Source organism: Silene latifolia, chromosome 3, assembly GCF_048544455.1.
Source record: "Silene latifolia isolate original U9 population chromosome 3, ASM4854445v1, whole genome shotgun sequence".
NCBI classification, from domain to species: Eukaryota; Viridiplantae; Streptophyta; class Magnoliopsida; order Caryophyllales; family Caryophyllaceae; genus Silene; species Silene latifolia.
The window spans coordinates 25,107,598-25,251,776 of NC_133528.1; the positions used below are offsets into that span (position 1 = coordinate 25,107,598).

Sequence of the window (144,179 nt, forward strand, 5' to 3'; positions counted from 1 at the left end):
ATTTGCGATGCCCAGATCTCGGTTCCCCTTCTTTTGATTTTGAGTTCCACGTCCTCAACCACCCTATCCCCAATTTTGAGTTCCACTTTCACTGCATTCAATAATGATGCTCAAAAACTTCTTGAAATCAAAGCTGCTGACCAGTTTGCAAAGAATTCATAAGTTTTACGCTAAATTGCTCCTTGCAAAGTGTAGGCTTATAACTAAACTGCAATGATTTCATAATTATGAATGTGACTAACCATGTGCAGAAAGCCTAATTAATTAATAGTTGTCGCTTAGTAACAAATTGAGTTTCCTAATACCATTTTCCTACTTTGTATAGTGCTATTAATTTAACCTTTTAATATATGCAAGCTTATCCTAAGTACAACATTTCAGGAGAAGGAGGTCTATCTAAGGGACATTGAATCCAAATTAATTCAGGTCAATGTATGTGTGTATCTAGATATTTCATTTTTATATGTTGAAATTTTTTTTACCTAGAGTGGAAAAAAATGTATCTACTTTGTTATAAAATTGTACTTAGGATAAATCTATGTCAGATACACTTTTTTGTACCCTAGGTACATTTTTAAAGAATGTATATACACCTTTTTCTACCCTAGATATATTTCTTTGCTGAATTTTAGATACACTTTTAAATAATATAGATACACCTTTTTCCATCTTACATACACTCTTTATCACAAATTTCAAACGTGAATGCGAAAAAAATCGGTTTTTAACCAAGTTCCAAATTTCAATTCCATTTTTACTTCCTACCTATTTCTTTACACGCAGCAACACAGAGCCATTCATCCCCACCCACTTTATCTCCTCCTCAAATATGCCAATAATGTCACTATTTTATTTATTGAAACATGCTATATTATCCCTTTGGCCCAACGAATGATATTGGCACTCAAATTCAGGTATTGACCTCTGTCGAAATTTCGTGCGTCTCTCGGCGTTTTGTTGTAGTTTGTGTTTGGGCGAATCCCAACTTAGTTCCTTGAGTACCATGTCCTTTCTCCTCTGAAATCGTCGATGTTCCTGATGGAACGCCAATCATTAAACTTTGTTACATGTCGGAAGCGTTAGAAGTGGTGGAGGGGCGGCGGTCGTGCGACTTGTGGTGGGGTCTGAGTAAGCATGATATTGTCGGCATCCTCTAGCGTTGCTGGTCACGGTGCTTGCACGGGTGAGTTAGGTGGTGTGTGACAACTCTGTCGTTGGTAGTGGTGCAGTGATGAGTTCGTCGGAGGGGATTAAATGGGGTTTTCCAGGGACAGTCGTGATGTCGTCGGCGTCCTTCGAGGTGATCGGTGACATTGTCGGTGGTTTTTTGGGGTAGATGGTGATGTTGCCGGCGTCAGTCATGGTGGTGCTAGCGACAACTAGCTGTGGTCAATGGTCATGGTGGTAGGCAGTTTTAGTCGTGAGAGTGAAGATGGGATATGTGGGGATAATTGTGGATGAAGTTGCATCAGAACATGAAAAGGAAACACGGGGCTTGATGGATATAAGCGATTGGTTTAATTCATTATTTAATATCAGCGGTAGATTTCTTTTTAATCCCATGGTTACTATTCGTTCTCACCGTTCTCACCGAGTGTTCGTTCTCACCGGATCCTAAATCTATATATATATATATATATATATATATATATATATATATAGAGAGAGAGAGAGAGAGAGAGAGAAGGGTTCTTATAAGGTCTTCATACCTTATAAGGCCCTAAGTCTTTATAAGAGATTGAAGGGATGAGATGAGGAGAGAGGGCGTGTTTTTCAGAGCAAAAAAAAAAAAGAAAATGTTGATTGTGTGAGAGAGGGACCACTTCCACTGTTTATGTACTGCCACCATATCAAATCCCGCGAACATTATGAATAAACAAAGCCTCCTATATCATTTTGCATGCTTCCCTCCTCTTTTCACCATTCAAAACCTCTCAACAAGCAAAAACCCATAAAAATCCCCAGAAAAACGATCCTAAATCCTGTAAAATACAATATAAATCATCAAAAAAATAAGAGAAATATCAGCGCTAATGGAAAACTATGTCAGTGATCGTCAGATAAAAAAATTGTTATAAGATAAAGTACGTTATTGTTCATCCGTTAAAAAAATTGTCATTCTTCATCGAGAGAAACAAGCGAGGAAATGACATTCGGTGTTTGTGAAGTGGATCATATGCAGATTGAAGTTGCCGTCGAAGGTGAGTTGTTTACTTTCTTATTTGTGTCTAGGTTATTATTGTTAATACTGTTGTACTTTCATGGTGTTCATCAAGATTGTTCTTTCATTTTGGTAGCTTGTTGTTGATGGCAAAAAATGATCGAAATTGAAAAGCTTGATCAAGTAGGAATTATAACTCGGTCGTTTTTGAAAAACTCTGACCCAAATATGTATAACTTCAATAATACAGTATTATAACTCCAGACGTTTGTAGTAAAACTCTTTGAATATTTCCTGCAGCTTCAGGTAACAGGGTAATTGAAAACCTAAATTGTGCGTAAAAATCTTACTAAAGAACCAATTTTGATATAGTTATTCATGTTATAGCTGAAGTTATAAATTCATTAAGTGAAGATGGGTGTACATGATATGCCTGGAGTTATACATGATGTAGCTAGAGTTATACATCGTGTGACTAGAGTTATGCAGACTGTTTATAGAGTTTTACATTATATGCTAAGAGTTTTACATTGTATAGCTAGAGTTATACATCGTATGACTAGAGTTATACGTTTTGTACCTAGAGTTATACATCGTATATGACTACAGTTATACAGACTGTGCCTAGATTATACATCAAATGCACAGAGTTATACATGCTGTCTCTAGAGTTGTACATTGTATTATTAGAGTTATTCAGACTGTGTATGGAGTTGTACATTGTATGATAAGAGATACATTGTATAGCTAGAGTTATACATTGTATGACTAGAGTTATACATTGTATGATAAGAGTTATACATTGTATAGCTAGAGTTATACATTGTATGACTAGAGTTATACATTGTATGACTAGAGTTATATGTTGTGTACGTAGAGTTATACGGTGATTGTGCCTAGATTATACATTAAATGCACGAGAGTTATACATCTTTGTCTCTAGAGTTGTACATTGTATGATTAGAGTTATACATCTTTGTCTCTAGAGTTGTACATTGTATGATTAGAGTTATACATTAAAAGCATAGAGTTATACATCTTTGTTTCTAGAGTTATACTGATTTGTGTCTAGAGTTTTACATTGTGTGTTCTTTGCTTGTATTTTTCTCCGTCATGGTTTTTTTCGTAATTAATAGTCGCTTAGTTTTTTGAGTTTATTACCAAAACAAATTAAATAAAATAAAACAAATAAAATAAAACAAATTACCAAAACATTTAACATAGATGAACTTAATTAATAGATATATAGATACATAAACCTAATGCATTGCTAAAAAACAGTTCTTAGATGTTCATATAGGGATGCAGTCTCTTCTATGATATTCATCCTCTCCTCCTTTGCTATTTGGAGGTTTCGTTCATGAGATGCAATATCTTCTAACATTTGCAGATATCTGCTGCTACGACAAGCCATTTTCTTTGGCGTCCTTGAGTGCGATCCGAGCATCCTTAAGGAATTCCCTGTACTTCCTCTCGATTTCCCTCAAGCGGCTTATGAAACTTTTGTTGTACTCGGTCATAATGCATGTTAAACGAATGGTATCATTCATTCTTGAAGGAAGATTGGAGTTTATTAGGTTTTAAGAATTTAGGTTTTTGAGTTTAGGGTGGAGATAGGGATATAATGGACTGGTTATTGAGGCAGTGGAATGAATTTATAATTAGTAATGTGTCCTTTGAGTGGTTTTTTAATTAATATGTTTGGTGGTTGATGCTTAAATTAATGCGAATTTTGTTTAGGAAGTTGTGCCATATCCCTGCTTCAAATCTTATAACCCTTCGCATTCCAGATATTGTGCCGTTTAATTAAATGTATACTCTTAGAATGTAAAGTATGCATAGAGTTATGCATTATATACCTAGAGTTATACATTATATGGACAGAGTTATACATTGTGTAGAATGAGTTATACATAAAAAGGACTAGAGTTATACATCAGATGCCAAGAGTTATACATTGTATGTCTAGAGTTATACAGATTGTGACTAGAGTTTTACATCTTTTGACTACAATTATAAATACTGTGACTAGAGTTATACATCAGATGCCAAGGGTTATACATTGTATGTCTAGAGTTATACAGATTGTGACTAGAGTTTTACATCTTTTGACTACAATTATAAATACTGTGACTAGAGTTATACATTAAATGACTAGAGTTATACATTGGATGACTAGGGTTATACGTTATCGCCTAAAGTTTTACATTCGTGCCCGAGTTCTACAAAGTGTGACTAGAATTATAAATACTGTGACTAGAGTTATACATCAGATGCCAAGAGTTATACATTGTATGTCTAGAGTTATACAGATTGTGACTAGAGTTATACATTGACTGACTAGAGTTATACATTATCTGCCTAAAGTTTTACATTCTGTGCCCAGAGTTCTACAGTGTGACTAGAATTATAAATACTGTGACTAGAGTTATACATCAGATGCCAGAGTTATACATTGTATGTCTAGAGTTATACAAATTGTGACTAGAGTTTTACATCTTTTGACTAGAATTATAAATACTGTGACTAGAGTTATACATTAAATGACTAGAGTTATACATTGAATGACTAGGGTTATACAGAGTTTGACTAGAGTTGTACATTGTATGACTAGAGTTTTACATTGAATGACTAGGGTTATACAGAGTTTGTCTAGAGTTATACATTGAATGGTAAGAGTTATACATTATATACCCAAAGTTATACACTCTGTGCCCAGAGTTATACAGTCTGTGCATAGAGTTATACAGTATATGCGTAGAGTTATGTATTTCTTAATCATTTCATGGATGTTTGATTCGCTCGGTGGTCGTAGGGGCGGAAGTGAGTATTGTAAGCATTTGGCAGCGGAGTTTACACCTTGTGTAGGGCAACAATTTTTTGAAATCGACGAGGCAGTGACATTCTATAAAGTTTATGCATTGGCGTCCGGGTTTGATGTTCGGAAGTACTCGACGAAAAAATGGCGCGACGGTGAAGTAAAGACAAAGTTCTTTGGTTTGCAACAGAGAGGGATTCACATATGTCCCAAAAGGAGAGGCGGTAATTAAAAAAAAAAAAAGAGACCGGGGTTAGGGAAGAAGAAATGCAATGGGGAAAAAGAACTGCAAACCAGAAGAAATATACAGTCAAGAGGGTAGGGTGTAAAGCACATGTCAGGCTATTTATGAAGAATGGAGTACTAGTAATTGACCGATTCCACATGGGGCATAATCACGAGCTTGTATCGAGTGAGGATCGTCAGTTTCAAAAGATGTCGCGGAACATAGAAGATTTTCACAAGTACTTGATAATGTACAACTCAAGGGTTAGTTTACTATTAAACAAACATCCACTAATTGAATGGCAAACTTCTAAAGTTATTCACCGAGATGATAGAGTTATGTAACCTAAGAGTTAAAAATAATAAGTAGGTGCACAATAAATCAACGGAGTTATGCATATGTTTGATGGAGTTATAAGAATAGCTGAAAGGGTTATAGTTGAGGAAATCTTGGTTATTAATAAGCACTGATAAGGATTTGTTGTCCCCTGCAGTTGAGGATAGGAGCAACTAGGACGTACAACATGTGTAAGGAGTTCGTAAACGGGTTCGAGAACATTGGTGCATCCTTAACTGATTTTAAGAACTTCCACAGAGATGTGAAGTGCTTCATCCATAAACGGGACGGTCAATTGTTCATTGACCGGTTCAAGAATATGGCACGAGAATAGGCGGGGGTTTTATTTTGATTATGAAGTTGACAAGGATAATGACCTTCGGTGCGCAATATGGGGCGACAAAACCGCTAGGAGGAACTACTCCGTATTTGGAGATGCGGTGTCGCACGACCCAACATACTCAACAAACAAATACGATATGATTTTCACGCCATTCACTGGCATAGATCACCATAAGCGATCAGTAACATTCTGTGGGGCGTTGATTGCCCATGAAGACCATGAATACTTCCAGTGGGTTTTCAACAGGTTTTTGAATGCTATGGGAGGAAAGGAACCCAAGTACATTATCACAGATCAGGATCCGGGCATTATTAAGGCCGTACCCCTTGCCTTCAAGACTGCACGTCACCGATTTTGCATGTGGCATATAATGAACAAGGTGCCATCAAAGGTCGGGGTGACAAGGGAGGATTATAAGGAGTTCGTTCAGAAATTGAACAACATTATATGGGACGACAACATAGAAGCAGACGACTTTGACGCTAGGATGGCAGAAATAATGGACGCGCATGGTCTTGTGAACAATGAGTGGTTTACAGAGGCGTTCGATAAAAGGAGACAATGGGTGATGGCACATTGCAGGGACTTGAACATGGGTGGTGTAATGAGAACAACCCAGAGATCGAGAGAGCGATAATAGTTTTTAAGAAGTTCGAGCAGAAGTCAGGTACGTTAGTGGAGTTTTGGATGCGTTTTGAAAGCGCTATGGACCATCAGCGGCATACGCAGAAGAGACTTGACCATGAAAACCGACACTCAACACCGGCACCGGGCACGCATTTACCCATGGAGGAATATGCGGCAAATGTTTATACCCGTGAGGTTTTCAAGGAATTCCAACTAGAGGTCATTTGCTCAATCGATACATGTAAGACCAAGGGGCTATCTTTGAAGTAGATGGGGTTGAAGTGACTAGTAAAGGATTCAATCGACGAGAAAAGTTTCAACGTAGAGTACAACCAGGTAACAACATTTTGGCATCAACTTTATGTGGTAGTTGACTAAAGTTGGTAGATATTGCGCCAAAGTTACATTGTCTGAAGATAGAAGTTATACAATTGTTCAGTGAACTAAAGTTTTACGAATGTATAATTTTTCCGATAATATGCATAACTCTACTTCGAGAATGTATAACTCTTGTTGCCATATGTTTAATGTTGTTGCCATTAGGAGTTATTCAATTTTTCATGATGTTGTCATTTGCGGTATGACTCACGGTTATATATTGAATAACTTTAGCTTTGAGAATGTATAACTCTACTTCGAATAACATTAGAAATTCAATTTTTAATGAAATGACTATTTGTAGTATAACTCGATTAGGGTTTGAATAATCTGTAGCTTTGATTGTATAACTCTTGTTGCCATATGTATAACTCTACGTGATAATGTTTAAATGTTATTATATGTATAAGACTACGACGGCATGATTTAATTGGATTACGGGGACACGAGACTACACAAAGGTGCGGTGTATGATGTTTGAAAGAATGGGATTTCGTGCCGACATATAGTATGGATTTTTGTCGGCTAACGGCATGAAGACAATTCCGGTTGATTACGTTTCTACAAGATGGAGAAAGGATGCATTGCAATTCAGATTATCAGAATGTGATGGTGAACAAATGGAAACAAATAGTAGCGCTGATGCAAAAGAAGTTGCGATGGTGAAGTTGTGGTCGGAAGTTCATGCAACCATTGGTTTACTTCGTGGCACGAGTGAGACTGAAGTTGTGAACTTAAGCTCGTTAATTAGAGAGTTCAAGGAGAAACTTTTACCGTACAAGAAGGATTTAACAAAGCAGCAGGAATTTGAGCGAATCCTTGGTTGCCCCGCCTTGATGACGAGGTAACAATACTTCCACCAAAACAATCGAAAAACAAAGGCGGCGGTAAAAGAATGGTGTCAGCTAAGGCTAAAGCCATTGCCTTGGCTTCTAAGCCAAAGCGCATGTGTAATAATTTTAAACAAATGGCACACCACGATAAACGGAATCGCCCTAACCCATTTCTACGAGCATCCACCGTCTTCACAAAGCATCGAAAAGAGTAGAAGAAGAAGAAGAAGAAGAAGAAGAAGAAGAAGAAGAAGAAAAGAAGAAGAAGAAGAAGAAGACGAAGACGACGAAGAAGAAGAATAGAGAAACTTAACATCTTTGTAGTAGTAGGCGGAGAAAAAGACCCCGTCTCAACAAATTATTTACAATCTTTTTTTCTTTAAAAGGTAAAAATCGGTGAGACGGAAGGGTCGTTAATAGCTAGCTTTTGTCTATTTTGAAGGGGGTTGCACCTTCCGGTTTGTATAACTTCAGTAATATGGTCTGTGAAGTTTCAAGCTAATGTTGTATAACTCTTTTACATTATTTTGACGACTTCTGTTCATGGCAACATATCCGATATTGAAAAGTGGCTTTAAGAATGAATTATAATTTCAGTGGCTTTAAGTACAACTCTTACCCATATATGGATAAATGTACTTCACAGAGTGTATAACTCTTGTTCACATTTTGTATAACTGTTGTTATTTTTTGTAAAACTCATAACTGTCTAATAACAATTGCCTTTTACATAACTGCAGTCATATGTTGTATAACTACGGTTTGAGTTTGTATAATCTGTTGATGTTTTTTCTATAACTCTTAGCTGTCTGATAAATTTTGCCTTTTTTTCACAACTGCAGTCATGTGATGTATAAGTCCTGTACATAATTTATATAACTTTACTTCACAGAGTGTATAACTCTAATACTTATTTGCGAAACTTGGATTTTAATTATCAACGACCAAGATGATATAGTAACAATCTATGCCAAAAAGTTGTCTAAGTTGTCAAGGAGTTTCATGACAACATACTAGAGTTGCAAAAAAAGAGGATACATAATCAAAAGGAAATAAATTCTATCTTTTAGCAGGTTTTTTTTCTCCTCTCCGCGCCGCTTTCCGTCGGCTTCTAATTGCTTGGCGATCGTAATTTATCGCCGATGAAACCATTGACCTTGTCAGAACTCCTTCCCGATGATGTTCATGTCGCTAGGAGAAGCGTCGCCGCCAACTGGATCACCAAATAGCGACGGTTCACCTTCCTATCGAGATCAACGTGATCAAACCTTTCCCCCTCGTACATTAACATGTGCATCATGGCGAACAAGCGGACTCGGTGTCATTTATAGTTTGATGATGCCAGGCAAACGGGATACGACGGGCGGAACGCCGGTATGTCTTTCCCTCCGTTCTTCTCTTTGACCCTCGACTCCACGTAGTCGCTCATGAGGCTCGCTTTGCGAGAGGCAAGAACGTCAAAAAGTGAGATTGTAAAAGCGGTGACCCCACTTTTTAGTTGTTGAACATAATTACAATTTAATTCTACTTACAACAATGTGACCAGCTTTGCATATCTCCGATTGCCGCGGACTTGAATAGTACTTACAGTCCAGAAGATCAATCGTCCTAGAATTAAAGTTGATACACACACATGCATAATGGGCTTCAATCTTAATGGGTACGAAGATTAAATCAGCCTTGAAGCTGAAATCTGTCCCACAGTCGGTTCGGAATACGTCCCACGTATTGTACAACCTATCGGTGTCCGGTGTTTGTTGGACAGGGTCTCGCACAAGGTTCAAGATTATTTCCTGTTCAAGTAGCAGTATATGTGTGAGGATACCAGTGGAGTTATAGGGGTTGTGCATTGGAGTTGCACAGTAACTCTTATAGCATAATGAAGAATGCCTGAGTTCATACTGGTTGTTAATAACTCCTCAAAACAAAATGTTTAACTCCAGGGCAGGAATGTATAACTTTAGACTTAATTTCCACTGTGAAAGTTTTAAAGAGGGTATGTGCAACTCTTATAACATATTAAAGGGATTGATTAGGACCATACCATATGACGGATACCGAAGAAAGACGAACGAAAAAGCCCGCAATCCTCTGCCTCCAATCGATTAAGCAACAAGGACCAACACTCAATCACTTTTTCATCCATTGGCGTCTCGGGGAGCATAGACAACATTTTCAACCTATTAATTGTTCCGTGCCGGCCATAACTCACAAGTGGTTCACTTGTAGTTTGACAACAGGAGTTAATCGGCTATAACGTATACTAAATGGGAAGGTAATCGCTATTAAAATGACCGCATAACTTTTGGTGAAACGTATAATCTGCAGTTTAGGAATGTGTAACCCCATTAACGATATTTATAACTTCAGTGATGAAACATATAACTCCATGTATCACTCTAGGTATAACTCCAGGCCTCTAATGTATAACTCCAAAGTATATATTGTACAACTCGACCATATCTTTAAAACTCTACTCAAAATACGGTAGAATTCCAAAGTATGGAAATGTGTCTATATTAATAAAACTTAATATGATAAAAAAATAGGATTTTAGATGACTTACTCATTTGGAAATTTGTAGTCATCAAGAAAAACGTAGTCAGCCACTTGTTTGCGATACACCGGGATGTCCCTAGTTAATGCCTTGTTCATCTTCATCATCTTGGCGACCACGGTAAGGTCGGCGTCTAGTTCGCCGACATATTTGGTGCAACCAAGGCCGTCACCCTTACCCCGGGAGCGGCTATTAACAGCTGAGAGGGCCCGACTGGACGGCGTCCGGCCCAGGGCTACTTTGGAAGGTGGAGTCGGAAGGTTGAACCGACCTTAGAGCAAGGTCGTTTAGCGAACCATTCTCTCCGGCATTTCCAAAACCTCTCTTCCTTCCACTTGTGTTGCCGGCTGACCTCTGTTTATCACGCACCTCCTCCAATTCACGGTCTTTAAGCTCCTTAAAAGCTGATACCCTGGATAACACATCTTCCCTGTCCACGTTAATGTCACTGAGGACAAGGGTTGCAGCAATTTCCGCTCGCATGAGGTCATTGCTTCCCTCAGTCCCTAGGGTACAGTCGAATGGCTCTCCACGGTACAGCAACATATGAACCATGACGTACAGACCACAGTCATTGGCAGTATGTCCTGCTCCCTGCCAGTTGAATTTAATGTTGACAAAAGGGAACCCTTCAACTCTCTTGCCTTTGTCGAGCCCTTTGTAGGCCATATACTTTCCCATTGCATCGGCTTTGGCGGAAGTTAGGCAAGGCGTTTAAAAGCGGATTACCAATTAAGAAAACAAATGGAGATAATAATTAATCTAGTCACCAGTTTGATAGGACTTACAGTAATACGCGCAATCCCTCCGTACGGTAATTTCAGAAGATCGTCCTCGTAAGAACGATTATCAAGATACTCGATCTGCTCCGACAGGAAATTTATACAAATGCAAGAGTAATGATCTTCATCACCAGTGCTTACCGGGACGAAAACCTACACACATGCACCAAAAATCTAAGAGTTATAAAACATAATAAGCAGATTAGAGGCATACATATTGTGCGTAGTTGGAATTATACTTTCTATTGCTAGAGTTATACATTATATGAGTAGAGTTGTACAATCAATTTCTAGAGTTACACAGTATATTGTTGCGATTGTACATTATGTGCGATAAGCATTTGCACGGAGTTATACATTATATCGTATATGCTTACGATTGTACTTTATGTGCATAGAGTTATACATTCTATGGCAAGAGTTATACATTATATGTCCAGAGTTATGGAGTGAGGTTAGCCACTCATCGAAACTCTAAGCGTATCTTGTATAGCTCTACACAAAATAATGTATAACTTCAGTCCCCGCAACGAATAACTCTAGTCATTTACGAAAGCTAGAGTTATATAATGTATAACTCTTGCAATAGAATGTATAACTCTAGCCATAAAATATATAACTGTAAGCATATACAGTGTAGTGTATAATTCCAGGTATTACTCTAGGTATAACTCCAGGCCTAACTCCAAAGCATATATTGTACAACTCTAAGCATATACTGTTAAACTCTACGAAAATAATGTATCATTCCAGTATGTAAATGTCTCTATATTGATATCTGAGCTCACCATATCGGAGTCCAGTTGGAATGGACTAGGACACGACTCTTGCCACATGTCCCACGCGTAACAAAAGCCTTCAGAATGATCAACAACCAAGTTTTTCTTCCTACCTTGCCAAATTTCAATTGCTAGGGCCTATAAAAATGATAGACGGGGTTGGTGAAACTTATATCACAAGGTACGTACAAGTTGTCACAAAATAACTTGCGGAGTTCGAGCACACTTACGTGAGTGACTTAGGCCAAAGAAACAGCGCGAACTTGAAAAATTGCGGTGTTCGCGTGCGTAAAGTCGATTGATAGAGTAGCACGGACCGAATCGATGACATTTCCCAGAATCTATTTCCGGGCATCAACGACTGGAGATCAATACGCGTTATGCAGTTTGGTGTGGGATATGTGACCAATTGTTCCCTACAAAGGATTAGCAAAATTGAGACACGCAGCAAGGGAATGCATTCATGGCCTGTTTGTCTGTCGTATTGAAATATAGGTAAAACTTATCTTTTACTTACGATTTATTATGGTCGTGGAATTCATCAAATACATAATCCATTACATCCTTCCTCACCCGAACACCGTCCGAAACGTTCCTTGTTAAAACGCAACCACTTTGTGAGCATACGTCTTTGGTCGGGTTGGTGCCCGCAATCCCGAGAACAACCTAGGTTCTCGGTACAATGTCCATACACGGAAGGGGGGTCACCTGAATGCAGCAAGAAGGGATGGTGGATCATGTCACATCGCGGCACATAAATAGGGGGTGGATGTGGTGCAACCGGCTCAACCCTAGCACCAGCGATTTCAACTACCAAACCTTCTTTGGCAAAGACCGATCATTCGCTCCTCAACCCCGGCAAATGCCTCATTCACCTCTGCCGTGCTCATGAAAGTCAGGGGGATTTCATTTCCAGTACATTCAGTTGAAGGATTCCCCCGGGTGATCTCCGCACCCTCGACAACATCTACGTTTACTCCCCCATTGTTAGAATGTTGTTCAACATTCTCAATTACATCCTTTTTCAAAGTGGCCTGAATGAAAAATAACAAAATTAAACGCCAAACGTATAACTCTGGCCATAAAATGTATAATCGTAAGCATAAAATGTATAACTCGGCCATATAATGTATAAGCGTAAGCATATACACTATAATGTATAACTCATTTGTATAACTCTAGATATACCTCCAGCTATCTAATGTATAACTCTAAAGCATCTATTGTATAACTCTAGTCATATCTTTGTATAACCGTGGTCGATATCTTGGTTAAGAGTTGTACCAACCGGCTGCCGTTACGATTATACTACGATTCAAGGCCTCAACATAAGTTTCAACAAGGTTATACTATATCAACATAGAGTTATACACTACCAATAAACAAAAAAAAAAAAAAACATTGTATAAAAAGTATTTATCGCAAATTAAAAAAATTACCTCGCCACCAGGACCACTCCCGTACGCTGGAAGTCCACATGCAGCTTCCTTCATTTCAAAGAGAGAAAAAGACACTCCATCAATTCTTGTGTGTCCAAACCCAGTCTGGGACCGTAGATTTTTCCATCGCCTTTTTTCGACGGTTGATTGTCGACAATCTTTCAACATTTTCTTGCAATCCCTCCCCATGAACTTGCTCATGCACCTCATCACCTACCACGGGCGAGATTCGAGCATTCTCTCGACCGTCCGTCGCCTTGGCCTACAATGTCTGCTTTGCTCCTTCATGGTCGTGTCGACAATCTTCCACCATTTTCAGCATTTTCATTCAATCCGTCCCCATGAACGTGCTCATGCCCCTCATCACCTGTCCAGAGACAAGCCTCATCGTCCTTTGACGGTCCAAGAGTTTCGTCAATTTCCTCCTCGGTGTAACGCGCCTCCAACAACAGTTCTCTGACGGTTGGGGCGGGGTGCACACAACTTGATCCTCTAACCCTGGGCTATCGGTGACAACGGCTTAGAAACGATGTATCACCTCCCACTTCCTCCATAATCTTTGACCATGAAACTGCAATCGATTTCGTTGGCGTGTCGGCTTTGACGGACTCTAGACGCGGCTCAACACGGGGGTTACCACCCCTGCCACCCGCATCATTGGCGAGACTAGACAGAACTTCACTTATTTGACGCGTAGATGCATCAATTCCGTCAGATTTTTTGGGAGGCTCAGTAACTACCTCTCCAAATGCAGGAGCGTTACCCACAGAAACCTTCCTTTACGCCTTTCTCGAAAACTGCTTCAGCCGACGTACTTTTGAATCTTTTCACCCTCAAAGAATTCTTGAGAGGCCTGACTAGGATTTAGGCCCGTCGGATCACTAGTTCTGACTTTGATCCGTGCGGTTGCATGTGCGTACCATGAATAGAACACAATAGCGTTCCTTTGCATTTGTAGATAAAGCTCGTGGGTACCCTGAATCCAAGAAGTACACTAAGTTAGTTATATTATAATATATGGGTACGTTAGTGAAAAGAATCCATCTCGAGAAATATATAATAGTTTGCACTTACATCGTGACCCTAGCTTTCAATTCCTGGTCATCCTCGGCCTTTGATGGTAGTTCTATCTGAAGGAACTTCTTCTCTAACTTGGGCAGGGGAGAGAGAGGGTGGGGGCTGTTAGCAACGATTGTTTGGGTTCACGCGGGCGCCGAGGTCGCTCGTCCACACTCCTTCCATAAGAGGGGTCTTGAAGGCACCTTGGATCCCTGGTCTTAGACAAGGTTAAAGTACCCAATCCCCCTTGACCCACCTCAAATTTTACCCTCTCTACAAGCGCAGTTTCATCCCAATGTTTAATCAAAGGTAGATCATGTTCACAAGGCTTACCCTTGTAATCATATCGCTGAAAGTAGCTTATCATGAGGAACGGGATACACCCGTTCAACATTGTTACCCCGTTTTTACGATCTACCCCGCTTTCACCGTCATGTCCAAAATATAAGAGCACCGGTCAAAATGCGGGATGGCTTTAGGATCTTCTACGACCCTTAATGACTTCCAATCTATCCCGTTGTTTGGGGTGGGTGCGAGGAATGAAGACATACAGAACAAAACAAATAGGCGGCAAAATTGATCGTCCGCCTCCTCATACTCCATAAGTTGCTTGAAAACTTTCCCTAAGGGTATTGAACTATTCCCTTTGGCCACCCCGTACGCTTGCCGCCATTTATCCTTGACTCCTTATTCTCGGGATCGGTGGACCCCTTCTGCGAGCTCACAGGCACCAAAGGGAGAGGGTTGGGTCCGAAAGGTAACAAGAAACGATCATGCACGTCATGCTTACTCGATCATAAACTCCTTCTTCCGCGAAGCCCCGAACACATATGACCCGTCGAGAGAGAAGGACTCCAAGAACAGGCGAACGTGTGCAAGTGGGAAGTTGCTAATCTTGAGTTCCAAAAGGCCACCAAACCCAATTTTCTTAACAGCGGACACTTGATCCTCATTAAGCTTTTCAATGACAGCGACAAGTCTTTGAGGTCGACACGAAACCGTTACTTCATGCACCCTCTTTACCCTTGGCTTGGCCTCAACCATCTGGGGAAAAGCAAGGACAACACACAAAATTAGACATACTGTAGTTGCAATTAGAGATATTTGGAACAAAGAAATAGACATATTGTGAATTAAAGTAATACAATAGATAGTCAGAGTTATACAAAATATAAGAAAAGTTATACATTCTGATAATAGAGTTAATCGGGAAATATCAAGAGTTATACATTCTAACAAAGAAAAAGTTATTCAAAATGTAATCGAGTTATACAACAAATGACAACGATTATAAAAGGGTCAAACTTTGAACCGAGAATCGCTCCCTTCTCAAGAGTACTTGGTACAACATCCATCGTCAGGTGACAAACAAAAAAGGGATTGATTAACAAGATACAGTTTATACATATAATAACAAGTTATCTAATGTGTAACTCTAGGCATATATCTTGTATAACTCCGGGGAATAAAATGTACAACTCTAACCAAATATTGTATAACTCCAGTTATACATTATGACAGCAGGAGTTATTCAACATGTAATCAGAGTTATACAACAAATGATTGCGATAAAATGTATAACTCTAGCAATAGAAAGTATAACTCTGGTCATGTAATGTATAACTCTAGTCCTAGATGTATAACTCTAGCAATAGAAAGTATAACTCTGGTCATGTAATGTATAACTCTAGTCCTAGATGTATAGCGTAAGCATATACAAAGTATAATGAATAACTCCAGGAATAACTCCGGTATAAGTCCAGGCATCTAATGTATAACTCCAAAGTATAAATTGTATAACTCTAGCTTTATATTGTATATATCCAGGTATAAATTGTATAACTGTAGGCATATATTGTATAACTCTATGAATGGAAACTAACTAAAAGTATAGTCATACATATAACAATTAGAGTTTGACATTATGAAGAAGGAGTTGGTCACAGAATCAGAAGAGCTATACATCTAGAACCCAGAGTTATACATCTATGAACCAGAGTTATACATATTACGTACTAAAGTTATACATCTATTAACCAGTTTTTTACATTAATTACCCAGAGTTACAATGTATAAGCGTAAGCATATACTGATATAATGAATAACTCCAGGAATAACTCCAGGTATAAGTCCAGGCATCTAATGTATAACTCCAAAGTATAAATTGTATAACTCTAGCTATATATTGTATATATCCAGGTATAAATTGTATAACTGTAGGCATATATTGTATAACTCTATGAATGGAAACTAATTAAAAGTATAGTCATACATATAACAATTAGAGTTTGACATTATAAAGAAGGAGTTGGTCACGAGAATCGAAGAGCTATACATCTAGAACCCGAGTTATACATCTAGCAACAGAGTTATACATATTGTGTACTAAAGTTATACATCTATTAACCAGAGTTTTACATTAATTACCCAGTGTTATACATATTGAGTACATCTATTAACCAGTTTTTTACATTAATTACCCAGAGTTATACATCTATTAACCAGAGTTTTACATTAATTACCCAGAGTTATACATATTGAGTACTATAGTTATACATCTAGTAAGCAGAGTTAGACATCTAGTAACGTATAAATCAAAATCGAAACTTTTAACCTGGATATCAACTCCCGTGTCAATACTTTCTACAACATCCATCTGTAGATGACAAACAATTGGGATTAGAGTTATACAGATATTTAATTGAAGTTACAAATCATTCTATAAGAGTTATACCAACAACACGAGATTTTTACCTTCGATTGATTTCTTGGAAGATTTCTTGGCATTTTTCTTGGCAAAAACCATTGTTAATTATCAAATGACCTCGAATTTGATCTGCACAACCATAATTAACAATTGAACAAATAAACATCAACAAACCCATAATTGAAAATTGAAAAATCAAATGAACTCTTTTTATGATAGTTTAACAAAGGCAATAATTAACAAAAAAAACAAACTACAAATCACTGAATAAGGAATGGAGAAAATACCTTATAAAAAAATGGAGACAGGCGAGTTTGCACGCGAGTTGGTATTAATTTGTAGTGATAAAAATGGCGTTTGTTAGGATGGAGTTAATTGGTAGTGATGAAAATGGAGTTATCAGAATTGTGAAGAAAGAAAAGGAAGACGAAATGACAGGAAATAGAGGGAAAAATACCCGCAAGTTGTTTTGAATTGTCTAGAAAATGAGGAGGGAAATGATCATTGACTGATGGACAAACAGTGTTGCATGCATGGGTTAGTGGGTAAGAGGAGAGAGGTAAATCAAAAATATTAGTTTAATGGGGTTTAGTGGGGTTTGACTGCCAAATCGTGGCCATTGCTTTGCTTGATCCAACCGTCCACATTAGGACTTATGGACTTAATATATGTAAGGACCTTAGTTAATCTCTCTCTCTCTCTCTCTCTCTCTATATATATATATATATATATATATATATATATATATATATATATATATATATATCTTTGTTGTTCCGAAAACGTTGTTGAGTTAAGGCATGTGGGTAGTTAGAAAAGTCGGCATGACTCAATCGAGTGGGGGATACTCGATCGAGTAGGCACCGCTCGATCGAGTGGGTTTTTGGTAAAGTTGAACAGTCGCTGCTGTTTTGTGCAACTCAATCGAGTTGGAAGAGTTCTCAATCGAGTGGGGGCTACTCGATCGAGTACGTAAGTGACTCGATCGAGTGGGTTTTTGTGTACGTTCTGGTCAGGTTCTGGAGTTAAGGTACTCGATCGAGTAAGTGGGCAAGTCGATCGAGTGACCTCTACTCGATCAAGTGGGTGTTGTTACTCGATCGAGTAAGTGCTGTACAGGTCGTATATGCTTTGTCTCTCCTCTTTTAGCTCAAAGATATGCCGCCAAAGAGATCTGCTATGTACACTAAGGCACAAGAGATGAGTGTGGATGATATTGCCAAGATGCTTGAGCATCAAGAGGCGCTTACCGAGGCCTTAAGGAGATTCGGGAAAGACAAAGATGCCGGGGTAGACTTTGCCAAGATGAGCACTACGATATTACGCTTCAACCCAAAGGAATACATGAGTACTAGTGCGCCAATTTTGTTGGAGCTAGTGTCCTCCACAGTTAGTGTGATAACGTATATAAATCTCTTATAGGTTCACATGGTATACTTAGTATTTTATCATTTGATTAACGTTTATTAATAACGGTTGGCTTGCTAGAAGTTTGACGTTATTATCATACTGATGGCGTTGATCAACTGGTCCCTAAAAGTCACACCTAAAGGATGTGTTTGAGAGATATGATTATATGTAAATATAATCACATTGATGCCTTATATGACTAAACGGTTAGTCCATGTATTTTACTAAAAGGTAGTCGATGTGATGATGAGACGGTTATTTAATAAAATTAAATAATATTAGCTGAGACGAATTAATTGTTAATTCGTAAATTGAATATAAACTGTTATATTTAATTAATGTATATAATGTTAGCTTAAACGAATTAAGATGTTAATTCGTAATTAAACGTAAACGGTTATATTTAATAAGCAAATTATAAATATGCGATATTTATAGTTAATGTATATATTATACGAAATTGTCATAATAAATGATGACAGACCGGTATTAATAAATCGACTACAAACTGTTGTGTTTGGACTTAATAATACGGGACGACAAAAATGACAATTGATAAAGAATACCCATTTTATACATTTTGATAATAACCAAAAATAAGAAGATTTTCTCCTTATTTTTGGTGGTTGGTCAAACCGAAAAAGGAGAAAAAGAGGAAGAAAAATATCTTCCCCTAATTCACTCCATTTGGACGGTTTAAGAGGGTGAGGAGAGGATTATTTTTTCTCACTTCCTTTTTAACCTAATTCTCTCATCACAAAAAAAACCCTAAAAACCATTAACAATTAGGGATCTCATTCTAGCAAAAAGAGAGGCATTTCTCAAAGCATTTTGGGTGCAACAATTAGGAGAATATCGATCTCGATATTTGTTCTTAGGCCAAATTGCTAGGACCAAAGGTTGATTCTAATCTCTACTCTTTTTGTTTATGCAATTTCGTTTATGACTAGCAATTTTATAATTATAATTTCGTTATAATCCGAATTTCTTGATGAAGTATACCGATATTTCTAACAAGTGGTATCAGAGCTCACGGCGACCTAACTGTAGGAAAGCCGAAGTTTAAGAAGTCAGGAAACGGTAAGAGTGGGCCTGGTGAGACTAGTGGCTCACTAGGCAAGGCAAAGAGCAAGGACGGTAACGTTGAGTGCCACCATTGTCACAAGACTGGGCATTGGAGGAGGAACTGTCCCGTGTACCGTGAGGACATAAAAGCAGGCCGCGTCACTCCTGTTGGTATGTCATCTTATATCCATATGATTGAGATTAACCATGCAAGTTTCGGAACTTGGGTACTTGATACTGGTTGTGGTTCTCATCTGTGTAATCATTTGCAGGGCCTAAAAAACATCACACCCCTCGCAAAGGGTGATGTGGACCTGCGAGTCGGGAATGGAGCACGAGTTGCTGCAGTCTCAATGGGAACATACGTAATCCAACTCCCTAGTGGTTTTGAGTTATATTTATATAACGGTTACTATGTACCCAGTTTATCTAAGAATATTATTTCTGTTTCCGTACTTGATAAAGACGGTTTTTCATTTTTTTATAAAGGACAATAGCTGTATTTTCTCTTTTAATGAAATGGTTTATGGCAAAGCAGTTTCAATGAATGGAATTTATATCTTAGATCAAACCACAGATATATTACATGTGAATAATAAGAAATTAAAGGTTGGTGACAAAGATCAAACTTATCTATGACATTGTCGAATGGGACACATAAATGAAAAACGTGTAAAGAAACTCATTGAAAGTGGAACTATCTCCACATTTGATTTCTCATCATTTGGCACGTGTGAATCATGTCTTATCGGCAAAATGACTAGAATTTCCTTCAAAGGTGTTGGAATGCGCGCTAATGACCTATTAGGACTCATACATACTGATGTATGTGGACCTATGTCAATCACCACAAGAGACGGCTATAGATATTTTATCACTTTCACGAACGATTTGAGTAGATACGGATATGTCTACTTAATGAAGCATAAAAGTGAGTCTTTTGAAAAATTCAAGGAATACCAGAAAAGGTTGAGAACCAACTGGGTAGAAAGGTTAAAGCACTCCGTTCAGATCGGGGTGGCGAATATCTTTCAAATGAGTTTGATCAACACCTTAAAGACTGTGGAATAGTTTTACAGTTAACTCCACCTGGAACACGTCAATTAAATGGTGTGTCTGAACGGAGAAATCGAACACTACTTGATATGGTTCGATCCATGATGAGTCACACGGTAGTACCTGATTCATTATGGGGTTTTGCTCTTTTGTCAGTTGCTCTTATACTTAACCGAAGTCCGTCTAAAGCTGTCGACAAGACTCCATATGAAATGTGGAAGGGAACGGTCCCTAACTTGTCCTTTATTCGGGTTTGGGGCTGCGAGGCTTATGTCAAGTAGAGACACGAGGATAAGCTCAGCCCGCGATCGATCAAGACATACTTTATTGGTTATCCAAAAGGAATGTTTGGTCATTACTTCTATTCGCCTACCGAACATCGAGTTTTTGTTGCGGCTAGTGCAAAGTTCTTAGAGAAAGAATTTCTCGAGAACAAGTCAAGTAATAGAACCTTCGAGCTGTCGGAGATTCAAGAACCAACAACCGAGGAACAGATGGATGAAGTTGTTCCTTCAACTAATGATACGGTTAACATTCCTGAGGAACCTAGGAGGTCGGGTAGAGTCTCTAATCCTCCAGACAGATACATTGGTATGGTCGAGGAAAATGACGTTTTACTCCTAGAGAGTAATGAACCCGCTACCTATAAAGGTGCCATGACCTGTTCTGACTCTAAGCTATGGCTTGAAGCCATGCAATCCGAGATGGACTCCATATATGAGAATGACGTATGGGATCTTGTTGATTTACCTAACAAGGTAAGACCTCTTCAGTGCAAATGGCTTTAAAAAATAAAGCATTCTGTAGACGGGCAACCAGATACCTATAAAGCACGACTAGTGGCAAAAGGTTTCACTCAAGTGCACGGATTGCATTATGATGAAATTTTTGCACCCGTAGTTATGCTGCGTTCCATTCGGATAATCTTAGCGATTGCCGCTTTTCATGACTATGAAATTTGGCAGATGGATGTGAAAACCGCCTTCTTAAACGGTTATTTGGAGGAGGAGTTGTACATGGTACAACCCGAAGGTTTCATAGATCCTGAAAATCTTAAGAAAGTGTGCAAGTTTAAACGTTCCATTTATGGACTTAAGCAAGCTTCTCGGAGTTGGAATCATCGTTTCGACCAGGTGATAAAAGAGTATGGTTTCACTCGATTGGTCGAGAAACCATGCTTATATATCAAGTCGAGTGGGAGCAAGATTGTTTTCTTGATATTGTATGTCGATGACATACTCTTGATTGGGAATGACATTCCTCTCTTATCTTCGGTAAAAGGATGGTTGAAGAACCATTTCCAGATGAAAGATCTGGGTGAGGCACAACGCATATTGGGAATCCGTATCTATCGAGATAGATCACGACGGATGTTAATCACTGAGTCAGGAGTCTTATTTAGATAAGATTCTTGAAAGGTTCAGCATGACCAACTCCAAGAAGGGGAACCTTCCAATGACGTCTGGGATGCATTTGAGCAAGTCTCAGTCACCCAAGACACCTGAAGGGGTTGAACGCTTGAGTCGTGTTCCTTATGCATCAGCCATAGGATCAATCATGTATGCCATGATATGCACACGTCCAGACGTGGCATATGCATTGAGTATGACGAGTCGGTACCAAGGCAATCCAGGTGAAACGCACTGGATGGCTGTTAAAAACATCCTTAAGTACCTACGGAGGACTAAGGATTGGGTATTGACTTATGGAGGAGAGATTAAGCTATGTGCAATCGGTTACGCAGATGCTAGCTTCCAAACAGATCGAGATGATTCGAAATCTCAGTCTGGATTCGTCTTTACTCTTAATGGTGCTGCGGTCAGCTGGAAGAGTTCCAAACAGGAAGTTGTAGCAGATTCTACTACTGAATCCGAGTACTATGCCGCTTCACAAGCAGCAAAGGAAGCTATATGGACGCGTCAATTCTTACAAGGACTAACCATAGTTCCTAGTTCGAATGACCCAATCACCATCTATTGTGACAATAGAGGTGCCATCTTCCAGGCCAAGGAGCCTAAGTCTAGCAACAAGTCTGGACATGTACATCGGAAGGCTCACCTGATCCATGATTACGTGGAGCAAGAGGAGATAGTGATTAACAAGATTGCTTCGGATGACAACATCGCGAACCCTCTCACTAAACCATTGAAATATGATAAGCATGAAGGGCATGTTATTTCCATGGGAATTAAACGTGTTCCTGAGTTGTACTAGTTGCTTACGGATTCGATACATTTTCTTTTTCCATATGCTATTTATAACTTCATCGTATTATTTCATATTTTGTTTTTCATGTGGATTGTACGACAACATTGAACGCCACAAAGTGAACTAAATTACATTATATTTTTTTTGGTCCGTAATCGCCTACATGAGCTGATAACTCTTGCTATTATATTGTGAAGTTGATTGATGGTGGGTTCAACGAGCCATAAGTCAAACGGTTGGCTGATCGATCACAGATGCGAGTTATAACGATACCTCGTAGGACATTGTGACAACGTAATGGAGTCCTAAATGTTTAAAAACATTCGGTGCCAGGTCGTGGATTACACGTCCATAGTGTTCTTAGATTCGATTCTTTTGACTATCGACTGTCTCTTGAGATTAAGGCAGTTTTTGGGTGACTTTGGTTTCCTTCTCATGGCCGACCGTAACAGGAGGCTAAGCAGATTTTTACTGGGTCATTTCATACTGTGCTTATATCTGCAGGATTCGAATTGAAGAAAATATCCAACCTTTATCAGGTTTAGTCATTTCTCAGGGCCACTCGAGGAGTTGTAACTGAAATGCATGGCCATGCTCGAATGATGATTCGTTTATCAGTTAAGTTACTCTCTAGTCGGGAAAACCACTCTTGATATTGATCACTTGTAAGATACGACCTTTGTGAATACGGATTTTGCAAATTGTTTTACATTGAGTGGGAGAAATTTTAGGATATGAGAATCGGTTATCGCACATACACTTGTGAGGACAAGTGGGAGATTGTTGGAGCTAGTGTCCTCCACAGTTAGTGTGATAACGTATATAAATCTCTTATAGGTTCACAGGGTATACTTAGTATTTTATCAGTTGATTAACGTTTATTAATAACGGTTGGCTTGCTAGAAGTTTGACGTTATTATCATACTGATGGCGGTGATCAACTGGTCCCTAAAAGTCACACCTAAAGGATGTGTTTGAGAGATGTGATTATATGTAAATATAATCACATTGATGCCTTATATGACTAAACGGTTAGTCCATGTATTTGACTAAAAGGTTAGTCAATGTGATGATGAGACGGTTATTTAATAAAATTAAATAATATTAGCTGAGACGAATTAATTGTTAATTCGTAAATTGAATATAAACTGTTATATTTAATTAATGTATATAATGTTAGCTTAAACAAATTAAGATGTTAATTCGTAATTAAACGTAAACGGTTATATTTAATAAGCAAATTATAAATATGCGATATTTATAGTTAATGTATATATTATACGAAATTGTCATAATAAATGATGACAGACCGGTATTAATAAATCGACTACAAACTATTGTGTGTGGACTTATTAATACGGAACGACAAAAATGACAATTGATAAAGAATACACATTTTATACATTTTGATAACAACCAAAAATAAGAAGATTTTCTCCTTATTTTTGGTGGTTGGTCAAACCGAAAAAGGAGAAAAAGAGGAAGAAAAATATCTTCCCCTAATTCACTCCATTTGGACGGTTTAAGCGGGTGAGGAGAGGATTATTGTAATACCCGCCCTTTTAGAGATCCTTTGACCAGCGTTAACTGACCTGGGGAGCGGTAATAATCCTTAGAAGTGCGTGCCAAGTTACCTTTGGTTGTGAGTTGTGCGTGGTACTCGATAGAGTAGAGGCTACTCGATCGAGTAGCTTGGATACTCGATCAAGTAGGGTGGCACTCGATCGATTATGTGGACACTCGATCGAGTAACGGGTTTTAAGCGAGGGTTTATAATCTCGTTTTGTTAAATCCGCAAACCATTTCCGCCTTATTTCTTCAGATCCTTAGGTCGCTCCTTCCCTTCCCTTCACCATATAACCTCCATGGAAGCCTTTGAAGGTTCTTGTGCCTTAGGAGAGCGTAACTTGAGTCGGGTACCGATCTTTTGCCGGGTTTCTTCTTGTAGGTATGTCGTCATCATCATCCGTATCCTTGTCTTTGCAGTTAGGGTTTGCTTGGTAGTGATAGATGATTGTTTTATGGTTATAGGTGTTGCTTGATTGCCGGATGTTTCGTATGTTAGCATGGAGGGGTTGCAGTTGCTTAAAGGTAGGTTCGCCTACTCAGTTTCTGTAGATGGTCTAGTGAGTCGGTCGTTGTGGTTGTATTGTGGTTGTGTTTGTGTGGTAGTATGTGTATGGTGGTCAGTCGGTATATACAGTTTGTTGGTTGTGTTGTGTTGTGTTGCAGCTGTCTGTGATTGTTTGTCTCTGGTTCTCGAGATGCGTTCTCGGCTGAGTGGAGTCACTTGCGGGAGTGGCTTCACGCCCTAGTTTCGCCCTCCGTGGAACCTGCCACGGGAGGAGATGTGCACATTAATGGGACAGGGTTATCGCTCGGTATGATGAGCGAGGATTTGGTGGGTACGGCTGCGGTCCCCCACTGGCAGGGCTGGTCCAGTGGACAGTCGGTGACAGACATTGATTGGAGTGGGTGTGATTGCGTGTGTGACTGATTGTGTTGTGTTGTATTGATAGTTGTTGTTGGTATTGTCATGTCTTATCTCAGTACTGACCTTGTGTTGTTGTCTTGTTGTTTTATGTGTCTGCCGTGATCCCTTATGGTGAGCAGTCTGTCTTAGCAGGTGTTGATGTCGTTGATAGCAGGAGTCCGAGCAGGGATGAGTCTTCATGAGATTTGATAGTAATAGCGAGTAGCCATTGAGTTGTATCTTTTATATCGTCAGGTGGTTTTACATCACTTGTAATATAACATAATCGTTCTTTTATCGACATTTGATTATTACTGTCCTCGGGTAACCGAGATGGTAATGCCTTTATATGCTAAGGAAGGCCTAGTTAAGGCTCCTCTGGATATGGGGGTGTTACAAAGTGGTATCAGAGCGACGATTTTAGAACCTGTAACAAATGAACTTAATGAACGTAGCGAGTCTAATAAAATAAACCTGGTGTATGTGTGATGGGAGCCCCAGCTGATGCTAGAGTTTGGGTGAGTAGGCGCCCTCATTTCAAAATCTTGGCCCCATGGTACTTAAGCCAGTCACAGGGTATGGGAATGTGGAGTCCGTGTGTATGTATGTAATGTGTATGTTAATTATGTCGGAGATATTTGTGGTCGAGTCCGTGCTAACGCAAAAGTGGGTATAGTAGTTGCGTTTAGATTGTGTATAGTGAATATTTGACATGAATAGTGAGCTTGTACGATGATTATGAGAAACGTGACAAGAGTTTATTTAATAGAAATGCGTGAAAGTGCGGAGTGTATGCTATAGTATGAAAGGTGGACGTGTTGGTGTTTACTTTAAATTGTTAGCAATAGCGAACCTATATGAGTTTATAATTTCTACCGTAGCTATAATGATGATAGTTAAGGAGGTGTTGAGATATAGTACGAGAATTGGTAATTAATGATGCGTGTATACAATGCTCGATTATTGAAACTTTCCGCTTGCGTGGTGTTTAATTGTGTGGAATAATTTGCTTATATTGGAACTGGAACATGCTAAGCTTTAATTTACTATGTAGAATATACATTTGAACGACATATAAAAGAATGATTTATCGCTAATTGTATGTTTCATGTTGAGGTGAGCACGAATTTGCTAGTAATGTAGTAAGATGAGTTTAAGTGTGATATGGTAATGTAATAGTGTATATAAATGACTCGATAGCAGGTAAACCGAGTTGGGTGAATTTGTTATAGCGTAAAATGACATAAACCCTATTTGTTGAGACTGTATGATACGCTTGAGTAGTAATGGTAATACATGAGCAAGTGTAATAATTAGTGGCGAATTCCGAACTTAGTTTGGAATCGACACGCGATATTGTTTTTGCAGGAATCTTTGATTTATCTCGTATTTATGACCGAGTACTCAACCTTACTTGACCGAGTGCGAGTGCTTACTAGACCGAGTAGACCTCACTCGATCTAGTTAGGAAGCTTTCACGTCGGGATGTGGAAATTTTCTGCAGATACTCGACGAAACAGCACCTACTCGATCGAGTAGAGGGCACTCGATCGAGTAGGCTACAGTACAGAGCCTTTTACGGGTTTCTTAAAACCCTTATTTCCTCTTATTCTTCTCATCCTTTCTTCTTAATTCCGAACCCTAGCCATAAACCTCTCACAAAACTCTCCTCTCTTCTAGTGTTGGTGGTGATTAGTTGGGTTATTTGCTTGTTAATTTCGTTCTTTTACTTTCTTTATCTAATCAAGGTATGATTTTCTCCCTTATCCATATGTTTTGTTACATTGAATTTGTTAGAATGATAGTGTAATCTGAAATTTTCGATTCATATGGGCGAATTATTGCTTTAAATTGTTGTAATATGATTCACGTGCTTTCCTTTCATGAATGTTGGTGATTAATTGCTGTAAAATAGGCTAGAAATTGCCAATTTGGGGGCCGAAATTTTCTAGGGTTACAAAATCAAAAATTTTTTTTGATTGTTTTCTACATGTTGGATGATGAAATTGAGTACTACATGTTGTATATACCATGTTGAAAGTTGGATTTTAGTAATTTTCACTTTAAAACTTGCCTTAAAACTCCGTCTTAAAAGTGCCCCAAATTGAAATTCGTTTTCTATATTTGAAATTTGGTGTTGGATATGATGTTAAAGTAAGGGCTAAACTTCAATATGATAATGGTGATGTTAATTGATGGTGAATATGTCAAAATCATTGCAGCTGTAGAGACCGTCTGACAAGTCTAATTGAGTTGTTTTTTTCTAATATTGAAGGTTGATGATGATATGTTTAAAATTACCTTTCTATGAGCATGTATGGATATCTCACATGTTATTAAGTATGTATATAGAGTAGCATTTGAATCATGCTAGAATGTCAGAATTGGTGGAGTAAACCATGTTTATCATGCTAAGCTTTTCACAACTATAGAGATTGTCTGAGTTACTGAAATTATATATCAAATTGAGAACTTGTTGGTGAAAGTGTGTACCTAGCCGAGTCTTCAAAGTTCAATTGTGTGAATTATGTGCTTTACATGTTTATACAAGTTTGGTTTAAACCATATGCTGAAACAGATGCCGAGACTGAACATAGGGACCCGACAGAGCAAGAAGGGGAGGGCTTCACAGTCCGAGCCTGGGGAAGGTAGTGGACCCGTAGTACCCGCAGTACCGGAGTACCCTACGGTTGTGTTTGTGGACTTTAAACAAAAAGAGCGTTTTGTGGCGTTGCAAAAACGCAAAATGAGGCCTACCCGTTGTGTGGATACCACACTTCTGACTGATTTGGGAATAGAGACGGATGCCCGTCACATATTTGAGACTTTGGGATTTACGGGGTTGTACCAGATGAGGAAACATTCCTACCCTTTTATTACCTTGGAGTTTATGAGCTCGTTTAGTTACGACCCAGCTGCCCAAACCGTTGAGTTTCGTTTGATGAACACAAGTTTCTTGTTAACCATGGACCTTTTCGCGTCTCACCTTGGGTTGGCCAAGCCTCCCAAGGATTCCATCACTGACATTCCTGCTGAGTGCGGTGTCTGCCGCCTAATGCCTTGTCTTACCGGAAAGCCAGCTCCCACCTCAAGCAACATGCTGATTAATGATGTTCAGCATGTTACCTTGAGAATCTTTCTTCGTTCGCTTTCGAATGTCCTTTATGATAGACCGGATATCAGTAAACTGAACAACCATGAGGTGTTGCTTCTGATGTCTTACCTCAACCCGGAGCGGACCGAGAGGGTGGTCTTTAATGCTCCTGCCATAGTCTACTCTAGCCTTGCTTTGATGGCTACTACCACTTCCCGGTACTTGAGTTGTGGCGCTATCGCCACTCGGTTAGCTGAAAAGCTAACCACCTTTGAGGGTTCTTTCGAGTATGTTCCTCTGGCTACACCAGTGCCTACGATGGACCGAGACTACTACCTCGACCTGAAATGGTTGAGAACTTTAGCTGATGGCAGCCTAGCTTGGAGGGTGTGGGGCATGAGTTGGATGAAGATTCCGGCTTCTGAGCACCTCCCACCGACAGAGCCGTTAGACCCGGTGGTCATAGCTGTGGACTCCGATGAGGAGGAGGAGGGTGATGATGGACCTCGATAGTTGCGGACGTACCTCATTGATGGTACGATCCTCCAGGTGATGCCCGAGCCGAAGAAGGGAGAGAATGCAGCAGTAGTGGAGGAGAGACCCAGGTTAGGGAGAGGACCCCGTCGAGTGAGGGAGAGGACCGCTTAGACTAGATCACGGCCGGTAGCACCACCGCAGCAGCACCCTTTTCCGTGCTACCTCTACCTCGACACCCCGGAGACGCGTGCGAGCTACTTGGCGGAGAGAGTGTCATCTAATTTGACACTCCGGAATATGCATGAGATGGCGTACACTCAGGGGATAGGGACCGAGGGGCCACATCCAGTGTGGTGGAGTGGATTCGGGGACTATAGTGGGGTTTTCCACTCTTACGGGGTGGATCAGTCAGCTTGGGGGACACCTCAGTCCTTTGCTTTTGGCGGCTTGACCCCATGGTATGTGAGTCCTGGAGCTGGAGCGGGGGTTGATGCGGGTATTGGGTCATCGGGAGCGGGCACATCGGGAGGCGATGGTGGCGGAGATGAGGTGATGGAGGAGGAGCAGCAACAACAGCAACAGGAGTGACACTCCTATTCTTTACCTTTGTGTTTGGTTGATAGTAGTCGTCGTTAGATTATGGTAGTCGTTGGTTGTTAGAACTTTTATTTTAGATTTGTATGGTTGGCCATAAGGCCGGATTTACTAGCTTAACTTGATTGCAGGATTTTGGGAGTCGGGAAGTCATCCCGACTCATGTTATGTGATATTATGTATTTATATATGCGGGTTATGACAGGTTTTCCAAGATTTTGGCCTGTAGGTACTTGATAGAGTATCCCATACTCGGTCGAGTAGCTACAGGTGTGGCAGAAATGAAGCATTCTGATCTCAGGGCTCGAGTAGCCTAGACACTCGATCGAGTAGCGGGCACTCGATCGAGTACCACTACCTACTCGATCGAGTAGCACTGTTACAGGAACTTTTGAAAAATTAAAATCGTTTACTTGTTATATAATTACATGTTGGATGTTTAACATGGTTATTAATGAGTAGTAACATGTTTGGAACCGTTCATTTCATATGTTGGAGGTCGTGCTTAGTTTTAAGGGCGTGTTTGCAACGAATAGTGAAGTCGTAAATTATTCTTATTGCGTTCATTTTACATCCGTTTTGTCTATAAGTTGTATTTCACCGGATTCTATATATACAAATTCAAATGATATGCTTATGCCTGCTTGACGGTGACTAGTTATTCGAATATGGTTGCATATATCTTTATGGTTTACTGGTTGTACGAGTAATATGAGTAATGTCCATAATGAATAATATGGTTTAGATTTATGTCACGATGCAAGTAATAAGTAACATATGTAGTATTTTGGTGGTGAACTTCGGGGATGAAGTTCCTTTTAGAGGGGAAGAGTAATGTCGCAAAATAAAAAGGCTGAAGTTGTTGTTCGTTTATAATGTTTTGTTGTTTATTTACAAAGTTTTCTATTACTTTGGTCACATTGCTTGTATGAAGTTGTAATTGGTTACCTTAGTCGTTGAGTAATTCATGCGTCGAAGTGAAAGTTGATAGTATGTTTTAAAAGACGGTCATAAAGAGATAGTTGAGGTGCCATGTGTCATAATAGAATCGCGTTGTTGAGTAACATGGTGGTATAGTCATGCGGCATGTTGATATGAGATATGTTTCGTGTTGATGGTTGTTACTAGTAAATGAGGTAAACTCGTAATATGATGGGTAATCGTTGATTGTGCTGGTTCGTATTGCGAGGTTGGTGTTTTATATAGAGTGTTAGACAATGATGATGATGACATGGTGGATGGCATTTCCGGGGAGTAGTGGCCTGTGTCGAAAGGGTAGTGATGGCGTCGTGTTCCCGTGTCTTGGGCGTTGAGATAGGTGAGTTGAACTTCGGGGACAAAGTTCTTTTTAAGAGGGGAAGACTGTAATACCCGCCCTTTTAGAGACCCTTTGACCAGCGTTGACTGACCTTGGGAGCGGTAATAATCCTTAGAAGTGCGTGCCAAGTTACCTTAGGTTGTGAGTTGTGCGTGGTACTCGATAGAGTAGAGGCTACTCGATCGAGTAGCTTGGATACTCGATCGAGTAGGATGGCACTCGATCGAGTATGTGGGACACTCGATCGAGTAACGGTTTTTCAGCGAGGGTTTATAATCGCGATTTGTTAAATCCGCAAACCATTTCCGCCTCATTTCTTCAGACCCTTAGGTCGCCTCCTTCCCTTCCCTTCACCATATAACCTCCATGGAAGCCTTTGAAGGTTCTTGTGCCTTAGGAGAGCTTAACTTGAGTCGGGTAGCGGTCTTTTGCCGGGTTTCTTCTTGTAGGTATGTCGTCATCATCATCCGTATCCTTGTCTTTGCAGTTAGGGTTTGCTTGGTAGTGATAGATGATTGTGTTATGGTTATAGGTGTTGCTTGATTGCCGGATGTTTCGTATGTTGGCATGGAGTGGTTGCAGTTGCTTAAAGGTAGGTTCGCCTACTCAGTCTCTGTAGATGGTCTAGTGAGTCGGTCGTTGTGGTTGTATTGTGGTTGTGTTTGTGTGGCAGTATGTGTATGGTGGTCAGTCGGTATATACAGTTTGTTGGTTGTGTTGTGTTGCAGCTGTCTGGGATTGTTTGTCTCTAGTTCTCGAGATGCGTTCTCGGCTGAGTGGAGTCACTTGCGGGAGTGGCTTCACGCTTTAGTTTCACCCTCCGTGGAACCCGCCACGGGAGGGGATGTGCACATTAATGGGACAGGGTTATCATTCGGTATAATGAGCGGGGATTTGGTGGGTACGGCTGCGGTCCCCCACTGGCAGGGCTGGTCCAGTGGACAGTCGGTGACGGAGATTGATTGGAGTGGGTGTGATTGTGTGTGTGACTGATTGTGTTGTGTTGTATTGATAGTTGTTGTTGGTATTGTCATGTCTTATCTCAGTACTGACCTTGTGTGGTTGTCTTGTTGTTTTATGTGTCTGCCGTGATCCCTTATGGTGAGCAGTCTGTCTTAGCAGGTGTTGATGTCGTTGATAGCTGGAGTCCGGGCAGGGATGAGTCTTCACGAGATTTGATAGTAATAGCGAGTAGCCATTGAGTTGTATCTTTTATATCGTCAGTTGATTTTACATCACTTGTAATATAACATAATCGTTCTTTTATCGACATTTGATTATTACTGTCCTCGGGTAACCGAGATGGTAACACCTTTATATGCTAAGGAAGGCCTAGTTAAGGCTCCTCTGGATATGGGGGTGTTACAATTATTTTTTATTACTTCCTTTTTGACCTAATTCTCTCATCACAAAAAAAACCGTAAAAACCATTAACAATTAGGGATCTCATTCTAGCAAAAAGAGAGGCATTTCTCAAAGCATTTTGGGTGCAACAATTAGGAGAATATCGATCTCGATATTTGTTCTTAGGCCAAATTGCTAGGACCAAAGGTTGATTCTAATCTCTACTCTTTTTTTTTATGCAATTTCGTTTATGACTAGCAATTTCATAATTATAATTTCATTATAATCCGAATTTTTTGATGAAGTATACCGATATTTCCAACAAATTTTGCTCGACAGTTGGCATAGGGAGATGGAGAACACTTTGGGAGTGGTCCATTGTCCCGAGGACTTTAAAGTGGAACAAGCTGCGTTCTACTTCACAAATGCTGCTGGAGAGTGGTGGGACAAGGTAAGGGAGAGTGCCCTAAATCTCTATCTGAAGCAGGGTAAGTCAGCTATACCGTGGGTTGAGTTTAAGAGAGCTATGCGTAGAGAGTTTGTACCGGAGAATGTTCGTAATAAGCTGAGGGAGGAGTTTAATTCTTTCAAGATGACTTCGGATATGACTGTGGCTGAATATTACCACAAGTTCAACAAGAAATAGAGGTATGCAGAGGACATGGGGCTGAGTCAGGAGAACTTGACACTGCGGTTTGAGAAGGGGTTGACCTATTAGATAATGGAGAAGTTACCAGTTGGGGTCCTTACACATGTTAAGGAAGTTTATGAGAGGGCAGGGAGAGCTGAGAGATTGGTCGAGATGGCCAAAGAGAACAAGGAGAGAGGTCCTGAAAAGAGGAAAGTTAAGAGTGAGGGTGGTGGCCAGTCTAGTTATAAGAGGGGTAGTCATAACCAGGCGAGGGCTTACTCATCGGGATTAGGTTTTAGTGGTGGAGCTTCTTATGGACGTGGTCGTTGTGGTAGCAGTAGCAGCTGGAGTATCTCGTGTTTCAACTGTGGCGGTATGGGCCACAAGAGGCATGAGTGTACTAGTGCCGGGGGAAGAGGTTTTCAGAGGCCATCACAGAGGAGCTTCTCGCAGGGTCCGTCTCAAAGTTATGCTAACAACCAACCGGTTGGGTCATGGAATAATCAAGGAGGGCATGGTAACAACAACGGTGAATCCAACCGCAATGGCGGTAATGCTTATCAGAAACCAGCAGCTAACAACAATCAGGGGTCAGCTGCCAAGCCATCTACTTCAGCTAGTTCAATTCAAGGAGGTGGGCAAAAGACCAGTGGCAAGTTATTCATGATGGACAAGAAAGCTACTGAGGATGATGCACACGTGATCACTGGTACCTTTCTTGTTACTGATGTTTCGACCTTTGTTTTGTTTGATTCGGGGGGCGTCACACTCTTTTGTATCATCGGGTCATGTTAAGCTTTTGGGTTTGAGAGATTTTGAGTTTGTAAAAGATGAGGTTTTTATACCGTCAGGTGAGTCAGTGCCTTGTGGGAGGTTGTATAAGGGTGTATCTATGATAGTTGGGCAGGTTGATCTTCCAGTGGATTTGTTAGAATTTCCTATGGACGGTTTTGAGACGATAGTTGGTATGGATTGGTTGGGTAAGTACAAGGCTAGAATAGATTGTCACCAAAAGAAAGTCTCTTTGAGAGGTCCTAAGGGAGTTAGTGTGTCTTATCGTGGGTTTGTTGTCAAACCCAAAGTTAAAGTGATTGCAATAGTGACCTTGAAGTCTTATCTGAGGAAGGGGTGTCCTTGATTCCATGCCATGTGAAAGATCATAATATGGTTGGGTCGACATCTGATGGGTGGGAGAGTTCCCAGATGTTTTTCCGGAGGAGATACCAGGTTTGCCACCGAAGAGGGATATATATTTCAGTGTGGAGTTGAAACCAGGGACGAAACCAATCTCTAAGGCCCTGTACCGCATGGGTCCTAAAGAGTTAGCAGATCTGAAGAAGCAGTTGGATGATTTGATAGATAAGGGATACATTAGACCTAGTGTATAGTATTGAGGAGCACCAGTTCTGTTTGTGAAGAAGAAAGATGGGAGCTTGAGGTTGTGTATCGACTACAGGGAGCTGAACAGTGTTACAGTGAAGAACAAGTATCCTTTGCCAAGGATAGATGATCTGTCTGACCAGCTGAGTAGGGACATGGGTCTTTTCAAAGATTAATTTGAGATCAGGTTACCATCAGGTGAGGATTCGGGATGAAGACATAGCAAAGACAACTTTTCGATCGAGGTATGGTCACTATGAGTACGTGGTGATGCCGTTTGGGTTGTATAATGCATCGACAGTGTTTATGGATTTGATGAACCGGGTCTTCAGTCAGTTTTTGGATCAGTTTGTTGTGGTGTTCAATAGATGATATCTTAGTCTACTCCAAGACTAAGGAGGAGCATGAGGAGCACTTGAGGTTGGTGTTGCAAACTTTGCGCGACAATCAGTTATATGCAAAGTTGTCTAAGTATGAGTTCTGGCTCGAGGAAGTTGCCTTTCTGGGGCATATGATTTCTAAAGAGGGTGTATATGTGGATTCTACAAAGATAGAGGCAGTGTCTAAGTGGGAAGCACCGAAGAATGTGGCAGAGATCAGGAGTTTCTTGGGTTTGGCAGGGTACTATCGTCGGTTCGTGAAAGACTTTTCAAAGATCGCCAGACCTATGATTGCATTGATGAGGAAAGAGAACAAGTTTAGATGGGATGAAAGTTGTGAGGTGGCGTTCCAAACATTAAAGGACCATTTGACCACAACTCCAGTCTTAGCTCTACCTGAAGAGTGTGAGAACTTTGAGGTGTATACTGTTGGACCATATAGTTATATGAATTATTTTGATAATGACAAGTGTGCTATATAATATACATATATATATATATACTCTTTGCGTGTAATCGTTTGTTAGTCTTTGTTATATTTAATAAAGGTTACAATAATAGCAAACAATGTTATAGTATCCATGAAGTAATGTTATAGCTGCTTGAGCTATAACATTGAACATTCCTAAAGCATCATTGTGACTACTTCATTCACAAGTATGATGATCACTCAAGCAAAAGACATGATCAAGTCTATAAGAAGCTCAAGATGAAGAGCTTATGATCAAGATGAAGAGATGATCCTACTACTGAAGATCTCCAGGAAGATTAGCTAGTATAAGACATCATCTAATGACGGTATCTTTGGAAGTAATATTGGAAAGGTAAAGTTATTGCTATTTCACCTATAAATTTACTTACCAAGCTTAATGTTATAGTCATTTATGTTATAACATTAGGTTGCATTTTGAAGGCACGATTTTAAGGTTTTAAATCAATTTTCGAAAGATAAAATTATCTATATATTTTCGAAAATACATGTATGTATGATTGAGGAATGATACGGGTTAAGATTGAGTAATTTACATGTATCCTATTGGTTAGTAAAACAACTTATGAGTCGTCATGCTAGCTAAGGTTTGCTAAGTTGTTCAAACATAAACCCTAAATCCACACCCCTTATTTCGACTAGGGTTTTTGAGTGAGTTTGGCTTATGAGCCGTTTCTCTTAATCGACTATACTTTTTGTGCAAGTCTACTATATATACATATGTACTTTAATATTTTAAAACAACTTTTCGCATATTTAAATCTCTTTGCAAACAAATCGAGTTTAATTCTTAATCAAGTATTTTATTTGTTTTTGCATTCGAAAATCTTTATGAAAAGTCGTGCTTCGATTTGCTTATTACTCTATAAGATTACGTTACTAGATAATAGTAATTAAACATTGTTTCTTACTCGTTCAATTGTGTGAACACTTAGAAGAGCAATCAAGTGCTTTCTTATTAACGTAAGTTAGATAAAAGCGAGTATTTAACGATACTCATTTGAGTTAAAACTAGAGTTAGTTGTACGAGTGGGTTAGTAATTTTGTAATCCGTAGAAAGGTACTAAAATTGTTAATCAAGAATAGTGGATGTAGGTTTCGATTTGTGAAACTGAACCACTTCAAAACCATGTGTGTCACTCGTTCTTATTGTTCGTTTTCTTTACGTTTTAACTCCGTCTAGTTAATTAGTTAATGTTTAATCAATAAAATTTAATTAATTAATTATTAAGTCACACTCATACGGACATTCGAAAAATCGGGTTAAAGTTTTAGATACTCAATTCACCCCCCCCCCCTCTTGAGTATTTCGGATCGATAGACTCTTCAATTGGTATCAGAGCCTCGTGCTCTTGATCGCCTAACCGCAAAGAGGCTGATCCATCCATCTTTTTGGTTTTTAATTTTTATTTATTCCGCTGTCTTACACGTGTGAAATGGACTTCAAGTATCTTTAGTGTTCCGTCTTTGATGGGAAGAATTATGGACGTTGGAAGAACATGATGACACACTACATAAAAGGACATGATTGGGAGTGCTGGACAATCATTAAGAATGGACCAAACAAAATTCTGGTCGGATCTTCAGAAGGCACTACCTATGAGAAAAAAGAAGAGGACTATGTGGAGGCTGATTACAAGAAAGCTGAGAAAAACTCGTAAGTGATAAGCCTGTTGCAAAACGGCATGACATCGAATGAATTCGACCGTTTTTATTCTTGTACCTCGGCCAAGGAAATATGGGATGGTCTTGAATTAGCTTATGAAGGAACGACAATCGTTAAGAAATATCGTATTGACTTGCTGATTAAAAAATACGAGCTCTTTACAATGGAGCCAAACAAATCTCTTGATAGCATGTCTGCACGATTCTCTAGCATCATAAATGAATTGAAAAATCTTGGTAGGAAGTTTGAGTCTGAGGACATTGCCAGAAAAGTTCTTAGGAGTCTGACCAAAAAGTGGCGTCGTAAGGTAACGACAATGGAGGAATCAAGAGATCTTACTTCCTTTTCATATCAGGAACTTATTGGAGCTCTCATGGCTCACGAAATTGTTCTAGATAATGATGATGCTGAGCCAAGTAAGAATACGAGCATGGCTCTTCAAGCTTCAGAAAATGAAAAGATTGAATCCGACATTGAGGACGAGACGGTTCTGTTTGCCAAACGTTTCAAAAAGAGCTTATTTAGAAATAAGCAAACAAAGCCTTCCTATAATAATAAATCCTTCAATAAGAAAGCAACTGAGTCAAAAACGTCCTTCGTCAATAGATGATGCTTCAAGTGTGGAGAGTCCGGTCATATGATCAAGGACTGCCCCACATGGGAGAAAATTAAGGACAAGACTAAATGCGAAAAGACCAAAAATGTATTCAAACAAGTCATGTTAGCCTTGTGTTAGGGAGACCTCGACGCAGAAGATGACGAAGGATCTGAAGATGAAGAAGTTGCTAATCTATATCTAAGCAACGTCAGTCTTGACCTAATTTCAGACAGTGACGATGACAGCATCAGCTCAAAGTCAGAGTACTGTCTTCTAGGAGAATCTGACTCAGAAAATGAAGAAGAAGAGGTAAGTTTTCTTGAACTTAAAAAACAAGTTAAAAAGTTATCTAAGAATGCCTTAAGAGAATTTTTCGAGCAATCTCTTGATAAGTGTCACGATCAAGATCTGGAATTAAAAGAACGGAAATAACAAATTCTTGATATTGCTGAAGAGAATCAACTTCTTAAGGCTAAGGCTAAAAAGCTTAAATCTAAAGTTACAGCTAATATAGCCACAACTTCAGAATCGACAAATGCTGAGAAAAAGGTTCTTGAGTCTAAAGTTATAGCTAATGAAGCTATAACCTCAGAACTGAAACTCAACATTAAGCATTTTCAAGCCAAAGTTATAGCTAATGAAGCTATAACTTTAGAATTGAAGAAAGTCAAAGAGCTTCTTTAATCTGAAGCTACAGCTAGAGAAGCCGTTATTTCAGATCAAAAGAAGGAAATTGATTCTCTAAATCAGCAGTTGAAGGAAACTAAAACTCTATTATCCGATACTAAGAAATTACATTAGGAGATGGTATGAGTTCTTAATAAAAGATTTCAGGACTTTCGCGACAACTATAAAGAGAATAATTCCTCTAAAGATGTTGAATTGGATCATTCCAAATGTTTAAAAGAAATTCAATCTTTAAAGGATCTGCTCCTACATGCTAGAAAGGTTCATGATAAGTGGGAAAGAAGCACGAAAGTCCTAAATTTTCTAACTGAGCAATCAGACAACAACATGAAAATGGGCTTAGGACATGAGTGCTATGGTCGTAGAGACCACTTTAAATGCAAACCAACTCCTTCCGAACAAGACTTCCGAAAGAGAAAATATGTCAATTTACCTGAATACTTGATTTGCAATTATTGTTGTCATACGGGACATATTCAAGACAACTGTGTTAAACACTCGCAAGATTTACGCAAAGGCATTCAATTTTTTAAAGCGTCTAACACAGTAGTTGAAGAACTCGATGTTCCCACAGACGAACCTAACTTGAATGAAGAAAGAAATAATAACTTTTATTGGTTCTATGATATCAGTTTTGATTACAAGAAGAAAGGCAATGAACCTAGACAACCACAAAAGCCTAAAGAGTCTCATAAGACTAAGGCTCCCCCTAAGCAACCACGTGAAACACCTCGAGCTTACCCTAAGACTAGGACATCTCCAATTCAAGCCCAATCGTCTACCAAAATAAAAACTGTTAGACAAGTCTGGGTTAGAAAAGATCTAATCTTTAGGGTAACTAACACTAAAGGACCCAACCTTGCATGGGTACCTAAAAACTGTATCTAATTGTTTTGCAGGTTGTGGTGAAAGAAAATAGTCTATGGTACCTTGATAGCGGTTGTTCAAGGCATATGACCGGTGATATAAATCTATTTATTTCACTTGAGCCCTTTGATGGAGGTAAGGTTACTTTTGGAGATAACAAGAAAGGTAAGGTTGTCGATGTAGGAAAGGTTGGTGTTTCTACTTCTCATGCTATAAGTGATGTTTATCTTGTTAGAGGACTCAAGCATAATCTTCTTAGTATCTCTCACTTATGAGACAAGGGAAACAAAATTGTTTTTCATTCGAATACTTGTCGTATAATAATTGAAGGAACTAGTAACGTTATTCTTGAAGGTCACCGTAAAAGGAATGTCTATACGATTGATTTAAATGCAATTCCTACTAACTCGTTTACATGCATGAAAGATACCTTAGATGATCCGTGTTTGTGGCATAAGAAGTTTGCCCACATTAGCGCAACAATACTCAATAAACTAAAGAAATGGGATTTGGTTGAATGATTGCCATTAATCAAATTCGATCAAGAAACGCTATGTGACTCGTGTGCTCGATACAAATATGTGATATCGTCATTAAAACCAAAGAGAGTGGTAAGCACCAAGGAACCACTAGAACTAGTACATATGGATCTGTGTGGCCCAATGAAGGTAAGAAGTAGAGGCGGATCTAGGTATGTTTTTGTTCTAGTTGATGACTGCTCAAGGTATGTTTGACCTCTCTTTCTAAATTCAAAATATGAAACTTTCGATGAATTTGTAGTTCTAATGAAGCTTTCCCAAAATAAGTATAAATAAAAGTTAGTCTCTATTTGTACGGATCACGGCACCGAATTTGACAATCACACCTTTATAGAATATTGTAGGGAAAACGGTGTGGGACATAATTTTTCTGCACCACGTACCCCACAACAAAACGGTGTTGTTGAATGTATGAATAGAACACAAGAGGATATGGCACGCACTATGTTATTGTGTAGTGGTTTACCTCGTAATTTTTGGGCTGAAACTATTAGTATTGCTTGTTATGTTCATAATCGAGCTTTGATTAGACCTATTATTAAAAATACTCCATATGAACTTCTAAGAGGACAAAAACCTAATATATCTAATCTCCGTTGCTTCAGGAGCAAATGCTTCGTTCATAACAATGGCAAAAACCGTTTAAGCAAATTTGATCCTAGAAGTGACGAAGCTGTTTTCATTGGATACTCTAATCACAGTAAAACATACAAGGTTTTTAATAAAAGAACTTTATGCATCAGGGAAAGTGTTCATGTTATTTTTGATGAGAATAATACTTTTGACAACGCTGAACAGGATGAAGAGGAAGATATGAACAAACCTGATTTTCGTCTTTCTAAAGGTGATCCCAGAGTTGGATGAGGAAGATAAATAAATTGACGGCACAAATGATGAACTTGGAAACCCTACAAATGAAAAGGGAAAGAGAGCTGATGATATAGTTGATGATACTATAACTTCCTCTCAAGACAAGAACTTGGAAACTGAAGTTATACCTAATGAAGCTATAACTTCAAATCCAAACCAAGATATAGAATCCAGTGTTATACCCGGATCTACTATAACCTCGGGATTAAACTCAGGGGGAACACTTCTTGGTTCCCAATCATTTGAAGAAGGTGAGCCTAGTTCGAATGCCATTGAAGCGCCTTCAGTCTATAAGAAATGGAAATATAAAGACTCTCATCCCATGGAAAACATTCTAGGGAACTTACGGAGAGGTGTTCAGACTCATAGAGGGTTGAACAACTTTTGCTCTTTCTATTCCTTCCTCTCCAACATTGAACCTACAAATATCAAAGAAGCCATTGCTGAATCAGACTGGATTGTTGCCATACAAGAAGAATTGCAACAATTTAAATGGAACAAAGTTTGGCACTTGGTTCCTAGACCAAGAGATAGATCTGTCATTAGAACAAGATGGGTATTCATAAACAAACTAGACGATACAGGAGTTATAGTACGGAATAAAGCAAGATTGGTTGTGCAAGGGCATAATCAACAAGAAGGAATAGATTATGACGAGACCTTCGCTCCTGTCGCTTGTCTAGAGGCTATACGATTATTAATAGCCTTTACAGCTCGCAAAGGAATGTAACTATATCAAATGGACGTTAAGACTGCATTCCTTAACGGTTATTTGAACGAAGAAGTGTTTATAGAGCAACCTCCTGAATTCCTGGACATTAAGTTTCAAAACTTAGATAAAACTTTATATGGTTTGAAACAAGCTCCTAGGGCTTGGTACGATAGATTATCAAAATTTATGCTTGAAAGCAACTTCAAGAGAAGATCTGTTGACAAGACTTTGTTTCTAAAATCTGAAGATTCCGATCTATTAGTTGTGCAAATTTATGTTGATGATATTATTTTTGGTTCAACTAATGACAAAATGTGCAAGAACTTTTCAGATTTGATGACCTCAGAATTCGAAATGAGCATGATGGGAGAACTCAAATTTTTCCTTGGACTTCAAATTTAACAAATAAGTGAAGGAATTAAGATTCACCAACAAAAATACATCAAGGAACTAATCAGAAAATTCGGAATGAAAAATTCTCATTCTATGTCCACTCCCATGGTCACAGATAAGAAATTAACATTAGCCGAAGATGGTAAGTCTGTTGATGAAACAACTTACCGAGGTATGATTCGCTCACTCCTTTATTTAACTGCTAGCCGTCCAGATATTATGTTTAGTGTATGCGTATGTGCTCGATTTCAATCGTGCTCTAAAGAATCGCATATGATAACAGTTATGAGAATCTTGAGGTATTTAATTGGTACGTCGAAATTGTATCTGTGGTATCCTCTTGGATGTAATTTTGATCTCATAGGGTATTCAGATGCAGATTACGCAGGTTGCTCGCTTGATAGAAAAAGTAATTCAGGCATCGCAACTTTTGTTGGACCGTGTATTATAACGTGGGGGTCAAAGAAGCAAAATTCAATTGCCTTATCTACTGTTGAAGTCGAATATATTGCTGCCTCTTTGGTATGTTCTCAACTTTTATGGCTTAAGCAACAATTATGTGATTATGGTATAGATGTAGGATGTATTCCTATTTTATGTGATAATACGAGTGCTATAATTATTTCCAAAAACCCAGCACAACACTATCGTACTAAGCATATTGATATTCGACACCATTTTCTACGTGACCATGTTAATAAGGGGAATATAAAACTTGAATTTTGTAGCACAAAAAAACAATGGGCAGATATTTTGACAAAGGCCTTGGCTAGAGTACGTTTTGAGATTTTATGGTTAGAAATTGGTTTAATTGGTGGCAACTAAACTTGTCACAAATATTTACGATCTTTATGACTGAATAGAAATAGACGAGATTGTATGAATGTGTCCGTATTTTCTGCTGTAAGTATATTCTTGTTAAATATTATATTATGTTACGAGAATAGTCCGTCTGCTAGTCATATATTATGTGTATCTTTACAAACCAATTTTCTCATCACAATATTTCCTTATTATATCTTTTAGCCGAAAATTGCTACCCAAAGTATCCTCACAATCCTTGCAAATATTTACCAATGTGACTTACCTAAAGTCTATTACCAAATTCTTGCCATATCTCATAAAAGATTTACCCTAATCTAATCTTTCCTAACCTATATATATATTTACAAAAAAAGGAAAGAATCTTAAGAAAATCCGTAGCCGCCTATACACACTAACCTACTCTTACCATAACTCAATTTCTTCTACCACTTCATAAATACCCCACCTCCCTCACGTCTCCATCTCCTTCACAACTCTCAATATTTTCACTTTCTTAAAACTCTCCCACACTCAACCTCACCATCCATCATCATCATCATCATCATCATCATCATCATCATGTCTCCACCAACAACTCGCCTCAACTCACAATCAACTCGGTCTTCTACTAAAACCGGGTCATCCAAACCGCCATGCAATAAGCCCAATCACACCGCAACCACTTCCTCACCTCAACCAAACCCCAAACTCACTAATCCCGATCATAACCGGGTTGATACTAATCTCAAGGGAAAGTGTCATAAGCTTAACAAAGGTAAGAAGAAGGATATTGGTGTTGGATTCGGTTGAAAAGGCCGAAGTTGTGGTTAGCCGTGATGGTCATCAAAGAACCTTGTTTCGATAACATGTGCCAAATGCTACTATGACGGGTCTTGATAAAGTTCATCTTACCACGGAGGTAAGGACTTGCGTGAATCGTGTTTTGCGATATGGTATTCATGGAGGACGGTCTTATCCCGAAAAGTGGTATACAAAGATAGAAGCTTTGCAATTCTTGAAAGATTTCTTGACTTATCAAGAATGGACAAATATTTGTTCTATGACCGGTCCCGTTTATCCTATTGAGGTAATTCAATTCTATGCTTCAGTTTCGGTTAAGAAAAATGTGTTGCGTGCAATGGTTAATGAGTCTGAAGTCACTATTTCCCTTGACGATTTTCGCACTTTGTTTTCCGTCCCTGATGATGGGGTGGAAATTAACCCGAGTGCGGAATGGGGGGATGTGACGGAGGAACAAAAGCTTCAAATTAAGCGTTCTTTTGATGATGGTGCTACGGGGTTTAGTAATATGTTGGCGGGTATGTTTACACCCAAATTAAAATTCTTTTTAAATTATCTATGGAACACGGTTGTTCCGAGGAGAGGAGGCCGTGACAAGTTGTCGAGTTATGAGATGGTTTTGGTCTCTAAATGGCTTGAAGGTGTTAAGGTTAGTCTTCCCCGACTTTTTTTTCATCATATTATCCAAACAAGTATTTCCGTCACCGATGACAAATTTTACACTACTTTGGATTTGTGCTTTTGGTATGTGGATTTCTCGTATTTTACAACACAAGGGGGTTGTCGGTCCTACAAGCTATGGGGTCATGGTCAAAGACGAGATGTGTGATACACATCTCAAATTAATGAAAGTAGCCGCGGTTGGACCCGAATTAATCTTTTTGTCAAAAGGTAGTGTGGTGGAAAAGTCGTCGGATGTTGTGGTGGTCGTGGAACAAAAATTGGACTCGTTCATGATGAGTATTTGTGAAAAAATGGATGTTCAAAATAAGTTGATTGCGGAGTTGGTCGCGGGAATGGCAAAGGAGAAAGATGTGACTCCGGTCTATAATGTTACGGGTAATGCCGAAGTCCTAGCCTATTTACGTGGGTTAGAAGGACGTGTTGAGGCTATGGCTCGTGATGCGGATATAGCAGCTCGGGAATGTGTCCGTCAATCCGATTCATTGGCTATCTTGTCTAATCAAGGAGGGGCTATTTGGCGAGAAGGGAAGGCTATGCATGCGGAGATGGGACTTATTTTCGAGGCTACTAAGGCCTTGTCGTTGAAAGTGCTTAACTTTGAGGCGTGTCTCACAGCACAAGCCAAACGTGTGCGGTCTTGCTTCGATCGTCTCGACTCTCTTGAGTTTAGGACTCGTCCCGGTTATGTGAACTCCAATGTCGTGAAATGCGACTTTCCCTAAACCCGTCCTAATCCCATTCCTTGCTCTTTCCATTTGCTTTTGTTGGACTAATATTTTAATGTTTGTCTATTCGGCCCATTTTGGCACTTCATACTCTATTCGGCCCATTGGCATACTTTGTTTATTCGGCCCATAGGCTTTTACATTTCCGGTTTGTATTAGACATATTCTATTATGCTTTCTTATCGTAGATTTGCTTCTCGTTTTATAATATATGTTTGCATGTTTATTTCTTTCCTCGGTCTATATTATTCGAGTTGTTTTATGTCTTGTTCTCGTCTTTTCGATGATGTCAAGAGGGGGAAGAAATGACTGTGACTTAAGTATTTGCCTAAGCTTGCTCCTTGTCAGAACCTTTATTCTCTTAATGTCCTTAGATGCTATACCATATAAGTAGCTTGCTCTTGCGTTCGACTGACTATTTTATTTATAGTATTATGTTGAGGGGGAACTTGTACTTAGTCACAAATCATAAGAGACTTGTCATCATCAAAAAGGGGAATTTGTTAGACCATATAGTTGTATGAATTATTTTGATAATGACAAGTGTGCTATATAATATATAGTGGGTTAGTAATTCTGTAATCTGTAGAAAGGTACTAAAATTATTAATTGAGAATAGTGGATGTAGGTTTCGATTTGTGAAACTGAACCACTTCAAAACTACGTGTGTCACTCATTCTTAATGTTCGTTTTCTTTACGTTTTAACTCCATCTAGTTAATTAGTTAAAGTTTAATCAATAAACTTTAAGTAATTAATTATTAAGTCACGCTCATACGGACATTCGAAAAAGTGGGTTAAAGTTTTAGATACTCAATTCACCCCCCCTCTTGAGTATTTCGGATTGATAGACTCTTCATATACAGATGCTTTAAAGAACAGATTGGGTTGTGTGTTGGTGCAAAACGGGAAAGTCATTGCCTATGCTTCTAGGAAATTGAAGCCTTATGAGGAGAACTATCCGACACATGATCTAGAGTTGGGTGCAGTCGTGTTTTCTCTCAAGATTTGGAGGCACTATCTTAATGGGGCGACCTCTAAGGTGTTTTCAGATCACAAGAGTTTAAAGTACATCTTTACCCAAAAAGAGTTGAATATGAGACATAGGAGGTGGATGGAGCTTATAGGGGACTATGACATGGATATCATATACCATGAAGAGAAAACAAACATGGTTGTTGATGCGTTGAGCAGGAAGAGTGTGCATTCTCTATGCACAACTATGTCTTTAATGAGGTTGAGAGATGAGGTGGGTAAGATGGGGATACATGTGATATAAAAAGGGGATGCTAGAGGAGACTTGACAGTGGAGCCAGATCTTTATGATGATATTCGCAGGAAGCATGCTCTTGATTCTAAGATTCAAGAGTGGAGAGCTGGAGTAGAGAAAGGGACAGTGTCTCGGTTCTCTATTCATTCTGATGGGAATGTTCAGTTTGATGCGAGATGGTGTGTGCCTAGAGACGAGGAGTTGAAAAAGATAATCATGACAGAGGCTCATTACACACCGTATTCAATACATCCGGGTGGTGACAAGCTGTATAGAGATTTGAAGAAGACTTTCTGGTGGCCTGGGATGAAAAGGGAAACAACTGAGTTTGTGGCTAGGTCTTTGACATGTCAGAGGGTTAAGGGAGAGCAGCGAAGACCACAAGGTAAGATTCAGTCTCTTGAGGTACCTGAGTGGAAATGGGAGTCTATCTTCATGGATTTTATAGTGGGTTTACCGAGGAGCCAGGGGGGTAATAAACATGATATGGGTGATAGTTGACCGTTTGACTAAGTCGGCTCACTTTATTCTAATGAAAGATACATGGAGTAAGGTTCAGTTGGCTAATGGGTACAAGAAGCATGTAGTGAGGTTACATGGAGTCCCAAAGGACATTGTGTCAGATCGGGATGCGAGGTTTATTTCTCGGTTTTGGCAAGCGTTGCAGAAGATGATGGGAACTACCTTGAAGATGAGTACTGCGTTTCATCCAGCAACAGATGGACAGATGGAGAGAACTATCAAGACTTTGGAGGATATGTTGAGAGCTTGTGTGATGGAGTTTGGTGGTAGTTGAGAAGATAGGTTGGATTTAATCGAGTTTTCTTACAACAACAGCTACCATACGAGTATTGGGATGGCACCGTTTGAGGCTTTGTATGGGAGGAGATGCAGGAGTCCAATTTTCTGGGATGATAGAGCTGAGGAAGTGGTTTTAGGACCACAAATGGTACAGGAGATGATAGACCAAGTGAAAGTGATTTGGCAGAAGATGAAAGCGGCCCAGGATCGACAAAAGAGTTATGCGGACTTACATCGTCATGACATCGAGTTTCAGGTTGAGGATAAGGTTCTTTTGAAAGTGTCACCTATGCGTAGGGTTATGCGTTTGGTAAGAAAGGGAAGTTAAGCCAGAAGTTCATTGGACCATATGAGATTTTGGATCGTGTGAGAGAGGTTGCCTATCGGTTAGCTTTACCAACAGCTTTGGATCGTGTGCATAATGTGTTCCATGTGTCTCAGTTACAGAAGTATGTGAGTGATCCTTCTCATGTGTTAGAGATGGAGAACATCGAGTTGGATGAATCCTTGTCTTATCTTGAGGTGCCAAAACAGATTCTTGATCGCAAGGTTCGAAAAACTAGGTCCGGGGAAACGGTGTTACTCAAAGTTCTATGGTCTAATAACGAGGTTGAGGAGGCTACTAGGGAGGCGGAAGAGGCTATGAGGGAGCGGTATCCGTCTCTTTTTGATCAGGTATGTGTGGTTACGGGGACGTAACCGTGTTTATTTTAGGTGGGTGGGAGATGACCGCATAAGGTTTTGGTATGGTCTTGTGTTGGTTTTAGTACAGTTAGTGGTTGTTTTGAGTCGGTATGAGTTGTAATTGAGGTTTTGTTTCGAGTTTTGTTGCGTTGTTATGTCATGGTTGAGTTAGTATGTTTGTTTTTGAGTATGGGTTTGGACTTCGGAGACGAAGTTCGTTTTTAAGGAGGGAAGACTGTAATACTACGGTTTTCTGTACTGTTGGGTACTCTATCGTGTAATGCTTACTCTGTTGAGTAAGTGTGTTTCTGCGTGAAAAATAGTGTACTGCTGATGGGTACTCGATCGAGTAGAGGCCACTCGATCGAGTAACTGACGTACTCGATCGAGTAAGTTGGTTTTACAGGTTGTTTTTGACGGGTTTTGATAGAAACATGAGAATGATATAAAAACTTAATCCGTCAGTTCTTTTCACTTTTTACCCTACTTTAACTTTCATAAAGATTAAAACAAGTTACGTTTCTTCTCATCTCTCTCATTGCTATCAAATTCCAAGGCTTGTGTCGTCGGAATTCTGAGTTCTTTACGCCGTTGAGACCGTCGCGTTGTGGGTAAGATCCTAGTATAGTTTTTATGTTGTTTCATTGAGTTTATTTGAAACCCTAATTTGGTATTTTAGGGGTTTTGGGAGTATTGTGATTGTTAGATGGTAATTGTATGATTGTGTGATTGATATGAGGTGATTTCATAGAGGAACGTTTCTGATTCACTGATTGTGATGATATTGGTGATTGCTTTTCCAGGTAGGGTTTCCCTAATCAGTTATTGGTTATATTATATTAGATGGTTGGTTGATTGTTGATGGCTGTTTAATGTTGTTGATCTATATCGTATTGGAATTGGTAATTGGTAATTGTTGATGTATAGTTGGTTGGTTGTGTTTGTCTGTGGTTCGCGAGGTGCGCCCTCGGCTGAGTGGAGTCACTTACGGGAGTGGCTTCACACCCTTGATTCGCCCCTTGTGGAACCCACCACAAGAGAGGATGTGCACATTAAGGAACATGGGTTTGCGCTCGGTATTGATGAGCGGGGCTTAGGTGGGAACGGCTACGGTCTCCCACCGGCGGTGTGGATTACTGGTTGTGGCCGTAATCTGGCAGGACTAGACCTTCAGGCTAGTCAGGTGATTGGTGATGTGACGGTGTTGGATGATTGTATGTATTGTTGATATCGCTTTATCTTATATTGTGTAATCAGTAACTGATCCCGTTTAATTGTTTTAAAAACTGTGGTGATCCATTCGGGGATGGTGAGCAGGTATGAGATGGATGTGCGAGGGATAGCTGGGATTGAGTCACCACGTGTCACTTAGAGTCTTCCGCTGTGTTGTTGAACTTTATATTTCATTTAGTTGGTTTTGGTATTTGGAACAGTTGTATGTCATTTGACAGTTTTGGTTTTGGTTATGTATCGCACTAAACTTATTTAATAAAGTACGTTTTTTATGATCCTTTTGATATACATTGCCTCGGGTAACCGAGATGGTAGCACTTCCATGCATAGGTGGTCTTGGTAAGGCACATTGGTGTATGAGGGTGTTACAATAAGTTTCAAACATAGAATCATTGTTAGTTATCAAATAAAATAAACGATTTAACTAACGAATTATATCCTTTTAACTAATAATGCCAACTCATTCAATAGTGAAATCATATTTACTCAAATAAATAGACTCAAAATAAGTCAAAACGGATTTACTCAAATAAAATAAAGACACGGGGTGTTACACGATCACCCTCAACCACACATCAAACGACCCATCTTCGTCTCTTCACCTTTCCTGTCTGCACTTTGACCAACCAGAATGATGTCGGATCTTCGTCGTCAATCCAACTGTCCCCCTTACCGTAATCATCGCCCTCCAACCCTACCCACCCTTCACCCTCTGACATCACTAAACCTAATTCCCTATTGTCAACTCTAACCACTATTAGCCTACCCCGACCCACACTCACCACCTCTGTCGCCCTCAATACCCCCAACCCGTCCCAAAGCCCAAACCTTATATTATAATGCTAGGAGTAAATTTCTCCACCCTCTAGTCGTTATCATGTTGTTATACCGCTGATGGCCACCTTAGCTTGTTGATGTCGTCCATACCAACAACGTTCACCGACTTGCTAATGTTAGGGTGCAAACTCATTTCCAACATCGGTAGTGTAAAGGTGAAAGTTTATATTGTAGATATCTGGTATCTGTGAAATCCCAACAAACACTCGATGATTATCGGACTATAACATGTCTCGGAATCGTAATGTCTAGTCGACATCCAGTATGATGGCATGTCGGAAAGCTCAAAAACAGATTTCAAAAATGAAATTTTTTTCAAAACATTTAAAAAAATACCTAGAATGTTCTATGCACGGTGAAGGTGTGTGAATGACACTAATTAGAGTCAAAATCGACTTCGGGCCCAAAACTAACTCAAAATTCGAAACCTGACTCAATCCGAGTCAAGCATGCAAAAAAACCCACCCCAAATAACACCCAAATACCATATTACACGGTAGGATGGTAAACACACCACAAATCACAACCAACAAAACATTGGATATAACAAAAAAGAAAATCCAAATTCGTGAAAAGGACACACACTCGTGCCTAAAGAGGCCTAACATTAATCACCAAGAAAATTAAAACTGACCTACCGCCCCAACATTTCTCTATAAATACCCATCATTGTACGTCATTTTAGGGTAGGCGAGAGTCTGCCCCTTCTTTTCTCCCTTAACATTCTATACTCGACTTCTTTAAGTCAAAACAGACACATGTTTGGACCTGGATGGTCTACCGATCCAAAACATGAGCCTCACACATTGTTTGGTACCGTCATCGTGCATTAAAAACACTTGACCGACCTACGTACTTAACCAACTACACTCAATCAACAACTAAAAGCGACGCTCTTTCTTACAAACTTTGGTTTTCAAATCGAGCTTTCTGACTCACAAGAATACACTTTGTCGATTTCTCATTAGCAACCGAACATGTAAGTATGAGGGTGTAAACAACTCATTTGATTCATGTTTTTACTGTTTTTATGACATAAACAAACATGAACAATGAATAACATGATCTAACAATGGATTGAATGAGGCAAAACCGGACTTTTGGCATGTGACAGGGGCTTGTTCCTTCGCACGATGACCCGCCCCCAAGGGGCTCTTAGGTCTAGTCCATACGTGTTTTGTTTTCGTCCTTTCTTCAATCTTTTTCCTTTATTTCTTTTTCTTCCTTTTTACGATTTTTATCGTTTCTTCATATCTTTTTTACAACTAATTTTTAACCGTTTCCAAAAATCATCCTTGGTTAATTATACTATGACGGTTTATTCCGTGTTTCGATGAGATTAGTTACGTAATTACAAATTCATGATTATTTAAACACTCTTTTCTTTCTTCCTTCTTTTTCGTCTTTTTTTTTTTCACTTATTTACATTTGCAAACATTTTTGGTCACATCCATATTCATCCTTGGTTAACATATACCATGTCGGTTTAATCCGAGTATGATGATACCTGTCGACTAATTATAAAACGACGAACTTAACATACTTAGTTCATGCCAAACCTCTTATTTTTTTTTTTACTTTCCTCTTATCTTGGCCATATTACATATCATCCTTGGTTAATACAAACACCATATCGCTTTAATTCGAGTACGGTGACAAAACGACTAAGCACACACACTTTACACTTTTATTTATAAACTATTCATGTCAAGCTTGCAAATCCGAGTCCGACACTGAGTATTACTAACATAATGGTAATTACTCCGAGTCATGCAAACGATACTTGAAAACATTCAACACAAACACGATTTTATAACTTTTTCAACAACCAGGAGCAGCCTCTTGGATCGCAGCATGGCTCACGCCCCAAAAGGCTGCCTGCATTTTTCTCTTGAATACTGACCAGAGTAAGTTACATCGCACATAGGCTTGCGCCTCACTACGCTGCCTGATACTGCTATTTTATTGATTTTATCACTTGTCTAGGAGGTTTCCAATCACGGTTAAACCCGAATGCATCGTAGATTAGATTGATGAGTTAACACCCTTTTACACTTTCTTGTTTTACACCTTTTTTTCTCTCCAAATATATGGATCGTGTTAAGCACCATAACCTAAACTTGGTAGATGGATATTTAATTTTCGTTTTGCATGCAAATAAATCTTAAATCAAACTTTGACACCAATTTCTTGGTATTTGGATAAACAACCGACATAGTTAAATTCACATGTTAAGTTAAACTAATGGATGCACATTCATGCATTTAACTCATTTTATCAACTTTTGTAAACAACCACGATCGATTAGTAGAGGCCGTTAAAGCGGGCAAAATTGGGGGTTCGATTAAAGAGCTTTACAATACGTACCCTCACCTCTTACTCGAATTTATGGATAGTGGATAGTCGTATCCGTGGATAGCCATATTTGTGGCTAATCGAGAGTTATTCTAGACATAGAATGCTAAAAGGAGGCGAGTCCTTATCTTTATTATTTGTGTCAAGCACCGTTTCATGCTTTGTTTGATCAAGGTATAAAGTGGTTTCGAACGGTGTCCAAGCACTCCACAATTGCTTGGTGGCGACTCCGAACATTGCTCATTTCAGAGACCTTCATCGAAACGAAACCGACCGATCTAAAGCGATCTGATCGAAGCACCTACGCCCCCGAGTATGGCTTCAGATAGTCGTGTCGGCGTGCGGGTGGCGATGTCCACACATGTTTGTAAGTATCCACATAATATAATATTAAGAGGCCTTTTAGAAAGGAGCCCAAGAGTAAATCTGTAAGGACTTGACCCAAAGCGAACAATATCGTACTATTATGGACAATGGACACTAGAGCAACATAGGCCAAAAAGAAGGTATCGACACTTTCGCACAACAAGTGGTATAACAGCCTAAGGTCAACTTGGACTAGACACAAGAGGAAGCATTGAGTCGAGACTTGAAAGTGACGTACACTATAAGGCGTGAAACTCCTATAGTTCGAGGGAGAGCTAATATGTTCGCGAAAGACGACATGAGTTTTACGATGACGAGACATGCCATCCAAGAGAAGACCATCATCGACCCGACAAGGTGGGCTGGGGCTTAATGGAGGCAACAAAAAGATGTCCATGGTAAGTCTAAAGGCGGCCGAGGGTGGCATGCTGAGACACTGGATGCGGATCGACCCAGTCCAGAGTATATTGGATGTAGAGGAGTTTGGTACGCAAGTGTAGCACAACTCCCATGAAAGGGCATATGGACCCCTAGTGACACATGATGTGTTAGTTAAGGAGAGGTTATCAAGATTTGATGATGTTAAGGGTGTCTAGAAGTTGGGGCTGCAGGGTGTGAGGAGTTCTCCATAGCGGTCAAAGTCTAAGTTAAAATGATGGTTTTTGGTTTGGGGGAGGATTGTTAGAGTGCAAACCTATCTCCCACATCGATAATGTAAAGGTGAACGGTAATCTTTATAAGTGTTCATAGAATATAATAGTATGATGCCTTTTGGGAAGGAGCCCAGGAGTAAATCCGCGAGTGCTTGGCCCAAAGCGAACAATAAGGTACTATTATGGACAATGGACACCGGAGCAGTAGAGGCCCAACAAAAGATAATGTCCTATGTTTTGCTCCGCAACCTTCTCTGCCATGTTGTTTCGGTAGCCGCCACCGTTCTAAACCTATATATGTCACATATGTCACATCTCGTTATCTTCTTCAACTTGCTTGTATCAGATTCGCTTTAGAATCCGCCCCTGCCTAATAACACGGGTGATATGACGCCCCTGCCTAATAACACGGGTGATATGACTGTCGGTTACATCCCGCACGACCAACCACAATTGCCACGGGATTGAAGTGCCTTAGATATCTTCTTTGTTTTTGGTTTAGTCCTATAATTTTTCTTATATTTTAGTTGCGTTGTTGAGTCTGCTTCGACTCTCACAGTTTATTGGTGTCTAACGAGCTATTACGACCCTCATGCACCATTAGTTATTTTCTGTTATTTTTTGTGTCGTGCCTCAGATGTGTTCTTTTATGTTTTTTTTTTTTTGTCGATAATGAAACTAACTAAGCAAAATTTAGAAAATAAATTTATTAATTTGTTGATGCGTAAAATTCATATGACATAATTTTTAACACTTATCCCATTAAGCCCCATGTCTAGAGCAAAGTCGTCCCTTAGTAAATTCTATTTATTGAAGATTCCTGTTTTAGTAATACACTACAACTTCATCTTTCTTATAGTTAGCTGAAAATTTATAGAATAAAAATAAAAACCATGCTCATGTTCTACAGTTGGTGGTTGCACAGTAGTTGAACATGATTAATATGTTTAATTATCCAATATCATCTGTGCATCTCTAATCTCTTTTTATGAATACATAAACATCAATTGATTATTACAATTGTAATGGTGTATTTGTAGTGTGATCATATGATGTAGTAATCCTTTGGCCTAATTTCTATTAAGAGATATAAAATTAATAGCTATCATGTATTGATTGTACAAACAAGGAAAATACACCTAACAATCGCCTGCTTATTTTTAATTAAAATACGTCTAATGAGAAAAAAAGGTAAATAAATAATTAAGACCGAGTGGGTAGTAGGAGTAGTATTTTCTTGTTTGTAAGATATTTTTCATTGAAATTCAAGTGACTTTTGAATTAAATATGTATATCAATTTTTGTTAACTTAATTCGATATGTTGTAGACGCCAAGAGTGTACATATACTATAACGAACCCATTTAAAATCGGAGGGAGATTGACGGAGAAAAGGCAAAATGTCGAAGTTCAAGAAACTAATCTACTTTTAAAAAAGTGTTATTTTCTTTCACTATTATTAGTGAATTTGATAGAGGTGACAAACGATGACACGACTTAAAAACACGACATAAAATTAACGAGTTTGGGTTAAGGTCTCATGACCATTTATATAATTTGATCAATACGAACACGACACGAGTTTCAATTGGGTGGGATTTGGGTTGGGCTCTATAAACACAACCCGACATGACTCGATCTGTTCCCTAGTCTAGAATTTGACACCTATATTATTAAGAAACAAAAAAGTATAATTTGACAGTAAAATCATCATTTTTACTACTTTAATTAATTAATTAATAAATATGACATCTTCCTAAAACCTCTCTATATACGGAGTACTTCCTCCATTCAACTCCACTCTACCACTTTCTTTTTTCACGTTTGCCAACGCATGTTTTACGCGCTAAATATCGTTGGCTACGTATTTTCAAAAATTATAAAAGTAAGATATTTTTAATGTCTTTCGTAAAAGATTTAATCAAACAAGATCGCACATGAATATATTTTCACTTACGTATCGAAAGAAAATTGAAATTGAATACACTTTTATGAATAGTGTAAAAAAATGATATTGATAGAGTGGAGTTGAATGGAGGAAGTATATAACAAGAAGTTGACAAAATGTTGCAACTTTTAGACATGAAGCTATTCATTGAAGCATGCATCATGGCACCAAACTCAATGGTGGTCCATATACAATTTGACCTTAGGTTAAAGTAAAACAAATGCAATTAATAACTTACTAATATGGTAAAATTTTCATTTAAGCCTATATATAATCCCCACAACTTCATACTTCTCCATGCACTAAGAAAATTTACGTGATTATTGTCTTACTAAATTAGTCAGAAAATAAACAAATTCTGCTATATGGAGTCAGTTCCTACATTAGCTCTTATTTTCACATTATTATTATTCTCTTATTATTCTCCGGCTCGGGCCCAGAATTCCGGGTCACGGGCTTTCTTTGTCTTTGGTGACTCCCTTGTCGATAATGGTAACAACAATTACCTTGCCACCCCTGCTCGGGCTGATAGTCCGCCGTATGGTATCGACTACCCAACTCGTCGTGCTACAGGACGCTTCTCTAATGGACTCAATATCCCTGATATAATCAGTTAAGTCTCATTTTCCATCGTCATACTTAACTAGGAAATATTGTTTTGAGTGTTCCTCAAGTAATTTAAATAAAGTTGTTTGTTTGTTTTTGATAAAAAGAATGTGGATTTATTTTTCTTTTAGTACAAAAGTGGCAGAAATGCTTAGTTGTTTCTTGTTTTTTCTGGTCCGGAGTATTTTTTGTCAGAAAATTGCCGAGTTTGAGTCTGACGTTAGAAAAGCATCATATATACTCCGTATTAGCTAATAGGTTGAATTATTACGTGTTTTAAGGTGAATCAATTGGTATTCAATCCCCATTGCCATATCTAAGCGGGTTAAGTGGGCCCGGTTTGCTTGTTGGAGCCAACTTTGCTTCAGCCGGAGTTGGAATTCTGAATGACACAGGAGTTCAGTTTGTAAGTTACAAACTCATCTTTCTTGACTTTCTAATTATCGTAAATCATGCAATCTCTCTTTTATAATACGAGGAGTACATCCTTTTGTACTCCGTACAATTTTTAACATTTAAAAACCACATAAGCGGGTTTTAAAGAATATTTGAATATAAAGTAAGATGATTTTACATGTAAAATCGCTATAATTGTACCTTTGTGATAGAGGTCACTGTTATTCATGTCGATTTCTTTCATTGTCAATCACAATCATGCATGAACGTACAAATTAAATAAGAGGTCACTATCGTTACATGATCCAAAAGTTGGCGATAAACACAGATCGTCATATTCAAGACTTAAAAAAGTTCTCAGAATTTTTTTTCTTACTTTTTTTACGTAAATTCAGCGGTTTTCGGAATATAACAAGCTAAGACTACATAGTGACTATGTCAATAACATATGATTAGAGATGATGTGTTATTGACATAGTGACATATATATACTTGGAGAATTCACATTTGTCGAGTTACTTTACTTTATTTCATCATACTCCCGTAATCAAGAACCAAATGATCACTTTAATTTACCAAAATGCAGGTGAACATTATAAGAATATACAGGCAGCTAGAGTACTTTCAAGAATACCAACAAAAAGTAAGTAGCCTGATCGGAGATGATGCGGCACAAGAGCTAGTGAACCGAGCATTAGTGCTGATCACACTCGGAGGCAACGACTTCGTTAACAACTACTATTTGCTACCCATAACAGCCCGGTCACGGCAATTTACCTTACCGGCTTATGTCACATTCCTCATCTCTGAGTACCGTAATATCCTTGTGGTAATTCCATATTTCCTCATTCTGTAAGAAAAAACTCGATAGTAGTTACTTCTTTTTTTACACTCATGAAAGCACGAGTTTAAAAAAAGTGTACTTCAATTGTAGGTACTGAATCCACGAGCCTAATCAACTAATCGGTTCGGTAATCAGTTGATTAGGCTCGTGGAAGTACAGTAGTACGGAGTATATTCTATTAGCATGACCATAAATTAATTAGTTACCATACTGTACAATTTTACATTTACTCTCGTGACTGCTGCCTAGTCCGGCTCCCATTCTCCTAGTTGTCATAATTGCTTACAAGAAAAAGTGTCGATTTGATCGTACAAATTTTTTATCACGAAGTATACATATGTTACTCAGACGTGGGTACGAGTACCTTAAGACTGTCCCTATCGCAGTTTAGTATGGGCCTTAGTTCAAATTTTCCGCGTCAAAATGTTAACAAGTCATATCTTGTTTTGTCGTCAGGTTCCATTTTTCCTTAATAAAATACTTATAAAAAAAAATGGTAGACTAAGCAATAACATTGGTTGCAGAGGTTGTATGAGTTGGGTGCTCGGAGAGTGCTGGTGACAGGAACCGGACCATTGGGGTGCGTACCATCAGAAATAGCACAGAGAGGCCGAAACGGTCAATGTGCAGAGGAACTAATGACTGCAGCAAACATGTTCAATCCTCAGCTTGTTCAACTTGTCAATCAACTTAACTCTCAAATTGGCTCTCATGTCTTCATTTCTGCCAATGCCTATAAAACCCACCTCGATTTTATCACTAATCCTCAAGCTTACGGTATGATTACTATGATTAAATGCATCTAAATGTTTGGTTGATCATGCTGAAAGTGTAGTGAATATTGATGTTTATATGATAAAGGACAAAAATTCATTGACTTTAAGGATGTTAAGGGACCATTAGACATTAAACCCTCAACTAATCAAGTAGGTAGAGTCCTAAATGTGACGGTCGAGGTCTTGAGGCCATTCATGCTCATGCTTGGATGAATTAAAGTTAAGACATACATATATAGTATGGTCTCTGATATAGATGGGAGTTTGAGAGTAGGCTGAAATTAAGACTGTACTAATTGAAATAATCGCGGTATGGTGTATGTATTTCAGTTATTGGCTTTAATCTGTATGATGTTATTTGTGGGGTGAAGGGTTTGTGACAGCAAAGGTGGCGTGTTGCGGTCAAGGGCCATATAATGGAATCGGACTTTGCACAGTATTCTCCAATATTTGTCCAAACAGGGATCAGTACGTGTTCTGGGACGCCTTCCACCCGACAGAGAGAGCAAATAGGTTCATTGTTCAGCAGATACTGGCTGGCGGTCCGGAGTATATGCATCCCATGAATCTCAACACTATCATGGAGTTGGATTCTAGAGTTTAGCTAATGATAATCCTATTAGGCTATCATTCAAGTTCTTTCGTATTCTGTTAGGTCGAGTTTATGTAATACGAAGTACTCTTTATTAAGTTTATTTGTGCGATTCAGTAGTTGCTGTTTGTGGAAACAGAGGATTTGGGAATGAACAAGCCTTAATTGTCCTAAGATGGTTTATATTTGTGAGATTTGGTAGTTCATCAACTTGTCTTCTACCAACCTTCATTAAGGCCGTCGTCCTAGTAAGTCTTTATGTAGTGTGTACTTCTAAAGTGTGCAGTTGTGCAATGCATGATCATTGTTCATGGTGGGCTTATATAGCCCCAACAACGGCATTTATTTCCACAGTTTCAACTTTCAAGTACCCGACTGTATCAAGAATTAGAAAATCGGATCTTTCAGTCGTATGGAAAAGCTCAGGTGTTCCCTCAATGTCCCTATGACGAGTGAATATGTAATTCAATCGCGTTGCAAATAACGTGCGAGACTATATGGGTGTCGAAGTACAGCAGATAAGTCCCCAGCAATCTAAAGCAAAAATCATATGAACCAGCATTCCAAATTTATGTACCAAAAATAAGCTGCTCAGGTAATCTACAAGTATCAGAAGAGGAGCGGTAACTTCTGACAGGATGCTAAAACACAGAATGTTAACAAGCTATTCCACAATTAAAGTAACCTTTAGACATCCGAAATTTAAACATGAGTAAGGATCAAAGCTACGTCGAAACTAAAATAGTAAAAATCGAAATAAGTTTCTAATATCTGTAACTAATCTAAGCATCAAAGTTTATCATTTCTAACAATTCAATCCACTGGTCGTCTTCATTGGATCCTAAAGGGACTCAATAATCTGACCTTCACATCCTTTGTGCAACACCGAAGTCTCCATGTAGGTGTCTAATATCAGCCCCCTCGAACTCAACGACATGTTGAGCTTTTGAATCTCATCAGTCATGGTTTTTGAACCTTTTGCTAAATATAGAAGATAAGAAGTAATGATATTGATTGTAGCTACATACACGGAAAAGACCTTTTGCTTCGACGAAATTACAATGAATAGATGAAGCCAGTCTTATAGGAATCATGACACAGTTGCAGAATTATGAGTAGATGGAGCTGTGCTCAGAAAATGGACAGTCTACAAGAATCAGAAGCGAAGCATTAATTTGGTGCAGCAAAATATATTTGAAATTGAAATTTTATAACAGGATGCTAAAACACATAATGTAAACAAAGCAGTTCCTCAATATTATTATAAACCTTTTTCACTTGTTGCTAGACTTGCTACTCGAAAGTCACTGTCAACCGGTAAAACAAATCCAAAACAACCAAAAACCAAATTCAAACATCAGTGACGATCATTTGTTTATCATTAACTAAGTTAAGCATCAACGTTTAGCATTTCTAACAGTGCATTCCACGGGTCGTCTTCACTGAATCCTATAGGGAATCAATAATTTGACCTCGACAACCTTTGTGCAACACCAAGCTCTCAATATAAGTGTCTAATCTCAGACTCGACCAATTCAACAGTTCGTTGAACTCCTGAATCTCATCACTCATGATTTTATAACTGGCTTTTCCATAAACCAGAGTTATATCACCGCCATTTTCAACGAATACCCTTGTATGATACACAGAAGGGTTCTTACGAATATAATCGAATCCAGCAAACCATTTAGTTCCCGTAAACCACAAATTCCACAACTTGTCCTTGAGCACCCATATGGAGCTCCATTTTGAAGAAATACTAAAAAGCGCCAATGACTCCCCTAAAACAAACAGACGCCTAAACGACTGCTGGGCGTTAGCCGCTTGATTAACATCTGGCAGTTCAAGATCACTAAATTTTTCGATTTCAAAGTCGAAAGAAATGAGACGGGTATCCAAACAATGGCCTGACCGATCCGACATGGGATGAAGATCTCTTCCAAACCAATGTAAAACCCCATCAGGACAAAAAATGCCACCTCCATGACTCAACATAAAGAACAGATGAGGAGAAAGACTTAGATTGTAATCTCTAATATTCCAAAGATTATCAGATAAAGTATAAACTGCAACCGAAACATTCATAGGCATAATCGCTTCAACTCGAAATGCAAACACCACATAATCATCCCTCGAAGGCCTAAATCCAAAGACATACTGGTTTATGACCTTATTAAAAAGAAGAGAATCACGAGGTAATGGACATGTAGGAAGAGTCAAAGATTTTCTGATAGAGGGATTCCACAGTTTCGGTGTGCATATCTCCAGCGGCCTCCACTCTTCATCCACATTGACTACTATCGGCTGCACCAAAAACAAGCCGTTGCAGCTCGCAAAATAGTAGTTTGTGTCAGGTTGTTCGAAAAGGTCAGCTTGTTTTCTCAGGGTGTTCTTGTTACGAACTGTCAGTCTGCGTGCTGGTTGTGGTTGTTTTTCTTGAGGTTCCACTTTCTCAATTGATAGTACCTGGTTTTTGTCGGCATTGTTCATCGAAAGGGTAAAGTGTTTGGAAACAAAATGAAGGTCATCAATAGTATCACGCCATAGTTTACAAACAGACCTAAATCGTAAAAGGGTTTTCACTGGCAGCGTAGGAAGAATATGGTTAGTCCACAACTCTAATGGTAAATTGTTGTAGATATTGCTGCTCTCCATAATTTACAAAGAATGAGACGATCTTACAAGTAAGACGGGTTAATTTCACAGGAAACCCCAACAGTTTACAGAATTACAAAGAACGCTACTGATAGAATTCCTCAGAAAAGCAAGATCTTGAATGGTCAATTTTCAAATGAACAAAATAGCAAATTTGTTGGCTTTGAATGTTTAATAGTGCGGCGTTTCAGATGGTGTTAGGTTTCATTGTATGGGATGAACAAAATAGCAAATTTATATAATCAGTTTCATTCGTCACTCACGTACTTTATTTTTAAACCCATAGCCCCTATCTTCGGTGCGCACTGGGTAAATCCTCGGGTGCACGTAATAGCCTGCAAACCACCTATACCAAGGGAAGCCACCCGAGGGTGACAGCCTCGAAGTGTCACTCACGTACTTTCACTCGGAAAGAAATGGGCTTTAGCTACAACTAGAGGTGCCAATCGGGTCAGTTAGGTCTGGTCGAGTTATAACGGTACAAATCATTTCCGGTCAGTGTATCCTTTTGGGTTGAGTCGGGTTTGGATTGTTATCGGGCGGGACATTTTGGGTCAACTAATGTATTGGGTCAAGTCGTGTTAGGGTCAGATTGTTATCGGGTCACTCGCGTAATTTGAAATGATGTACCAAAACAGTTGTTAATTCCAAGCCACAAACCGCAATACATAAACTAGAGCTTTTTGTCATAGATAATTAAGGAGTCACTAAGAATCGAATTAGAGTTCATCGTCATCATATTGTGGATTGAAGGGAAATTGTATCCAAACAACCACACTCCATTCCCTCTCCCCTTCCCTTCTTTCCCTTTTCTTTTTCCCTTCCCCCCTTTCCCCCTGTAATACTACGGATTTTATAGGCTAGTACTCGACCGAGTATGGCCTACTCGGTCGAGTAAAGTATGTTGGGTATTCTGTTTGGCTTCTGTCCAGAAATACTCGGCCGAGTATGGTTAATACTCGACCGAGTAGAGGGTACTCGGCCGAGTATACTTTATACTCGACTGAGTATCCGGTCTGACAGGTTTAATTTCGCGATTTGGTTAAGGTAATTAGAGATTATTATAAATTATACTTTTACGGTTTCTGAATCATTTTACCAAAACTAAACGACGCTCACTTTTCTCTCTAATCACCCTAACCATTCTCAAGGCTAATTAATCGGTCGCAAGTCTACACTTCCGTCTCTTGTCTCAATTTAATGGGTAAGTCTCTAGTTCGTTGTAATCTGCTAATAGGTTGTCTTTTAGGGTTTTGCCCCAATTTGTGATTTGGGGGTTTAGGGTTTGTTCATCATATGTGTGTTGATTGTGGATTATAATTGTTGTAGGTGACGATGTGATAATTGTTGTGCAACTATATGATTGATTGCAGCATAGCGGATTGCAAAAAGGTAGGATTTCTCCTACTCAGTACTGTTAATTGATTGAGATTGCATATGTTCATAATTGTTGTTATCTGCTGATCATCGGAGGATCGGTGTTGTGGTGACGGTGTTGGTGTGGTTGTGTTGTGACGGTTGTGATGTTTTGACAGCTGTGATGCTGTGTGTGTGTGTGTGATTATGGTGGAGTAACTTACGGGAGTGGCTTCACATCCTAGTTCGCCCTCCGTGGAACCCGTCACGGGAGGGTATGTGCACATTAAGGGACAGGGATTGTTAGTTGCTCGTTGAAGAGCTGGACTAGGTGGGGATGGGCTGCGGTCACCCACTGGCGGCGAGGATTACCTGTTGCGATGGGTAATCTGGCAGGGCTACACACTTCGGTGTGTAGTCGGTTACTGTGTGAGATCGGGAGACCGGGGATGGAGGTTGATCAGCCAGTTACATTATTTGTTTGTCTTATCTTGATTGAACGGTACTGACCCCGTGTTGTTGTCTTGTAAAACCTGCGGTGATCCATTCGGGGATGGTGAGCAGATTATGATAGGTAATGTAGATGTTTAGCTATGGGACGGTCATGGGGAGTCATCACTTGGAGTCTGCTTCCGCTGTTACAAGTTTAGCTGTCTTTGATTTCAGTTGCATTGAGACCTTACACTTTTATTTTGAGTCGACCGAGTAATATGTAATCGCTAACTCTTTATACTTTAATAAATGTGTTTTTGGATTGTTGCTTTTGATATATACTTACCTCGGGCAACCGAGATGGTAACACCCTTTCATGCTAGGGTAGTCTTTGGTAAGGTACCTTGGTATTAGGGGGTGTTACAAAGTGGTATTAGAGCCGACGATTCCGGCACCTAAAACTAATGGAACCCAATGAACTTAGGGAGTCTGAATAAAAATGAACCCGGGGAGAGTTGTTTGGAGCTACCGCAAGGACTTGGGAGACGTCCCGGAGTCGCACTAAGGCCCTTACAATCTCAAGCCGGTCACATGGGGGGAAACTTTTGTATGTTTGAGTCATGTGTGTTTGATACCTATAGTTTGAATCTTGTGCATGATTGGATGGAATGATGAAAGAAGTGGAATGTGATAGTTGTTGAAAGATGTATTGAGGATTGTTGATGTTAAACTTTGAGCATGGAATATGTTGGCATGTTAAGTGTTGGAACATGATAAAACATGAAAGGTGAATTACGAATTCGTATACGATAGATCTTGAGCAAGAAATATGTTGAGCATGTTACCTGTTTAATATGTGGCTTTCAAAAGGGTAGTGGTACATGTGTATATGATTATGATGATGTTAATGTTTGGTCGTTGGTAGTAGCATGTGATTAAGGTCATGCGTCTATATATATATATATATGAATGATGTGTTTAATTTTCATGTGAGTATGATAAGAGTTCAATTATGTACTGCTTTCTTGAAGTATTGAGTTGTTGTTCTTGCCTTATGCATGTTCAAATTGTTTGGGTTTCGAAAATTTGAGTTGTACGAAGATCGATTACGGAAGGGTTGTTTTAAAACTGTCATAAGTCGAGTTCTAGAAATTATATGGCTGTGATCCAAGTTGAGGTGATAGCTTGTCTTCTTAAGATTCTAACGATAGGTCGCACGCCCAAAACGACCAAGTAACGAGTGAGATATGACTGTTTTACGAAAACTGGACGATGCTGAGAATTGTGTTGGTACTCGACCGAGTAAAGTAATACTCGACCGAGTAAGGGCTACTCGGCCGAGTATTCCCAATACTCGACTGAGTAATCCTCTGTGATAATTACGTTCGCTTCTGGAGTCGAAAACTCGGCCGAGTAATATAGTTACTCGACCGAGTATCCTGTACTCGACCTAGTATGCTATGTACTCGACCGAGTACCTCAGTGGGCGGCTATTTTGAGTCGGTGGCTATATTTTCACCTTAATTTTTAAGCCGGTGGCTATGTTCTTACATTTGTTTTGAGTCGTGGGGGTATGTTCACACGTATGTTTTGAGTCTTAACGCATTCTTTTATATATGTGACGGTCTTGATACGTAAGTTACCAAATGCTATGATAGGGAGGATGCCGGTGTATGAGGGATAGATGTTGGATATAAAGGACATGAGTTATATGTGGTTGTGAGGGATAGTGGAACAAGAAAAGAGTAGATTGATGAGCTAATCGAGACAAGGAGCACGTTTTGTGAGATATAATGACTGATATAGTCGCGGGTTGAGTAATATAAAAGTAAGTGTATATGGGCAAGGGGGATGTAAGTGTAAAGAAACGTGAGAATGAAAGATTGAGATGAGGGATACGAATAGGGGCATATTGGGATGTGTAAGGATTTATGGAGGGAGACGGTTTGGATTGAGTTGCTTAAGGATATATGTGATAAAAGGTCGCTATAGAGAGATGGAAACGAATAGTGTATAGTGAGGTCAAGTTATGTTGCGATAAGTAGACAGTGGTTGATTTGAGAATTTGGAATATCAAGAGGTGAGCCTAGTGTGTAATTCTTTGGGCAATTAACTGTATGAGATGAATTTTTGGTTTCCTAGGGATACGACAGGGAGATACGGCTTATTGAAGAATAACCGTTAGTGTGTAGACTTGATGGTAACAAGTGCGAGTGAATTGTATGATGGGAGGAGATAAGTGATAAGAAATAAAGAGAAGATATCGATATGAATTACTGGAATTTGAGTTGTGGAGTAACAAGAAGGTAATCGAATTACTAACGAGTTAGGTAGAAAGAGAAAGGAGATGAATTATTAATTGGTGTTATTGAGTAAAAGGGGAAAGAGGGATGGAAGTAAGTCACTACAAAATAAACGCGGAAAACTGACGGAAAAAAACCGTCACTAAGGCCTGTTTTCCGTCAGGAATGGCCACTCCTGACGGTTATTCCGTCAGGATTAAAGCGTCACTACAAATGGTCACAGAAAACAGCTTCTGACGGTATTTCCGTCAGGAATGACAAGAACTGACGGTTATTCCGTCATAATCTCACTTTTAGGGTGACTAGGTAAGTCAACGAAATGTTGACTAATACTGACGGAATAACCGTCAGAAGTGGGCTAATCCTGACGGAAATTCCGTCACAAAAGTCAACGAAATGTTGACTAATACTGACGGAATAACCGTCAGATTCACCCACCAAGAGAGCGGTACCCACTCGGGTTTGTTCTTTAAATACTTGAGTCCATTAATAAGCTTGGTAATCTTCCTCGTGACTTCCTTTTGCCAATCGGGATAAGGGTTATACTCTTTATCGACGGACTTCACATGTTTCTATTTCAAAAACAAGTATTTAATTAGTAATAGAAGATGACTTTAATTAATAAAAATAAAATAAAAATTATTAACGTAAAGTAAATAATAGGTAACTTTTAAATTACCCTAAACCAATTCCACATCTTCAAACGATGCGCTTGGCTCGCCCCACTCCATTTGGTGAAGTACTCTTCATCTGTAATATTATTTGTGAACGACCAACTGACATATTTTTTTATGCACTTGTCATTCCACCTGAAAATTAAAACAAACATATATTGAAAATTTAAATAAAATGATTTGAATGATATATATTTCATAAAGCTAAAAATAAGTTTTAGAACACTTACCATTTACCATCTGGTTTGTTTAGTGATAGAATTATCTGCATATTATCCGTTTTCGGATTAAATGTCTGAACATCGTCATCATCATTATCAATCACATCGTTCTCCTGGTTACGGCGACTTCCCCCACTACCGCTCCCTATTATCTTTCGAATGAAACCTGCCATATACTAATCATAAACAACAGAAATTGTCAGTTGAATAAAAATCGTTAGTACAAATTGGAGTGTCATGAACAATATAATAAATAAATAATTAACACCGCAAATTGGTAGTCCAATAAAAATGAAAACAAAAATGAAGTGTCATGATTAAAATGCTTCAATTTGATTCAATGATTAAAATTCATACATAAAAATGATTTCATTAAAATTCATACATTAATATAGTAGAATTACAACAACTCCCATCACTCATCACTATCACTATCACTATGAATCAAAAGAGGTTCATCATCATCTGAAAAAAGCATTCCGACTTCTTCATCTTCTTCCCCATTTTCCTCTATTCTATTTTCTTCAACTTCAACTTCATTATCCTCTTCTTCTCCGACATCCCCGTCATATTCCCTTTCACCCATTTCCACAACCACTTCATATTCATCTTCAGTTTCTGACTCTTCCACCAAAATTGGTGAAGATACGTGATCATTGACAACCACATCCTCTTGGAAGACAATTTCGTCAACAGGAGTATCAACATGTGATCTTGCCTTGATTTTAAAAACCGCGGACCATTGCTGATTACCTTTCTTAGTGGTTGGATAAGGAGCATAACAAACTTGATCGACTTGAAAAGCTGCCACGAATGGGTTATGTCCACAAAACTTCTTTTTCTCATTTACATCTACAAGTCCGTATGCCTTATGGATAATAAGTCCTAGTTGAGAATTATCAAACCAATCACATTTAAACAATATCACCATATAAACCCTTTTCTCGGTATAATAACCAAGTTCAATTACTTCATTTAGGGTTCCATAGTAGTCCAAACCTTCTGTAGAATTCACACAAACCCCATTACTTGAGGTAGCTTTCGAAAGATCAACTCCCTCCTTATAAGCTCGAAATTTATAGCCATTGATAGAATATCGTCTCCATGTCTTCACCTTGCTACTAGGACCTAATGCTAGAGCTAATATTAAAGGGTCCTTTAATCTATAAGACTATCAATAAAACAATATGTTAATTAATGTGTTATATATATTAATAATCTCCATAACTAATGATATGGACAAACAAAATAAATGAATTGGTATATGATAGTATGAAACGTATTACTTACTTCATTTCGGAACCATTTCGGATAACTTTTGTCATGTTTGCTCCAAACATCATCAGAGGACATGACATCAGGAAATGTGAGTTTGATATGTGTCTCAAATTCCCTATATATAGGGGGGAAATTTTTTAATTATATATTACCTATAATTTTGATCTTATTTGATAATTAAAAATGTATTGAGTAATGACGAAATAATAACTTACTTTTTATAAGGCTCTAACAATTTCCCACAATTCCGTAGCACATAAAAATGAGAATCTTCATACTCTTTCTGACTCAAGTGCCTCTGAATACATTTCCCAGTTGTAGTACCCATGTCAGCATTGAATAACTCGGGTAATTTCATTGAATCTATGTCGTCATCGGAATTCACATCAACATCTAAATCTTTCGCTTTTGTGTCAATGTGACTTTCAAAATATAGGGAACAGAAATTTGCAATTTCCTCTAACAAAAAAGAATTGCATATGGAACCCTCCACCCGAGCTTTGTTGCCAATCTTTCTTTTTATATGATTAAGAAATCTCTCAAATGGATACATCCATCGATATTGAACAGGTCCTCCAACCTTCGCTTCATAAGGTAAGTGAATTGGCAAATGCTCCATGGAATTGAAGAAAGATGGGGGAAATATCTTCTCTAACTTGCATATTATATCCGGAATGTTATTCTCTAGACGTTCCATAGAATCAACTCTAATCGTAGAAGTACACAGGTCTCTAAAAAATTGGCTGATCTCAGTTATTGCATTCCAAGAATTAGTTGGGAGCAACTCTCTCAAGGCAACAGGGAGTAGCCGTTCCATAAAGACATGACAGTCATGACTTTTCATGGAATGCAACACCTTATTTTTATGGTCAACACACCGACTCAGATCTGAAGCATAACCATCCGGGAATTTCAATTTAGCAACTCATTCACATAGAGCCTTTTTCTCCGCAATTTCTAAAACAAATCTAGATGATATTGGCCGTTTATAACAAAGTTCATTAAAGTCTAGTTTTTCCTTAGGGCCAAATTTAGTTTTACCTGGTACATCCATCATCGTGTTGATAAGTTGTTCGAAGAAGTTTTTCTCAATGTGCATAACGTCCAGGTTGTGTCGAATTAACGTTTTCCAGTAAGGAAGTTCCCAAAGTATGCTTTGTTTCCACCAACCTTCATTCTTGTCTTTCAATCTTTTCAATTCTTGATCAAGAAGCATCAACTATTTTTGGCAAATCCTTAACGGAATCCCACACTTCATCACCTGTTAATTTCGACGCGGCTATGTGATTCTCAGTTTTTCTGTTCTTTAGAAAATGCTTACAATTGTTGCGGAAAGGATGATCAGGTCTTAAGAACTCACGGTGACAATCGAACCAACAAACCTTTTTGCTATTTTTAAGCCAAAAAGATCTATGTTCTTTTTCTTGACAATAAGGACAAGCACGGTACCCACTTGTGGACCAATCGGAAAGCATGCCATATGCCGGAAAATCATTGATCGTCCACATTAATGCAGCCTTTAATTGGAAATTTTGTTTCTTAGAAACATCGTAAGTGTACACGCCGGTTTCCCAAAGTTCTTTCAACTCTTTAATCAACGGTTGCAGGTACACATCCAAATTTGTCTTAGGGTTCTTAGGACCTGGAACGAACAGAGATAAGAACATAAATTGTCGCTTCATATATAACCAAAGAGGTAAGTTGTATGGAGTGACAATCACAGGCCAACATGAGTAATTCCTCCCAAATTGCCCATAAGGATTAAATCCATCTGTACACAAACCAAGCCGAACATTACGAGACTCACTTGCAAATTCTGAATGCTCTCTATCAAAATGTTTCCACGCTTCTCCATCACTTGGGTGTGCCATTGCCCCCCTTTCTCTTAATCGAGAGTTTCTATGATGCCAACTCATCTCACCTGCTATCTGCTTGGTTGCATATAATCGTTGTAACCTTGGCACAATCGGGAAATAAGTTAACGGTGTACAAGGAATTCGCCTCCCACTTGAATTTTTTGTACTTTTATACCGAGATGCATGACACTTTGTACATTCCTCAAGATTAGCATTTTCCTCCCAAAAAAGCATGCATCCAGTAGGACATGCATCAATCTTCTGGTGGGGTAGTTGGAGTCCCTTAAGCACATTCTTAATCTCATTAAAATTGCGCGCCATGTCATTATTCTTTGGAATAATGTCACCTACGAACGACACAAACCCATTCGCGCATCTAAGAGATATGTTATTCTCACATTTGAGTGATACCAACCTAGCTGCCGCTTGCAACAAACTCATATTACTTCCCTCATACACTGGTTGTTCGGCTTTTTCTAGCATTTTATAGAAGGAAGAAACTTGGGGGTTTGGGGTTTCATAACGCACTTCTTCATCGCTAATGTCGTCGGGATTCAGTTGCTCCTCCAATATTTGTTCAACATTATCACGTAATGCATTTTCCACGAGCTCACGGTAAGGATTTTCACTAACTACGATACTACTTGAACTTCCTTCGGTAGGCATTTCATCACCGTGATACGTCTATACATAGTAATTATCAGCAAAACCATTCGACCAAAGATGATCTTCAACTACTTTTTTCCCTTTAAAAGCTCTGTTATTGCATTTCTTACACGGACATCTTATTTCACCAAAATTCTTATACATACTACTTTGTCCCACGAAGTTAATAAACTCTTTCACCCCCTTTGCAAATTCACGCTTCGGTTTCTTTTTTTCGTCTAATCTTTCATACATCCATTGTCGTTCTAATCTTTTCATGTTTATATATATCTACAATTCAATTTGTTTGTATATATGTCATAAAAACACAATAACAACCAAAAATAATACTCAATAAACATTATCACCAACAAATAACTATTGTCAACAAATAGTCTTTTTTTTTTTTTTGAATTGGGTCCTTATCACTCTAACCTAAACCCATCAATGTACGTTTCAAGTCACTAGCAAACAAACACTTGTAATTTATTAATAAGGAAAAATTCGGCAGCAATTTCCCTTAGTTCTCCAAATACACAATGTAGAATAAATAATTACTCCACATATGCATTCAGAGCATTAAAGGAATTGTCACCGAGCTCTTTCCTCATTAACAAATCACAAATACATGTTTACTACCTAAGTGACTTGAAACGTACAAAGACAGTCCCAAAACGGGGACTATTCAAAAATTACTCCTAATGAGTAATTTTTGAACGGGTACTAAGTCAATATGAACATTAATTTCAATAATATTAAAAACAGAACATACAACAATGACTACTTTCTTAATATGTCAATTAACAAAAACTAAGTAACATGACTAATTTTTCATTTTAAATATCTAATCTAATTAACATTAAATCAAATTATCATTTTAAAAACATTAACATTACACAAAATTTAACAATTCAGAAAACTACTACTAACTATTACTAATTAAGCTAATTAAGCTACTACTAACTACTACTAACTACTACACAAAATTTAACAATTCACAAAAAACTACAACAAAATGGCTTCTATCCTAATTCAACATGCATCAACACTAACTAATACTAATTAAGATAATTAAACTAATTAAACAATAAAATTAATTAAAAAGAGATTTAAAATACCTAATTAATTATACTAATAAGTAAAAAGGAAGGGTGACCGGCAGTGGTGGACGGAGGCGGCGGCGGGGCGTTAACCTATACAAATAATATAAATAAAGACAAGAAAAGGAAAAAGGAAAAGGAAAAGGAAAACGAAAAACAAGATATAAATGACAAACCTGGGGTGGTGGTGGTCGGCGGCACGAGAGAGTGGTGGTGATGTGGTGGTGGTCCGCGGATTTGGGGAGAATAGAGGAGTAAAAATTGATTTGGGGGAAAATAATGACGATGAGAACGAGGATGGCTGTCGCGGTATTTAAAAGAGTCCTGACGGAAATACCGTCAGGATTCCGCTTTTTTGGAGACTTCTGACGGAATTTCCGTCAGATAGGTCAAATTTCTGTTTGACTTATCTGACGGAAATTCCGTCAGAAGTCTCCAAAAAAGCGGAGTCCTGACGGTATTTCCGTCACGAGTTTTCTCTCAATTATTGTTATACAGGGCAATAATTGAGGGAAATTATTTGACGGAATTACGGTCAGTATTGCTTCCATCTGACGGATTATCCGTCAGTAGTAGCATAATTCCTGACGGCGTTTCCGGCAGATAGAAATGGCGCCTTTGGATTTTTTACGCGCTAGTATTATCTGACGTCATGTGACGGATTTTCCGTCACTAAGTGACTTTTGACGGATTTTCCGTCACAAGTCCGTCAGTTTTTAAAATATCTGACGTGTGACACCCCTCGTTGAGGCAACTAAATATAACTAGTAAATCGCGGCGGAAACACGAGATTTTTAAAACTTTTAAAGCTTCTAGTGAAGTCCAACGCGAGGTATCACCAACACGATAGATAAGTTTAGATAATTAAGTTTAAGTTTACAACACAAGTCTATTTATTGGGGAAAAGATATCCCACGAATTAACATCAATTCGAAAAGTAGGTGAGTCTATTATGTAATAACTAATAAGGTCCGAGGTAAGAACTCGCTAGCTCACACGGTCTTCCCCACTTAAGCTTCATCACCAACCTGTCATTCATAATAAATATGAAAGCCACAGTCAGTGGGGAGTAACTCAGGGTTCTCCCAGCCACAATATGTCAAAATACAAGTAATTAGGAATGTAATTAAACAAACAAGCATAAGAATAAATGCTTACGGTAACAAGAGAATCATGATTAGTATACAAAATGCAATAAGAGTAGTTATGCATAAATGAGAGAAGAATAATTAGGTCAAACGGTCACCAATTGACTCGACTCAAATGTAAGACAAATTACAAAGTATAGACTCAAACAAGACAACCCTCTAGACTCCAACCTCTTGGTAGGACGACGATCATAATACGGTCCTAGTCTAAACCTGGCCAGACTCTCGGGATGGATGACACCCGATTCGACAAACGATACCAAATCGTATCCAAGACTCGAAATATGGTACACCTAACCGTGCCCGAAAGTCGAGTAACCTCAAGCGGAACCTTGTCACCTAACCGTGACCCCCGGTCCGAAGAGGCGGAAGGAAAAATAGCCCAACTCGGAAACAATGGCACCTAACCGTGACCCAATGTCCGAGGGCAAATAAATAAGGAATGTCGAGTAGTCTCACAATGTAAAACGTCACACTCGGGTCACAAATACGAGTGGAAAAGATTGCACAAACATAACGTAAACAATTCATGTGAAGAATGCATAAGTATAAAGGTATGAGAAACATCAGGTACTCTCTGCCGGTGTGGGCACCGGCTGCCGGCCCACCGGCAGAGGATTCATGCTATGGTGAACAATGTCAAATTAGGTGAGGGTGTGTTCTCTGCCGGGTGGCCGGCTGCCGGCCCACCGGCAGGGGATACAAGCTAAGGGAAACAAGGTCAAAAACATTCAATGTGTATTCTCTGCCGGTTGACCGGCTGCCGGCCCACCGGCAGGGAATACCTACTATAGTCAATTAACTTCAACATTTCACATTGTGTATTCTCTGCCGTTGTTGACCTTGCCGCCGCCCACCTAAGCAGAGGATTCACCCTTTTATAAAAGACACCAAAATTTCATGTACGCGCTGCCGGTTGGGTAGGCCGGCTGCCGGCCCACCGGCAGGGGATTACAAAGGCTTAATTCCTCATTTTTATAACTCAGAAATGCAAAGACGCGCTGCCGGTTGGGTAGGCCGGCTGCCGGCCCACCGGCAGAGGATCACTGCACACGAAAATTCATCAAACATCCATTTAAAGTCTTCCAATTTCAACTATCTTTCATTTAATCATTTCATACTTCTTTAACATGATGAATACTCAGAAAATTACCACTTTCAAGATGTCATTAACATATGGGGTTGTTTAGTAATCATTAAAATGAGGTTTAATCATGTAATTATGAGAGAATTCCCTTAAGACAATCTCATATTTCACCATATTGCAACAAGGCATGAAATTACTCCTCAAACATGTGAAAATTATCATACAAGTATTCTACTCAACACCAAATCACCAAAGGGCATGAAAGACATCAAATTTAACATTCATGTGAGTCTAATACTACACAACTCACACAATTTTAACATAAAAGTCGAGTAACCCATCACCGTTACCTTTTTGCACTTCAATCTTCTAAAGACTCGTCAATGATGTAGCTATCCTCCTCCGGGTTGTCCAAGTTCTCCCTAAACACAAAAATAAAGGTATTAAGTCAAGAATCCACATCCTTGTAAGATGAGAATTTCGAAATAGAGGAAAAGATGGCAACTTTCTTACTTAGAAAGAAAGGAAATGAGGAAAGGAAGAGAATGGCGCGAAAAGGAACGAGATTGGTGAAGAATTGAGTGAGATATGGTGATTTTAGGGTTAGTAAGGGAAGGTTCAACAATGGTGATGTGGTTGTTGGGAAATTTCAGAAATTAGAAGTGAGGGAGATGAAGTTGTGAGGGTTTAGTTGAGGTTTTGTGTAGAGAAAAGAGGGGGAAAAAGGCCCATGAGTCAAGTTAAGCCCAATAACTCAAAATGAGTCGGTATCTACTAGAATTTTCGTCCCAAGTCTACTATAACTCGAGTCGGAGAATAATATTATTAAAATCTACACTATTATCACCGTTACACGGCTAAGACAATATTTTATGAAAATAAGTTTTAAATAATAATTATTTAATAAAAATTACTTAAAAGTTCATTTAAAATATAAGAAAGGCGCTGGGTGTTACAATCATCCCTCCTTTTAAAAAGTTTCGCCCTCGAAACTTCAAACGAAAAGGTATTACCTTAAGAAAACAAACTAGGGTACTTGACACGCATGGAAGCCTCCGGCTCCCAAGTCTCTTCTTCTACATCACCACACTTCCACAACACTTTCACCAAGGGCACCACTTTGCTCCTTAGCTTCTTCTCCTTCTTATCCAAGATACGAATCGGTCTCTCCTCGAAAGAAAGACTAGGCTCAAGCTCGGGAATTTCATTTTGCAACACATGACTAGGGTCGCTAATGTATTTCCTAAGTTGAGACACGTGGAAAACATCATGAACTTTACCCAAACTCGGGGGCAAATCCAATCTATAAGCCACGACACCAATCCTTTTTATCACTTCATAAGGTCCAATGTACTTCGGACTCAACTTCCCTTTAACTCCGAACCTCTTTACTCCTTTCATCGGGGACACTTTCAAGAACACCTTATCTCCAACTTCAAACTCCAAGGGTCGACGGCGAACATCGGCATAAGATTTCTGTCGATCTTGGGCGGCTTTCATTCTTTCACGGATGAGCTTCACTTGATCAATCGTCTCGGCTAACTTGTCGGGTCCTAGATCACGAACATCACTTGCTTGGTCCCAACAAATCGGACTACGACATTTCCTTCCATAAAGGGCTTCATAAGGGGCCATCTTGATAGAAGCATGATAACTATTGTTATAAGAAAATTCCACCAAAGGTAAGCTCTTCTCCCAACTAGAATGGAAATCAAGGGCACAAGCACGCAACAAGTCTTCTAGAGTTTGAATCGTCCTCTCGGATTGTCCATCGGTAGCGGCATGAAAAGCGGTACTCATCAACAACTTACTACCCATAGCATCTTGCAAAGCTTTCCAAAATCTTGAACAAAAACGCGGGTCACGATCCGACACTATCTCCTTAGGAACACCATGGTAACGAACGATCTCTTCCACATAAGCACTAGCAAGACGGTCTAAACTCCAAGTCTCTTTGATAGGGATGAACCTAGCACACTTGGTCAACCTATCCACAACAACCCATACGACATCCTTTCCACCAACGGTCTTAGGCAAAGCCATCACAAAATCCATGGAAATGGACTCCCACTTCCATAAAGGAACATCCAAAGGTTGTAGCAAACCACCGGGTCTCTTATGCTCAATCTTCACTTGTTGACAAGTAAGACACCTTCCAACATATGACACAATGTCATTCTTCATGTTAGGCCACCAAAACTGAAGCTTCAAATCTTTATAGATCTTGTCTCCTCCGGGGTGAATCGAATAAGGGGATAGATGGGCTTCATCTAGAACTCTCTTCCTCAAATCGACGGTATTGGGCACGTTCATGCGTCCTCGGTAACGAAGGTAACCTCTAGCATCAATCTCACAATCCTTTGCTTTCCCTTCAAGAAGCTTGGCTTGAAAACTTTTAAAGGTAGCATCGTCCACAAGGCTATCTAGAATCTCACGGTGAAGGACGGGCTCGGCAACCATAGCACCAAGATAATCAAAACCACTCTCCACAAGTTACAAACTTAGCTTACGAAACTCGGCACAAAGGTCATCGGGGAGCACACGAATGGCACTCAAGGAATGAGTAGACTTCCTACTAAGGGCGTCGGCAACCACATTTGCCTTTCCTTCATGGTACAACATCTCTACGTCATAATCATTCACCAATTCCAACCATCGTCGTTGTCTCATATTCAAATCCTTTTGAGTGAAGATATACTTCAAACTCTTATGATCGGTGTAGATACGGCAATGAACTCCGATGAGATAGTGTCTCCACATCTTCAAAGCATGAACAATGGCGGCTAATTCCAAATCATGAGTGGGATAGTTCACCTCATGAACTCTCAATTGTCGCGAAGCATAGGCAACAACTCTTCTATTTTGCATAAGAACACAACCTAAACCCATCTTGGAAGCATCACAAAACACATCAAAGTCAACTCCATCCTCGGGCAAGGTCAACACGGGAGCGGTAGTCAACCTCTTCTTCAACTCTTGGAATGCACTTTCACAAGCTTCGGTCCACACAAACTTGGTCTCCTTCTTCAAAAGTTGAGTCATCGGTCTAGCAAGCTTGGAAAAATCTTTCACAAAGCGACGGTAATAACCCGCCAAACCCAAGAAACTACGGATCTCACCAACATCGGTTGGACTCTTCCACTCAATTACGGCTTCAATCTTCGAAGGGTCTACCATGACACCATCCTTAGATATAACATGGCCTAGAAAGGACACCTTAGACAACCAAAATTCACACTTGGAGAATTTGGCAAACCACTTTTGTCGACGGAGGATTTCCAAAATGATACGAAGGTGATCGGCATGCTCTTCTTCGGTCTTGGAATAGATGAGGATATCGTCAATGAAGACCACAACACACTTGTCTAAGAACTCACTAAAGGTCCGGTTCATTTGGTCCATGAAGATGGAAGGGGCATTGGTTAAACCAAAGGGCATCACCTTAAACTCAAAGTGTCCATACCTTGTGCTAAAGGCGGTCTTAGGGATATCGGACTCACGAACGGGAATTTGATGATAACCGGATCTCAAATCAATCTTGGAGAAAGTAGAAGCACCTTTGAGTTGATCAAACAAATCTTCAATCCTTGGTAGAGGATACTTGTTCTTGATGGTAACACGGTTAAGCTCGCGGTAGTCAATGCAAAGTCTCATGGATCCATCTTTCTTCTTCACAAAGAGAACGGGAGCACCCCAAGGCGAGGCACTAGGTCTAATGAATCCTTTCTCAATCATCTCATCAAGTTGCTTTCTCAACTCCTTCAACTCGGTTGGCGCCATACGGTACGGGGCTTTAGCAATCGGTCCGGTTCCGGGAACAAGGTCGATAGAAAACTCAACATCACGCTCGGGAGGAATTCCGGGCAACTCTTCGGGAAAGACATCGGCGAACTCACAAACCACGGGCACTTCTTCGATCTTTGGTAAGGGAGGGGAGGTAGAAGTCACCACACATAGAAAGATTTGGTAACCTTTCCTCTTCATGCTCATCAACTTCAAAGCGGAAATCAATTTCACACCTTCTTGGGAACGAACTCCTTTATAGGATACACGGGTGCCTAGCGGACTCTTGAGGCAAATCTTTTGGTCTCTACACTCGAATCTTGCATCATACTTTAACAACCAATCCATACCCAAAATTACATCGAATTCCTCAAGAGGGAAACGAAGTAGGTTAGCGGGAAACAAGGTTTCCGAAATAGAAATAGGAATGTCGGAGAAAATGAGGGAGCAAGAGAATATTTCTCCGGAAGGTAAGGATATAGAAGTTTCCTCACTAGGAATAGGCTCAAGAGCTAGTTTTTCCGAAAACTTGGAAGATATAAAAGATAGAGATGCGCCGATATCAAATAAAATGAGGCAAGGTTGATCAAAAATTGAGAACATACCCGTAATGATATCGGGATGAGCGGCGGCTTCGGCTCGACTCATGACAAAGATAGTTCCTCTTGGCCTAGCATTTGAAGAAGGAGCATTCTTCTTCTCGGGGCAATCGGCAACACGATGTCCGGGCTTCTTACAATGGAAGCAAGTCAAGGGCTTGCCATAGCATCCAACTCCGGGGTGTAGAGCTTGTCTACAATGGTAGCACTTACGGTCCTTCTCAAGTTCATTAGTTGGTGTGGGAGCTTGTCCTCTAGGTTCTTGAACTCTTGATCCTTGTCCTCCATGGTCTTGTATCCTTGGCACAAACCTCCTCTTGTTGGCATAGTTTGGAGTAGAAGGCACAAATGGTCTCTTGCCATGAAAGTTAGAACGGTACGAATGAGAAGAGGAGTGGGTTTTGGAATCTTCTTCAATGGCCTTCAAAGAGCTTTCGGCCCAAATAGCATCATCATAGACTTCCACAAAGGTAGTTGAGCTTCTTCTCACCATGCTTTCCACCTTAGGGTTCAACTTGTTCTTATAGAAGTAGACACGATCCTCTTCATCTTTCACGAACTTGGAGGCATAATGGGCAAGTTCATTAAACTTGTCGGTGTAAGCTTGAATTGATAGCTTCCCTTGCTTGAAGTCCATGAACTCCTTCAATCTTTGTTGTTTGAGCTCCTTAGGGTAGAAGCGAGTCTCCACAAGTGACTTGAAGCGGTTCCAATCGAAGTTGGGGTCTTGAGTAGCGGTAGGACCGGTCAAAGTCCACCACCTATCGGCTTCCTTCACAAGAAAGTGAGAGGCTAATCTCACCTTGTCCTCCTCTCGGGCATCAAAGAGAGAAAAGTTCTTCTCCATATCACGAAACCACTCCGAGAGAGCAACGGGATCCACTTCACCACCATAGGTCCTAGCCTTGTTCCTTGCTAGTTGACTTGCAATCCAAGCATAGCTTCCTTGACGGTTAGCCGGGTGCAAGGGGAGCGGGTTTAGCATTTTGTTGATTAGCAAGCACTTGAGTGAGGGCTTGCATGATAGCATTTTCCACATTGGTCGCTCGTACCATCTTTTGCACAAGAGCAAACAAGTTAGAACCTATCACAAAACATACACAAAAAGGCTACCAACTTAGGTCCTTAATTCTACCCATCTCTCATTCATTATTCAAGGTCAAGTAAGAATTTTAAGTTGGGGTACACGTGTGTGCGTCGGGAGCAATATATGCTCTGATACCAACTGTGACACCCCTCGTTGAGGCAACTAAATATAACTAGTAAATCGTGGCGGAAACACGAGATTTTTAAAACTTTTAAAGCTTCTAGTGAAGTCCAACGCGAGGTATCACCAACACGATAGATAAGTTTAGATAATTAAGTTTAAGTTTACAACACAAGTCTATTTATTGGGGAAAAGATATCCCACGAATTAACATCAATTCGAAAAGTAGGTGAGTCTATTATGTAATAACTAATAAGGTCCGAGGTAAGAACTCGCTAGCTCACACGGTCTTCCCCACTTAAGCTTCATCACCAACCTGTCATTCATAATAAATATGAAAGCCACGGTCAGTGGGGAGTAACTCGGGGTTCTCCCCACCACAATATGTCAAAATACAAGTAATTAGGAATGTAATTAAACAAACAAGCATAAGAATAAATGCTTACGGTAACAAGAGAATCATGATTAGTATACAAAATGCAATAAGAGTAGTTATGCATAAATGAGAGAAGAATAATTAGGTCAAACGGTCACCAATTGACTCGACTCAAATGTAAGACAAATTACAAAGTATAGACTCAAACAAGACAACCCTCTAGACTCCAACCTCTTGGTAGGACGACGATCATAATACGGTCCAAGTCTAAACCTGGCCAGACTCTCGGGATGGACGACACCCGATTCGACAAACGATACCAAATCGTATCCAAGACTCGAAATATGGTACACCTAACCGTGCCCGAAAGTCGAGTAACCTCAAGCGGAACCTTGTCACCTAACCGTGACCCCCGGTCCGAAGAGGCGGAAGGAAAAATAGCCCAACTCGGAAACAATGGCACCTAACCGTGACCCAATATCCGAGGGCAAATAAATAAGGAATGTCGAGTAGTCTCACAATGTAAAACGTCACACTCGGGTCACAAATACGAGTGGAAAAGATTGCACAAACATAACGTAAACAATTCATGTGAAGAATGCATAAGTATAAAGGTATGAGAAACATCAGGTACTCTCTGCCGGTGTGGGCACAGTGCCGCCCACCGCGCAGAGGATTCATGCTATGGTGAACAATGTCAAATTAGGTGAGGGTGTGTTCTCTGTAGGGTGGCGGTTGCGCCGCCCACCGGCAGGGGATACAAGCTAAGGGAAACAAGGTCAAAAACATTCAATGTGTATTCTCTGCCGGTTGACCATTTCGCCGCCCACCGGCAGGGAATACCTACTATAGTCAATTAACTTCAACATTTCACATTGTGTATTCTCTGCCGGTTGTTGCCGCCTGCCGCCGCCCATTGCAGAGGATTCACCCTTTTATAAAAGACACCAAAATTTCATGTACGCGCTGCCGGTTGGGTAGGCGGCTGCCCCCACCGGCAGGGGATTACAAAGGCTTAATTCCTCATTTTTATAACTCAGAAATGCAAAGAGACGCTGCCGGTTGGGTAGGCCGGCTGCCGCCCACCGCAGAGGATCACTGCACACGAAAATTCATCAAACATCCATTTAAAGTCTTCCAATTTCAACTATCTTTCATTTAATCATTTCATACTTCTTTAACATGATGAATACTCAGAAAATTACCACTTTCAAGATGTCATTAACATATGGGGTTGTTTAGTAATCATTAAAATGAGGTTTAATCATGTAATTATGAGAGAATTCCCTTAAGACAATCTCATATTTCACCATATTGCAACAAGGCATGAAATTACTCCTCAAACATGTGAAAATTATCATACAAGTATTCTACTCAACACCAAATCACCAAAGGGCATGAAAGACATCAAATTTAACATTCATGTGAGTCTAATACTACACAACTCACACAATTTTAACATAAAAGTCGAGTAACCCATCACCGTTACCTTTTCGCACTTCAATCTTCTAAAGACTCGTCAATGATGTAGCTATCCTCCTCCGGGTTGTCTAAGTTCTCCCCTAAACACAAAAACAAAGGTATTAAGTCAAGAATCCACATCCTTGAAAGATGAGAATTTCGAAATAGAGGAAAAGATGGCAACTTTCTTACTTAGAAAGAAAGGAAATGAGGAAAGGAAGAGAATGGCGCGAAAAGGAACGAGATTGGTGAAGAATTGAGTGAGATATGGTGATTTTAGGGTTAGTAAGGGAAGGTTCAACAATGGTGATGTGGTTGTTGGGAAATTTCAGAAATTAGAAGTGAGGGAGATGAAGTTGTGAGGGTTTAGTTGAGGTTTTGTGTAGAGAAAAGAGGGGGAAAAAGGCCCATGAGTCAAGTTAAGCCCAATAACTCAAAATGAGTCGGTATCTACTAGAATTTTCGTCCCAAGTCTACTATAACTCGAGTCGGAGAATAATATTATTAAAATCTACACTATTATCACCGTTACACGGCTAAGACAATATTTTATGAAAATAAGTTTTAAATAATAATTATTTAATAAAAATTACTTAAAAGTTCATTTAAAATATAAGAAAGGCGCGGGGTGTTACATGACGGACTTCAAATTCCGTCACATGTACCGTCAGTTTTCCGCGTTTTTTTTGTAGTGAGTTGAGAGAACGTTGACCGAAGTTAAGGAGCATGAAGGTAGGAAATTATGGATATGTACGATAGCCTCACTAGAGGGTGTGACTGAAGGAAAAGATAGATCTATATACTCAACATATTCATATATGTTTTATTTTAATTTGTCATAAAATTAAATGGTGAATCTTATGCATGCAAACATCAATAGTTAAGAGAAGAAATCGGCTCCTTACATTCCATGTTTCGGATATTTGGGCACTAGTAAGGTCACCTACCTTACTAGTTCTTGAGCTCTCCAAATGGAAGAACAAGGATTCAAATATAGAATCCCTCCCATAAGCATATACCCAAGGAACACTCATAACAACCAACATTATTTAGATCTAGTAATAATATTAGTTTTACTATAAAATTGACACAAAATAAATTGTGTTTTTTCTCTTGAATATCTCGGTCAAGAGGGAGTAATTTTTGTGAGTTTATTTCTCTAGAATTATCATAAATTGTAGAGAGTTTTGATAGATTTTCTTACACTAGAAAAATAAGATGAAAAAGAATGAATGAATGATAAAAGAACCTCTCCTCTTTCTTTTCCTTTTGGCCGAAAAATATGGCTTGGGTAGGTTGCCCAATACCTTTTATTTTTGCTCTTCTCAAAAGCTTAGGTTTGCATAGCTACTTGTTAGCTTTCATCATTGTGTTTATACTTAAACAATTAACACAATTTCCACTAACTCCCTCCATATTTAGGTATGTTCAAAATAAAATGGATGGTCCATTTTATTTTGTCATTTGTCAATTTTGTCACATGTAACATGTTACATGACATGTCACAATGTAATGTATTTTTAACATATTAAAAATCAACATACTCATAAAATATGTCATTTACAAAATCGACTAGTAATTCATAATTACTTGTGCCAAAAGTGTTTCCGAATTATAAACCACAACATTCTGTATTTATAATAATTTATTCATTCCGTTTCAATTGTTTCTGTAAACAATAATTTCATCTAAGTAATAAAACAATTCGATTACTTAGACCGTGTCTTATTTAATCATATTTACAATAAGATACGTAAATTATACTCACAAAATCATCCGTCAATTTTAAGCAATTTAATTAACTCGTATCGGTATACGATTAATTAAATAATCAATTAAGAGTATTTCCCTATAGGTATGACCTAAGGGGATCAATAGATCACCACCGTCGCACGACAGTAATGTCAAACTCTAGTCAGCCAATCATTACCGATATGTGTGGACCAGTTGACTGTAAAATATTACATCCCACATGTATTCTTAAAATGAGATTTAATAATGATATTTAAATCATGTGATCGCACTATTGTTGAGGACACATTTCCCAACAATCTCCCACTTGTCCTCGACAAGTGTGCGTCACCAATTCTCTTGTCCTATTACTATCTCCCACTCAATGCAAGGTGTCTTTTGGGTCGTACTTGCAAGTGATCATATCGGGAGTGGTTTCCTCGATCTGGAGAATAACTGATTGACCGGATTTATCTATCATAGATACCTTCCGAGCGTGGCCACGCATTTCCAGTTCATTACTCCTCGAGTGGCCCTGAGATATTGTTTTAACCCGACAAAGGGGTGGACAATTCCTATCGCACTTATTCCCTTCGACTAGCCACACCATCATAACCCAAAATATGCCCATTTGACCCCATTTACGAAGGTCGTAGTAACACAAATCAAAGTTAATCAAACTGTGCCATCTTAGGTGAATAGTCTTTAGTCAAAAGAATCGACTCATTAGAATACTATAGCGGCTCTCGCCACGACCAGGCTATATAAATTGCCAGAACTCTATAAGCGGTCATAAGGCCCGACAAAGTGTTCCTAACAGTCTGCCTATGTGATCGACTAGTCATCTCACATGACTCTATGGCACTTGAACTTGCCATCAATCGCATCACACTCTAGTCACTTCGAGACGTCACCTCATACAAGCGACTATGGGCTAATACTATGTTAATCCGGGTTCACTTTAACGGGGTTCAACGTTGTCTCTACAACCCGTTTGGATGTAACAAAGTATAATAAAAGAGTTTTAAAGTAAAACTCGAACGACAAATGCGATTATCACATATGAATAGTCAATGCCTGATTACTATTTCATGTTCTTATAATCTAATTTGATCTTGTACGTAGTTGTTCATTTCAATTCAATTGAAATGACATGACTCATCATGTTTAGCCTTTGAGAAGGCTTTGGTTAGTAGGTTTTATCAACTTCTTGTACCTTACTCAACCTTACTACATACTCGTTTTCCTTTGTAATGTGTACATTTGCATTACAAAACTTTCTGAGTACGTGTCGAGATCCAATCAATACATAGGCCCTCTAGCCTAAGAATAGCTCCCACTGTTTTCACAGTGTGCGGGACTCATCCTTCTTGCACATCTAATGATTGCAAGTGTACTCAATTTCCGTTATAAATATCTCTCATTGTTCTTTATTGCCTAGAACGATTCTAGAAAATCTACTTCTTAATTAACATTGCCACAATGGTATCTTAACCATCCTAATGTGTTTTGATTATGGTTTTGTCGGAAACCATGCGCAATCTCAATTGTCAATTGTCACTTGTGTAACACCCTTACACAAAATTGCATTATAAACACTTTGTTTTACTTCCTTAATGCTTCTGCAAGCACTTAAGGGTAACCTTTATGGCTTACTTGGTAAAGATTACTTAAATTCGATTTTGGAAACAACTCATCATACTCAAAGTATATGAAGTGTTATACATCATTACTCATTTAATTGATCCGGTAACGGAAGCAAATGAAATCAATCAAATATGTTCAATTTAATTGAACTAGTCATGAATCTTATCAACATAAGACTTCTTATTGACGCTAATATCATGTGGATTTATCTTCATAAAGCCGGATATTCAGGATGTATTATAATACTCCAAAAATCTTAAATCATTCGCAATGATCAATATGTCATCCACATATAAGACTAATAAAAATTTTCCTAACTCCCACTAAACTCCATGTATAAACACAACTTTTCGACTTATCAAGAAAAGTATTATAACATGATCAAAAAATTGATTCTAACTCATTGATGTCCTACTTAAGACCATCTCTTAAGCTGCACATTATCTTAGTATTGCAAGAATCTATAAAACTCATGACATGTATTGAATACATTCCTTCTTTTGAAGAAGTGGGTTTTAGATTCACATGCTGTATGCGTATCCTCATAATGAAACACAATCCCTAGGAAGATCCAAATAGACTTAAGCATTTCAATTAGTGCAAAACCCTTTGCAACCAATCTTGCTTTGAAATCTCTCTTTATTAGTGCAAAACCCTTTGTCACTAATCAAGCCCTTTTGTTTCGGATTTTCATGGCTCTAAGCCTTGTATTGAGTTGTGACTTAAACACTCTTATGTAAGTCATATGTTCATTACTTTCTAGAAGTAATCAACTTGAATCAAACAATTTCTTTTGTAAGTTATAAGCTCTTTACTTTCTTAAAAGTAGCATGAATTCATCATTTTTAACAAGTGATGAATTTAACCTCCTAGGTTTTGAAGAAACAATGTTTTACACAAAACGTCTCATGTAGCCAAGAAAGACCAGTTTCTTGCGACATAACATTCTCTGTGGCATTCTTTGTGGTTCTTGAATAATTTCTCCCACTCTGTCTTCTAGAAATAAACTTGTATTTTAGAAAAACAGCTTCACGAGCCGCAAACCCGTCGTACTCGTGATAATTGAAAGGGAAAAATGAGCATTTGTTTCTTTGTGAAAACTTACAAGCATGGTACACTACCATTTCATATCTCATATGATTCGATTTAGTGGAAAAATTAATTTAGACAAAAATGATAAAATCCCCAAAAGGATCAAGTAACTCAAAGTAACTTGATTGAAGTCCAAACCATATCGAATAGCGTTTGATTTCTTATACAACCACACATTATTCCATAATGCGTGCTAAGAGAGATTAACTTGTGATACTATATCACATTTCCTTTGGCTTATATCAAAGTCTTCACTTTGATAATCCCATCACGACTAAATCGTTATTCCTTGAACTCTTTAAACTTCTTCAAAGATTTTTCTATTTACCTTATTAAGTAAACACATTAGCGTCAACTTAAATCACTGGTAAAAGAAAATGATCAACCTATTTTGGATCGATGATTTACAACCTCGATCTCCTTTTCAACCAAAAGGCACGAGACATCTTGCTTTGAATACAAGATACGCATATACCATTAACAATCTAATGGTTTCAAGAGTACTCGATAACTCTTTACGTTCATCATTCCAAAATTTAAGGTTTAATCTTGGGTTACCAATTTGAATCTTACATCATCTACATGATATATCATTCTAGTTTGGTTTAGAATATAATCACCTTGATAATGGGCTAGCCATACATCAAATCGTGGTGTATAGGGTCACAAAAGTGAAAACCTCTTTTGTATCTTAACAAGTTTATATTCTTATTTAGAGTTTATGCACTTAATAGTCACAATTAAGTACAACTTTAAATCCAAAAACTAGATTGAGTACACAATTACTCTATCTCTCGACTTCATTGTTACTAGTCGTCATATTCTAATCATCCTATGTATCAAACATAATGATGAAAACCACCACCGGTTTCTAATATTGACGAAGTAGTACTAGCAAAATTTTATGTTAATCAAATAAACATTTAAAGAAGAAGGTCCAATTAGATGTCCCACAACTAACTTGTTGATTCTTCAATAATTTGGGGTAGTTTCCTTTCTCGTGTCCAACATTTAAGACAATGGAAACTTTATCGGTCGGGATTGATAGGTTTAGTATCGTCATTCTCAACAACTTTACCTTTAACATTACCTTGTATCAATTCCATTATAATCTTTACTTCTTGAACCTCGTCCTTATCTTAACGGTTTAAGAGAATGCTCCCACTTATTTCAATGAGTCTTTGCTTTGAGAAGCAAAATTGAATTCATGAAGATCACTCTTCATTTGTTCGTTTTAGTCTTAAAACTTTCATTGAAGTGGTTGCGTTATTTTGGTCAATTACGAATTCTTGACAAAACTAATTACCAAAACAATTTATCGCTTCAAGGTACTTAATTCATTTAAGTACATGAAAAAATCCATTGTAAGTAGATGTGTTAGTCTAGAATCAAAAATCTGTTTGATAATGAATAACTTTAATCTATACTCTTTGCAAGAGATCTTTAGCAATGGTTAATTTGAGGTATTTAGAAGAAAAATCAAATTTGTCTTTAGTTACGATGTTTTAATGGAGTTTTGAATCGAAATGATATCGTATATGAATTGTGGTAAAGAAATAGAACAATATAACAACGGAATAGTGGAAAACTTAACATTTGTCGTTTTATTAATATTTGTAAACAACAAGTAAAGCATTTACATAGTGACCTCTACCCAACTATGATAAATGATTCCAAGATCCAAATTCATATTAACTTGGGGCTCGGTGTGCCGAAATACCCTTTATTAATATAACTCGGTGGATTAACTCTTTAATCGATTCTACTTTTAGAACTCTTGGTCGATAAAATTACATTAATATTTTATCTCTAGCCCGAAACACATCCGGAAATACGTCGTGAATACTTTCGTTGAGTTCAACCCAAATTTCGAATAAATGTGTCCGTGATCCAAACCCATATCAACTTAGGGCACGGTGTGCCGAAATACCCTTCATTAACATAAATTCGGTGGATAGACATTTATCACCCCACTTCACCAACGTAACAAGGTTTGTCTTACGGTAAAGCCGACTCAACTCCCTTGCGAAACTGGTACTTCATGGGTTTCTAATTTTTGGTAAGGCTAAGTCTCAATTGTTTATTTTAGCGAGAGGTCATGTCAATTTATTATCTATCACGTTTTAAGTGAACTAAAGCGGTGAACTACGATAATTATAATTGACACGGTCGAAATACTCGATTAAAAGAACAATGCATGTTTTAGTTATGGCGATTTAGCGATGCATGCGACATATAAATAAAATGCAAAGCATAAATTAAATCCTAGTATAGCCTTCCTAAAAAAGAAAATCTAATTAACTATTACATATTCGGAAACCAACTCCATTGGTCCCTTGAACTTCGGTTGAGGCACGCATCTCGAGGTAACACCGTCTTTATGTATCGCCTTCTTGAGTGACACCGTCTTCAAGGAACTCCGAAATAATTAAATTACATAACAAATTACATAATTTCCTATTATACATTTGTAATTAAAATAAAATAAATCTATTAAATTACAAAACGGTGATACGAGATCACAAAAAAAAAATTACAACCGAATCGATATTCCCATACATTTCGTGTAATATCAATTAAAATCTAAGGCCATACTAAGTAAAAATTACATAATTCAAAAATTACATAAAATAAAATTATGACAATCATAAATAAAATGCAGCAATAAAATATGTATGAACATGCCCAATTTTATGCTAAATCGCCTTTAATTAGCCAATATCGTATATTACTCGGTTTTTACGGATTTGCGTGATTCAACATTTTATAATCACAAAAATTACATAAATTCATATTTATGCATAAGTTAATTACCCTAACCACTTAGGACTCAAAATTTAGTCTTCACTAATTATTTGACCATAATTAACTCATATTTCTTAATATTGTTCATAAAAGGACTCAAAATTACAATAAAATGCTATAAACTTCAAATAAATCACAAAAATTTCAAATAAATTCAAAATTTGAAATTTAAACTCATGAACATTCTGGAAAAAATACTATGACACTCATAATGTTCAAAAACTTAGGTTAAAAAATTTCGAAAGTTATCGGGAAAAACAATGTTGCGGTTTATCGGATTTATCAATAAAAATCATAAAAACATGAGAAAAAATTATATTCATCAACTTTTCAATTTTAGATCTGAAAAATATAATAAAATGCAACATGTGACGTTTTTCCTTAGTCATGAAGTATGTTTTAGCAATTTTTCACTAATTAAGTCACTATTCATGCTATTTTTCTTCAGAAATCCATAAATCATGCAAAAAGACTTCTCTATAGCCTATTATTTTACACACATCTTTTAAAATTGCATATGATAACGTAATAAATTTCTATGACCAGAATCGAAATTTATCTCATATTAACCTATTTTACACTTAACTCCGAATTTAACAATGAAAAATCCATTTTTTGAGCATAAGAACTCATAAAATTATGAAAATTTCCAGATCATCTAAAAATAATATATATGAAAACATATCCAAAAACCACTGGAAAATTCGAAGTTTAGCTAATTTTCGTCCAAAAATGACATTTTATCATAAAAATCACATTTTAATGCCAATATTATATAAAATGAACAATAAAATCCATAAATTAACCAAAATATCCTAATAACATTTTAGGACCAGAAACTTTAACATGCAAAAATTAATTTTGTGATATATCATAATAACACAAATTATACAAGTTTTATATGTTAATCTTTATAACTCGGAAAAACTTTTAACCGATTTGCATGCAAACAACCATGGCGCTCTGATACCAATTGAAGGAAAAGGTAGATCTATATACTCAACATATTCATATATGTTTTATTTTAATTTGTCATAAAATTAAATGGTGAATCTTATGCATGCAAACATCAATAGTTAAGAGAAGAAATCGGTTCCTTACATTGCATGTTTCGGATATTTGGGCACTAGTAAGGTCACCTACCTTACTAGTTCTTGAGCTCTCCAAATGGAAGAACAAGGATTCAATATAGAATCCCTCTCATAAGCATATACCCAAGGAACACTCATAACAACCAACATTATTTAGATCTAGTAATAATATTAGTTTTACTAGAAAATTGACACGAAATAAATTGTGTTTTTCTCTTGAATATCTCAGTCAAGAGGGAGTAATTTTTGTGAGTTTATTTCTCTAGAATTATCATAAATTGTAGAGAGTTTTGATAGATTTTCTTACACTAGAAAAATAAGATGAAAAAGAATGAATGAATGATAAAAGAACCTCTCCTCTTTCTTTTCCTTTTGGCCGAAAAATATGGCTTGGGTAGGTTGCCCAATACCTTTTATTTTTGCTCTTCTCAAAAGCTTAGGTTTGCATGGCTACTTGTTAGCTTTCATCATTGTGTTTATACTTAAACAATTAACACAATTTCCACTAACTCCCTCCATATTTCGGTATGTTCAAAATAAAATGGATGGTCCATTTTATTTTGTCATTTGTCAATTTTGTCACATGTAACATGTTACATGACATGTCACAATGTAATGTATTTTTAACATATTAAAAATCAACATACTCATAAAATATGTCATTTACAAAATCGACTAGTAATTCATAATTACTTGTGCCAAAAGTGTTTCCGAATTATAAACCACAACATTCTGTATTTATAATAATTTATTCATTCCGTTTCAATTGTTTCTGTAAACAATAATTTCATCTAAGTAATAAAACAATTCGATTACTTAGACCGTGTCTTATTTAATCAGATTTACAATAAGATACGTAAATTATACTCACAAAATCATTCGTCAATTTTAAGCAATTTAATTAACTCGTATCGGTATACGATTAATTAAATAATCAATTAAGAGTATTTCCCTATAGGTATGACCTAAGGGGATCAACTGATCACCACCGTCGCACGACAGTAATGTCAAACTCTAGTCAGCCAATCATTACCGATATGTGTGGACCAGTTGGCTGTAAAATATTACATCCCACATGTATTCTTAAAATGAGATTTAATAATGATATTTAAATCATGTGATCGCACTATTGTTGAGGACACATTTCCCAACAGTGAGTTAATAGTTATATAGGAGAGCAGGACGACATGTTAGCCGTGAGTTTCGAGGTATTTAGAGAATAAGAAGCTGGTAGAGTGTTTGCACGATCTGAGATTTTGGTGGAGAGTTAGGTAACGATATGATAAAGGATAGAAATGGGAATAACGTTGAGGTAGATTTTGTTGATGGATTGAATGTTCGTTATTTGGGATGATAACCAAAGGGAGGAAACGGATTGTTATATTAAGAAGTGATAGTAAGAGAGTAATCACATGAAGGATGTTGGCGTCATAGTATTGTCACTAGTGGTTGAGGATGGTGTTACTTTAGGGAAGTTAGCTGTCCTAATGAGGTTGATCTTGTGGAGGTGATTAGTATGTTTGGTTGTGAGGGAGTATAAGATGTAGATATATGAAGTGCTCGCTGGAAGTTGAGCAATAATGTTATGGCTACATTTTTTAGGAGGGGTGATAATTGCGTGTATGAGAGGATATGTTATGAAAGGCACCTGAGTTAAGTCGGGATGAGAGGTATTCATTGTCAAGTGGTAACTTACGTGGTCAGAATTGGCTAGTTAGATTCGATTATGGGTCCATGAGGTGTGTAAAACTTTATGTGAGGTCTTGGCCTCACGAGTAATGGTGCGGCGTGATAATTACGAGTCGTTATGTGTGTGTTCCGCGTCATATGTTATACTTATATGTGTGTGTATGATATTTGTAAGTGATGGTGTGAGGTTCCGGCCTCAAGAGTCATGGTATGGATAATATTCATAAGGCTGGTATTTGTGATCCCGTCTAATGTGCTGCGTCGTGATCTGGTAGAGCAGTTTTAAGACAGTCTTGTGGTCAAGGAAGTTGTCTTTGAGTCAAGTATTATGAGATTGTAAGAGTTGCAATGACTATCGATGTGGTGTTGTGCACTGGGCACGGTAATTCGTGTTGTGATACGAGTATTTTCGTGTTGTCATCGATCGTTGTTTGTTTACTGCTATTTATTGTTAGTGTCGGTCGGGGCATATAGACCGTTGTGTTGTTTCCCGATGTTTCTTACCAGTGTCAGCTTAGGAGTAAGAATAGAGTATGCTATGAGAGAGAGTGTTGGGTATAGTGCTGTTGATGTCATGGCATAGCAATATTCTGTTAATGGGACACCGTTGTGAGAGGTTGTTGGAGTGCTTTTGATTTTGTGTTAGATGAGGCATTGGTGGACATAGTTGTGAAAAGAAATTGTGGAACATGTGTGGTATTGAACTTGAAACTACAAGTGGTTTAGCACCTTTCCTTGGGACAGGGAGTACGGAGTTTTAGGACTTAGTATCGTTTCAAGTTAAGGGAGTAGTGGTAATAAAGAAGATGAACTTGAGAAGCTAATGTAAGTATGTGTAACACTTGAGGATTGTGAGATAATATTGTGGAGATGAGTGTATATGTATATAGAAGTATGTCGTGTTGTGGTAATGTAGAAGAGATGGAGTAGTGGTCATACTAAGGATTTTATGATATATGTTACGAGAGTGTAGAATAATTGGAGGCACGAGAACTGTTAAATAAAGAGAGTCCTGGATATAGGAATGGTTGTCATGCAGTAGTAATGAGGATTATGGGAGGTATAGCAAAAGACCTCGTATTAGTGAGTTATAAGGACGTAACATTTATCTTAAGAGGAGTAGGATGCGACAAGAGAGTTTGATGGTCATACAGGTTGCAATTGGAAGTTTGAGTGTTGGTGCAGAATAAGGATGGATTTGTGTGATTGCCGATTTTATTAATGGTAATGGCAGTGCTCGTAGTAGTATGATGTTTATGAGTGAGAGTAACGGATTGTGTGAGGATGTTTATGTGCGTGAGTAAACTTCGAGGACGAAGTTCGTTTTAAGGATGGCAGAATGTAACATTCCGTTTTGATGGATGATCTTATTTTGTGGATTGTATTGGTACTGAGTTGCTAGTGAGTGTTATGGAAGTGAGACAAGGTTGACAACATTATATTGTGGTTATTCGATAATATTATGGAGTTTACATCGAGAGGATTTGTTATCTAGTAGCGTGGTTGGTGGAGTTAGTGTTAGGTGTCCATGTTTTATAGGTTGGGTTGGAACTTCGGGGACGAAGTTCTTTTTAAGGGGAGAAGACTGTAATACTACGGATTTTATAGGCTAGTACTCGACCGAGTATGGCCTACTCGGTCGAGTAAAGTATGTTGGGTATTCTGTTCGGTCGAGTAGAGGGTACTCGGCCGAGTATACTTTATACTCGACCGAGTATCCGGTCTGACAGGTTTAATTCCGCAATTTGGTTAAGGTGATTAGAGATTATTATAAATTATACTTTTACGGTTTCTGAATCATTTTACCAAAACTAAACGACGCTCACTTTTCTCTCTAATCACCCTAACCATTCTCAAGGCTAATTAATCGGTCGCAAGTCTACACTTCCGTCTCTTGTCTCAATTTAATGGGTAAGTCTCTAGTTCATTGTAATCTGCTAATAGGTTGTCTTTTAGGGTTTTGCCCCAATTTGTGATTTGGGGGTTTAGGGTTTTTTCATCATATGTGTGTTGATTGTGGATTATAATTGTTGTAGGTGACGATGTGGTAATTGTTGTGCAACTATATGATTGATTGCAGCATAGCGGATTGCAAAAAGGTAGGGTTTCTCCTACTCAGTACTGTTAATTGATTGTGATTGCATATGCTCATAATTGTTGTTATCTGCTGATCATCGGAGGATCGGTGTTGTGGTGACGGTGTTGGTGTAGTTGTGTTGTGACGGTTGTGGTGTTGTGACAGCTGTGATGCTGTGTGTGTGTGATTATGGTGGAGTCACTTGCGGGAGTGGCTTCACACCCTAGTTTGCCCTCCGTGGAACCCGTCACGGGAGGGGATGTGCACATTAAGGGACAGGGATTGTTAGTCGCTCGTTGAAGAGCTGGACTAGGTGGGGATGGGCTGCGGTCACCCACTGGCGGCGAGGATTACCTGTTGCGATGGGTAATCTGGCAGGGCTACACACTTCGGTGTGTAGTCGGTTACTGTGTGAGATCGGGAGACCGGGGATGGAGGTTGATCAGCCGGTTACATTATTTGTTTGTCTTATCTTGATTGAACGGTACTGACCCCGTGTTGTTGTTTTTTAAAACCTGTGGTGATCCATTCGGGGATGGTGAGCAGATTATGACAGGTAATGCAGATGTTTAGCTATGGGACGGTCATGGGGAGTCATCACTTGGAGTCTAGCTTCCGCTGTTACAAGTTTAGCTATCTTTGATTTCAGTTGCATTGAGACCTTTTATTTTGAGTCGGCCGAGTTTTATGTAATCGCTAACTCTTTATACTTTAATAAATGTGTTTTTGGATTGTTGCTTTTGATATATACTTACCTCGGACAACCGAGATGGTAACAGCCTTTAATGCTAAGGTAGTCCTTGGTAAGGTACCTTGGTATGAGGGGGTGTTACACCCCCTCTCCTCCCTTTCCCTCCACTTTTACTATCCAAACACACCCTTAAGGAAAATTAATAGCGGATGATTTTATAACTTATAAAATTGTTGATTTAAACCTTGATCGAGGATAATTGGTATTATCAATAATAAAGTAAGATATTAGTCTCGCCAAGACGTTAATTTGATAAGGTTGTGCTTAGTTGTTGTTTTAGCCGATATATGTTAACAGTGAACCATTGCCGACTTGCCGTAAGGATTTTTTTTATCTTGATTTCGATTGATTAATTTTTATTCTTAGTTCAAGGTCTCCCTGATCTATTTTTATAATACAAAGTACTCTTTATTAAGTTTAATTGTTCGATTCATTAGTAGTTGCTGTTTGGGGAAACAGAGGATTTGGGAATGAACCACCCTTAATTGTCCTAAGACGGTTTACATTTTGTGAGATTTGCTATCTAGTTCGCGAGCTTGTCTTCTACCAACCTTCATTAAGGCCGCCGTCCTAGTAAGTCCACAGTTTCAAGTACCGGACTATACCAAGATTTTGCTCTAAAACAACCCATCGCAGCTGGGATCTTTCAGTAGTATTGAAAACCTCAGCTATTCCGTTAATGTCCCTATGACGAGTTTGTCAACTAACCTGTGTCCTTTATTTCCCATATCTCTGACTGTATATGTCGTTCGCTCGTGTCATATACATGTTGCAAATAACGTGTGAGCCTATATTGCAGAGGCAATTTAAACCAAAAATGATATGAGCCAGCATTGAAGAGGCAATCTACAAAATGTTAACAAGCAGCTCCTCAATTTTATAAAATATCAACTAGTAAAACGAATCCAAGACAAAGAAATCCGAAATATGGGCATTAGTAATAAGACTAAAATTCTAAGAATCAAAGCTACAACGAAATTATTATATTTAAAATCGAAATAAGCGTCTAATATCAGTTACAAATCGAACCATCAAAGTTTATCATTTCCAAAAGTTAAATCCATTTGTCGTTTTGGTTGTAACTTGTATCCTAAAGAGAATTGATAACCTGGCCTTGACATCCTTTGTGCAACACCAAGCTCTCCATGTAATTGTCTAAGATCAGATTCTGTAAATTCAACGATTCGTTGAGCTCCTGAATCTCATCGCTCATGATTTTATAAATGGCTTTTCCATAAACCAGAGTAATATCACCGCCATGTTCAACGAATACCCTTGTAGCCACAGAAGGGTTCTTACGAATGTAATTGAATCCAGCAAAACATTTAGTTCCCGAAAACCACAAATTCCACAACTTGTTCTTGAGCACCCATATCGAGCTCCATTCTGAAGAAATACTGAAAATTGCCAATGACTCCCCTAAAACAAACAGATACCTAAAGGTCTCAGTTTTAGACGCTTGACTAACATCTGGCAGTTGAAGATAACTAAAATTTTCGAGTTCAAAGTCGAAAGAAACGAGATGGGTTCTAAAAGAAGGGTCTCCCTGATCTGACTTCGGATGAGGATCTTTTCCAAGCCAATGTAAAACCCCATCACGATAAACAATTTGATCTACACAATCACTAAGCATAAGTAAATTATCAAGAGAGAGAATTAGTTTGTAATCTCTAATATTCCAAAGGTTATCAGATAGAGTATAAACTGCAACCGAAAAACTCACAGGCATAATCAAGTTTGCTTGAACGAAACTCATAGGCCTATTCTCATCATCCAGAAATGCAAACACAACGTAGTCGTTCCTCGAAGGCCTAAATCCAAAAATATATTTGACATCGGAATAAAAATGAAAATTATCAAGTAATGGACAAGGAGGAATATTCAATGATTTTCTAATAGACGGGTTCCACAGGTTCACGGTAGGACTCCCCAGCAGCCTCCAGTTACCATCATAAGTGATAAAACGTGGTTGCGCCAAAAACAAGCCATTGCAGCTCGCATGAAAAACGTAGTCACCAGATTGTTCGAAAAGGTCGGCTTGTTTCCTTAATGTGTTTTTATTGACAACTGTCAGTCTGTATCTTAGTTTTTCTCCACGTCCCAGTGCTATTACCTGATTTTTCTCGACGTTATTCGTTGAAAGTGTCATGTGTTTGGAAACAAAACGCAGGTCATCAATGGTATCGCGCCATACTTTACAAACGGACCTAAATTGTAAAAGGGTTTTCACTGGTAGCGTAGGAAGAATATGGTGAGTCCACAACTCTAATGGCAAATTGTTGTAGATATTGATGCTCTCCATAATTTACAAAGAATGAGACGATCTTACATCTAAGATCGGTTAATTTCACAGGAAACCCCAACAGTTTACAGAATTACAAAGAACGCTACTGGTAGAATTCCTCAGAAAGGCACGATCTTCAATAGTCAATTTTCAAATGAACAAAATAGCAAATTTGTTGGCTTTGAAGGTTTCATAGTGCGGCGTTTCAGATGGTTTTAGGTTTCGTTGTCTGGGACGAACAAAATAGCAATCCCCACTAAACTAAAAGAATAAGAAAACTCTAATATTTTTCCGCCTAAATGAATATTCCATATTTGGGTTTCATTATATTCTATTTATAATTGGGCCAAACGGCTTAATTCAATATAATTCTATTTCATTTACACATTTATATACCTACATCTGGGCTAATATTGATTAATTACATACAATAACTAACCTACTACAAGATAAGAGCATTCATATATTCTTTTTACTTCTAAAACGAAAAAATTGGCAATAATATATATTTTTCTCACTTTAATTTAATATCTATTTCTACTCTATAGAACGCGAGCATTTAGATTTTGGTTAATTTTTTAATTTTTTTGATTTAATATATACATAAGTATATTTATTACAACACATATACACATAAAATAGTTTCAGCAATTTTATATAGAGTAACAGTGTTGAACCTTCTTTTTTCTATATCTTAATACAAAACATTACTAATATTAAGTTTTATTCTATACTAAAATTTCAAATGGAGTAAAAATAAGTTAAATATAATTAAATAATTGTTAAATTCTCTAACGTCCATATCTAAAAAACCGCGTGTGGGCCGGATTTATACTAGTCTTATATAATCAGTTTACTTTTTTTTTTTTTTTTTGATGACTAGGAAACCCGTAGCCGTTATCTTCGGTGCGCACTGGGTAAACTCTCGGGTGCACGTGATAGCCTGCAAACCCACGTATACCAAGTAAGCCACCCGAGGGTGACTGACTCGAAGTCTATGGTTTTGGAACTATGCCCCAGAGCAATCGTTATGAAACGTTTTTGAACGAATTTCATACAGTGTAATTATTAGTGAAGATTAATAATTTGATGGCATTTTCTTATCATCTTATTAAGGTGTTAATACGATGATAAATCCTTGATTAAACTGGTATACTTGACATCATAATGGAGATTATGATAATGAGAGTCAAGTATTATAGAGTTTAATCTAAAAGTATTCTTGGTTGTTGGATCGTCAAAACGGGACTATGATAATCCGGATAGACCAATATATTGATAACGGTACTCATAGGATGAGTATTAATGGATCTCATTCATTAAGTTACAATATAGATAATGCATATGGAGATATGATTATTGAACGCGACCAACAGTGAGATTTCCCAAATGGTTATTATTACCTATGCTTTGTTAATGTGGAAATTCTCTTTAAGGAGTAGTTGTATATTTTATCCTTTGACCTGAGATCATCATTTTAGTTAATAGACTACTTATTGTACTTAGATACCGGACACCTAGTGTGTAAAAATGCTAGTTGAATGGTCATTGGGTATAATTAAGTATTTATGTAATTAGTGGCGAGTCAAGATGAAATCCGTCAACTCAAGGTAATGAGTATGAACTATATGTTGTCATTAATCTTATTGGTCATATAAAGACCTTGGCTAGGGCATACGAATGTTTTAAGAAAGGAGTTTCTTAAAATCATTCTTGACCGATAATGATCGACATGTAACATAGTGGTCGTCTCGTGGGGTTTGACAGTCAAACCATACCCTAGGACGATCCGCAGTTGGAACGATGGAGGGAAATAAAAACAGTATCCTTTACCAGGTTCGAGTACAGCGAAGTACAGTGAATATTGGTATTCACGTTATCCGGCCGTCGAGGAGTGTTGTTAGACGCCAAACTCGATTAATAGTTAATGACATTAATTATTACCGGTTTAGCGATGAACCTATGTGGTCACACACTTACGGTGTGATATTTAACGTTTACGGTTATTTAATTTATTATGAGATAATTAATTAAATAATCTCGACAACATATTTTTATATTGTCCGTTAACACGGAAATATAGTTAATATCGGAAAGTCGATTATATCAGAGATCGAGACGGAAATATGGTATGGTCTTGGAGACCTCCACGTTGGCATGGATATCCATGTAATGCTACGTGTCTTGTAAGAGGTGCCATTGTAGGCTAAGTTTTCTTCCATGCTACGTGTGTAACACCCCCTCATACCAAGGTACCTTACCAGGACTACCCAAGCATGAAAGGCTGTTACCATCTCGGTTGCCCGAGGTTAGTATAGATCAAAAGCGTCCGTCCTAAACACATTTATTAGAAGTACTGTAAAGTATTAATGTTTACAACAATTCGAAACCAAACCAAAACCAATAAAGTGAATACAACTGAGGACAACTACAAAATCATAGCTAAGACTCGTGACTGTGATACTACAACTGGTGATGACGACTTCCCCATGACCGCTCAAGCTCACCAAAAGCAATACCTGTCAAATCTGCTCACCATCCCCGAATGGATCACCGCAGGTTTTACAAAACAACAACAACGGGGTCAGTACTACTCAATCAATCTAAGACAACAAACAATACCACCAGCTGATCATCGATCTCACACAGTAACCGACTACACACCGAAGTGTGTAGCCCTGCCATATTACCCATCGCAACAGGTAATCCTCGCCGCCAGTGGGTGACCGCAGCCCATCCCCACCTAGTCCAGCTCATCAATGAGCGACTAACAATCCCTGTCCCTTAATGTGCACATCCCCTCCCGTGACGGGTTCCACGGAGGGCGAACTAGGGTGTGAAGCCACTCCCGCAAGTGACTCCACCACAATCACACACACACACAGCATCACAGCTGTCACAACACTACAACCGTCACAACACAACCACACCAACACCGTCTCCACAACACCCATCCTCCGATGATCAGCAGATAACAACAATTATAAACATATGCAATCTCAATCAATTAACATGATCGAGTAGGAGAAACCCTACCTTTTCGCAATCCGCTTACGCCGCAATCAACCATACAAATGCATAACAAATACAACATCGTCACCTACAACAACAATTACATAATTCCAATCACTAACTGCAAAACCCCATTTCCCCCAATTCATGATCAAAGACAAACCCTAAATATCAATCATTGAATATAAGGATGGGGACTTACCGAAGATGAATCAAAGGAAAGAATACAATTGCTATGATCACCCAAAGGAGAGATTCAGAGATGATTAGAGCGTCGTAGGATGTTTTAGGTTTTGTAAATTGTAAATAGAAACTGTTTATCGTAATATATAACGCCCTAACCATTCCCAAATAAAACTGCAGAAATAATACTCGACGGACCGGGTACTCGGTCGAGTATAGAGCATACTCGGCCGAGTATCCTCTACTCGGTCGAGTATTCCTCATACTCGGCCGAGTATTCCTCAGGCTTGAGAAGCCAAACAGAATACACTTTTAACATTACTCGGCCGAGTAGGCACTACTCGGTCGAGTGCTTAACTTATAAAAATCCGTAGTGTTACAATCTTCCCCCCTTAAAAAGAACTTCGTCCCGAAGTTCACACTCTACTATAAAACATAGCACAACACTACGCCACAAGACTATACCAACCACATATAACAACACCAAGGAACTATACAAGTCACCACAAAATCATTATCCCGACTCAAAGCAAAACAACAAACAAAACGAAACACGACCGCGAAGTTCCAACCCAACCTATAAAACATGGACACTTAACACCAACTCCACAAACCACTCTTCCTTCCACAACATGGCTCACGATATCGTCTCAACTATAGCATAGGCTCTCAATACTGACTCCATAACATTACCCAATAACCACAATATAATGTTGCCAACCTTGTATTACTTCCATAACACTCAATAGCACTCAATCCACAAAAGAAGATCAATCATCAAAACGGAATGTTACATTCTACCACTCTTAAAAGGAACTTCGTCCTCGAAGTTTACTCACACTCATCCACATCATCATCCAGCTGCCAAAACTCTCGAACTCATAAATATCATCATCCACTTTTATCAACACTATCAAAAATTCTCACACTCCTAAACATCGAACTACTACAAGCATAGCCATGGCCTTTTAACACTATCAACCACTATATGTACCCATCCATTCCTTATGTTACACCAACACTCTACGTCCAATAATATTACGACATGCACAACCCTCAAACGCTCTTTGCCGCATCCTACTCCTCTTAAGACACATGTTACGTCCTCGTAACTCACTAATACTAGATCTTTAGCTATACCTCTCATTATTTTCATCACCATCACATGTGAAAGATACCCACTTATAATCTAACACTTACTATATCCAAGGCTCTCTTACTTAAACAGTTCTCATACCTCAACTCATTCTGCACTCCATCTAACCAATACTACACAATACTGATCATAACAAACACTCTAACTCTTCCACATTACCGCAACACGACATACCTCTCTATATAAACTATATAAAACTCTTATCGCCAAAAGCATAATTCACGATCCACACTTGTTACGTACACTCACACTAGATCCTCAAGTTCCTTTCTTTCATTACCGCAAGACTCATACATAACTTAACACGACCCTAAATACCTAACACCCTACACTCACTGTCTCAACAAAGGATTATGAACAATCTGCATATATCAGATCATTACCACACATGTTCTACGAATCACTTGCCATTACCATGTCTACCAAAGCCTCATCTAGAACAAGATCAAAATTACTGTGACAACCTATCACAACTGTGTCCCATCAACATAATATCACTATACCATGATAACAACGAAAACATATACAACTCTCTTTCATATCATACTCTACCCTCATTCCCAAACCGAAATCGGTAAGAAACATCAACAAACAAAACAACGGTCTACATGTCTAACCGAAATTCACAAGAAACAACAAAGAACAAAACAACAATCTATGCATAACCGGTCTCAGTACTTTCAAAACTCAAATCGTAACCGCCCGTATACTCCACCACAACCGGTGACGGAAGCCAGTAACACCGCCAAAGAATAAGCCCGCACCGCAGCCGCGAAAATGCCCGCATCACAACACAAAGTACCGTGCCCGGATCACCACCCGAGGCACAACACCCACATCGATAAACATCACACCCACATATAATTCCCATAAACACTGACTCAATATGACATTTCGAACAAGAAAACTCTTTCAAAACCGTTTTACTAGATTATAACACAACATATTATACGGAATAAACATACAAGAATCTCATGCCTATCATCCATACCTTTTCACGGAATAAACATGTATCATCAATACACATACGATTTTAACTATCCATGCCAGATCAACCGAATTATTACCTTTTGGACCTCATTCCATTAGATTGTCGTACCCAACATCTATCACAACCATTCATATAACAACTTAAAGACTATCACACCCTACCGCTTCTCGTGAGGTCAGAACCTCACACAAACATTTATACACATCATAGACCCATAATCACATCCAACTAGTCAATCCTGATCACATAAGTTACCACTTGACAATGAATATCTCTTATCCGGACTTAACCCAGGTGCCCTTCCTAACATATCTTCTCTTACACACAATTATCACCCCTCCGGCAAATGTAGCCATTACATCAGTACCCAACTTCCAACGAACACCTCGTATATCCACATCTTATAGTTCCTCACAACCAAACATACTAACTACCTCCACAAAATCAACCTCATTAGAACAACTAACTTCCCCAAAATAACATCATCCTCAACCACTAGTGACAATACTATGACACCAACATTTTTCATGTGACTACTCTCTTACTATCACTTCTTAATATAACAATCCTTTTCCTCCCTTTGGTTCTCATCCCAAACAACAAACATCAAATATATCAACAAAAATTACCTCAACACTATTTCCAATTCCATCCGTAATTGTATCGTCACCCGACTCACCACCAAAATCTCATATCGTGCAAATTCTTTACCCAACTTTTGCTTTCTTTAATTCCTCGAAACTCATGATTATCATGTTGTCCTGGAACTTCTATATAACTGTAAACTCAAATCCTCATGATAGTATCATACATCTCTACGATTCCTTACTTTTATATCACATATCCTCAGTGAACATGTTCCTAGTTTTACTCCCCTTATTCTTTTCTTTTACCCTCGACAAACTCCCTCAATAATTCAACTCTTCATTATTTCTATCTAACTCTCTAGTGCTCCGGTTACCTTCACATTGCTCCAAACTCAAATCCCATTATTTTATGTCGATATCGTCTCACTCTTTCTTACCATAGGTCTTCTCTCATTATACTATAACTCCCAATTGTCACTAATCTATCCATAAAATCAACGTTTAAAGTTCAAACAATTGCATCTCCCTTTTTACATCACTAGGAAACCAAAATTCATCTCATACCGTTAGTTGCCCAAAGAATTACTCACTAGGCTCACATCGTGAAAATTCCAAATTCCCAAACTTGGTCACTATCTACAAATCCACGTCGCGACATAACTCTATCTAAGTTCACTATATACCCCTCTTCTCCATCCCTCTAAAGCAAACTTTCATTACATATATCCTTAAGCAACACAATGCTAACCGTCTCCCTCCATAAGTCCTTACACATCCCAATATGCCACTAATCGTATCCCTAATATCAATCTTTCATTCTCACGTTTCTTTAAACTTACATCACTTTTGCCCATATATACTTACTTTTATATTATACAACACACAACTATATCACTCGCCATATCTCACAAAACATGCTATTTACCTCGACTAGCTCATCATTCTTCCCTTTTCTTTTTCCACTATCCTTCACAACCACATTAACACATGTCTTCCTTACCCAACACATGTCCCTCATAAGCCATCATTCTCCATGTCATACCTTCCGGTAACTTACGTATCAAGACCGTCTCACATATAAAAGAATGCGTTAAGACTCAAAACATACATGTGTATATACCCTACGACTCAAAACAATTAAAAACATAGCCACCGGCTCAAAACAAAAGTAAAAACATAGCCACCGACTCAAAACAAAAGTAAGAACATAGCCACCGACTCAAAGTGGCCGCCCAACGAGGTACTCGGTCGAGTACATAACATACTAGGTCGAGTACAAGGTACTCGGTCGAGTAACTATATTACTAGGTCGAGTTTTCGACTCCAGAAGCAACTCAATTGCCGCAGAAGGATTACTCGGTCGAGTATTGGGAATACTCGGCCGAGTAGACCTTACTCGGTCGAGTATAAGACTACTCGGCCGAGTCCACGAATCCAGACGCTAAACAGTATTATCACAGAGAGATTACTCGGCCGAATATGGAATACTCGGTCGAGTATAAAAGACACTCGGCCGAGTAGGGACTACTCGGTCGAGTATAGGCGCAGTTCTCAGCACCGTCCAGTTTTCGTAAAACAGTCATATCTCGCTCGTTACTTGGTCATTCTGGGCGTGTGACCTATCGCTAGAATCGTAAAAGGACAAGCTATCACCTCAACTTGGAATCACAGCAATATCATTTATAGAACTCAACTTATGACATTTTTAAGACAACCCTTCCATAGTCGATCTTCATACCAATCAAATTTTCTAAACCAAAACAATTTGAACATGCATAAAGCAACAACAACAACTCAAAACTCCAAGAACCAGTACACAAGTGAACTTTTATCATACTCACATGAAAATTAAACACGACATTCACATATACAGACGCATGACCTTAATCACATGCTTCTACCAACAATCAAGCATTAAAATCATCATATTCATATGCACATGTACCACTACCATACTTCATGCTCAACATTGTATTAAACAGGTAACATGATCACATTCTTCATGCTCAATATCAACCAGATACAATTTCACAATTCACTTTTCATCTGTTACCAAGTTCCAACACTTAACATGCCAACATATTTCATACCAAATCCGTTTCAACAAGTTTCACCATGTCTTACTCATGTTTCCACACATCTCACTTCCTTTCACATGATTCAACCATTCAAGTTCCACATACCACACACACGCATCGAAAAGACTCACAACAAATTCCCCCTGGTGACCGGCTTGAGATTGTGAGGGCCATAGTGCGACTTCGGGACGTCTCCCAAGTCTTTGCGGTAGCTCCAAACAACTCTCCCCGGGTTCATTTTATTTAGACTCCCTAAGTTCATTAGGTTCATTAGTTTTAGGTGCCGGAATCTTCGGCTCTGATACCACTTTGTAACACCCCCTCATACCAAGGTACCTTACCAGGACTACCCAAGCATGAAAGGCTGTTACCATCTCGGTTGCCCGAGGTTAGTATAGATCAAAAGCGTCCGTCCTAAACACATTTATTAGAAGTACTGTAAAGTATTAATGTTTACAACAATTCGAAACCAAACCAAAACCAATAAAGTGAATACAACTGAGGACAACTACAAAATCATAGCTAAGACTCGTGACTGTGATACTACAACTGGTGATGACGACTTCCCCATGACCGCTCAAGCTCACCAAAAGCAATACTCACAACCGCTCACCATCCCCGAATGGATCACCGCAGGTTTTACAAAACAACAACAATGGGGTCAAGACTACTCAATCAATCTAAGACAACAAACAATACCACCGGTGATCATCGATCTCACACAAGAATCGACTACACACCGAAGTGTGTAGCCCGCGCATTACCCATCGCAACAGGTAATCCTCGCCGCGATGGGTGACCGCAGCCCCATCCCCACCTAGTCCGGCTCATCAATGAGCGACTAACAATCCCCGTCCCTTAATGTGCACATCCCCTCCCGTGACGGGTTCCACGGAGGGCGAACTAGGATGTGAAGCCACTCCCGCAAGTGACTCCACCACAATCACACACACACACAGCATCACAGCTGTCACAACACTACAACCGTCACAACACAACCACACCAACACCGTCTCCACAACACCCATCCTCCGATGATCGCCAGATAACAACAATTATAAACATATGCAATCTCAATCAATTAACAAGATCGAGTAGGAGAAACCCTACCTTTTCGCAACCGCTTACGCCGCAATCAACCATACAAATGCATAACAAATACCACATCGTCACCTACAACAACAATTACATGATTCCAATCACTAACTGCAAAACCCCATTTCCCCCAATTCATGATCAAAGACAAACCCTAAATATCAATCATTGAATATAAGGATGGGGACTTACCGAAGATGAATCAAAGGAAAGAATACAATTGCTATGATCTCCCAAAGGAGAGATTCAGAGATGATTAGAGCGTCGTAGGATGTTTTAGGTTTTGTAAATTGTAAATAGAAACTGTTTATCGTAATATATAATGCCCTAACCATTCCCAAATAAAACTGCAGAAATAATACTCGACGGACCGGGTACTCGGTCGAGTATAGAGCATACTCGGCCGAGTATCCTCTACTCGGTCGAGTATTCCTCATACTCGGCCGAGTATTCCTCGGCAGAAGCCAAACAGAATACACTTTTAACATTACTCGGCCGAGTAGGCACTACTCGGTCGAGTACTTAACTTATAAAAATCCGTAGTGTTACAACGTGTACTTGCCTTAAAGAGTTAATTAGCAATGCTATTGGTTGACTTATGCAAGATATACGTAGATGAAACCTTAATGGCTAAGGAAAATTGCCTATAAATACTGCTTGTTCGTGTATTTTTTTTAAAGATATACACAACATAATATAACACGTACAAGTTCGTATATGGTCTTACTCTTATATAAAGTTAGAAAAGTGTTTTCTCTATATCTTGTCTGCACATAAAGTATGCGTCCCTTTACTCAGTTTTACAAGTTTTTAAATGCAATAGGTCTCAGAAAGACCACGTTTCTGTCTCCCGCTGCTACATGTGATGTACCACAGTCCCTTCAATTGGTATCATAGCCAATTTTGCATTTACATTTTGTAAATTTGGATCTATTTTAAGCATATGTACGAGAATTGTTCTCGTTAATTGCTGAATAACACATGAGCGATTTGGACGTTATGCGTCTATGTCCATGTGGTTAATTACTTGTGAGATATAAGATATGCATGGAAAGTTTGTTTCCTTTGACCAATTTATGATTTGAATGATCATTGTCTTGCATATGTCTTACGCATTAATATAGCAATTTTTTTTCATCATCTACGATTATGTGATGTAATTGCTAATATTGATGATTATATTTGATATGATTATCAAGGGTTATATTAGATATAACCAAGGGTGTTATTAAATTGTTTAAATGACACCTAAAACATAAAGTATTACGGTTATGCGATAACTGTGTAAGACAGTTATACAAGATATAATTGTTAAGTGCTAATATATGATATAAGCACTTGTATTATTCAAATTGTTTGAACATTAAAACTGACCACTTAAAAATTATTGAGTTTTAATTGATAGAATATGAGATATTTTGTCAAAGGTTGCCACTCAGGTAGACAATAAAATTATTTTATTTTCGTTTACAAGAAGCGACCTGACAACCAGGGGGCTTGTAGTTCGGAGATATAATAATATAGTTTATTGTATATGATACGGGGGTGAAGAAAAGTTAACTAATCTTGTACTTTTAGTCTGGACAACCCAGAGGGTATGACATTTATTAATTTTATGTCACTTGAGTGGATACACTCAACTACACTGATAGGAACGACCTGACAACCAGGGGACTATGTAGTGTAGAGCCTGAAATGATTTTATAAGATAAAATCAGATGAATTTTAATTATGATGAGAAGCGACCTGACAACCAGGGGGCTCATGCATGTTTTAAAATTCTTATATATCATTATGAGAAAGTCCATATCACGTAAATTAGAAGGAATCAAAGCATAAGCTAGACATCCAAATATGCGCAAGTGTTTTACCCGGGGTTTCTTACCTCGCCATGCCTGAAATGGTGTTTGATTCATCACGGATCTGGTGGGGGATATGTTCAGCAAATACATAGCTGTTGCTACTGCTTGTCCCCAAAATTTATTTGGAAGACCCTTTGCCAACAACATGCTTATGGCCATCTCAACCACTGTTCTGTTTTTACGCTCCGCCACAACATTTTGTTGAGGCGTGTAGGGCGCAGTGAGCTCTCTGCGTACGCCAAGCTCATCACAGAAATCATTGAACTCATTAGATAAAAATTCACCACCACGATCACTACGGAGAGCCTTTATGCATTTGTCACTCTGATTCTCCACCAGCTCCTTAAATTTTTTGAAGTTGTCTAATGCTTCTTATTTCAATTTTAAGAAATAAACCCAACTCATCCGGATAAAATCATTAGTAAACAATATAAAATATCGACTACCTCCAATTGACTCGGTTTTCGTAGGCCCACAAAGATCAGTGTGTACCAGTTCCAGAAAATTTGAGGCCCGCCAAGCCTTTCCAGAAGGAAATGGCAGCATGCATTGCTTCCCATAGACACACCCTTCACAAAAAATATGTTCACCAATTTTCGGCAATCCAACCACCATTTCATTTTGACTCAAAACTTTCAAACTTTTCACATTCAAGTGCCCAAAACGCAAATGCCAGAGTCTAGTTTCATTATCTCCTTTAACTACTAAGGCATTATCAACATCACTAGACACATCAAGAGGGAACATCCTATTTTGAGTCATGGAAACAGTAGCTACATTTTTACCGGTTTTTGTTTTTGTCACTAATAGTGCATAACTGATCCTCAAACACAACTGAATAACCACTACTCATGAGCTGGCCAACACTTAGCAAATTGTAGGCTAAACTAGGCACAAAATTCACATTATGAATAAGTTTGATATCACCTTGTTTTGTTGTGATGCTGACAGTCCCTCTCCCTTCAACTTGAACTGGCTTATCATCTCCAAGTCGAACCTCATTTTTCAGTGGCTCATTGAGATCTTTGAACATGGACTTTAAGCAAGACATGTGATTTGAACAACCACTGTCAATGAACCATACACCATCAGCAGGTGCACAAATTGGAGCATGAGCCATGAACAACTTGGAATCAGCATCCTCGTCTTTCTCCGCAAAATTTTCCTTCTGGGAGTTCTTTGGATTGTACCAGCAATCGTCAGTCAAATGAATTCGTTTGGTGAAAATATGACTAGTGAGACTATTGTCAGTAAAGTCTTGCGTAGTTTAAATGCTAATTTTGATCATCTTGTCACTGTGATTGAGGAATCGAAGGATTTATCTAAATATACCTGAAGAGTTAAGAACGATTAACACCTAAGAGGGGGAGGGGGTGAATTAGGTGTACCTTTTAAAAATTTTATCCTTAACTTAGTTAATTAGTTACTTTAAGCTAAGAATAAAGAAGTACAAGACTTGAGAAACTTAATTGAATGTAAGTTCACAAGAAGGTACAGCAGTTCTATGTCACAGTATAGGTGACTGTGACACAGAGCTTGATTAGGTACATGCGAGAAATAGCAAAGTGGAAGAACGTAAAAGTAAATGAACAAACAAACGACATTTAAAAAATTGGTTCAACCTCTACTCCGAGGCCTACGTCCAACCGTTATTTTATTGCTTGTTTAGAAATTTACTCAAACTTACTAAACCCCTTACAATGAAAATAACTCGCCAACCTACTCCGGTTGCACTCAAACTTAAAGCTACTCCGCTTCAAGAGTTTATGGGTTCTATCTCAAGGTGTTACAGAATCTTGAATCTCAAGAGTTCACTTAAATGAACATGGAGATTACAATGAAGATCTAACACGAGAATCATGGAACAAACTCATTATATCACAGTACAGCGAACTGATACTTGGAGGTTTTACAGCTTTTTCGAAAACAATTTTGAAGACTTAAAATCAGAAAAACGTTTTGTAAATACTTGAAGAATAAAGCTATAAATGCACAAATGATTTGCAAGGTTTTTACAATAAATGCTTTGGAAGTCTTGAGAAATAAATGTGACTAAGACACTCTATTTATAGAGGATTTAGTCTTAGATAAGTACACTTTGAAAAATTAAATCCAATATTAAAATGATAGCTTTGAGTGATGGTAAGTGTTAGACTTATAGGCTTGGGGCTTAAGAAATCAGAAAACTTAAGCTTCTACACTCAACATGTGACAATTTACCGAAATGGCAAAAAGCTTTTCTTACTTTAGAAGTTTGACAAGTCTTCTTTACCATTTTGGTAAAAGATGTTTGCACAAATCTAGAGGCTTAGTCAAGTGGGCTTGTGATTCCAAAATTTCAGATTATTTTCAAGCTTTTGAAAATTCAAATGTTTAAGGTTTAAAGTTTGCAAAGTTTTGACACTTAAAAACATTTGGTCGAAATTCCTCCTCCGTATGATAGTACCAGAAACCACAGTACAGCGTACTGTTGCATGGTTTTGCCATTACTTGACTTAAATGAGAATGTTACACTTACTCTTACATATGTCGACTAAGGCTTGAAAAATATCATTGTCTTGACTTCCTTGATTAGCTTGATAATCTTGAATCATTGTTGAAAGTTCATTTGATTGCTTCATTCACTAATTATTTCAACTAAGAGCAAACAATCAAATAACAAGGGGACTTGGCATCATCAATCCAATGTGTTCTAACAAATTCCCCCTTTGATGATGACAAGTCCAAACATGTGTGATATTCCCCCTTAGCCAATGGTTAGTCGGTCTTTGGTCAATTTCAACATAAACATAATTAATAAACATGATCAAGGTAGTCGAAAGGTACAACGTGCTTGGCCAAAGTAAAACATCTAATCATGGAAGCTAAGACATAATTAAGGTGGACGTTAGCCTAAGAGTTAGAAGATCACACATAGCATAATTAGACTACTTCCCCCTCTTGACATCGTCAAAGGAGGATAAAACATGTCCAAAAGTCAAGCAACACGATTCAAACACACACAAATAGTTCGAACAAGATAAAAAAACAAACATCCAAAGGTGCAAGAGAGTGTCTTAAAAAACAGCAAAGAGCCAAAGTTCATAAAGAGAGGGACGGGTTAAGGAGGCATGAGCTTAGGAGGCATTCGGCTTGGTGATCTGAAGACGTTCAAGGAGATCTTCATTCATAGTGCGAAGATCACCCACCTCATCTCTTAACTTGCCCTGTTCTTTGACCAACCGATTCACAATTCCAAGAAGTTCATCCAACTTTGCTAGCACCACACCCAATTCAACAGTAGAACCCGCTGTAGAACCCGACTGACTTTTCCTTTCCAATTTCCCATTCTTAATCTCCAAATTCATCCGAGAAAGAAGACCCGGTGTCATTTCATCACTCAATTTTTCAATTGCGGGGCTTCCCTTCAACACTAGCCCCTCCCTCATAAAGATAATAGAGAGCCACATACCATAAGGAACCACGGCATTTTTGTCAAAGTTGCCGCTTTGGAACTCAGTGGACATCTCAAGAATTCGGTGGAACATAAGGCGAGGAAGGTTAATGGGTTTGTGTTTGACAATGTGATGAATAAGGAGCATATCAAGGAGAGAACATCTCCCACGGCTATTGTTGCTAGGGACTAGGTTACGGAAAACAAGGTTAAAGATGAATCTGATGGGTACGGTTAATTCAAAGGCATATATGTTGGTTGGGCCATCGTCATCATGAGGTCGAAGAACCTTCATGACCTGGGTAGAGGTAACCTCGTCAACTTCACCCCAATCACGTTTGGGAAAGGAAGTAAGCCCGACATCACATATGTCCAAATGGGCAGCAAGTTGGTCGATTGTAAGGACAAAGGGTTTCTGATTTATGTAAGCAGAGAGAGAGTTCCAGATGCAACATCTACCTTGACCGTTGCATAGAATTGGATGATTTCGGACAAGTACATGGGACTATACTTGTCCAACAAATTCACCCAACCCTGGGCATACATAGCCTCTTTAAAGTATTTGAAAGCAAGAGAGGTATCATACCAAGATTTCTTATAGCGCCTTCCACTGTGGAAGCAACAAATCAGCATACCGTGACATATCTTTAAAATCTCATTCGGAAGATCGAGATAACTAAGATGGTTGAGGATGTCATTCTTGAATGATTCGGCATAAGGAGCAATAACAAGGTCCATGCATGTGTTGAGTGGAACCTTCTCCTCAACAATCTCATTCTCATCTATGCTTGGCAAATCTCAATGATAACGAGCCCGTTTGGATGCTTTGATTTTTGATCCGGATCCCCTTTTCCTTTGAGTGACTTTGGGTTTTGGAGGGGATGCCTCCGGTGTCACATCATCATCATCATCACCAAAAATTTCAAGCATCTTTCGCTTGGACCGGGTTCTTGATGCCGGTTTCGAAAATAATGGATCAAGCCCATCATCAAACATCTCATTGGCATCACCATGATCCTCAACATCAACTACCACTTCAACATGCGCCGTCTTCGTTTAATCAGTTTTTGGATCTTCATTAATTTTCTCAGCATTGGGACCGATTTCTTTTTCAACAGTTGATGCCACAGTTGCATCAATTTTACTCATCTCATCCTTCTCCAAACTTTCACTCACCAAATCTTTTAAAAGCACATCATCATCATTCTTTCCAACAGCATCATTTTCATCATTACTATTTTCCTTTTCTTTTGAATCCCCTTCATTCTCTTTTGATTTTTCTGTGTCTCCCTCTGATTTTTCCTCACATTCTTTTGATTTTTCTGATTTTTCCTCACTTTCTTTTGATTTTTTTTTGTTTCCCTCTGATTTGTCCTTACTTTCTTTTCCCTCTTTTGATTTCTCACTTTCAAGTTCCCCCTCTTTAATCTCACTTGAGTGATCTCCTTTTTCATTTGTTTCGACAACATCACTTGATTTTCGAATATCTTCATCCTTTTTGGTTCCCTTAGAACCGGAGTCCTCTTCATCGGTGTCAATGTCTACTTCAGCATCTAATTGGAGAGAAATATGAGGATTCCTACTTCTTCCTCCTCTGCCACGACCACCGCCCCTTTTGGCGGTTGTCTTCTTTCGTGCAACGGTTGATTTGGCAGTGGCAGAGATGATCTCATTTGGTTTGGCAGCGGTTTTGGGAGCCATTTTCTTTTTGGGAATATATTTTGGGTTGAAAGTATTTCTGAGTTGAAGAACTTCTTTTGAAAACCTTGGAGGCATTTTAAGAGAGTGGAAAGGGAAAAGGATATTGGCGGTTTGGGAATCCGAAAAAGGTGAGAGTTGGTTTTTGTTTAGTGGGTAATAGGGAGTTTTAGTGGAAACATGGAAATAAATGAGGGGTTGGTGTAGTTAATCAAGGTGAGAGGACGGTTGAGTGTTGAGAGGGAGGGGTGATGGGACATAAAGTAATTTGGGAAGCTCAATGCAAAAAACAACTCAAGTGCACATAGACAATTGTTAATTTCATCTTGTTCGACATATGCATGCATTTTAACCATATTAACTAAAATTTAATTACATGTAAATCCTCCTTCTAATCAATCATTGGAAAAAGTAATCTAATTTAGCGGTATGTCACCCAATAAACCAATTTCCGACCGAAGTCTTTCAAATTGTTCTCTTTCTAACGGTTTTGTAAGAATGTCCGCAATTTGATTTTCCGTTTTACAAAAGCTTAGACAAATATGACCTTTCTCAACTTGATCACGTAGAAAATGATGTCGTATGTCGATGTGTTTAGTTCGTGAGTGTTGTATAGGATTCTTTGATATATTAATTGCACTAGTGTTGTCACAAAAAATAGGGGTAGTCTCGAAAGTAAGGCCATAATCATACAATTGTTGACGTACCCAAAGAATTTGTGCACAACATAGAGCGGCACTCACATATTCATTTTCGGCCGTGGACAATGCAACGGTGTTTTCCTTCTTAGAAGCCCATGAAATGAGACACGGTCCTAGGAAAGTAGCAAAGCCCGAAGTGCTTTTCCTATCCAATGTATCACCGGCATAGTCCGCATCCGAAAAACCTACAAGATCAAGTTCGTAGTGAGTTGGGTACCAAAGATAAAGCCCTTGTGTTCCAATCAAATACCTAAAAATCCGTTTGACGGCTTTGAAATGAGATTCTTTAGGATTTGCTTGGAAACGGGCACAAGCACACACACTAAATTGTATGTCGGGTCGACTAGCGGTTAAGTAAAGTAAGGAACCGATCATACCTCGATATACCTTTTCACTAATGCTCTTACCGTTTTCGTCTTTGTCAAGCTTGACTTTAGACACCATTGGTGTAGGCATAGGATTAGAATTAGTCAACCCAAACTTACTTAGCATTTCTTTTAAGTACTTTTGTTGGTGAATCATCGTTCCATTTTCACATTGTTTGATTTGAAGACCAAGAAAGAATCCAAGTTCTCCCATCATACTCATTTCAAATTCCGAAGTCATCAAATCAGAAAAGTACTTATAAAGAACATTGTTAGTTGCTCCAAAAATAATGTCATCGACATATACTTGCACAAGCAACAGTTCATCTCCTTGTGACTTGATAAACAACGTTTTATCCACGGACCCACGTATGAAACCATTTTCCAATAGAAACTTTGAAAGCCTATCATACCAAGCCCTAGGAGCCTGTTTTAAACCATAAAGTGCTTTATCTAGTTTAAAAACGTGGCTGGGAAACTCGTTGTTTATAAAGCCCGGAGATTGTTCAACAAACACTTCTTCATCAAGGTATCCATTTAAAAATGCGGTTTTGACATCCATTTGAAAAAGCTTTATACCTTGAAAAGACGCAAAAGCTACAAGCATTCGTATGGCTTCAAGCCTAGCTACCGGTGCAAAGGTTTCATCGTAATCAATTCCTTCTTGTTGGTTAAAACCTTGCACCACTAGTCTAGCTTTATTCCTTACGATTTCTCCAACATCATCTAGCTTATTGCGAAAGACCCACCGTGTACCAATTACAGTACGTTGGGAGGGCCTAGGGACAAGATGCCATACCTTGTTTCTTTCTAATTGCTCCAATTCCTCTTGCATTGCAATCACCCAGCATTCATCAGTCAAGGCTACTGTGACATGGTCTGGTTCGATTTTTGAGATGAAGGCATTGTGTGCACAGAAATTTTGAAGCGATGATCAGGTTTTTATTCCAGAGGTTAGGTCACTGGTTAAGTTTGATAAAGGATGTGAGCTTTGGTGTTTCCATTTCTTGGGGATAAGTGAGTTAGAGGATTCGGTTTGTTCGTCCGCAACAGTAGAGGGGACTGTTGCATGAGGATTGTTTGAAGGAGGTGATTGTGGTTCATTTATGTTTAGATTAGGCTGTTCTTCACCATCCTTGTTCCCCCTGGATGAGGTAGCATCATCTTGTGTAGGAGGACGATTAGTTCCCCCTGAGTTTTGGACATCCTCCTCATGCAAATGGTGGCTCCAATCGTTGCTCACCTCTTCTACCACTTGATCCATATCATGTCGTATCAAACCAATCTCAAAATCGTCATCATATTCATCATCCTCATCATCAACCTGTGTGTTTGACACAAAAAGACTAGATTCATCAAATATTACATGAACGCTTTCTTCCATTTTCATAATCCTTTTGTTATAAACCTTATAGGCTTTACTATGATCGGAATAACCAACAAAAACTCCTTCATCACTACGAGCATCAAATTTGCCAATGTTGTCTTTTCCATTATTGTGCACAAAGCATTTACTACCAAAGTATTTTAAATGTGAAAGGTTAGGTTTTCTTCCTCGTAATAGTTCTCAATGATTTTTCTAATCATGACACGGTTGTAAATATAACAAGATGTTTTTACGGCTTCGGCCCAAAAATTCTTAGGAACTTTAGAGCTAATGAGCATGGTCCTAGCCATATTTTCAAGAGTTCGATTCATTCGTTCCACAACCCTATTTTGTTGTGGGGTTCTTGCAGCCGAAAAGTTATGACTAACACCATACTCATTACAATAGGACTCAAATGACGAGTTCTCAAACTCGGTTCCATGGTCGGATCTCAATGAGACAAGTTTATAACCAAATTTATTTTGAACCTTTTTGACCCAAATTAAGAACTCATCAAATGTTTGATCCTTAGAACTTAAGAAGAGAAGCCAAACAAATCTTGTGAAGTCATCTACAATGACACAAATAAAACGACTTCCATCTCTACTCACAACTCGCATGGGTCCGCATAAGTCAATATGAATGAGTTCAAGAGGTAAGGAAGTGCTAACAACCTTTTTGGATTAAAAAGAGCATTTAACTTGTTTTCCTTTAACACAATTATCGCAAAGTGATTTAAATTCAAACTTAATGTTAGAAATGCCGTCAACTAAATCAAGTCTCTTGAGGGTGTTAAGTGTCTTAGCATTTACATGACCAAGTCGTTTGTGCCAAAGCCAAGGGTCGTTCTTTTGAACACTCATGCATGATAGTGATTGACCCGACAATGAAAATAAGTTAGTCATGTAGACATCTTTGACACGTTTACCTTCAAGAACGAGTTCTCTAGTTCTTCCATTGATGATTCTACATTCACTAGCAAGAAATTCAACAATATTACCTCGATCACATAGTTGTGAAATGCTCAAGAGATTGTGTTTCAAACCTTTGACAAGCAACACTTTGTCCACGCATAATGACTTTGACTTACCAACTTTTCCAATACCAATGATTTCACCTTTCTTGTTGTCGCCAAAAGTCACCATGCCACCATCGTAGGCTTCTAGCGAGAGGAATTGGTTTTCATCTCCCGTCATGTGACGAGAGCATCCACTGTCTAAGTACCAATTGCTGCTGCCCCTCACTAATGCCTCATGGTCTGAATCAGAGTCTGAATCCGCGGAGTGAGCCATAAGACACTTGATGTCTTCTTTCTTTGATGATTTGGAAGCATTTTTTGAGGAACTAGACGAGATGCTAAGTTTGGCGTCTAATTCATCCTCAAGGACATCGTCCTCTTCAGAATCAGACATGTCCCAAATAGCAGTCATTACTTTGTTTTTGTAATCACGTTTTGCAAAGTCACGTTTTTCCTTAGATTTGATATCGTTCCACTTTGGGCATTCCTTGATTTGGTGACCTTTGTCGCCACATTTAAAGCAACCAATAGTGAAGTTAGATCTTCTCTTAGGAAAACGGCGTTTACTAGAGTTGTTGCTATACCTTTGAGAGTTTCGACCATTGATCATGCCAACAATGTTTTTAGTGAACATTGCAAACTCATCATCTTCATCCTCCTCATAACTTGAGAGAGCATTAAGAGCGAGTCCTTTCCCTTTAGAGCTTTCACTAGAACGCTTCATGAGAGTTAACTCATGAGCCATAAGTGATCCCATAAGTTCATCAAGGGTGAGCAATGAAAGGTCTTTAGCTTCCTCAATAGCCGTAACCTTCGGTTGCCACTTTTCAGTTAGGCTACGAAGGATTTTACGGACTAAATCCTCGGATTGAAAACTCCTACCTAAACTCTTAAGGTCATTGACAATACTAGAAAAACGTGAAGACAAACTATTAATTGACTCATCTCGTTCCATATTGAACATCTCATATTGTTGCATGAGAAGATCAATACGGTATTTATTGACTTGTGACGTTCCCTCATAAGCAAGGTTTAGGGTGTCCCAAATCTCTTTGGTCGAAGCACATCCAGATATACGATTAATCTCTTGGTCACCGATCCCATATTGAAGAATGGACATGGCCTTAGAGTTTTTCTCGATTTTCTTATAGTCGGCCTCAACATACTTATCCTCACTTTTCAAGGAGCTAGTGCCATCAGCATTAGTCACTTCGATTTTGAGGGGACCCTTTTGAATGATTAACCAACATTCATAGTCCGCACTTTTGACATAGTGCTCCATGCGATGTTTCCACCAGGCATAGTTTTCTCCCTTGAAAATGGGATACTTAGTGTGTTTTGAATCGTCCATAACTATAGGATCAACTCTTTGGATTTAACCAATATCAAGAGCACAAGGCTCTGATACCAATTGAAGAGTTAAGAACGATTAACACCTAAGAGGGGGAGGGGGTGAATTAGGTGTACCTTTTAAAAATTTTATCCTTAACTTAGTTAATTAGTTACTTTAAGCTAAGAATAAAGAAGTACAAGACTTGAGAAACTTAATTGAATGTAAGTTCACAAGAAGGTACAGCAGTTCTATGTCACAGTATAGGTGACTGTGACACAGAGCTTGATTAGGTACATGCGAGAAATGGCAAAGTGGAAGAACTTAAAAGTAAATGAACAAACAAACGACATTTAAAAAATTGGTTCAACCTCTACTCCGAGGCCTACGTCCAACCGTTATTTTATTGCTTTTTTAGAAATTTACTCAAACTTACTAAACCCCTTACAATGAAAATAACTCGCCAACCTACTCCGGTTGCACTCAAACTTAAAGCTACTCCGCTTCAAGAGTTTATGGGTTCTATCTCAAGGTGTTACAGAATCTTGAATCTCAAGAGTTCACTTAAATGAACATGGAGATTACAATGAAGATCTAACACAAGAATCATGGAACAAACTCATTATGTCACAGTACAGCGAACTGATACTTGGAGGTTTTACAGCTTTTTCGAAAACAATTTTGAAGACTTAAAATCAGAAAAACGTTTTGCAAATACTTGAAGAACAAAGCTATAAATGCACAAATGATTTGCAAGGTTTTTACAATAAATGCTTTGAAAGTCTTGAGAAATAAATGTGACTAAGACACTCTATTTATAGAGGATTTAGTCTTAGGTAAGTACACTTTGAAAAATTAAATCCAATATTAAAATGATAGCTTTGAGTGATGGTAAGTGTTAGACTTATAGGCTTGGGGCTTAAGAAATCAGAAAACTTAAGCTTCTACACTCAACATGTGACAATTTACCGAAATGGCAAAAAGCTTTTCTTACTTTAGAAGTTTGACAAGTCTTCTTTACCATTTTGGTAAAAGATGTTTGCACAAATCTAGAGGCTTAGTCAAGTGGGCTTGTGATTCCAAAATTTCAGATTATTTTCAAGCTTTTGAAAATTCAAATGTTTAAGGTTTAAAGTTTGCAAAGTTTTGACACTTAAAAACATTTGGTCGAAATTCCTCCTCCGTATGATAGTACCAGAAACCACAGTACAGCGTACTGTTGCATGGTTTTGCCATTACTTGACTTAAATGAGAATGTTACACTTACTCTTACATATGTCGACTAAGGCTTGAAAAATATCATTGTCTTGACTTCCTTGATTAGCTCATCTTGAATCATTGTTGAAAGTCCATTTGATTGTTTCATTCACTAATTATTTCAACTAAGAGCAAACAATCAAATAACAAGGGGACTTGGCATCATCAATCCAATGTGTTCTAACAATACCTTTGCTGAATTGATGAGTTCTCTGTTAGCTAATGAAGAACGGGGTCGGAAATCAGTTTCCAAAGTAGAGGAGAAAGCATTTTCAGCAAAGGAGGAGTCTTCTCATCAGAATAAGACTACTGATAATGCTAGTAAAGGAGGACATGGCAGAGGTGGTTTTCGCGGCCGGGGTCATGGCGGCAGAGGACGCGGACGAGGGCGTTCCAAAAATAGCTTGACACAATGCAGATGCTGTAAAAAATATGGCCACAAGGAGGCTGATTGCTGGTACAATCCAAAGAACTCCCAGAAGGCAAATTTTTCGTCAATCAATTTGGGTGAGTTTTTTGATTTTTTGGTTGTCTGGCAAATTTTTAATCAAATTGGGGCTTTTGTTGTTTGGTTTTCGGGAAAGAAGGAAAGTTACAGAGGAGTTGAAGGTGGACTTTTCTTTTGTTTGTTTTTTTTTTTTTTTTTTTTTTTTGTGTTTGGGATATTTTTTGTTTTACAAAATGGATCAAAACTTGGTCTTAACAATCTTATTAATTTATGTAATAATAGCAAAACTTCGTCAAAATTTTAGTATCAGCAAACTTATTGATTTATGTAATAATAGCACTAAGACTTGGAGTGTGACTAGATTTAGGGATCTCAACAATCCCGAGATAGAAGAGTCAGCTAGAAACAACTCTAGTAAAGAAGAAATTTGGTGGGAAAAACCTATCAACGATTTCCTAAAGCTAAATTTTGACGGGTCGAGAATAGAGGGTGATAAAGCTGCTTTAGGATATTCTATAAGAGAACACAATGGTAAAGTCGTTTTGTTGGGAGCAAAAAAATGCGGATCCAATAGTATCCTTGTTGCGGAAGCCCTCGCTTTAAAAGAAGGTATTTTAGCAGCTAAATACTTAGGAATCTCAAAGTTAATTGTGGAGGGTGATAATTTATATGTTATTAACTCAATTCGAGGTACTTGGCAAATTCCTTGGGAAATTTCAAGTATTATCAAGGATGTGAAATTAGACCTTTATTTCTTCGATGAAATGATAATTAAACATTGCTTTCGTGAAACCAACAAGGTTGCTGACTTCATGGCTTCTATTGGACATTCTTGTCCAACTCTTTCGAGGTGGTTTGATAGCCGGTGGCTTCAACTTAGCTCCTTCATTCGAAAGGATGAGATAAGTTGGTCCTACTCTAGAGGATCAACCTAGTTTTCTTACATAATCAAAAAAAAAAAAAAAAAAAAAAAAAAAAACTTACTTGTCCTACAAATAGGGAAACTACCCATAACATTAGGCCACTAATTATCCAACTAATCCACTACTTTATTGGCTTCTAATATGACTCCAACAACATAAGACCATAACTAACAAATGACCACATGTTCCTAAACACTAGGACAACTTTGAATTAGTTTCAACAAAAACTGCTTCTTTAATATTTAAGCCTGCCTAAACCAATTCATGGAATATACAACCAGTTGTATATGTTGTACGGTGTAGAACCTGAGATTTGTGTGAAAGTATCCGAGATTTATATTAAAGAATATGAGCTTTATTATAAAGTATTGAGTTCATTCATTTACACATTAAAAACATGAAATTTAAATTAGCTCAGAAAGAATACACGTAAGCTCGGATTCTTATACTTGGTTGTACCATGCTTATGGTACCACTGGATGTATAATCCTATTTGTGTGCCTAAACCCTGATCCTAGCGTTGGACTCCCATAATTATATTGATTACTCAACTATTATATTATATGTAGAAGAAGAAAAGATTAGAAATTATTATGTGCCTGTCTACAAATGTTTTAAACTGAGGTAAATCAAAACCCGTAAAGTTCCTAACATCGCAAAGACGGTTGGTCATCCATGAATTCAATTCAAAAGACTTGAAATAGCATTGAATCCCACGTCTTAAAAGCTTCCTCTGACCTCTTAGGGAACAAATCAAATGACACAAGTCGAGCTACAACATCTCGTGCATTGCAACTAAGAAAACCCATTAACACACAGACTTCTCAAAATATTTACGATAGTTTTTATATCTAGTCTATAATATTGATGATCCGAAATAGTGGCAGTTAAACATGGTAATAAGAGTTTCTGTAGTCAAAAGACTAGTAGCTCCCTACTTGGGAGTCAACAGTTCAGGTAATTTGTCGCCTTCTTGCACGAACACAGGATCATGGGAAGTTGGAGGGACCTGGGCTTGTATCATAGCAACACCATACTCATTCGGCAAGGCAGGGTCACAAAATGAACTGCCTACAACCTCGGCATAGACAGTGATCAAGAAGTAGAGAATGCTGAAGGTAACACTTACCAATGACAGGACAGACGCCGCTGCAAAGACACCGACCAGGTTTGAGTATATAGCAGTGCTTATACCCCAAGTACACTACGTTTTATGCACCATGTTTATCGTTGAGGATTGCGCCACCTCAAAGTGCGAGGAACGCTACTACAAATGTGAACCTGAAAAATCATAACAACAAGTTTATTTCCAGAATTAAATTCAGGCCAAAAAATACAGAAAACGGAATAAACAGACCCAAGTTTCGTCATCTTTGACTAACGTTTTTGTAGACAATGCAGTATGCTCTCATCTAAAACGGCTATTTCTAACCCAGGGTAACACGATTACTGTAAAATCTGGTTCTAGATACAACAATACCCCTATCATCAAAAGCATCCGCTATTGCCAAAACATCATTTACGATTAAGTCCCCATACCACGTAGCTTAGTGCATCTCAAATAACGAACAAATAGCAGAAGCAGTAACATATTTAGCAATGATATGTTAATGCATATCATTCACCAGCATCCAGTTAATGTGAGACGATCAGAAGTGAATAGATTACTGAGCTAGCACTAGTACACTGTACACCAGATCCAAGTACCTTTCTAAGGAAAGTGCATATATATTAAAGGGCAGCCCTGTGCATGATAGCATCCCTGCAAGGTGAGGGGCGGAGGAAGGCTCCCACCATAAGGGTGTAATAGGGGCAAGCCTTTTCTTGTCATTTTGGCAAGATGCCGCTTCAAGCCTTCAAGGACTTGAACCTCTGCAACAACATAACAGGTAACACATCAACAAAAAAAAAAGGATATTCTATGGTGTACCCCTGAGTTTTTCGGGTTTCTATGTTTTACCCCTCTTTTTTTTTTTTAATTCTACATTGTACTCCTAAACTTCTTACTTATTTCTCCATCATAACCTCGTTTAACTCTCCATTAACTTTATCACTATCAAACAACCGTACTTTGACCTTTATCTTGACTTATTAATGTTGTATCACCATTCTATATGAGAAACATCACAAATCACTTTTAATAAGCACCAACTACTATTAAAAACATCTGTTATGATTCATGAGATGATAATGGAGATTTTTTGAACTTTTAGTTAGTTTCGTATACTATATCGTGAGCTAATGAGTAATTCGGCGAACTAATAAGTAAATGAGTAGGTTATCGAGTAATTGGAATGATAAATAGACGATTTAATAGGTCATTTAAGAAACTAAGTTAACAAAGACAATAAATAAGGTCATGGTATAGACTAATGTATAGAGTTTAGGGGTACACCATAGAATATAAAAAAGGAGGGGTACAACGTAGAAAACTGAAAGCCACGAAGGTACACCGTAGAATATCCCAAAAAAAAAACAGTCCCGGATAAACATAATGATACCATTTGAGCATAAGCACACCTTACTAGGCTAAAGTACTAAAGAAAGGTAAAGCATCAAACACAAAAGTAACAAGTGCGGAGTAATTCATAATATTGAAGAACAGAATACCAAGATACAATGAAGCAAATGAGGGCAAGAGTCGAGTGAGTAGTTGAAGTATGTGGATTCCTTCTGCAACAGATACACCCACTGGTACAATTGACGATAACATTGATGATATTATGAGCAAGCAGAAGCGCGATTGCTAATGCAATCCCTAGACCATAAGCCGAACTTCTTGGGTAAGAACAAACACCCGGTGAAACTTGATGCACTTGAGAAACCTGCAAAATTGACAAACAACAGAAACAAAAGAACTACTCCGACCCATATTTGGATACTTAGAAATTAGATGTACAAAACAAAGGGTTATACTCTAATTCTCACATAAGGCCTCCCCCAGGTTTTGAATTACTGAATATGGGGTAAAACTTCCCCCATCACTACCACTACTAACCAACAATCTCCTATTTACAGTAACATACTACTAAATCAGCCCAACTTCAATAACAGCAAGAAATTGATAGATGAATCATCTCAACCAAAACCTTAAGGTAATGGTTGAAGCCCAACTATTATAAATATTCCTATTAGAAATTACAGTAACAAATCCATCAAAATTATATGCAACTAGAAAAAACATCACAATCTAAAACCCATACTAGTCAATCAAAATTCTCTAATATCTCTCGACGCCGGAATATGAAAGGCAAACAAATTCCGAAAACATTACAAACACCAATTTTTGCACATCAATAATATTACATATTTACATTACATAAATAAAACAAGAACAAAAACTGAGATTGTTAAACCTCATACCTTAATATTAGTGAACTCTGCAGCAAATCCCAGAAAAGCAGAGACTAATCCAAAAACCCTATTATTAAGCATATTGTTCGATATTTGATCACAAATGTCCACATTTTTTCTTCCTTATTTTTATCCTACGCCGTTTTCTTCTTGTTTTCTTCCTAGTCTGAAGCTAATAACACGCATAAACTGTGTACTATTTCGGTGACACTCAACATTTGAGTAAAAATAATGAGTAGCTGCAAAATTATTACGGAATACGTATTTGTTTCTTGTTTTTATATATGTAACGAAACAATTACTTGTCTTGACGTGGAAATTAAAACGGACTAAATAACATATGAGGGTTCGTGTGGCATAGATATCACTTATAGTGGTTCACAACATACCGTTGGCTTTGTAGGAAGAGATAACGCTTATTTTCAGGAAGCAAAAACAGAAGAAATTGTCGGGTTTGGCGGTTTTGCATTCAAAAATAATTTGATAAAAACATGCGAGACAATTGTTATAATTGGTATATTTGGGCTTGCACTTGGTCCTAGATCGTTCTTATCACAACTTGGTACTGAAACAAATGGTCGATTTTTTTATTGTTTGGCACCTGATCGGGGATTATCAACCATGTTTTTTGGTGACGATGCACAAATTAGCGGAGATTCTACTAGGGAAGTTCAAACGATTGCTATGAATAAGATGATTAAATATCACATATACGTAAATGGTATTAGTGTCAATGGAATTAGGCTATCAATCGACCTATCCGTATTCGAATTTGATCCAATAAGAAATAACAATGGTTTTTTCGTGGATTCTGGTGCACTATTAAGAATACTTGATTATAGAAACAATATATGGAATATGAATAATCTTATTATCAGTGATGCGTATTGTGTATAATACAAACTACTTATATACTAAGGTGTACTAAACTAATGGAGGAAGAAAAATACAACAGCTATAATTACAACAGCTATAAACTAATGTTGGCAACTTTGGATTGTTGCCTTATATACAATAGAGATGTTGCAGCTGTAGGAGACTTGCGTACTACCCCCCCTCAAGTTGGCGCGTGTAAGTTTGAAACGCCCAACTTGGAAAGTAATGCTTCAAACGATGTCCGCCCGAGCGCTTTTGTAAGAATATCGGCTAATTGTACTTTGGTGTGTACATAGGTGGGTTTGATAAACCCTTTTAGAATTTCGTCTCTTACGAAATGGCAATCCACCTCAATGTGTTTTGTTCGTTCGTGAAAAACGGGATTGCGTGCTATATGTAAAGCCGATTGGTTGTCGCACGAGAGGTCAATTGGCCGAGAATGAGGTATACCGAGAAAACTTAGGAGGCCTTTAAGCCATTTTAGTTCACATACCGTATGAGCCATGGCACGGTACTCGGCTTCGGTGGACGATTTGGAGACCGTGGATTGCTTCTTTGTTTTCCATGAAATGGGGGCACCACCGAGGAAGACGATATAGGCGGATAAAGATCTCTGCGTAGTTGGACAAGTAGCATAGTCCGAGTCGCAATAAGCATGAAGTGTGAGATCACTGTGCGAGGGAAGAAGGAGACCCTGACCCAGTTTGTTTTTCAAATAGCGAACCACGTTAAGGGCTGCCTGCCAATGGTCGACTCGGGGGGCGTGCATGAACTGAGCGAGGATATGGACGCCATAGGTGAGGTCTGGTCGTGTGATTGTAAGATAAACAAGGCGACCTACAAGTCGACGATATGGTTGTGGGTCGTTGAGTAAAGGTGTCTCGGATGTGGCAAGACTATGGTTTGGTTCCATAGAATGTGAGTGGGCTTTGACCCGAGTAGGCCAGCCTCGGTGAGTATATCTAAAGCGTATTTCCGTTATGACATGAATATCCCGCTTGAGTTGCGTGCGATTTCGGGGCCTAAGAAGTATTTGAGCGGGCCTAGATCTTTCATGTGGAAGCATTGGCCTAGATAGGTTTTGAACGTGGTAATCATATCCGGGTTGTTGCCACAAATGACCAAATCGTCTACGTAGACGAGAACATGAATCTCGGTGTTGGGTTTGATCAAGGTAAATAGGGAATGATTGTATGGACATTGTTTAAAACCATAGTTAAGAAGAGCGGAAGCAAGTTTGGCGTACCAACACCTTGGAGCTTGTCGGAGACCATATAAGGACTTGCGAAATCGACAAACCATACCTGTATTATTTGTGAGAAAACCGGGCGGTGGCTTCATGTAAACTTCTTCTTCGAGATCACCATGGAGAAAGGCGTTGTGGACGTCCATTTGGTGGATGTCCCAACGTTTAGCAGCGGCAATAGTTAGGAGCGTGCGGACAGTGACTAATTTAATAGTCGGAGCAAAGGTTTCTTGAAAGTCGATCCCTTTAACTTGACGATTGCCCATTACAACAAGACGGGCTTTATATCGTTCAATGGAGCCGTCAGCGTTGTATTTGATTTTGTAAACCCATTTTGAGCCAAGAGCTTTCTTGTGTGATGTAAGGGGTTCGAGAGTCCATGTGTGATTCCGTTCAAGAGCGGCGATTTCGGACTTCATTGCCTCGCGCCATTGCGGTACCTGCATAGCTTCATTAAAAGAGTTCGGCTCGTGATTGTTGGTCACGGCTGCTAGGAAAATTTTATGGTTAGTAGAAAACTTGTCATATTGAACATAATAAGATATGGGATAGCGAGTACCTGAAGACGATGACGGTACGGTGAGAAGGTGAGTCGAGGGGTTGATAGGGGGCCGGACAAAATCCTTGAGGAGGGAGTTAGGAATTTTAGTACGGTGGCCTTTACCCAATTTTGAGACATCGACGGGGGGTTGGTGAGTACTGTCTGGTGGAGGTGTAGTGGTCGTGTTGTTGTCCGTGTTGGGCGGTTCCTGATGGTCGGTCATGGGCTGATCAATAGGCGTGGCCTGTTCTGAAATCGTGTTCTGTTCGGGTGAAGAAACAGAGGAGGATGATGGATGATCGGTTGGAGGGGTCGAAATCATGACCCTGTCAATAGGTGTGAGTGTATCATCAATGAAATTCGGGGAGTCAGGATTCGTGTCGTGAATATTTAGCGATTGATATGGAAATTCGTGTTCGACGAAAACGACATCACGAGAGCAAAATTGTGACCCGGTGTCGAGATCGTAGACACGCCATCCCTTCTTGCCAAATGGGTAGCCGAGGAAGACACATTTACGACCACGTGGGGCAAACTTGTCTTTGGAACGATTAGTATTTTTTGCATAACAGAGACACCCGAAGGTGCGAATATGATCCATGGGTGGTGGTTTATTAAAAAGAACTTCATATGGTGTTTTGCCATGGTGTATAGATGACGGTGTGCGGTTGATAAGATAGACCGCGGCAAGGACACATTCTCCCCAAAAAAGGAGAGGGAGACTAGCTTGAAATAACAAAGAGCGGGCTACGTTGAGGATATGACGATGTTTACGTTCGACCCGACCATTTTGTTGAGGAGTGTCGATATTAGATGTTTGAAAAATAATGCCATTCTCACGAAAAAAATTGTTAAAAGAGGTAAATTCTAGACCGTTATCGCTACGGAAAATCTTAATTTGTTTTTGAAATTGACGATTTACCATAGAAAAAAAATCCAATAAAGTTTGTCGAACTTCACTTTTGTAACGTAATAAATAGACCCACGTGGAACGGGAAAAATCGTCAACAATTGTCAAGAAAAATTGAGAGCCACAAGAGGCATTAGCGGAATATGGACCCCAAATATCAAAGTGCATTAATTCAAACGTGCTATCAGCAATACTTGTACTTAAAGGGAAAGGGGAGCGAGTTTGTTTCGCTCTAAGACAAACGTCACAATGTTTGCTATGAAAATCAGAAATACGAGTGTTTGTGTTATGTAAAAAAGGCAAAAAACGAGAAATATTAGAGGAGGGATGGCCCAAACGACGATGCCAGAGCTCGACTATATCAAGCGTACCAGAAGCGTAAGCATGAGGCGTGTCGGACCGAACCCCCTTGAGATAGTAGAGCCCCTCACTTTGTTCACCCGCACCAATCACCGTCTTCGAGGAACGGTCCTGGATTAAACATAATTGTTGAGAAAATTGAATAGTAAGAGAATTATCCAGTAATAAACTTGAGACAGAAATTAAATTACATTGTAAATTGACCACATATAAAACATTGTGTAAAATGAGACGAGATGAAAGACGAATATCACCACTTTGAGTGGCTAAAGTCAACTCGCCATTGGGTAACCCCACTGATAATGGCGTTATATCATGAATATTTGTAAAATGTGACAGACATCCGGACATATGGTGCGAGGCACCGGTGTCAATAATCCAAGAAAAGGAAGAGAAATTACCATTGAGACGATCATTGGCATCAATCTTACGGTTTTTCCACATGTGAGCAAGTTCCGTCAGTTGTTGGGGAGTTAAATTATTCAACTCTATCCTGTCCAAATTATTAATAGGGGCAGCAGAGATACTAGGACCAGTTTCAACATTAGTTGGAGGGATAGTGGAAACCATATTTGCACGAGCAGTAGATTGCTGGACAGATTGTTTCTTGCGCTCATAGTTAGCCCGTCCTTGTGTGTCAGGGACGAACACGGCTTGACTCATATCAGTCGCGTTCGGGTCAATAAAAATTCGATCTCTAGGCCTGTCACCCCACCATTCGGGGAAGATCCCCGTCACCTGATAACAAGTGCGAAGATAGTGTCCGGGTTTCTTACAGGCTATGAAATACGGACGATTGGGATTAGAGGTAGACTGACTATGATAATTACGGTCAGATTTCGATTGGTCACGGTTCCCCCCCCCCCCCCCTGCAGACCGGTGTCCCTGAACCCGAGCGGCGAAAGCCATGGTGTCGGGTTGAGGCTCTGTTTTGGGATGAGTAAAATTCCGAACACCCTCATCCTGTAAAAGACGATTATAGACAAGATCGAGAGAGGAAAGAGGAGTGATACCGATTAGCTGTGTACGGGTATTATTGAAACGGTCATCAAGACCCATTAAGAAATCACGTACTCGCTTCTTGTTTTGACGATCCGTCATGATGGTAACCCAGTTGCAGGAGCAAGAGCTACAAGCGCACGATGGCAGAGGATCATGTTCCAGCAGAGCATCCCAGAGAGCCGTCAGACGGCCATAGTAATCCACCAGTGATTCAGTCGGACCCTGTCTGCAGGTCAGCAACTCCGCTTGTAATTGATAGATTCGTGCCTCGTTGGTTTGACAGAATCTGTTCTTTATATCCTCCCAAACCAACTTGGCTTCGGGACGAAGAGAAATCTGGCGCTTTAGAGCCGGAGCAATTGTATTGAAGATCCACAGCGTAACTAAGGCGTTTGTTGATTTCCAAGGTTCGAAAGCATCAGAGTTAGAGGCTGGTGGTTTAATTGTACCATCAATATATCCAAGTTTCCCTTTTGCCATTAGCGCAAGGTGAAACGATCTGGACCATTCATCATAGTTTTGTCCGTTGAAGATAACGGGAGAGATATTGTGACCCGTATGTTCAACGTGAACAACCGAGTAGGATTGTTGTTGTGGTGTTTCAAGGATCTGATTATTAGTCATATTGAAGAGAGAAAACAAAGAAAAGGGTAAAAAAATGGATGAAGAGACGGCAGACGGAAGAAATTAACCTAGCGTTGATACCATATTAAGAATACTTGATTATAGAAACAATATATGGAATATGAATAATCTTATTATCAGTGATGCGTATTGTGTATAATACAAACTACTTATATACTAAGGTGTACTAAACTAATGGAGGAAGGAAAATACAACAGCTATAATTACAACAGCTATAAACTAATGTTGGCAACTTTGGATTGTTGCCTTATATACAATAGAGACGTTGCAGCTGTAGGAGACTTGCGTATTATGCACCTTATACCTTCATACCGAAAAGTGCATATAACACTCTAAAAGCCACAGTGGTTATGTACTTTAGAGAGAAATATGGTTGGCAACCTATACCTATGCCTCGCAGCGAAGAGTCTAATCTTTGTTACGCAACATATCCTAGTGATGTTCAGGGATTTCCTTCTGTGATTTTTCATTTTGCAGGGATTAGACAATAGGGAGAAATTAATTGGATTATGAACAATAATTATTTGTTTACAAAAATTAATGGAGGATTTGCACGACTATATTAAGCCTTGATGAACCAGGCCCTAGCTTGTTTGGAGCTTATCAACAAATTAATTTTAAGATTTTATTTGATGTTGTTAATGGCCTTCCGTCCTTCGTGCCTCAGAATTGTCAAGAAGAGTTTATAGCTTTTAGAACCTTTTAATTTTAATGTATGCCCCTCTTGGTAAATTCGAATAAATCTATGTTTAGTTTATGTACTTGTGATTGTTTTCCTAGTGTAAATGAGTTATACGGGCATTATTAAAAATTAAAATGTTGGGGTGAAGGAATTTGAACACGTAAATATTTACTATACCTCTATCTTAGATTAAGATATCTTCGCTTATGCACTTGTGAGTGTAGTCAGAAGGCAATGATCATAATTCTCAAGTGAAGATTAGCTTCAAATAACCCATTTCATTTAAAACAAAAATAAATTGGCTTAGTTACAAACGTAATAAGTTCATAAAACAGACGAAATGTAAGTTGGCTAATTTATATTTTGCATGAGTGTATTAAGATAATAAGTTCAAAAATAAGTCACCTAAATTTGAGTTTTGAAGCAATTTTTGACAAAAGTGCATTTTAAGAGTGTAATTTTAGAAAAAAAAAAAGTTATAAAAGTGAGTTATTTTAGAAAATTGGTATGTAAATGGGAGTAACTATTAATTGACTAATTTTTACAAAATCTATTGCTTTTACCTTATTTTTGCCATATTAAACATTAACCCTCAATGATATTAGGACTAGGTTTTATTTTGGAAAGAAATTCATTTAATTTGTCTCCTTTTGAATTTTAAAGGATTATATTATTAACTTCTATCCAAAGTAGCGAGTCTATTGATAAACACAAAAACTCCGGAGAGATGGTCTCTTAATAACGTTATTGAGAGACCTATCACATAATGGGGTGAGGGATCCACTAAAATTCTTTTTTCCCTATTATGTCTCCCACTAAATTAGTGGGAGACGGTCTCTCATGAGACCTACTGGACGACAAATGTAAAATATTTGTTTTCCTGAAATGCCTAGGATTACCATAGATGATCAAAATAATAGGGTTTTTCTAACGTGTGCCCTAATGGCACACATTAATAAACCAAATATGGAAAGATTCAATAGGATATTCTTATCATAAATGCAAATATAACTTAGTTTACCATAATTAGTGAGAATATCCTATGAATCTTTCCATATTTGGTTTATTAATGTGTGCCCTAAAGGGCACCCGTTAGAAAAACTGTTGCTAAAATGACCATTATTGCTAAAGTATTTACCAAATTAACCATTCTAGAATCTTATCTATATAAAACAAAAAACATTTCAAACATTCTCCTTAAGCCACATCATCACATATATGTTTTTATTTTTATTTTTTTTTAAGTAAATGTGGGACCCGCTGAAAAAAAAACTCTAGATTTAATTGTTGAAAAACCTCTATGTTTAAGTTTTAGACGTAAATGTTTACGTTTATGTTTTATACACGTAAATATTAGTGAATAATAACGAATAATGAATAATTTAAAACGTAAATAATTCAGCTCAAAATTTTATTAATAAATTACCCCAACTGTTAAAAATTCGGTCCAAATTTTTACTACAATAATAAATTACAATAACAATCAAAATAAAGTATGAAACAATATATCAACTGATAACAATCAATATTATTACAAAAATACTAAATACTACATTTAAGTATAAATTAATCGTAAAAGGAGTAAGAAATTAAAGAACAACATACAAAAATTTCCTTTTTAAAAAATGAAAAAAATAAGTTACTATTTCATAAATATATACAGTCAAATATAATTTTTCTATATGACAGGCAAATTGTTTTATATACATTGCATTTAATATACTCTATACAATGTTTTAACACCGAATTTTTGCAGTATTTTAACGTATTATTATTATAAAAGAAATAGAGTATAAAATATTTATGTAGTTTGGTTAATATTTTTTAAATGTTAATTATTTACGACAAAGTTCTTAAAAATGTACCCGTGCAATTTTGCACGTGTTGAAAACTAGTTTTAATTACCATTCTAACCATTTTTGAAACTTTAGGATTATAATCAATCTTGACAATGGCTAGTTTGGAAAATAAATTTGGCAAAATGGCTACTTTGGTAGAAATACAACAATATCAAAATTAATTAGTTTTTCATGATGGCAATTAGTATGTATATGTTTTCATCAATCCATGGATATTTAAATATGTGTGCCTTTTTTAAATCTTTATATTACTTACTATTCTAATTTTTATAATTTTTCATGCTATAAATGTAAAAAAGTACTTCGTAAAAAATATGTTATTTTATGGAAATAAAAAAATGGGATGATTTATAAAATAGAGGAAGAAGTAAAATGGACATAATTTTTAGTTTTAATTATTGTTATATTCGAGGTTTTTAATATTTAGCCGTAACTTTATCACTTTGCTCATAATTTAAATGTTGGTTTTCCTTTCTGTAAGAATTGCAAAATGACTAAGGCTGATTTATTAAATGGAGGAAGAAGTCAATTCACGTCACATGTTTTTATATAATCATACATTATACTCATATATAACTATATAAGTGACTTAAAATAAGTGTGACATTTACAAAAATAGGATTAGAAAAAAATTAAATACCGGAAAGAAAAGTATAAGTTTGTTAATATCGATGCGATATTGGAAAATATATAAACGGAGTACATACTAACTGTTGGGTAACACCCAATTGTCCAACACAAGTTTTGTTCAATGTTACAAGATGTTACATGTACATACATTACAAAGTTACAATGTACATGGTGGAGTTCAATGAATTATATTTGATTCATTGTATTAGCTATGGACAAGGGGGACTAATGTCTTTATGAAGATGTTAATACATGGAATTTGTTCTATAAGCTTTCCTATATAAAGGATGGGTTTCATTTGGAAAACAACACAACAATATCTCACAACAAATATCAAACAAGGTGACTTAGCTTGGTAGAAAATAACAAATCGGGTTTGAGAGTGAGAGGCAGTACAACGGGTGTTTTATACAATAATTTAGGAGTTTATTCTATGGGTGATATTAGTGGCATTGACTAATATTACAGGAGGGCTAGTGGTTGTTATCTTATATTATTGTGGATTTCGAATTAGTATTAATTCGGGACGGTTACGATGTACTGGTACTATTTTTATAGTGGAATCTAGTCGATTTGGCTAGTGGGTTTTACTTCCGGTTTTGGAAGGTTTTACCCTGGGTTTGACCCTAAAATATCGTTTCATCTTATTATTGCTTACATTTATTTACTTTTACGGTTTAATTGTCGATTGGTTGCTTCCGTTGCGCGTGGGAGATTGGCGCTAATTTCCCAACAGTTGTATCAGAGCCACTAGGCTCGGTTTGGTAGCTGGTTTAATTGGCAAGGATGTCAAATATGGGGTCTCAATTTGCAGTACCAAAATTTGACGGTAAAAGTAGTTTCATCCTTTGGCAAAGAAAGGTGAAGGATCTCCTGGTACATCTTGGCTTGGCTAGAGCGTTGAAAGGAGATGATGGTAAGCCAGAGAAGATGAGTGATGACAACTGGGAAGAGGTTTGCACCAAGTGAACAAGTACTATTAGGTTGTGCATCTCGGATCCAGTCATCAATTGTGTTCTTGATGACGACTCTCCATCAGTGACATGGGAAACGTTGGAGAAGCTCTACATGGTGAAGAGTTTGACCAACAAGTTGCTTTTGAAGCGACGGTTATATCGGTTGAGGATGGACGAGGATGAAAATTTAATTGGACATGTGAATTTGTTCAATGGACTGTTAGACGAGTTGAAAAAGATCAAAGTAGAGCTTGAGGAGGAAGATAAGGCGTTATTACTCCTCAATTCTCTCCCGGGCACATATGAGACTTATGTGGATACTATTCAGTGCGGGAAAGACACCGTCACGATGGAGAAAGCACAGACAACTTTATTGTCCTTTGATGCGAGGAAGAAAGACAAGGCTGGAATAGGAAGCGACAGTACGGGTACAGTTGCAGTTGCTCGGGATGGGAGAGGTCGATCGTTTAACAGGGACATGGATCGAAGCATAGCAGGTATCGGGCCATGAACGCTTCTAGGAATAATGATGTGAAGTGTTTCAAGAGTGATGACCTTGGGCATATTAGGCGGTTCTGTCCTAAGAAATGCGGGAATGAAAAAAACAAGGGTGACACCAACTTGGTTGCCGGTGAAGAAAGTAGTGGTTGTTTCCTTACCGATGGTAGTGATATATTTGCGGTCACGGATGTGAACGACGTGTGTTCTAAGGAAGAATGGATATTAGATTATGGTTGTGTCAACCACGTTTGCACCCGGAAGGATAGTTTTGATAAGCTTCAAGAAGGCAAGGCTGGGAAATTGAGTTTGGCTGATAACTCAACGGTTGATGTCATGGGTATTAGAGTAGTGAAAATCAAAATGTCAAATGAGGTGGAGCATAGTTGGACAAGGTTGTTTATGTTCCAAAGTTGCGTCAGAATTTAATTTCACTTAGTCAGATCGACTCCGAAGGTTATGGATATAAAACTCATGGGGGAGTAATGAAATTGACTAAGGGTCTATGGTTCTCATGAAGGGAGAGCTACGTCGTGGTTTATACCGTCTGGATGGATATGCAATGAAAACCTCACAGGATAGCTGGAAACGGAAAAGTCGTGCACGTGTTTCGTTCGCGGAAGAGGCGACGAAGGTATATTGTTTTCAGGTTACAGACGGGCGCAAAGGTAAAATTCCTGCTGGTAGAAAGGTGGAGAGCAAGAGGTTTATCTCCGGAGTCAAGTAACGTCATTGACTAGGTTTAGGCTGTAACGGTGCATTGGCCATGATATTGAGTTAGAGGTGGGGACTAGATACTAACTTGGATGTGCAGCTGGTAATTTCAAAAGGCCAATGGTTGATTCCTCGGTGATTGTCTCTTGTGTTGGAGGGGGAGATTTGTTGGGTAACACCCAATTGTCCAACACAAGTTTTGTTCAATGTTACAAGATGTTACATGTACATACATTACAAAGTTACAATGTACATGGTGGTGTTCAATGAATTATATTTGATTCATTGTATTAGCTATGGACAAAGGGGGGGGGGGGGGGACTAATGTCTTTATGAATATGTTAGTACATGGAATTTTTTCCATAGGCTTTCCTATATAAAGGATGGTTGTCATTTGGAAAACAACACAACAATATCTTACAACAAATATCAAACAAGGTGACTTAGCTTGGTAGAAAATAGCAAGTCGGGTTTGAGGGTGAGAGGCAGTACAACGGGTGTTTTATACAATAATTTAGGAGTTTATTCTAGGGGCGATATTAGTGGCATTGACTAATGTTACTGGAGGGCTAGAGGTTGTTATCTTATATTATTGTGGGTTTTGAATTACTATTAATTCGGAACGGTTACGTTGTACTGGTACTATTTTTATAGTGGATTCTAGTCGATTTGGCTAGTGGGTTTTACTTCTGGTTTTGGAAGGTTTTGCCCTGGATTTGACCCTAAAATATTGTCTCATCTTATTATTGCTTACATTTATTTACTTTTACGATTTAATTGTCGATTGGTTGCTTCCGTTGCGCGTGGGAGATTGGCACTAATTTCTCAACAGTAACTGTCATTATGAGAAATTAATTTTTTATATTGTATGGATCTCTTACCAAATTAGCTATTTTACCCAAATTATTTCTCAAACTAGCCAGTGTCAAAATCAAATATATTTTTAAAACTTTAACAATGGTTAAAATGGGAATTAAAAATTTGAAAATGGTTAGTTTGGGAAATACTTTAATGAAAATGGTCATTTTAGTAAAAGACCTATTAAATTAACTATGGTGAAATATGAATATGAAAAAGCTATGAATAAACTATGATAACAATAAAATGTGACAAACTAATGACAATATGAAAAATGCTAATGATTATGAAAACAATACAACGACGATAATGATGAATGAATTAATGAAGCAAAACTAGAAATGAAATTACCTTAACAAGGAAATAAAACTTGAACAAGAAAGAACACAAATGAGAAACCCAAATAATTTGAATGGAATGCTTGAATTAACTTGGAAGGCTTAAAGGAAATTGTTTATAACATAAAGTAAATGCTTAAGGAAATGTAAACTATTCTGAAAACTAAGATTATTTGTGTGCTAAGAGTATGAAAGGATGTATAAAAGATATCCCCTAATAACGGATTAAGCACCCTTTATATAGGAATAAAGGGTGAAACATAAAATTCATAGGGGAAGGTCATCCCGATCGGAGACACAATAGCCTCGCTTTATTCTTATTTAATCCTTGATTAATTGCATGAGGAATCCAAAGCTTCATCTTAACTCATCTTAATTATTCTGACTTATTGCTCAATTTGGAATCCTAAGCTTGCAACTTGGGTTGATTATTTGGACTTCATTTGGGCTTCATTTTCATTCTTTTATTTGTGCATCAACCCATGCTAATTTCTTCATGCTCGAAATTTCTTTTCTCGGAATTTCCCAAAACGCCCTTATATGGTCAAGTCTTGTTTCTTTTAGTCTCCTGAACTTTAGTGCTTACAAATTTGACGGGAAAAAGCTACCGAATGCTTCATTTCCTACAAAATACAACGAATACAAGCAAAGACACCTAGAACATGGAATTAGCTCACAAATACACTAATAAAAGTGCAATAATCAAATAAAATGGAGCTAAAATAGAGAGTAAAATCATATATAAATTAGACACATCAGGAATCGATTTCTATGGATTTCATTGTTGGGTTACCGAGAACTCAGCATGGTAATAATATGATTTGGGTAATTGTCGACCGTCTGACAAAGTCAGCTCATTTTATTCCAATGATACTTGGAGTAAGATTCAACTGCCTCTTGGATACAGGAAGCATGTGGTACGATTACATGGGGTACTGATACCGTCGTTTCAGTACCAAAAATAAATACCTAGCTACTACTAACAGAAGTCAGCGGTAAGTAGGGTCGATCTTCACAGGGAGGCGATCACTATCTACTTGTCTATTCGGTCTGTCTAAGTCACAAGTTAGGGTTTTAAATATTTGAACTAAACTAATAAGATTAAGGAAAGAGAAAATTTAATAAGAGAAATTAACAGAAGAAAGAGGGAACTAGGATATCGGCTCATCAATGAATGTCAGTCAATTGCAGTCAAGGTCACAGATTAGTCGATGTGTCGGTCTAAGGGGCAATGAATATCTCCTTTCGGTCTCAATTCGCCCTAAAATGCTATTAGCTTAACTTTCGCCCTCACTAAAGCATCCTATTATTCACTGCGGGTCTCACCCATTCCAACCTTTCGGTCCAGGTCAAGGTTTACCAAAATTAAAAGGCTAATCGCATCGATTCAACTAGCAGGATACAATTATAGCAGTGATTAACAACATAGACTAAAACAACAACGACAAATCTATAAACCTAATTAGCAATTTAACATTAGTCCATTGAATCACCTAATCCTAGCAGAGAGAATTAGCTAGACATAAATAATAAAAGATCAAGAATAAGGGGAAGAATAATAATAAACATTAAATAAGAAGAATAAAAGGGGAAGAGAAAGTTACAGAGTAAGGATTCGGAAAAGAAAAGCAATGTCCAACAGTAACAGGAGGAAACAGTAACGTATGATAGTGTGTGTGATGATAGGGTCCGTTTCTAAGTGTATATCGTCGTCCTATTTATAGGAGAGGCGAGTTTATTAAACCTAATAGCGAAATAAGACTAAAAAGCCCGAGCCCAATAGCAAACCACTCGATCGAGCAAAATTAAGCTCAAACCACTCGATCGAGCAAAATTAAGCTCAAACCACTCGATCGAATAGAAAATCAGATCGATCGAGTAAATCCTAAAATGCAACTACTCGATCGAGTAGAAAAAGGACTCGATCGAACATAATTGTACTCGATCGAGTACTTTTCAATAAGACAATTTCTCGCTTCGCCTTTGAACATCAAACGTCTGCCATTTCTTTGTTACTTGGGCAAACAGGGCGATTACGGTGGCGTTGGAAATCTAAGAGGACAAGCTTTCATCTCCAATTGGAATCACCTGAATATCAGTTGTAGAACTCGAGGTATGACTCTTCAAAGTAGGCACTAGCAATTTGAAGTTCTTCCTTTGCTCGCCTAGCTATCTTTCTTCTTTGCGCATCTCAAAATAGCTACATTCCCGCTCCAAATTCACTCTTCCTCCAAATGCATGCTAAACGGATGGTAAAAGGCTCGATTTCACTATTTTCTGGTTCATTCCTGCAAATAAGACAAAACAAACCAATGTAGCATATTCGGAGCATTTCGTAGCATAAAACTACGATAATAGCATAGAAATACGTGCATAAAAAGGCCTAAAAGGACTATATAAAATGCACGTATCAGGTACCAAAGGATATTATGTCAGATAGAGATGCGATATTTATATCACGATTTTGGCAAGAATTGCCGAAATTGATGAGGACTACCTTAAAGATGAGTACGACGTTCAATCCTGCAATAGATGGTCAAACTAAAAGGACCGTCAAAATATTAGAAGACATGTTGCGAGCTTGTGCAATGGAGTTTGGTACGAGTTGGGAGGATAGACTTGATTTGATTGAGTTTTCATACAATAACAGTTATCACACGAATATCGGGATGGCGCCGTTCAAGGCATTGTATGGGAGGAAGTGTAGGAGTCCAGTGTGTTGGGATGATAGCACTGAAGCTTTGGTTTTTAGACCACAAATAGTACAAGATATGGTTGAACAAGTACGTACACTTGATTCGACAAAAGATGAAAGCTGCTCAATATCGGCAAAAAAGTTATGCGGATTTGCATCGCAGGGATATCGAATTTGAGGTGGGTGACAAAGTCCTTTTGAAAGTATCACCTATGCGCGGCTTTGTACGATTTGGCAAGAGAGGTAAGTTGAGTCAGAAATTCATAGGTCCATATGAGATTTTGGATCGGGTAGGTGAAGTAGCTTATCAGCTAGCTTTGCCGCCATCTCTTGATCGGGTACATAATGTTTTCCATGTGTCACAACTTTGAAAGTATGTAAGTGATCCATATAATGTGCTTGAGGTGGAGAATATTGAGCTGGATTAAGCTCTCACTTATGCGAAGGTGCCAAAGGAGATATTAAATTGTAAGGTGCGCAAGACAAGGAATGGTGAAACCGTCTTGCTCAAAGTGTTATGGTCTAATCACAATATTGAATAAGCTACATGGGAGCCGGAAGAGGCAATGAGGACGCGTTATCCAAACCTTTTTTATCAGGTATGTTTGGTTACGGGGTCATAACCTTTGTCTTTTAAGGGGGGTAGGAGATAATCGCATCTGTTTTAAGTAGTTTGAGGTCAGCATGATTGTGTTTCGAGTTGTGTGGTCATAGTTTGGTTATGGTTTGGAATATAGTTAGTGTCTTTTGAGTTGGGTGTTCTTTTCGAGTTGTGTGGTTAGTAGGTTGGGTTATGCGGCATGGTTGTAACAGTTATGGTGTGCACTTCGGGATGAAATTCGTTTTTAAGCAAGGAAGACTGTAATACCACAGAATTATGGTCATAGTACACTCGATCGAGTAGGGTGTACTCGGCCAAGTGAGTCGTCGAGTACTTTTAGACATGCTACTATTTTGGGTGCACTCGTCCGAGTTATGAGGAACTCGGTCGAGTAGGGCGTACTCGACCGAGTACTTCAAGTACTCGACCGAATACACGGTCTGACAGGTTATTTTCCACGGTTTTAATTAGAATGATTAAGGAGTATATAATTATCATTTTCGTCGTCATTAACTTTTCATAATCACTTTTAGAATCTAATTCACTCCTTAATCACCCTAATCAACTACCAAGCGAGGATCTATCATTTCGGAGTTCGAATTTCGGAGTTTGCGTGCCTACTGGTTTTTAAGTCCTAGATTTCTACTCTTTTTGCGTTAAGTCAATTGGCTATAAATCCTAATTGGGTTGGTTCTTGAGAATGATTAGTGATGATGAATTATAGTTAGTAATTGCATGATCATTATTGTTAGGTGGAGATTTCGTAGAGGAACAGTACTAGCCTTGTTGTTGTGATTTTGATTGCGGAGTTTTGAATAAGCTAGGGTTTCCCTACTCCGTCTTTGTACGGTTTATTTCAACTAATGTGTTATTGTGTGATTCTTTGTTGTGATATTACTGTGGAGATTGTTTGTCATTGGCATTGTTGGTATTGATTGTGAAGCCATTGTCGAGAGATGGTCTTCACTCCCATGTTCCCCCCTTGTGGCTCCCGTCACAAGGGGGATGTGCACATTAATGATCTGGGATCGCTCATTGCACTGAGCGGGGGTTAGGTGGCAAGGCTGTGGTCTCCCACTGGCAGTGTGGGTAACCTGTTGCGATGGGTTACCTGACAAATCTAGGATACGACTCAGTTAATGATACTTGGAGGTTGGAGTTCGTATTGTTTCAATATTGAGATTGGATGGTTAAAGTTATTGTTTTAGTATGCTTTATTGTGTAGTTGGCTGACACCTTTTCTATTGTTGCAAAACCTGCGGTGATCTATTGGGGGATGGTGAGCAGATGTCTAGTAGGTTATAATTGCTTGCGCTCTCTTCGGGACGGATGGGTTGACACCAAGTCTAGCTTTTGTCATAACTTCCGCTGATAACTAGTAGACTATATTTTTATGACAGTTGGTTGTATTTTCTGTACAGTTTTGGAGTTTTGTTTGGGCTTGTAATCGACTAAACTTTTATTCATTTTAATTACATTTTCTTTTATGGTCTATTCGATATACTATACCTCGAGCAACCGAGATGGTAGCACTCACATTTACTATGGTAGGCCTTGGTAAGGCACTTTGGTAGATTGGGGTGTTACAAGTTCAGTGGAGTATTACATACCCCCACTTAAAGAACGCAACGTCCTCGTTTCGCCTGGCAGCATTTGACCGCAACCAAGATTAAAATCCTCTCCTGCTAGGTGGGTGACCCAGGTATTCCTGGCCACAGGCTCACCACACGGTCACTGGGTTGCTCTAATACTACTTGTAACACCCCGGCCGGCCGACCCAAACTCTGGGTCTGGAGCGGTCACTCACGGTAGCCCGCCAGACTGTGTACATACAGAGATCAACACGGGTCCTTTCCAGCACATTTAGTGCTCACTTATGCGCATCCCAGAAACCTTCCCAGGAGGTCACCCATCCAAAGACTACTCTCAGCCAAGCACAGATAACTGTGGAGTTCTTTTGCATGGATAACCAGAAAATAAAGTGCACTTTATTAATATGAGTAGTACTTTTAATCCCTTTAAGCACTAGTCAGATTTTAAGTGTATCAATAGACATCTTCAAAGGGGTAGCCCACATGAATAACATCTTCGGTTTAGTGGATTATGACATTCATAATCATCCTTTGTATTCTATACCATGTCGGTTTAATCCAAGTACGATGACAAATTTTGACTAATTAAAATGCCATGGACTTAACATAATTAGTTCATACTCCCTCCTATTCTAAATAACCCTCCCTATTAAATGGGGGCACAAGAATTAAGGAAGGGAGTATTATATGGTAAAGTATTTGTGTAGGGGTAGGATATTTGAGAGAGGGAAGGTATTGTGTGATTAAAATAAGTATTGTTGTGGGGTAAGGTGATTAAAATAAGTATTGTTTGTGGGGTAAAGTGATTAAAATAAGATAAAGTATGAGTATTATGGGGTACTGTTGTGGGGTGGGGTGATTAAAATAAGTATAAAAGTTTGCCAAATAAGGAAATACGGAGAGTATTGTGAATAGACGAAAAAGGAAATAGGGAGAGTTGTTTAGAATAGGAGGGAGTATTAAACATCTTTATTTCATTTTATTTTCTTTTATTTTCATTTAATTTTCACCTTTGTCTTGACCATATCATATGTCATCCTTGGCTAAGATACATACCATGTCGATTAAACTCGAGAACGATGACGAAACGGTTAACCATACACAATTTATACATTTTATCCATAAACTATTCATGTCAACCTTGCAAATCCGCATCCGACACGGAATAGTACCAACGCAATGGTAAACATTACGAGTCATGCAAATCATATTAAAAACATTAATACTAAAGCAGTCTTAACGATCTTTTCAGTAAAAACGGTTTTTAATAACCTCTTAAAACGGATTTAACAATCTTTTATAAAACCACATGATTCCCCATTGTATCGCCATATGACTCGCTCTCCTATAGGGCTGCCTGACACCATTCTGTCTCATTTTATCACTTGTCTAGGACGATCCTGATTACAGTTAACCTGAATGTGTGGCGGATCAGATTGACGAGTTTACATTTTATACTTTATCATTTAAACACACTTTTTCAAACGAATTGATCGTGTTAAGCAACATAAACTGAATTTGGTAAATGGATGTTTAATTTTCGTTTTTGCATGCGAATCAATCTAAATAAGACTTTGACACGAATTTATTGGTAGCAAATATTAACATGTTAGGTTAAATTAATGGATGTGTATTCATGCATTAACCCATTTTATCAACTTTTGCACCAGCAACCACGCTCGATCAATAGAGGCCGATATGCGAGCGAGATTGGGTGTTCGATTAAAGAGCTTCTGAATACGTACCCTCACCCCCATACTCAGAACCTTTGGATAGTGGATGGCCTTATCCATGGCAACGAGAGTCATTCTAGGCATAGAATGCTAAAGGGGGAAGAGTCCTTATCTTGAGTTTCTGTGTCAAGCACCGTTTTTTGCATTATTTGACCAAGGTATAAATTGTATCTCGAACGGTGTCCAAGCACTCCACAATTGCTTGGCGGTGACTCCGAACATCTTTGCTCATTTCCAGACTTTCATCGAGACGAAACCGACCGATCTAAAACATTCCGGCCGAAAGCATTTCCTACGTCCCCAAACGTGTAATACCCCATGTTTTTAGAGCTTTACTCGGTCTATTACTCGGCCGGGTGGTCACTTACTCAACAGAGTAGGAGCCTACTCGACCAAGTGAGCCTGGATTATATTGAGCAGAGTTCTGCCGCCTGTCACTCGATCAATTAAAAGAGTTCACTCGACCGAGTAGAGCGCCACTCAGTTGACTGAACCGGTCACTCGACCGAGTTACTTGTCGCTATAACTAAAAACGCGTGAAAGCTTGTTTTACTCACCTTATCTCTTTTAACAATGAGGACCCTCTGTTCCACTTTTGTGTCCCATTGTGTGCGCCACACCACTTACATTTCGACACATCACTTGTGGTAAAGTAAAATATTACAATATATATACTAATTTGTTGAGGTGTTAGAAGCTAAGTGGTGTGGCACGCACAATGGGACACCAAATGGGATAGAAGATCCTCGTTGCTCTTTTAACCCTCAATTTTTAGATTTACTTCCCTAAAATAACTCCCTAACTTATCACTAAACTCTCTCTAACTCCCAACAACTCATACTACCATTATCCACAAGAAGCTAAATAATTCCTTTGAAGATTCACTCCCAAATTCTTGCGCTTGTTCATCCTTTGATACTGGTAATTTTATGTTCATCTTTTATTCTTGTTCTCTATTCTTAGTAAACCCTAACTTTACTAAGTACTTGTATTAAGGGATTTAATTAGGTATTTACTAATTAAGTGGGAGTAATTGAGAGAGTAATTAGTATGATTATTGTTGTAGAATGTTGTAGTAATAGTTAGCATTTAATTATGTGTAGGGAGCTTCATTGAGGAGTACTTCTAGCCTCTAGCTTGGAGATTTGTGGAGATTAGCAAGAGGTAGGGTCTCCCTTACACCAGTGTGGTTGATTTGGAGCCGGTACCATGAACATGTTCTAGGTACCTATGTGTGAGGTGCGTCGTCGTGGGCGTGTCCCTGACACCGGTGTGGTTGATTTGGAGCCGTGTTGTATTGTGTCTTATGCATTTCACATGATTGTGTCAAATCCTTAGATTGTTGACATTGACATTCATTTGCATGATCACATAATTCTTCATAGTAGCATGACATAGATGGACATTTGTATTGTTAAAGCTAACCTTGTGTTTTCACAATGTCTGTGGTGAATCATATTGATACGTGCATTTTATACAGTCTTTTTAGCCTATTTTATGCACGTATTTCTATGCTTTTATCGTGGTTTTATGCTACGAAATGCCCCGAATTGCATACTTTGGAAGTTCTTGTCTTATTTGCAGGAATGAGCCATAAAGTAGCGAAATCAAGTCATTTACCGTCCGTTTTGCATGCATTTGGAGGAAGAGATAATTTGGAGCGGGAAATATTGCTGTCTTGGGATGCGTGAAGCTATTTCGGGAGCTAAAAGGCCAAGTCAAAGACCAAACTACAAGACCAACACGAGCTGGAACCAGGTACCACTCGATCGAGCAGTTTCTCTTGGTCGATCGAGTGAACAGACGGAAGAAATGTTCGATCGAGTGACTTAACTGTTCGATCGAGCAGTTACAAGCTATTGGGCTTCTATTCACGTGAAGTTTAGATTAGGTTTTATGTTTTGGAGGCTATAAAAGAAATCTAACAAGAGGACTACGTACGGCTCTTCTTTTCTTCTCCTCTTTTTATCACTTTCACATACATTGTTACTGACTGCCACTTTTGTTCTTAATTTCCGGACTTAATTGGTAATTCTTTCCTTTCCTTTTCTCCTTTAATTATTGTTTACTTATGTTTATTGTTCTTCCCTTATTTCTCGTTTCCCCCTTAATTATGCGTAGCTAATTCCCCCTAGTATGTTAGGATTAGGGAAGCCGTGGTAGCGATGTTTTAACTGACTTGAATAGGTTAGACTTGCGATAGGAATTGTATTAGGCAATTTAACTGTTATCCGGTCGAATGAATGCATGCAGGAGACCATAAATTTAGTTAACCCCGACCTAGATCGAAAGATTGGAAGGGAAGGCTTGCTTAATTACAATAGGGTATTGCAGTGAGGGCGAAAGTTAAGCTGTTTACGCTCTAGGGCGGTTTAAGGACCGAAAGGTGACGACCATAGCTCTTCTTATCAATAGTTTAATCGCCTCAGTATTCCCAACAATATAAGATTTGATAGCTGCCACGGTAGACCGACTCCTAGCATACTCCCTTTCTCTTATTGCTAATTCCCTTTATCCTTTTTCTCTTGCCTTTAGCCTTAGTAGTTTAGTTAAAATCAATTCAACCCCCATCGTGACTTTAGACAGATAAATAGACAAATAGATAGTACGCCGCCTCCCTGTGGAGATCGACCCTACTTGCCGCTGACTTCTGTTAGCAGTAATCTAGGTATTTTATTTTTGGTACGAAACGACAGTATCAAATTTTGGCGCCGTTGCCGGGGAGGCAATCTATTTATTTATTTGTTTAATTTTATCTGTTTGTAGCCTCAGGGGATTTTTCCCTTGAGGCCGTTTTAATCTTTTTCCTTGAGTCTTGTTTTGTGGGCCTTACAGTACTACCTAGACAGTTCTAGGTGAAAGACGATCAAGGGGAAGGCTTGAGTACCTTTGACCCATCACCGATGTCCCATTATATGGAACAGTAGGTGATCTCTACGGAGATGTGGTTCTGCGAGCACAATGCATTTGTAGTTGTGCCGCCACATCCACCCTATCAATGGCCGCCGCAACAAGATCCCCCTGATATACAAGAAGAAGACATTGCGGAGCTGAAATCCTTGATGGAGACACTTGCATTCCAAGCACAAGAATATGTCTCGCGAGTTGATAAGCTCGAGTCGTAGTTGCTCGGCTAGCGGTGAGATGGAAGAAGAAGAGATCGCGGAGTGACATATTTAATGGGAACGCTTGTATCCAAAATGCAAGAGAGTGATAAACATATGGACGCTCGAATCCTTGAGCTTGAGTCACAAATTGCTCGGTTAGCGGTGAGATGCAAGAAGAAGAGGTATACCTTTCTTTGAGAGCGGTTTCTCCCGAGAAAACCGTGTTACCCAATCCGAGGATGATCTCTATGACTCGGATGACGAGTTTCTATCATATTTCACTGTCCCACACGAGGATTTTACACAGACGGGAGGAATCACTCGATCGAGTGACAATTATTGGTCGATCGAGTGATTTTCCAGGAGAAAGTGCTCGATCGAGTGAACATTCTACTCGATCGAGTGGAAATCAGGAGGAAAGCGCTCGATCGAATGAAGATTCTACTCGATCGAGTAGTTTG

The 144,179-nt window shown here is 38.4% G+C and overlaps 3 protein-coding genes and 1 pseudogene across 4 annotated transcripts; 1 reads left to right on the forward strand and 3 right to left on the reverse strand.

Annotated features, from left to right (window-relative positions):
* The first annotated feature begins 54,579 nt into the window (after window positions 1-54,579).
* LOC141647420 (GDSL esterase/lipase LTL1-like) lies at window positions 54,580-93,253 on the forward strand. 2 transcript variants are annotated; one of them, XR_012545738.1, is made up of 6 exons: window positions 54,580-55,068; window positions 55,344-55,468; window positions 56,045-56,287; window positions 56,827-57,079; window positions 57,450-57,754; window positions 93,137-93,253. XR_012545738.1 is itself a non-coding variant. In XM_074455582.1 (5 exons), exons 1-5 carry the CDS (start codon window positions 54,822-54,824, stop codon window positions 57,680-57,682), a joined length of 1,101 nt encoding a protein of 366 aa, XP_074311683.1. In that variant the 5' UTR covers window positions 54,580-54,821; the 3' UTR covers window positions 57,683-57,948. The 2 variants fall into 2 exon arrangements, 1 of the variants encoding a protein (XP_074311683.1); XM_074455582.1 differs by lacking the exon at window positions 93,137-93,253 and having other exon boundaries at window positions 57,450-57,948.
* LOC141648848 (F-box/kelch-repeat protein At3g23880-like) lies at window positions 59,120-60,325 on the reverse strand. The gene has a single exon (XM_074457560.1). It carries the CDS (start codon window positions 60,323-60,325, stop codon window positions 59,120-59,122), a length of 1,206 nt encoding a protein of 401 aa, XP_074313661.1.
* A 571-nt stretch (window positions 93,254-93,824) lies between the features above and the next one.
* LOC141648850 (F-box/kelch-repeat protein At3g23880-like) lies at window positions 93,825-95,036 on the reverse strand. The gene has a single exon (XM_074457561.1). The coding sequence runs from the start codon at window positions 95,034-95,036 to the stop codon at window positions 93,825-93,827; it is 1,212 nt and encodes a 403-aa protein (XP_074313662.1).
* Window positions 95,037-119,353: 24,317 nt separating this feature from the next.
* LOC141648851 (protein VASCULATURE COMPLEXITY AND CONNECTIVITY-like) lies at window positions 119,354-121,988 on the reverse strand (annotated as a pseudogene).
* Window positions 121,989-144,179: the final 22,191 nt, after the last annotated feature.

What these genes read in the sequence shown, in the direction of transcription:
- LOC141647420 (XM_074455582.1), top strand. Translation starts at nt 54,822, where the DNA reads ATGGAGTCAGTTCCTACATTAGCTCTTATTTTCACATTATTATTATTC. An exon ending in CAATATCCCTGATATAATCA is followed by an intron (nt 55,069 to 55,343) that starts GTTAAGTCTCAT and finishes ACGTGTTTTAAG; the next exon opens with GTGAATCAATTGGTATTCAA. An exon ending in ATGACACAGGAGTTCAGTTT is followed by an intron (nt 55,469 to 56,044) that starts GTAAGTTACAAA and finishes ACCAAAATGCAG; the next exon opens with GTGAACATTATAAGAATATA.
- LOC141648848 (XM_074457560.1), bottom strand. Translation starts at nt 60,325, where the DNA reads ATGGAGAGCAGCAATATCTACAACAATTTACCATTAGAGTTGTGGACT.
- LOC141648850 (XM_074457561.1), bottom strand. Translation starts at nt 95,036, where the DNA reads ATGGAGAGCATCAATATCTACAACAATTTGCCATTAGAGTTGTGGACT.